Source organism: Macrobrachium rosenbergii, chromosome 13 (genome assembly GCF_040412425.1).
Source record: "Macrobrachium rosenbergii isolate ZJJX-2024 chromosome 13, ASM4041242v1, whole genome shotgun sequence".
NCBI classification, from domain to species: Eukaryota; Metazoa; Arthropoda; class Malacostraca; order Decapoda; family Palaemonidae; genus Macrobrachium; species Macrobrachium rosenbergii.
This window is the reverse complement of record NC_089753.1, coordinates 50,436,279-50,580,457: the sequence shown is the minus strand read 5'-3', so window position 1 is coordinate 50,580,457 and position 144,179 is coordinate 50,436,279. Positions and strand designations below refer to the sequence as shown.

Sequence of the window (144,179 nt, the reverse complement as noted above, 5' to 3'; positions counted from 1 at the left end):
ACCATATAGATAACTATCTTACTAGTTCTGAGTCCCTGGGCGCCGCAACAACACGGAGTTACAACAGTGAAAAGGACAAACAGACTCCGGGGTATTCAGAAGAGCCACTAGAACAGAGTACTGAAACACCAACTATATTTGTTCCCGTAACACAGGGTACGACTATCGAAGCTCAAACAACATTCGTGCATACTAGTGCCTCATCCCCTACTCCCCAGACTACTCTGGAAAACCACAACACATACTACCCTTTGCAACAAGGACCGGCTGTGACTGAGGTAGCTCCACAAACCCCAACAAGAGAAACACCTGCTGAACCAACACTGCAAGCTCAAGAACTCCCAAGACCATCACCTTTCCCAGAGTATAATTACTACTACTACGATGAGGTTGATAGGTACGAAAATGTTCTTCGTCCAGCGCAGCTCGTACACAAAGATCAGAGCAGGATAGACCTTGCAGCCCTCCAGGGTGATGGAAATCACACAAATGGAGATTATTTTTACGATTACCTTGACCAGCCAGTATACCTCGATGATGTGCCAAAGGTGAGGCTTTGTTACCAGTTGTGTATCTCGACTTCCATACCTGTTAGACAGTAGATGAACTTAATATTAAATAAATAGATATTAGAATGTTTCTGGGATACTGGGCTACATTTCATTCTTTATAATAAACAATATTGCTTCCACACTTTTGCAGGAATATTATGACTATAACGTTGACAAAGAAGAACAGCCACCACTGAACGTCACAGGAGACCTGGAGTTCCCAGGACCCAATGCAACTAGCCCATACCACGACCATCACCATGATGAACATCACCATCATGGGGAGCATCATCACGGTGAACATCAACATGGTGATCACCATCACGGAGATCACCACCACCACGATCACCACAAAGACCCCTCAAGCACAGGAGACGCGGCTCAGCTGCTGGAGGCTCCTGTGGGGAACCCTGGACTGGAGGCCACGGTGGAGAATCTCGACCGAGACGTTCGGAGATTTGTTGATGTCATGAATGACATCACTTTTAAGGTAAGTTTGCACGAAAGCTTCTCTGACAGAAGTGTGGTTTTTTACAGAAATGATATTCACCTGAATCAAAGGTTAGAAACTCGTCTGTTTTATGGATCATGATTATTCTATTATTGTGGTCAGAAAATCTTCATGAGTATAATGGTGACAGTTGATAATGTTTATGATTGTGATTTTCAGTTTTGCTATCAGAAGTTTTGCCTTTCTTTCTTTACCTTGATTTTTGAATAAAAATTATATATGTATATTAGATGTGAACATAATCATTTCTCAGAGTTGAATTATCTTTGCTGAGTTTACGGTTTAATTATCAGGTTTGACGCTTTTATCATTATTTGGTAATCAGCTTTTATCGAACAGACACTAACCCTCGAATTATTCTTACCTTACATGTAAATTGCGCTAATTTCACCTGACATATCCTGCAAACTGTTCGGGTCTGATGGTACTCGTAACCGTCAGCAAGCCTGACTTTACGTGCTTTCAATGAATTTAGAGTTGATCACATAAAATGAAAGTCCTTTTTGTTACTTAATTGTTAAGAAAATGCAAGTAATCTTTTAGAGACGCAATCTTCGAAATAAAATTGAGTTTCTCTGTGTTGCCTTGCCCTTAAGGCAAAGCCACAGCACCCTTTCTTGACGTATAGGTAGAAATAGTACAGCCTTGTTCCCTGTTACACTATATTTATAATCAAGGTAAAGCCTCCCTCCTTACCCCTGTGAACGTGTTTCCTCAGGTGTACAAACAAGCGGCCAGACAGTACAAGAGGAAGAACTTCGTCATGTCACCCTTGAGCCTGATTTCGACCTTGAATATCCTACTCCTCGGAGCTCGAGGTTCTACTTCGGCGGCTCTGAGTGACCTGTTACTCATCGACGAGTTTTACACTTTCAACCCGCACCTCATCCTCAAGAACGTCACTGAGGCCATCCTCGAGATGTCAGACGTACACGACGTCGCCTTCTTCAAGCAGTTCCTTGTCGAGAAGGTGGGTTTTGTCCACTCACTCAAGGTTTGTTTTCGACCTCGTAAGCGCCAAAAGATATATGATTATGTTTATAATTGTATGTTTGTCTCTTTGCATTGCTGTTAGCTTGTGTGTAAATCTCTTTTAAGTGTATTTATTTTGAGGACCTGGTTGCGACGTTCCCCTTCAAAAGTTATTACTAAGATATAACAAGCTGCATCTCAAATACATTTGTTCACACTCACGCATACATTATATATATATATATATATATATATATATATATATATATATATATATATATATATATATATATATATATATATATATATATATACATACAGTATATATATACCTTGGGGATTTTTTCCATTCCTAATCGTAATGCCAAATATTGCTGGCAGCTAAATTTATCTAACTTAAATTTGCTATTAATAGAAAACTTTTCAGCTGACTGATATACGAGAATATGGCATAAATAATTTCTTTTCAGATTCAGATTATTCCTTTGAGTTTATGGATTGTTCACTTTTTGGTCGAATTTCTATGCTTCAGTTTTGCGCTCTATCAACAAAACACCCAGATAAGCACCTCTAGTTACTAACAGGTAATCATATGACCTTTGGTCTCATGTCGCCCACAGGCTGCCAACCCGTACCCCATGGACTTCTTCTCGCGCACCATCGACTACTTCTACGGAGCCAACATCACGGAAATGGAGCCGAAAGCCTTCGATAAAGAAATAAGAGAGATCATGAATGCCGTGGTGTCCAAAGCGACCAGAGGCTCTGTGTTGGATTTCATGTCGGAAGAACCTCTGGGTTTGACGCCTCCCCTGAGTGTTGTGTCGACGAATTTCTTCCACGTAAGAAGTCGCTTCTTGAATTAATGTTGAGTTTCTTTTATGTCCTCCTTTTGTCTGTGTTTTTTAAATGTGATGTGTGGCATGAGGAGTGTGCAGACCAGTTTTCTGGGTGGTCATTTTGTTAGTGGATCAAGGGATCTTCCACGTTAGTAAGCGTTACTTGAATTAATTTGAATTTTCTTTCATTTCATCCTTTTGTCTGTCATATAAATATGATGCATGACATGAGAGGTGTGTAGACCAGTTTTTTAAGTGATAATTCTGTTAGTAGACCAAGGGATCTTCCACTCAAGTAGTCACTACTTGAATTCATATTATGAGTTTATTTCACGTTCTCCTTTTATTTATGGTTTCCTTAAATATGACATATGGCATGAGAGGTGTGAAGACCAGCTTTGTAAGTGATCAGTCTGTAAGTGGAATAAGGGATTTTTTTGAGATGCAAACCTTGTCCCTGATAGAGTATAAAAGTCCCTCGCTGCAGAAAGCATAAACATTAAATCATGTCAGAATTACTCAACTTTTTAATTATATAGTTCAAACTATGAGGTTCTTTCTTGTGTGCTATTAATAAAAAAATGAAGGGTTTATTTAGGTTTTGAAATTGATTACAAAGATAACATAAGGTTTAAAATATTGATATAATTTAGGGTACTTTGTAGAGATGATTTCGAAGTTCTGGGAGTTGTCTTTACTTATATGGAATGCTTTCTACGTTATGTGTTTTCATGATTGCTTAACCAAAGCTATAAAAAATTTATCCAAACTTCTTCAAATTGATATTTAATGTCCCACTGACTACATTACACCTCTCATTATTATTATTATTATTATTATTATTATTATTATTATTATTATTATTATTATTATTATTCAGAAGATGCACTCTATCCATATGGAACAAGCCCACCACAGGGACCACTGACTTAAAATCCAAGCTTCCAAAGAATATGGAGTTTATTTGAAAGAAGTTACAGAAGGTAATGGTAAATCCGAAAAGAGGGCAGTACAGTTATTTAAGTCGCTCTCTAAATATATTTTTTTTTTATTCCAGGGGCGCTGGAGCTCCTCCGTGACTGAGACAGACTTGTTCGACATGAATTTCATCAGATTCCCGACGGCCGAAAGACGCCTCATTCGAACCGTTGGACTCAAGAAGAAGATGACTGTCAACGCCGGTTATTCGAAGGAAGTTGGTGTCACCTGCGCTGAGGTAAGACTGACGACCCTTCTCTCTCTCTCTCTCTCTCTCTCTCTCTCTCTCTCTCTCTCTCTCTCTCTCTCTCTCTCTCTCTCTCTCTCAAAGGGATGTAGGCATGGATACCTGTGTTATGTGTTATTATACGTAAATGCATCACGTACGTAATTTATGTACTTGAATTAACACAAACTGACTAATCACATAGCCACAGAAAATATCGTGCATTCTCTCTTCTCTCTCTCTCTCTCTCTCTCTCTCTCTCTCTAAAAGAATTTAGACATGGATACCTGTTATGTGTTATCATACGTAAACATATCACATACGTTATTTATATCTTTGAATTATCATAACTTTATTAAACACACAACCATAGAAAATATCGTTCCTCCATCAACAACTTTAATATATGTAATATCAGAAGTTAAATTCATCAGACGTCTTATGAAACCAGTAACCTCTTTTGCCTGACCAAATTATCTTCGCCAAAACAGATCCCGTACTACTCCCCATCAGGAGAACTGTCCTTGGTGTTGGTGATGCCTGGGGAACAGAAGAACTTTGTCGCAAACGGATTGGCTCAGGTGAGACAACTTCGTGAGAACTTACAAAAGCTTTCAGATTATTATTATTATTATTATTATTATTATTATTATTATTATTATTATTATTATTATTATTATTCAGAATCTCATAATGACATGAGTCACTAAAATGGTGAAGGAATCCACAATGGTGTAAATGTAAATATATATTAGTAATGTATAAAATAAACGAGAGCTTTCGAGAGCCTTCTCGATTCTCCTTCTCAATCGGAGATTGAGAATATATATATATATATATATATATATATATATATATATATATATATATATATATATATATATATATATATATATATATATATGTGTGTGTGTATACAGTATATATATATATATATATATATATATATATATATATATATATATATATGTAGAATCTACTGGTCACTTTTTACCAGATACATATGTAATTGCAAGAGCCACAGTGCCCTCTTAACTTCTCGAATTCTTCGCGCTTTTTTGGATACGCTTGTCACTACAAAGCCTTAAGATCCAAGTGCAAGAAATATGAAGATATTATTACAGCGGGAAACGAACCTGAGTCTCATATGATTATCACAACCTAGAGAACTCGAGAGAACTTTGTCTATTGGTTTGCCTCATAAAATGCATAGACATCAAATTAAGCTTCTGATAGGAAAATTAAAAATAACGATCATAAAAACATTATTAACTGTCACCATTATACTAATGAGAAAATTCAGATCACAATATCTTTCCTACACTTACTGTACATTTATTTTTGATTTTTTTTTCATCTTTTATTGTTCTACTAGTGCTTCTCTACAGTAAAAATTACTGTATTAAAAGAGAGGGCTATTTCAGACCCAAGGGACTTTACGTTCCGTCTTGAAGCTCCTGGTGCCGTACCTTTTATCTGAAAGCTTACGTAGGGGTTAGTGGTTAGAGAGGTTTGCCCTTGGCTAGACAGTGCCAGTTCTAAACATGGAGTTTATGAGCCATTAATATTAGCGAAAGACTATCAGTGTTACACATCAAAGTAAATAAATATATGGCTATACATTGCATATTATATAGTAAAATACTTTATGTTGTTATACTTTTTTTAAAAATCCCAACAAGAGGCCTTTTTGCTTTGTCCCACATGAATGAAAACTCGTACATCATTGCCTTGGTATATTATGTACTAAAAGGAAAGCGAAAAATCCTTTATAAAGGAATACAGGTTGATTGCTGTTATTTTCTTTCCCTGAAAGGTAGCTCTGTCATGGCTTTGAAACGAAAGTGAAAATTTATTTATTTTTGCAGGTGGAATCTGTGATATCTTCTAGTAAGTGGAGTCAGATTTTAAGGTCAATGTTGCCCAACACAGTCCTGTTTAAGATGCCTGTGTTCCGACATCGGTCCTTCCATAATTTCTCTGGGATATTGAACAGCTTTGGACTTGAAGAACTGTTTAAGGTATGGTTGTGTTCCCTGATATATTTAAAAAAACATACATTTAACTATATAAATCGTGTCTTATTTACAAACCTCTTATTTTTCTAAAAGCTTAACGTTACCATATTTTTTTCTATTGACTTTTGTTTTGGATTTTGGTCTAGAAAGCTTCTGGTGTACAGGTATTTCTCGTCCAGTCTCGTACCATTCATCTGGCCTTCTCCCCTATCTATAAGGTGTGGATATCATGAACCCAAGAGTCAAGTCATCTACGTCACTTCCTCTCCACTAACCTATGAACTCTGGAATTCTTTATATACTACGTTCGGTTTCTCAGTTTTCATCTCCTGAGTGGGATTCTTATCACCTAACCAGAGAGATCCAGTGGTAGAGATACCTCTCTCGTGAAACTAAACGAGCTTTAGAACGTTTATCAGGCCCAGTTTTGTGTTCAGCAAAAATCAGTTCACAGAAGATTTGCATATTAGAGAAAGAAGATAGCTCTTTGCTGATGTTACAAGTAGGTTAGCTTTATGCTGACTTTATTTCACATTAAACACGTGCCATCAAGTGTGATTTCAACCCGAAGTGTGCGTTCGAGTAAGTTGAATTGAAGTAATAACTTAAGGGAGTAACATATTTCACAAGTATGATATAGCTCACACACCATGCTCATTTCCCCAACAGGACACTGAAGCGGACTTTTCAGGCATCAACACAGTCAAGACCTTGCACCTGAGGGACGTCGTCCAGCTGACGGAGTTCCAGTCGTGCCAAGTAGAGGAGTCCCGCCCTGCGAACTCCGTAGCTTCCAGGACTAAGCGATCCTCTGGAAATGGTCTCTGGGGAGGAGGTTTAGGTGAGGGTCAAGACATCTCCCCTACGTCTTATGAGGTCCCTACCTACATCTACGGACTTCCGATGACAGAGTACCTTCGGAAGAACCTAGGAAGGAAGTCGGATCATGAAAACGCCAGCTGGAGGGAAAAGCTTCATCAGAACTCGCCGTCAGTCAGTAAGACCATGAATGAGGAACCTCCCACAGTTACGCCATTTGGGGGATTGAACGAAAGAAGCAGCCTGGCTGTGTCTATCCCAGCTGGAGTCAAGAGGAGCTCGTTCAGGAAAGTAGACAGCGAGGAGCATATCACCAACGTTGAAGTGGGCTCACCCCCGTTGACGTCAGGAGATGCCCCTGATAAGAACGAGAAAGCATTCCCTTCTGCAGATAGTATCGATGGTACCCAGCACCACGGTGGCTTTGACGAGGCACGCCCCTTGGGTTCAGACGTCAGATACAATCGAATGGGTCTTCCATACGACGAGCCCATGGAAGGCAACTCTGACAGATACAGAGAATCGCCTTCGTCATACGGTGCCTACTACAGGCAGAATAACGACGGGGTGCTGGCTTTCGATCGAGCCTTCATGTACGCCGTCAGACACAACCCAACGGGTCTGCTACTCTTCGTCGGAAGGTACCTTGATCCAGAAGGGAACTGAGGCATTAATTAGAGATTAAAAAAAGGACTTTACTTTGAAATTATGACGTGATCTGAATGTTGTAAGCCCGGTGAAAATGTTGCTATTCATTTCAAAGGTGGAAAACTCTTTGAAAATCATTTGTAAATATGAATGAAGATAATATTTCCTTACATTTAACGCAGAACCACGAGTTCAGAAGTGGTTCAACTTTATGCACATTTTTCCAGCCCGTTTCCCTGAAAACAAATGAGGCATTACTTGGATTGTGATAAAATGTGTTGTTGCTTTTTAGTCTTACTTTCATAATTTATCTTTAGCCGTAGAGTAGATGATTAACTTATGTTTTTAATTTATAATCTCTATTGTTTGTTCCTGTTTTATTTATTCATTTTTTTTTACTTATTATATCATATTGTAAATGTACGGCATGATATGAAGAATTAGTTCAGCTCTGCACTCAAGATTTGTTGAGAATATTTTTTCAAAGTGGCATTCAAGACGTTCCTTTGTTATTTATAAACAATGCTTAGATTCACTGTGTATCCTAAGTTTCTGAATTGTAAATAAACCTTTTAAGCTTAAGAAACATACCTTATCGTAGTCGTAGTAATTTTTATCAAAGTACCTGTCATTTTTGTTTTTGTTGCAGTATGTTTTTTTTATTGTAATTTTGTATATTGCTGTTGCCTTGTTACCCATAAAAATATAATTGGAACTTTTGATTTTTTATAATTGACCATATATCTCCCTTTGCCAGGAAGTTGGAGAAACGGTAGAAGGAATTATAGATGTAATTCTGCAGTGGTTTCTGCATCCTCATTCTGAATTTTCACCAATGCTTTGAAAGTGTAATTATATTCTGCGAAACAGGTATTTCACTGGTTTTTTTCCTTTGAAGAAGCTGAAATTTCAACCTCTTATTTTGCTCTTATTGCCTTTTAGAAGACTTTAGATAAATTGTTAAAAACTTGAGGTCCTCTCAGAATTGGCGATGGTACATTTTCCTGTTATCTTTTTTTGCGTCGTAACTAATTGTTTATGTAATATCTAAGATGTTTTTGCGTTTGAAGTGCAGTAAACACATAAACACAGTTATAAAAAGTGGCCCAAGATTCGATCATTTCAGATGAGTTTAGAGGATCGCCTTGGACTTTTAGATCAACTTGGTTCTAACAGCTTTAAATTCAAGTACTGTAAACCGTCACTGCTATTTTCAAAATGGCTGTCTGTGATCGTTATCACAATTCGTGAACCATCAGAACTATAGTTGATTCTCATCCAGTGTGATGCACAGGAATTGTATGAGGACCTTTGACGCCATTTAAATTTGTTCCGGGTAATCAAATTTGTCTTGTTTCTCAAACCACCTCCGAGATCTGATCTCCCAGACATACATATGGACAGAAAAAGAGAAACGTAGGATATTCCGTCAGTCTATATAAACCTCAAGGACATTGAAACTGTTCACATTTTAGTGTGAAACTGGGCCAACATTGGACTGACAGCATTTTAGGTGACAAGATTTCAATCCAGGACTATATATATATATATATATATATATATATATATATATATATATATATATATATATATATATATATATATATATATATATATATATATATATATTTGTTACGTGGTAGTTTAATAGTTAGTCAGTTGGATTTATATCGCCTTATTTTACCTAAGAACCACGTAATTCTGTCAATTAAGGCTAAAATTAAACTCTAAAGGACAGATGCTGAATAGATTTGGTCGTCAGCTGAAACTAGTATAACATGGAACAGGTTTATTGTATTACAACGTGAATTAATTCAGCAAACTTACTGGAAAACTAGTTTCAACAAAGGCAAATAAAAGGAAATGGATTAATTGCAGGAGGAGCAGCAGCTGAAAATATTAGTCCCAATCAAGACAAAATACCTCAATGCTACATAGAAATGAACACAACAGATTTATAGGCCTCTTCAGAACGCTTTATAAGGCAGTTGACTGCAATGAATGCCGAATTGAGGATTCTTGGCGCTGATAATGCAGATTCTTCTCCTAGAAAGAGGATTTGTTCAGGCCCAAGGTGTACACACTTCTGGATAAGATGTATCCAGATAACAATCTTGCGCTACAGAAACTCTCACTCATCATTACTCAGTCACAATGGGATGATTATTATATCAAGAATAATACTTCTAACACCATGGAGGATAAGTGATGTGATTTCACTAGACAGCAATAAATGTATAAATGTACTTAATTGATGACTTCATAAATGGGATGTTTTACTAGGATTTCTTAGTCAGTGACTGTTTAAGACATGAAAATTTGAACAAGGAAAAGGAGAGTTTCAGTTGAAGGGAAAGAGAACTGTGAGTAATTGTCACAATCAGACTTACCGCTGGATGAGCTAATGCAGTGATAAATTGCATAAGAATTCCTTGGTCCACTTGGAATAATTTTCTCCCTCATGTTGAACAAAGGGGGAGAGAGACAAAGCGAGCTCAGAGAGAGAGGGCTTACATGCCCTGCTCCCAGGATATCTGCTGAGAGAGAGTGTTGATGCTGGGACAGCTTTGAGTGACATACTGGTTGGGTGTTTACTGGTTTATTGGTGGTTCCTTACTGAGATTAAATGTACAGTTTGTTGTTGTTGTTTTAGATTTAGCTGGCCTTGTGCCAGCACGGGCTCTTGCTCCTAGAGCAGCCCGTAACTGGAGATGTTACTGACGTGTGCGGACCGCAACGTAGCATCTACATACAGACAGAGCAAAACAGAGATAAAAGATTCAGACATCTGTGTTTGTCGGCAGACAAACAGATGGCGATATTGAGACACATAATAAACGTACGGTGTTAAAACATACATCAATGGAAAGGCCAGGAAATTCTGCATATGGCTAATTGTATGAGTTTCGAGACAGATTAATGAATACAATGCAGTAGCATAACATATGTGAAATGGAGAGACGTTTGGCGTCTTCACAAACAGAAACATACACACAGTTTGATACAGAAGATTCGTTGGAACATTATGAGTACATGATTAGAATGCTTGCATGGCAATGCAAGTAGTAGTGATTGTACACACATCAAGACAACAATGGTTAGGGAGAAACAGACGGAAATATTGTATGGTTGAAATCGTGTTCCTTTAGAGAAAGAAAACGAGATGCTCTTGTTGTCTTGTCCACTCCGATGGACGACGAACACACGCACACACACGTGTTTGGAAGAGACGGCGTCAGGCTCTTACAGACTCGATGGTGCACAGGATAAAGAAGACTGAGCTGTAGGAACAGTACCTCTAAGGTCTGTCCTGGCAAAACCTATCCCTGATTTATGGCCCTCTAAGCTAAAATTCTCGCCCGTTGGCCAGGAGTTTACTTATTTTGAAAACAACCCCTGGGTTCCCGCCTAACTTCTCTGCATGCGAGCAGTCTACATTGTCTGTCCACTTTACTTTAACAAAGTTAATTTATTATTCTACCAAGAGGCAAGAAAGGGAGGTCGAACAGTGAATATGTGTATATATATATATATATATATATATATATATATATATATATATATATATATATATATATATATTTTTTTTACGTGTTTGTGTTGGATTTAGAGCCTCGATGGCTCAGTCGGTAGAGCAGCAGCCTAGGACTTCGTAGAGGTCCGTGGCGCAGGTTCAAATCTGCAGCCGACTGGTCAGAGAAGGCGGACACTTTGCTATCCGTGTAGACACCCCGGGATTACGTATGTAATCAACGGATAGGTTTGCTGAAAGCAAATGGGTGTTACAGACTAATATACACATAAACAAAGCCACTCCAACATCTTCTAAAAACATAACAGACACCTCACACGTCTCGAACTGTCGACCTAACCACCCAGTTCTCCTCGCTGCTGGGAGAAAGGGAGCTGGGGATTGGTACGATACACGTACATATCATTACCGGGGTCTAAGCGATGTCAGGCAGGGCAGCCGATCGAGGCCACGGCCTACCCCAACGCCAAATCAAAGTCCTTCAAAAAGAAGGCATCGTGCTTACCCAATATAAAAATGGGAAAAAGCACGTTAAAACGAAGAAGAAAGACGTGTTTGTGTTGGATTTAGAAAGTCAAACATTTAACAGACACTCCAGGTAGTTATGTACAATTGTAGGGCTTAGTACCTGTCAGCAGTAGTCTGACACAAGCTAGGGGTTAGTATGCAGACGGAGGGGTAATTTTTTTTTTTTTTTTTTTTTTTGTGAATATTCTAACAATAACTAGGAGGTCCAGTTTTGAGTACATAGAAGTCCACCCTTCATTTTTACTATTCAGAAGGATCGTTTTCTACAACTTTTGCAGAAAATGGAAGCCTTCTCATGGATAACCGCTCTATAAAAAAAGGGTTTTTCACTATTATGGTGGAATCTGTATCATGATCATCATTGTTATTGTTGGATTATTTCTTATATTTATATTTTGAAGGATGGAGATTTCATTGGCGTTGATTAGTCACCCTCATAATTTCATAAGCGTTTCCAAGGAGTCCTTTGGGGTAAAGAGAATCCTATCGAAGGACACTGTTTGGGATTATGGACGTTTCATAAAGATTCTCTCTCTCTCTCTCTCTCTCTCTCTCTCTCTCTCTCTCTCTCTCTCTCTCTCTCTCTCTCTAGGAAAGGTGTTGTAATTCTGTTATTTTTCAGTTCTCTACATCTTGGTCACACTGTTAGTTAACTGATTATTTAACCCGGCCACTGAGTCAACAGCCAAACGAATAGATCTGAAACCTGCAATGTATAATTTATTTCTAAAAATTATGCTTTAAACATTTGTTTTTAGAGTAGTTTCATTCAGTTTATGTAAAATAGAATAAAAAAAATACATTGGTGTATTTTCTTAGACCAGAATACAATAGACCACAATCTGATTTTTGTACATGTTGATAGCTACAAAGCGTGAATCATTACAAATTTAGAAATATCGCTTGAACGTTAACTGAATCAACTTTTCATAAAACTCCTAAAACTTCAAGGAATTTAAAACGATCTTCCAAGCAAAGTTAATTAGACAAAGTAACAAACTCTTATATTTCGATTTTCAAACTAAATTAAAAAAAAATCAGTAGTTCCCAATAGGGTCAGGTTATCGAACCGCCTTCCTCTGTCATACGGGTGAAATCAATATGACCCTCATTGTTTTCACCTCTCTCTCTCTCTCTCTCTCTCTCTCTCTTAAATACCAAGATTACGCATCACAATCCCCTCCTAAATATCAGGTTACTAACGAATAAGGCAACGCCTTCTCTCTTAAACCTTTGAGGTCACTTTTCATTGTCTGTTATATTAAGTAATGGTATGCATAGGCCTATACATGTGATATGAATCCTACATTTATGGTATGCATAGGCCTATATTTATGGTATGCATGGGCCTATATTTATGGTATGCATATGCCTATATTTAAGGTATTTGTAGGCCAGAGAGAGAGAGAGAGAGAGAGAGAGAGAGAGAGAGAGAGAGAGAGAGAGGGAATATGTCCCAGGTATTTGAACACCATACTCCAGTCTTAATAAGTGATGTTCCCTAATGAAGTTTAATAGTTCTTTGCCATTGAACATCATGAAAGATTCCCAGGATCAAAATACATTATAAAATAACTGAATCAGTAACAAGAATCACACTGGACCCCAGCATACTGATCACGTGACCCACATATAGGAGAAAAACAAATAAAAACGAACACGCGTGTATATAAACAGTTATTTTATTACCATATAGAAAGAACAGCTGTTGATAACTGGCGGGTGTTTCCTTTCCCTTGTGAAGTATTGCACCCTTATTCATAAAAAAAAAAAAAATTAAAAGTTGAAGTATATGTAGGGACGTTTTATCTGTGGGATTAGGCCTAGTTCTTAGCCAGAAATGCTGGTCTGACCCCTATTAAGTATGTATGTACTACAACAATAACAGACAATTGCTTACCTGAAGGGTGGTAGTCGTGTCGAGCAGTCTCTCTCTCTCTCTCTCTCTCTCTCTCTCTCTCTCTCTCTCTCTCTCTCTCTCTCTCTCTCTCTCTCTCTCTCTCTCATGAATACTAATTACCCTACATCTAGTGAGTATAAATGAAACCGTGTTTATAAAAAAAAAATAGTTTATTCTGTAAATCTAACATATGACAGATTAAATGAAAAATATGCATGATAATAGAAAGTTACTGAACCACTTCCCAGACACATTAAACAGTTATACTGTAATAATAAAATGTGGGATTAATTCCCATTCCCATTTCAGTCACTAATTATTCTCCATTCTAATTTTATGTCTTTATGTCACCAGTTTACTTAAGTAGCTATATTCCATAGTGGCCATGTTCACTTGTACTGTAGTTGTCTACGCATGAAACAACTGTAGAGAGAAACATCTCCCATTAGTAATAAAACCAACTTAGTCTGTGACACTCCACAACACCATAAAATAAATGATAAAGAAATGATAACAAAATGATGAGCCACCAAAATGTGGATTTACTGTCCATCTTAACCCTCACCCTTACAGCAAGGAACTTGGCCCCAGAGTCCTCTCACTTTGGCTGCTTCAAAACGAATGTATGGCATTCTACAGAAGCCCCAAGCACTTACCCCAAAAATCACTCCTCATTACACATAAACGTCCAACCCCTTCTTCACGACACATCCATATTCGGGTTCTAACCAGACATAGCTTCCAGAACATTCGAGACAAAATGCTGATGGGCAAACCTGCCCACATGTTGCTGACCCGATTGTCTGTCTCTAAGGTGACATTCGTTCAGGCACTCCATGCTGAGTCAGAAAATGATCAGGCTTTCACCTATGCGCTGAATACCGCAAAACACTACATTGTCACGTAGTGTCACGTACTCACAGAAATACACACACACACATATATGTGTGTGTGTGTCTGGGTGTGTGTAAACCAAAATAGACGCCTCGTAATTATATGTATTTAGCATGTGGGTGTAAATTGTAGGTATTTGCAATTAGTAAGCATTACTGAAATTCCGTTTGAGTTTGTGGCTATGACAGATTTTGGCCAAATTTATGAAAGTCGACAAAGGCACCTTCGAATTTTTCCTTCCCTTTTCCACCTCTGGAAGATATTACCTATCTATTTCATTCTGCTTCAGAAAAGGGTAATTTATCATTCAAGCTGACAGGTCATCAAATATTAACAGGTCTTTGTCTGTGTTAACTTACCAATGATAACAGACCATTATTTTAACAGGTCATCATTTAGGCTGGCAGGTCTATGTTGACCTGCCATTATCTATCCCTACGGTTGGCACGTCATCATCTATGCCGGAAGGTCATTATCTATGTTGACATACCATCATCTATTCTGGTAGATCATTATCTATATTGACATGTCATCATCTATGCCGGCAGGTCATTGTCTATGTTGACATGTCATCATCTGTACTGGCAGGTCATTATCTATGTTGACATGGTATCATCTATGCTGGCAGGTCATTATCTATGTTGGCAGGTAATCAACTATGCTAGCAAGTCATTATATATGTTGACGGGGCATTATCTATGCTGGCAGGTTATTATCTATGTTGACAGGGCATCATCTATGCTGGCAGGTCATTATCTATGTTGACAGGTCATCGAGCATGTTGACAAGTCATCATCTCAGCCCATAGGTCATCACCTGTGTCGACATGCCATTGTCTATATCAACCTGTCATTACCCATACTGTCAGACCATCATGTTGACATCTGGCAACAGGTCATCTATTGACAACATCGTCTGTGCTGACACTGTAGTTCCTTTAATATTAGCCTCTTCCCTCGCCCCTCTCAGGCCCAAGCAGCTGAAGATCTGTGTCCTCATGGTCCCTACTTGGTTCTCACTGTATGCCGACGGTAATCCTTCCATTGGTTCTGTATAGCAAAGTGATCTGACACTTCCGTATTCTTCTGTTCGGTCATTTTCTTACCTGTACCTCTTTCTTCTTCATTTTTTGTTCCTTTTTATGCCATATTCTCCTGTACCTCCATTCATATTCTTCAATTGGTTCTTAGCCACGTAAAATAAGTCTAATCCTTTGGGCCAGCCCTAGGAGAGCTGTTAATCAGCTCAGTGGTCTGGTAAAACTAAGGTATACTTAACTTTTCTTCCACCATACTTTCCACCCTCTTCTAACAAGTGTTTCATAGTGCAGCTGCGAGGCTTTCCTCCTGTTACACCTTTGGAACCTTTTACTCTTAATTTTCCTTTTAGCGCTGAATGAACACGTAAGTCCCAGCGCTTGGCCTTCGACCTAAATTGTATATTCTATTCTATTCTATGCCCTATTCTCTGATCAGCACTTATTTCCTTCTACAGTAAAGAGTTGAATCCAGTGATCTCTTAATAAGCTGAAAAACGATTTGCTTCACTGGTTTCTATATAGCAATGAAAAAAAGTGACGCTTACAGAACATCAACTGATACCGTTAGGCTTTCCGAAAGAACTGAGGCCCATCCGTTATTGTTATCTAACAAATGGGATAACCTCCTGTTTTACCATAGGATATCCGAAATAAATTGATAAATAATCAGAGAGTGTTAATTTCGATATTTTAATTTGATTATTTTTTATATATATAGCTTAATTCAGTATTCAATTTAGTTGTAAAGCATGCTGTAGCTGTGCAGTGTTTTCATAATTGTCTGTTTGTATGTGAAAACTAAAGATCTTGTATAGTTGTACTAAAAAGAAATGGTACTTGAAGCACGGCTTCAATTTCCGTTAGACTCAGTGGTTCTCGATTAGTGGTTGATGACTATATCACTAGCAAAACTTACATGAAATCAGCTTTAGCATATAAGTCTGTCTACAAATGTGAAAGCAGCCTTCATTCCGAAAGATTATTATGTTCGAGGCATGAGTAGCAAAGAGGTCGTATGCTGTGAAACTATATCCTTGTCAGTGTCAAAATATTCACCATCGCTCATACGTACACTGCACTGGAGCAAATGAAATGTCTCGCGGCTATTTGAACAACACTAAAAGAGCTGATTCTGAGTCCTTCCCAGGCGAGGTGACAGGAAACTGAGCACACTAGGAAACATTGTTTGGAAACAAAGTTTGCAAACTGTTTGAAAACAGTTTCTTGGAAACTGTTTGTAAACAGCTTGGAAACTGTTTCCAAACAGCTTGGAAACTGTTCGCGAACAATGTTTCCTGTCCAGACCTCAGTTGCCGTCAGGATGCCTGCTGGTGCAGTAGCTTCTGTATTTTACTTGCAGTTTTAATGCACTCGAGGAGGGATAAGAGAAAGAAAAAGAGACGGGTGAGGAAGTTTTTAGGGAAAGGAGCGTGTCATGCTGACTTGCTTCTGGCCTGTCTGTATATGTACATATACATATGTATAAGTATGAATGTTTAAGTGTATGTATGTAATTATATATACACATACATATATACACGTATACATACGTACATATATATATACATATATACATACATTATACATGTGTATATATACATATACACACAGAAACACTAAATGTTTTCCATTTTGGATGAGAAACAAATATACGGTAAAAAGTGTTTCTAAACTGTTTCCAAACAGTTTTCAAACTGTTTGCAAACTTTGTTTCCAAACAATTTCCAAACTGTTTCCAAATAGTTTGCAAACTTTGTTTCCAAACAATTTCTAAACTGTTTCCAAACTGTTTGCAAACAGTTTGCAAACTTTGTTTCCAAACAGTGTTTCCTAGTGTGGACAGGCCTTTAAACGGGGTCCAATAAACAGCCTTGACAGAGCTGATTCTGAGTCCTTCCCAGGCGAGGTGACCTCAGAAACTGAACACATCCACTTAAACGGGGTCCAATAAACAGTACTGAAAGAGCTATTTCTGAGTCCTTCCCAGACGAGGTCACCTCAGGAAACTGAACATATTCACTTAAACCGGGTTGTTACTTGCCAGCCTTGGCCAGGCTACGGAATACTATAAAATGGCTGACAGTAAAACAAAACAAAACTGAGAAAAATGGAAAGAAAAAGAATCCTAACCTTCGGTACTCTTTTTAGTCAAGTTACTGCAAGGCTTAATTATACTCATTTAACGGTTAATTACATTTACTCAACAATTATCAACAATTGTTTACAGCTTAATTACCACCACGGGGACACGAGAACAATAAGGAATTATAAAGACACGTAATTAACGGTGCTGCAAAAGATGAGATTCCCTTGTCTAGTCACACGTGGACGGGTCCTGGTGACGAATGAAAGGGCGAGCTGAGAGTGTCCTCAGTCACTCACGATAAAGGCATCCCTCTGAAAGAGAGAGGTGTCGAATTAACCATATGATTGGCTAGAATTGAAGCCCTAATACCATGCAATTTAAATAATAAGGATTCACTAGCTAACAACGTGCCCATGAATGGCACAGCCAATCGAAACTAACTCATATTGCACTGTTCACAAATTGGAAGTAACTAGCATGCAAACGATGGGGGGAGTGACTGAGCAAAGGACGGAGTAGGGAACTAAATGAGGGTTTACTGGGAGAGAGAAATATACGTAGTGGAGCACGGGATTTACTTTGAGGGGTTCGTTAAAAAGTCGAGAAATATTTCAGTTGGAGGAAAACAAGCTGCCAAAATACTTGAGTTCGTCTTAGGCTTACTGTAGGAGTACAAAGGAACGATCCAGTATATGGGTATCCTGAACTAAGGCCCGTCACAAATGGGTACGAGTTGGCAGACCTGTGGAATGAGCGAGAGAGAACAATGGACGTCCATTTGCTATCGAAGCCAAAAAACAATTAAGAACGATTCTGGGACTGCGCAGCCGAGGTTGGGAGGCCGTATTGCCTTAGGCCTTAAGGGCCCAATATGGCCACTGCTTCAGATAGCGACATCCAATTTTTGTATCGGCTCTCTCGCAGCAACCTGGAAACATGAGACATTTGGCAGCAAAGTAGAAATAATATGGGGGTGGGGGGTAAAAAATGAGAGGAGTGTACTATATGGGCAGCCATTTGCACTTCGTTTGCATGGGGGTGGCCATTTTATGAGAGAGAGTTAACCCTGCACATAAAAGGGGTCCAATAAACAGCACTGAAACAGGTGATTGAATCATTCCCAGGCGTTGTGACCTCAGGAAACTAGACACATAGACACATTCACTTAATTGGGGTCCAATAAACAGTGCTGGAAGAGCTGACTCTGAGTCCCTCCCAGTCAAGGTGACCTTAGGAAACTGAACACATTTACTAAAACCAAGTCCAGTAAACATCACTGAAAGAGCTGATTCTGAGTCCTTCCCAGGCCATGTGACCTCAGGAAACTAGATACATTCACTTAAACGGGGTCCAATAAACAGCATTGAAAGAGCTAATTCTGAGTCCTTCCCTGGCGAGGTGACCTCAGGAAACTGAACACATTCACTAAAACCAAGTTCAGTATATGGCATTGAAAGAAGTGATTCTGAGTCCTTCCCCGGCGATGTAACCTCAGGAAACTAGACACATTCACTTCTGAGTCCCTCCCAGGTGAGGTGACCTCAGGAAACAAGACGCATTCACTTAAATGGGGTCTGGTAAACAGCATTGAAAGACCTGATTCTGAGTCCCTCCCAGGTGAGGTAACCTCAGAAAACTAGACACATTCACTTAAATGGGGTCAAATAAACAGCACTGGAAGAGCTGATTTTCAGTCCTTTCCAGGCAAGGTGACCTCAGGAAACTAGACACATTCACTTAAGCAGGGTCAAATAAACAACGCTGGAAGAGCTGATTCTGAGTCCCTCACAGGCAAGGTGACCTCAGGAAGCTATACACAATCGCTGAAACAGGGTCCAATAAACGGTACTGAAAGAGCTGATTCTGAGTCCTTCCCAGGCGAGGTGACCTCAGAAAACTAGACACATTCACGTAAACAGGGGCAAATAAACAGCACTGAAAGAGCTGATTCTGAGTCCTTCCCAGGCAAGGTGACCTCAGGAAACTAGAAACATTCACTTAAACATGGTCCAATAAACATCATTGAAAGAGCTGATTCTGAGTCATTCCCAGACAAGGTAACATCAGGAAACTAGACACATTCACTTAAACGGCGTCCAATAACCAGCACTGAAAAAGGTGATTCTGAGTCGTTCCCAGGCGAGGTGACCTCAGGAAACTAGACATTCACTTAAATCTGGTTCAGTAAACAACACTGAAAGAGCTGATTCTGGGTCCCAGGTGAGGTGACCTTAGGAAACTGAACACATTCACTTAAACTGGATCCAATAAACAGCACTGGAAGAGCTAATTCTGAGTCCCTTCCAGGTGAGGTGACCTCAGGAAACTGAACACATTCACTTAAATGGGGTCCAATAAACAGCGCTGCAAGAGCTGATTCTGAGTCCTTCCCAGGTGAGGTGCCCTCAGGAAACTAGACACATTCACTTAAATGGGGTCCAGTAAACAGCATTTGAAAAAGCTGATTCTGAGTCCCTCCCAGGCGAGGTAACCTCAGAAAGCTAGACACATTCACTTAAATGGGGTCCAATAAACAGCTCTGGAAGAGCTGACTGAGTCCCTCCCAGGCAAGGTGACCTTAGGAAACTGAACACATTTACTAAAACCAAGTCCAGTAAAGATCATTGAAAGAGCTGATTCTGAGTCTTTCCCAGGCTATGTGACCTCAAGAAAGTAGACACATTCACTTAAACGGGATCCAATAAACAGCATTGAAAGAGCTGATTCTGAGTCCTTCCCTGGCGAGGTGACCTCAGGAAACTGAACACATTCACTAAAACCAAGTCCAGTATAGGGCATTGAAAGAGGTGATTCTGAGTCCTTCCCAGGCGATGTAACCCCAGGAAACTAGACACATTCACTTCTGAGTCCCTCCCAGGCAAGGTGACCTCAGGAAACTAGACACCTTCACTTAAGCTGGGTCCAATAAACAGCGTTGAAAGAGCTGATTCTGAGTCCTTCACAGGCAGGGTGACCTCAGGAAGCTATACACATTCACTGAAACGGGGTCCAATAAACAGCACTGAAAGAGCTGATTCAAAGTTCTTCCCAGGTAAGGTGACCTCAGAAAACTAGACACATTCACTTAAATGGGGTCCAGCAAACAGCACTGAAAGAGCTGAGTCTGAGTCCTTCCCAGGCGAGGTAACCTCAAGAAACTAGATGCATTCACTTAAATGGAGTCCAATAAACAGTGCTAGAAGAGCTGATTCTGAGTCCCTCCCAGGCGAGGTGGCCTTAGGAAACTGAATTCATTTACTAAAACCAAGTCCAGTAAACATCATTGAAAGAGCTGATTCTGAGTCCTTCCCAGGCAATGTGACCTCAGGAAACCAGACACATTCAGTTAAACAGAGTCCAATAAACAGCACTGAAAGAGCTGATTCTGAGTCCTTCCCAAGCGAGGTGACCTCTGGAAACTAGACACATTCAGTTAAACAGGGTCCAATAAACAGCACTGAAAGAGCTGATTCTGAGTCCTTCCCAAGCGAGGTGACCTCAGGAAACCAGACACATTCAGTTAAACAGGGTCCAGTAAACAGCACTGAAAGAGCTGATTCTGAGTCCTTCCCAAGCAAGGTGACCTCAGGAAACTAGACACATTCTCTTAAATGGGATCTAACAAACAGCACTGAAAGAGCTGATTTTGAGTCCTTTCCAGGCAAGGTGACCTCAGGAAAATAGACACATTCACTTAAGCTGGGTCCAATAAACAGCGTTGAAAGAGCTGATTCTGAGTCCTTCACAGGCAGGGTGACCTCAGGAAGCTATACACATTCACTGAAACGGGTTCCAATAAACAGCACTGAAAGAACTGATTCTAAGTCCTTCCCATGCGAGGTGACCTCAAAAAACTAGACACATTCACTTAAACAGGGGCAAATGAACAGTACTGAAAGAACTGATTCTGGGTCCTTCCCAGACAAGGTGACCTCATGAAACTAGAAACATTCACTTAAACATGGTCCAATAAACATCATTGAAAGAGCTGATTCTCAGTTCTTCCCAGACGAGGTGACATCAGGAAACTAGACACATTCATTTAAACGGGGTCCAATAAACAGCACTGAAATAGGTGATCCTGAGTCCTTCCCAGGCGAGGTGACCTCAGGAAACTAGACATTCACTTAAATCTGGTTTAATAAGCAGCACTGAAAGAGCTGATTCTGGGTTCTTCCCAGGCAAGGTGACATCAGGAAACTAGACACATTCACTTAAATGAGGTTCAATAATCAGCACTGAAAGAGCTGATTCTGAGTCCTTCCCAGGTGAGGTGACCTCAGGAAACTGGACACATTCACTTAAATTGGGTCAAATAAACAGCACTGAAAGAGCTGATTCTGAGTCCTTCCCAGGCGATGTGAGCTCAAGAAACTAGAGACATTCACTTAAATGGGGTCCAATAAACAGTGCTGGAAGAGCTGATTCTGGGTCCCTCCCAGGCAAGGTGACCTCAGGAAACTGAAAACATTCACTAAAACCAAGTCCAGTAAACAGATTTGAAAGAGCTGATTCTGAGTCCTTCTCATGCGAGGTGACATCAGGAAACTGAACACATTCACTTAAACAGGGTCCAATAAACAGACTGGAAAGAGCTGATTCTGCGTCCTTCCCAGGCGATGTGACCTCAGGAAACTGGACACATTCACTTAAATGGGGTCCAATAAACAGCACAGGAGGAGCTGATTCTGATTTCTTCCCAGGCGATGTAACCTCAGGAAACTAGACACATTCACTTCTGAGTCCCTCCCAGGTGAGGTGACCTCAGATAACCAGACACATTCCTTAAATGGGGTCCAGGGAACATCATTGAAAGAGCTGATTCTGAGTCCTTCCCAGGCGATGTGACCTCAGGAAACTAGACACATTCACTTAAACGGGGTCCAATAAACAACACTGAAAGAGCTGATTCTGAGTCCTTTCCAGGCAAGGTGACCTCAGGAAACCAGACACATTCACTTAAATGGGGTTTAATAAACAGCACTGAAAGAGCTGATTCTGAGTCCTTCCCAGGCAAGGTGACCTCAGGAAACTAGGCACATTCACTTAAATGGGGTCCAATAAACAGCGCTGGAAGAGCTGATTCTGAGCCGTTCCCAGGCAAGGTGACTTCAGGAAACTGAACACTTACTAAAACAAAGTCCAGTGAACATCATTGAAAAAGCTGATTGGCAAGGTAACCTCAGGAAACTGAACACATTCACTGAAACGGGGTCCAATGAACAGCACTGAAAGAGCTGTTTCTGAGTCCTTCCCAGGCAAGGTGACCTCAGGAAACTAGACACATTCACTTGAATGGCGTCCAATAAACAGCACTGAAAGAGCTGATTCTGAGCCCCTCCCAGGCAAGGTGACCTCAGGAAACTGAACACATCCACTTAAACGGGGCCCAATAAAGAGCACTGAAAGAGCTGATTCTGAGTCCTTCCCAGATGATGTGACCTCAGGAAACTGGATACTTTCACTTAAAGAGGGTCCAGTAAACAGCACTGAAATAGCTGATTTTGCGTCCTTCCCAGGCGGTGTGACCTCAGGAAACTAGACACATTCACTTAAATGGGGTTCAATAAACAGCGCTGGATGAGCTGATTCAGAGTGCCTCCCAGGCGAAATGACCTCAGGAAGCTGAACACATTCATTAAAACCAAGCCCATTAAACAGCATTGAAGTTGCTGATTTTGAGTCCTTTCAAGGCAAGGTGACATCAGGAAACTGGACATATTCGCTCAAACTGGGTCCAATAAACAGCTTTGAAAGAGCTGATTCTGAGTCCCTCCCAGCCGATGTGTCTCAGGAAACTAAACGCATTCACTTAAACGGGGACCAGTAAACAGCATTGAAAGGGTGATTCTGATTCCTCCCCAGGCGAGATAACCTCAGGAAATTGTGTTCATTCACTTAAACGAGGCTAAATAGAGCATCTGCGAACTTTTATTATATTCAGTGACTTCGGTGCTAAGCACGGAGACTGACTTAGTGTAGTACTTATCAGCACAGCAGATCTGTTCAGAATTTCTGTAAATCATCAGACTGTCTCTAGCTGATAGAGGAGTGCCCACATATTTCCGGTGTTGCGTCGGGTCTAGTACTAACGGGAGTCTATACCATATGCCATACATGGGACCAATGTATGTGAATGTGTTGTCGCTTTTGACAATTATGCCATAGTAATGAGCATCTCACAAGAATGAGTGTATTCACAGTAACACAACAGAAATAAATGACGTGATTAAAATCTATTGCCAACTGGAAGCACTTGAATGGCAATGTATTGTTATGAAGATAGATGCCGACTCTCATCCAACGGAAAATTGATCACAAATTAAACTTGGGTGTTCAACTTTGGTTTAAAGATCCATGCAGAAAATAATGTTATTATCAAAAGACCCTTGGCATTTTGGGACATAACTACTCCCAGCTGAACAGCAGTAATTTGTTTGAGGGTTTCCTTGAAAAAAGTTTACATTTTGTGATACAAATTTTATCAACATATTTTCATCATATTTCATAATCCTTCAAGAACTCTTGGCCAATGTCCTGTGCAATCTGATCGACAGTGATGTTAAAGGTTCAGGTTGAATATAAGCAAATTCTTTTAAATGATAAATTTCGATTCTCAAAAGATTTATTTCACCCGAGGTTAACTGGTAAAGAGATTTCAGTGTCTATTTTATTTCAACATTTCGAGGCATCGCCTATAACGAAATGCATCCTATAAAACGGATAAATCCATTCCTAATTATTAAAAAAAAACGGTTTATAACATGTCTAAAGCTAAATGAAAATAAGAAAGCCTGAATCTGCACCAAACGAAGAAGACAGAACAGCCAGCTAGTATGAGATGAACGGAGATCTTCATACGTGAAGTAGATATGCAAGTGATTCGTCAAACATCAGCTTAGAAGAGCCAGGAGGAGCCAAGCTGGTAAATAAGGTAGTATAGCACAAGCAAACAAGCATATCGAATTACTGCTATCACGTGAACACTGAGGAAAGCTTCAGTAGCATACAAACGGATATTGTAGTTAATGCGATACACGAAAGTAGACCCATTTTAATCCTTTGTTAGATATCTAGATATAGACAAAAGACGTAAATTTGAGAACGGAGAATTCAGACCAGCCTACTGTTCGTAGAATGAATGAGCACCCAGGTCTGATCTTCTAGACCTAACAGGATAAGTTTTAATATAAAACTACTCTGATCCGTTGCCTTACAATATCGATTATGCTCAGCGGAGCTCTTCAGATCAGTAACAAGGGCAAAGTGTTCGTAGGGACGTTAGAAAAATAATTGAGAAGCTCAAATATCCCACGAATGCCTTTGGGATGACGTTCGGAAATAGTATGACGTCATGGTCGAGACGTGACTGTGTCCGAAGCCTACAAAACCCCTTTGAATATTTGAAAATCGTTGTGTTTAGTTGATTTTATAGAGTAATATGGTCATAAGATGTAATATTATTGAGTTATTGTATTATTAAATAAATGTATATCTGGAAATAGTAAATAACAAGTAAAATGATGTAATACATTTGTGACTAGATAAAAACATTCGAACGAAATAATGCCCGATAATTCTGCGTTAAAATAACTGCATGTATTTGTCAGTGTAATTTTAATTTGACTTTATTTATTGGTAATTTTATAATAATCACGTAATTAAATGTTAATTTTTTGAAATATTAGGCTATCTTAAGTAAAGTGATAATAACTATGACGTATCTCTTATGTGCGTTCTAAGATGAGAATGGCTGATTTTTCGTAATATGATTTATGTCATTGGTTAGAGGAGAATACCTATAATATTGAAGCAATTATCCTTTCAATTATGTATAATATGAAATAATTTCTAATGAGAAAAATTAGACTATATTATCTATGTAATCTTGAAAGCTTTGTAGGTGCTGAAAAAGTTGAATGAGATGTAATGGGCTTATTTTGATAAATTATTATATAAATCTAACAGAAAAATGCTTAATAAATATATAATTTCAATATGAAGCCCCAAAACGACGGGAAATAATAAATGTTTGTCGCTCGCTAGAACGCACTTGAGTGTGGTGGCTGTTGATGAGAAATGTTTGTTGTAGTGGTAATGGCGGGTGTGTGTTGGTGTTGGTGGTGCGTCAGTTAATCATTTGCGAGCGTTCGTTAGAGATCCTCGGCGGCGGCGGAACCACCACCTCCCCTACAGCATGAAGGCAAAGCGCTCTTCATTGCGCCTACTGCTTCTTTGTTCGCTCTCAATAGACAGATAGTAAGGGAAGAGTGTTGTGTGTGATGTCTTGGGGTGGTGGTGGTGGCGGGTGTGGTGGTGTTGGTGGTGGTGGCAGCAGCAGCAGCGGCGGCGATCATCATCACCATCACCACCACTACCACTCGCCGTCGTCGTCACATCATCATCATCATCATCATCAGCACCAGCAGGAGGCTGGAGGTGGAGGAGGAGTTGGAGGAGGCGGCGGCGTTGGTGGTGGTGGGGGAGATGTGGTGGCGAAGGCATTGGAGACCTGTGCCACTCACCACCAGTTCATCGCCTCCCAGGCCGAACACCTCGAGAGACTTCGCTCACAGTGTGCCACCAGCGCCCAGCTCACCCAGCAGGAGATCAGGACGCTCGAGGTACGGTGCTCCAGGGTCCTTCAGCTAGGGTAGGATCCCCTCTCCCCCTCCAGTAGCTGCTGCGAGGCTCGAGGGTGACCTCCAGCAGAACTAGGATACGGTGCCCCTGGGCCCCTCAGGTTAAGTTAGGCTTCCCCGTTCCCTTCAGATAGGTTCTCTGAGGCTCAACGTCGACCTTCAGAAGTTTTAGGATACTCTAGACTAGTATGAGCAAATAGGACCCCTCAGGTTAGGTTAGTATCCTTGTCCCTTTCAAATAGGCACTCTCGAGGTTGACCTTCAGTCTGACTAGGATACAATAGGGTACTTCAGGTTGGGTTAGGATCCTGTCCCCCTTGCATAGGTACTGTAAGGATCAAGTTGTCCTTCAGAAAGACTAGGATGTTACAGGCTAGTATGAGACATCAGGTTAGGTTAGGATCCTCTCTCCCCCACAGACAGGTAATAGCCTACAACGCTTGAGGTTGACCTTCAGAACAACTAGGGTCTGGTGGGCTAGTCTAGGACAGTTAGGCTGCAGGTTAGATTAAGCTCCCCCATCCCCCTAGAATAGGTACTCTGAAGACTACAGGTGCGGCCTGGTTCCCACCAGTAATATTTTCCAGAATATTTACTGCCTTTTGTTTATGTTTCTGTTTGAGTTTATGCCCTTTTTGTCTGTTTATGACATTTACTGTCTTTTGTTTGTTTTTACGTTCATCCCTAAGGGGCTGGTACTAGATATGGCACCCATTTTGCACGTCAACTAATAGTTACCGAACTAGAGGGGCGTGGTAATAGTCTTTGGTTTTACTGTATGTTTCAGGTTAGGTTAGGCCCCCCTCTCCTAGAAAAAGTGATATGAGGCTTGAGGTTGACCTTCAGGATGACTAGGGTACGTTAGGACCCCCTCTCCCTCTCAAAAAGTCACTGTAAGGTTGGAGGTAGATTTTCAGCATGACTAGGATATTACAGACTAGTAGGATACTTCAAGTGTAGTGCCATTAGTTCACCTCTTGCAGTGCACTGTAGGCATTACCTAAGGTTCTTTGTAGTGTCCCTTCGGCCCCTAGCTGCAAACCCTTTCATTCCTTTTACTGTACCTCTGCCCTTATTCTCTTTCTTTCATCTTACTTTCCACCCTCTCCTAACAGTCATTTCATAGTGTAACTGCAAGGTTATCCTCCTGTTACACCTTTAAAACTTTTCTATTTTCAATTTTCCTTCAGTGGTGAATGACCTCATCGGTCCCAGTGCTTGGTCTTTGCCCACAATTCTTTATTCCATTCCATTCAGGCTAGGTTAGGCTCCCAAGTCCCCCTTGAATAGGTAGTACTACGACACTTGAGGCTGACCTTTGGTTTGATTAAGATATGGTGGACTGGTATTGCCTAATAGGATACTTCAGCGTAGGTTAGGCGCCCCCATCCCTTTTGAATAGTACTACGAGGCTTGAGGTTGACCTCCAGCATGACTAGTTTATGGGCTAGTAGTACTGTACCTCTCAGGTTACGTAGGATCCCCTTTCCCTCTCCAATAGGCACTACGAAGCTTGAGGTTGACCTTCAGTAACTAGGATACGGTGGGCTAGTATAGGTCGTTAGGATACTTCAGGTTAGATTAGACTCCCCTCTTCCCCTGCAGTATGTAGTACAAGGCTCGAAGGTGAACTTTAGCATAACCAGGATATGGTGGGCTGGATTAAGCTAGTAGTTTCCCCTTTCTTCCCTTTAATAAGCACAAAGGACTAAGGCTGACCTTCAGCTAACATAAGATACAGTAAACAATAGGAAAGTAGGACACTGCACAATAGGTTAGGTTTATATGTCTTCCTTGATGTGGCATAGCTTAATAATAATAAACCTTGAGGTTGATCTTCAGAATTTCTTGGCCAAGGTTGGCAAGTAGGATATCTTTTGTCGCCGTCGAACTTCTCAGTTCCAGAGGCCCTTTATTGCTCACACTGTTCGACTGGAACAGCCTCCCTGAGCATGTCGTGCAGTTGGAACTTCAGAAGTTCAAGCGAAGATGCAATGCAATACTACCCAAATACAGTTCACCTTGTATTTTAACAATTTATATTTTTATTTATTTATCAATTTCTTAGTTTGTTTTTCTAATATCCTCTCTGTATTTCCCATTGCTACCTTCTGTTACATCTTTCGAATGAACATCATATTCTTAGGCAACTTGAATTTCAAGTCAGTTACCTTTTTGGCTTTGTTCCATATGAATAGTGTTCGTCCTCAGAATAATACTGTAATAACAGTAATAATAATAAGGTCGGCTCCCCTGCCATCCTTGAGTAGGTTGTGAGACTTGGTGTGACCTTCAGTGCGACTAGGATACCCTAAACTAGTACGAGTTTGGTGGACACTTCATGTTAGGTTAGGCTCTTCAGTTCCCTTCCAATAGGTAATACTGTACAAGGTTCGATTTTGAGCTTAACCCCAACTGGACTTTAATAGACTAGCAGGGTACGGTACCTTGGGTCAGGTTAGGCACCTGTTTCCTTTGAATAGGCTAGCCACTGAAATTCTTGAGTTTGGCCTTTAGAATTCTTAGGGTACTGTAGGCTAGTAGGAAGCCTTGGGTCAAGTTAGGCCCTGAGAACCCTTGAATAAGTAATGAAAGGCTTGAGGTTGACCTTCAAGAAAACTAACCTAGACAAATGATTACCTGAGGTCTGCTTCATTGTTTTTTGCATAGGCTGGGCAGAGATTGAAGGGCAGAACCCTTTCTTGGTTTACCTTTGTTTAAACTAGGTAATAGGCTAGACCTTACCTTTTTAGGTTTTCTGCCTAGTTGTAGCATAGTTTACGGCAAGGTTATTTTTTCTAAGATTGTAAAATCAAGTCTACACCTGGCTTATATTCTTTTGTCTCCTTAGTTTAAAGTTTTTTTTTTTTTTTTGTCTCGTTTTCAAATATTTATGAGAAATGTCAGCTGCCATTTATATGAAGTTATGATTACTGTATTACAGTAGTTGGTATTGTAAGTGAAAATATAAAATGTGTACCAACTTCATTAGAATAATTCAGAGATAATTAGATCCCAACTCACCTTTTCTCCTTTTATTCAGTGTACTTTTGATAAGGATAAGTATTGACAATAATTAACCCCATTTTGAAATGAGGGTTAGCCACTAGGGGGCCTGTCCCGTACATGATGTTTCTTGTTAAGTATATTTGCCATAGACACACTAAATCCCTAGTTTCCAATAAACATTTTCAATCAGTCATGCTTTCCTTCTTTGTCTGTTTGTGTCTTTTGTCAGACCTGAACCAGAGTGAGTGAGAGGAGGTTCGTAAGGAAAGGCTGATGGAGCCATAAAATACACTGAAACAGTCATGATTGAAGTTTATTTTATCTTGTGCAATGTATCATCTAAAATTTCTCCAATACTTTATTGTAAATTTTTTGCTGTAGTTTGGAAATATAATGGTTTTCACATCAGTTGTCTGCCTGCTATCTTCTTATATCTGGCTGTTGAGCATCATTAAAGAAGTATTTAAACTCAGGAAGCAAAAATAGAATGTCTTAACCTAGGTTTGGTGTACCATTCACTGTTCCTAACATTTTTCTAGTCAAATAAGCCCAACATTTGGTCACTACTTTTGCCAGTGTGCTTGGAGCATTTTGTTACTGTTGACATTTCCAGTTATTTACTTATTTGACAGTGGTACTGCTCATGTGTTCACAGATATTTGAAAGCACAGTATTGATGTTAAGTTGTCCAGTTTAACTTCTCAAGTCCAAGTGGTTCAGTGCTCTCTTCACTACTGATGCTGAAAGGCAAGATTAAAAATGATGATAATTTATACATGTATTGTCATACAAATAAAATATTTTAGTGTGGAATGTTTAAGATAAAGGTTAAACATAATGATACCTTATACAGGAAGTTACATTCCAAGTACCTGACACCACAGTTTTATGTAATACATTTTATATGAGTCATGACTGTTTCCGTTTATGTGCGAGTCCATTTTAGTTTACTTAATAACCATGCTTAAGCTGTGTCAGTGCAAGCATTGGTAAAATATCCCTGTATGACAAATATCGTGTACAAAAATACCGTAGGCCTTTGTCTCCAATGGATTTTTACTGAATTTGCGTGTGCATACTATGCAGTATGCAAGTTTGCTTATAATTATGCTGTTTAATTTTAATGGTTTGGAGTGTTGGTGCATTTGACAGGAGAATTACGAATTTTGTTGATCAGACTTATTACTTGAGGTACAAGAAAACATGTTTCCTTCTGGGATCCTTCCTTTGTTTTTAGATGTGGGGGTACATACCACACAAAATGAATAGTTTGCTCCAGAAAATTTTCAAAAACTTATAAAATACATGATGAATGGTTAAACAGTACCCAGTTCACATTTTTTTTTTTTTTTAGAAAATATCTTATAATTTCATGAGTAAACCACTTAGGATGACAGTATTGGTGGGTAAAAAAGTCCACTTAACCCTTAATGGACAGGAACCCTCATATGAATTTCTATAACACATTTTGAGTGGTGGACAGGATGACTCATATGAGTATTAATATTACGGGCCATTCAGTTTGGATGAATTTAGTGGGAAAGATGTTCATAGCACTTCAGTGGTACATAAGTGACTTATGGCACCTATAATAGCTAAGCACAGGGAGAGACATCAGTCAGTATGCCTTGAGATTTCTTAGCGGAATTTACTGCCTCCACCTCCAAGACATCTTTTTATTTATTTGCATATAAATATACCCAGGGATTGCTGTTGGTTTTAGTTCTTATCTTTTATGATATGTCAGCTATAATTGTAATTTTGCAAAGAAATATTAGAAAAAACATGTTTCCCCCATAAAAAGTTACGGCATCTCCCCATCTCAGTAAATCTCATAAATATTTTACAACAAATATACTCAAAATTTTTTACTGGTTTTAGTGCTTATCTGTTATGATATTGTGTGAGCTGTAATTATAATTTTACAAAATAAAATGAAATAAATTATCAGAAAAATCATGCATAACTTGGTAAAATTAAAATATTGTTATGAGTGTCTTGTAAAAGAGGCCCCACACGTGGTTGTAAATAGTCACTTTCAACTTCCTGTGGATTTAGAATTTTTTTTTTCTTACACCATGTGCATTTGCAAATCTTCCTCTTTCCATTGATGTGTTTTTTGTTAAATTGGCCAACCTTAAAGTTTGCCTGGTCTGGAGGTGTGCTTGATATAATACATTTAGCCCGTCCCTTAAGGGCTAAAGACTTTGATACAATACACCTCACTATTATATGTGGGAAACGTCTTACATTTCTTACAGCAGCACATTTGAAAGTATCAGTTCTGTCTGTTGTCACACCTCTCAATTAACAAAAGGCTGACAGTTGGGCTATGAAAAGGGCATGTATCCAGACTAATGTAGTAATTGTGTGTACAGTTTTGGATCTGAACCTCAAAATTGAGACATTTCTTTACAATGATTGATAGGTATAAACAGTAAAGTCCTATACTGTTAGGCTTTTATCTATGCTGTAAATCCCTGATTACTAATAAAATGCTAAATAAAATACTATTTATGTATATAGAATTAAAATGTGCTGGCATTTAAACCCAACTCTTTTCAACAAGCCAATGGAATGGGAAGTCAAAACAAAACTTTGATAATCCAGTCTACCAGTACCCTCTTTTAAGACTAGTTGGAACTGTATCCTTGCTTCTGTGCTGTAACAGTAATAGATGCACACATACAACTAATGTAATTGTCCATGTGTTGTTATGTGAGACAGTGGCTCCAACCAGCAGTGTGAGTGTGGCCTGAGTGCTAGATGCTGTATGGCAGAAATTCATTGTGAATGATACAATTTCCTGAGAATTACAAAGCTATTTTACAAATAGCTACACAGTATTGCTGAGAAATAATTAAAGAGTGTTTTTGGTCGTCGTCTTCCCTTTAATGAGAAGTTTGATGAGTACTGTATCACTGTACTCAGTGTGTGACCCTTGAAAATGGCACATTTTTTTAGCCTTTTATGTATTACTTTTTATCATGCTCTTAACTGTATGTCATTCTTCAACAGCTGGTACACTTTCAATTAACTTCTTAAAGTACTGTATTTCATGCAATTAGTGATGGAGGTTAATTTGTTTGTTTTGTTTCAGGGCAAGTTGGTAAAGCTTTTCAGTCTTCAGCTTGTAACAAAGCGTCACTTGCCTCCTGGCGTGCTTCTGCCAAAAGAGCTTCAGCTCTACCCCTCCCTCAAACAATGGCTTCAAGTGGTGGGACTCTGCAAGGATTCTGTCAATGTAAGTGCTTTAATTTAAAGATGTTTTTGTGGATTTCTTAACGAGACATCTTAACAGTATTAGGAGCATACTCATAGTGTTGTGTTTAGTAAGGCTCATTTAACACCATGTTTAGAATAACAGTTTCCTGTGTTATGAACTGTACATCACACAACTTATGCATTAAAGTGGCAATGTATTCTGGTGTGGTGTTCCTTATGGTATTTACAGTAGACCTCATATTTTAGAGACCCAGTTTGGGTTGAAGTATAAATTTGCTAAACTGAATACTTTTGTTTGTTATTATTAACATTTTCCATGATGAGTTCTGAATCTGTGTACATAGTTCAAGTGCTCTGGATGCCATCATAAAATTTCTCAGCTCATATCTCTTGACATTATTTACTGTATAATGCTTTATGTGAAGCATTAAAGATTCAAGTAACTGCAGTGGGTTGCCATGTGGAAGTTTTTGTTAGTTTTGGTTTACTATGATTGTGATTGGTCTCTGATCCTTCTGTTATCTTGATTTTTCCGTTCATTCTACCAAATTTAGTTTTAATATTGAAAAATTTTTAGTTGCCACCCAATATTTTTTGTGATCAATAAGCAGTCATCCACATTTGATAGAGGTGCAGTGTCATGACACTTCCCTTTATAGGATAGCTTTCATTCTCTGTTACAAGACCAGAAGTTCAGCTGAATTGTGTAGTTGAATTTTACATGTTTTAAAGAGTAGCATAGCAGCAAAGCAACAATGATTTTTCTGACCACCTCCTCACCTTCTTTTTCATTGCTTTGGCACTGGTGGTAATTTTGGTTCATGTTTGTGTCAGTGTTAAAGAAACTCAAGAAAATAATTAACAGTTATGTAAGAAGTTTTCACCTTGTTCCAGTGGACAGTTGATTAAATCATGTTGCAATTCCATATCAGGATGTGGAATTTTTATTTGTTTATTAGTACTTTGATTGATGCTGCATACATTTAAAGTGAATGAATAGCAGTTTTATCCAGTTTGGGAAAGGAAGTGTAAATGATGCTGAGGTGTTTTGTAGTCTTGCTAAAAAATAAATGGTATTTGTAAGAGACATTGACACATTATGAGGGTAATTATTCTCATATGGGTTGGTGAAGGTGCACTATCTGATTGCCCTAGTTTGTATTTACTTTCTCTTTGGTCTCATGTAGCCTTTTTACAAATTGGGATTCTGATCTCTGAAACATGCTTAGGAGAGTAATGCCCTTGATTTATGTGGATGATAAAAGATAAGCCTATGATTACAGTACTTTTCTTTTATCCCCTTCTTGAAACTGCCTTTAAAGTGTTAAGAAACAGATTTTTGCTGTAGCTGATTTAGTTCTAATAGGCTTTTAACTCATGTTTTGGGTTTCGTGCATTTTTCTATAACTTTATAAGGGAACTTCAAGCTTGACTGGTTCTGCTTCCCAAAATGGTGTCATTTTGAGGTTTTGTAGTCTTGAGTTATAATTCGCCATGGTTTGCCTTCATTGAAGTTGTCAGGTGAAAGATGTCTTTTTGAAGATAACTAGTCAGCAATGGTGTGCTTTGTTGTATCTATGTGAGTGAATTGAGAGGTAAATTCATGAGGCAGGGTCTTGGCATTACCCTTCTGCTTTATTCCTTTGCCTTAGTTGACACTGCTTTGGTAAGGCAAGGCTTTTGTTTTGCCTATCTGCATTCTGCATATACCTAAGTTAACAACACAGGTATTTGGCATACCCTGTCTGCATTCTTCCCGTACCTGAGTTGACATCATTTGTAAGGCAAAGAGTTGGCAGTACTTAACGATGCTCTTTTATTTATTTAACTTAATAACATCCCTTATAAGTGCCTAGGTATTTTCTTAGTATGGCCTTTGGTGTTGTCTAGATAAGTAGTCACAAAGGTACCTCCTGCTCATTGCATTTCACCTCCCTGTATTGCTAGAGTTGTCCTGAAGATACAGTTGTCACTTATTTACTCGTTTTCCGTTATTGATTCATTAACAAGGTAAATTTTCTTTAATTTTACACATTCATGCTGCCATAAAGGTCAGCATTGATCTATTTAAATCCAGAGCATTCTCTATGATGTGCGGAGTATTACAAGTAACTGGATGTTTCTTGACGTTGCCATAGTCTCTCTCTCTCTCTCTCTCTCTCTCTCTCTCTCTCTCTCTCTCTCTCTCTCTCTCTCTCTCTCTCTCTCTCTTTCAACATTATACAAATATAGTTGGTAATGAAATGTAGAAGGGGAACATGGTCTCTCTCTCTCTCTCTCTCTCTCTCTCTCTCTCTCTCTCTCTCTCTCTCTCTCTCTCTCTCTCTCTCTCTCTCTCTCTCTCTCTCTCTCTCAGTGCACTCAAATCACAAATTAAGAGGCCTTTGTTCATTTCTTGATCTTGACAAGGAGAGATGATATGAGTTTGTTCTATAAAATACAGTAAGCAACCGTTAAAGATTGCTAATCTTGGTCTTATTTTTCAACATATTTTGTTTAAATTGGTTTTGTCACTAAGGGGTTGATATCTTAAGAGGCCTTTGATTTTAGTATAAAATACAGTAAGCAACCGTTAAAGATTGCTAATCTTGGTCTTATTTTCAGCTTTTTATATTTAATGTAAGTTGTTACTATGGGTTATCTCTTCCAGTGTTTCTGAAGTAGTGTTTTGTATTAATAAATTTAATCCATGAAAAACAGGTTTATGAACTTGTTATAAAATGAAGGTGATGATTATGTCATGGCCAAAGCGAGAAGTTTGCATTTATGCAACAAAGAGCACAATCTGTAAGGAAATTTCATTAATAAATTTAGTGAAACCAGAAAATTTTATGAAGCCACCATTAGTTGTCTTAAAATCATATTGCTGTGCAAGAATGCCTACAGCACTTATATCTTGTTGTCTTTCAGGGTATATGTCAGCGAGTTTCAACGCTTGAAGCTTTACTTGAAAAACGAGAAAATGAATTAAGGAACATTCTCAGTGAATATGGAGCTGACCGAAGCGAAGCCCACAAGTTGGCCCGGGCCATGCATAATCTCAAGCGATATACAGGTTAGTAGCGGTTGAAAGTGGCATCACATCAAAATGTCTTGGAGGGTCAATGTTTCATTGTGTCTTGGAATAACTCCCAAAATTATAGTTTTTTTCGGTTAGTGTAAAACATGTATAGTTGTGCAAAATATTTACGATTTTATTTTCCAGAAAACATCTAAAGTTTATAAAAGTCTCTGCTGTTCAGTGCAGTCATGTTATTTGTAAATGGTCTGTGATACTATTGTGCAGAGGTATAGTGCACCAAATTCAGCTGTGATCCAGCTTGTCATTATGTAAATGTTTTTTTTTTTTTTCATTTGATACCCCATAGGGGGTTACCACTTGCAGTGTGTCCTGCATCACACACTGTAGATAGTACTAAGGGTTCTTTTCAGTTCACTTAGTTTTCCTGCACTGAATAGTAACATTGGTGATGCATTCATAGACAAACCAGTGCTGAATTTTGTGATATTCACAGATTAGTATATTTTGGGTGACTTATGTGTAAATAATGTAGAGGAGTCCACATCCTGCATGTACAAAAAGTTCAGTTCCTACACAATATACAAACCTTTCGACCCTTATAGTAGGAATTACCTTCAGTGCAGCTGGAGACCAGCCATTTAACTTTAAACAGGGTGTTGGAGTACATATTTAACTACCGACTATGGGTGGGAGCCCCACCCACCAGTCAGTATACACTGCACTTTGCTTTCGGCCGCGGAGAGAGAGAGAGACATGTCGCTCTTCCTTCTGTGCTTGTCTTTCAACTGATTCGTTTGTTTATGTTCTGTTTTCATGATATATATTAGTTTAATGCTTTTTTGCTTTTATCTAGAAATTAATGTTCTTTTGTGATATAATGCATTTCCATTCCCCAATTTTATCCTTGTGTGTTGCGTATTCGGTATTCTGATATAATTGTTCATTCTGTCATAACGCAGCACTATAAATTGATTAGCCTTCAAAGTGGTAAACTGGTTTTTTACGTTGCCAAGGCAATGAGTTTAAACTGGTTTCTCACCTCCGCTTATGACTCTACGACTACTTCATCTTTTTCAGAGTTTTATTCGTTCACAATGCGAAGGAAGGTTTGTACTCTGAAAATTATTACTTGACATTTGTAATGTTTTAGGTTTTTCAGATACTGTAGGGCTCTAGGGACTTGGGAAATAAGGGTTCTCCCAGGTATTACACTGTATGTTACTGATTGCTCATTCTGATTCATCTACGGGCACACAAGCAGCTGTTGCTCTGGTTCCCACGGAACCTGTGGGTCAACTTGGAGAGAGAGTGAGTGAGTCCAGAGTGTGTATGCTCTTATTCCCACCTTCCCATTCCCTCAAAGGAATGGTGCAAGGGTCCTGAGACAGCAATAGACTTGTGGTATAAGCTGAAGAAGAGAATCCAACTATTGTTGTCTTTGCTGTCATCTACTTGTGTCGTATCTTTTCTGGGTGATCTCCCCCGTCTTTGGACTCGGGAACTGTGCCATGAGTCTTGTAAGACCCTGCAACACGGGAGAACCAGGTGCACAGGTTTCCTCAGGTACGACACGTTGAAGCGGTGACCTGGGTCACCTGTACTAGTTTCAGGAAATCTTTTTCCCGGACTAGTGCGCACCTCCACACGTTTCTTCTTACACTCAGGTACAAGAAGCAACTGAAGGTCCAGGTGTGCGAGTCTCGAACGGGACACGTGTCACCGTGGGTATTCTGGTTTCCTTGAAACCCTGAATTACCTTTACCAGTATCATGGAGATACCTCCACGGACTAGTATAATCCTTCCTCTGCTTGAGTTTCCTCAAACGCTTGAGTGAGTGAAGAGAACCAACTGACGATTGATCTAGTTGTGAATCGAGAGTCCAAGTGCGCAAGTCTCGAACAGGACTCGTGTCACTGTGGGTACTCGGGTTTCCCTGACACTCTGAGTTACCTGTACCAGTATTGTGGAGATACCTTCTTCTGTTCAAGTTTCTTTGGACACTCGGGTAGAGAAAGCAACTGACGATTGATCATGAGTCTCGAGCGGGATTCGCATCATCTTGTGTACTTGGGTTTCTACCCTTTAGTAGTGCCATGGATCACTCTGAGGGCTGGTATAGAGCCCACCTCTGCTCAAGATCCCTTGAATTCTCAGATAGTAGAAGCAGCTGATGCATGATGGATTCGTGATTTAGGAGCTTCAGGTATGGGGTCTTCCAAGGAGACCTGCGTTACCCCCACATACTTGGGTTTCTTAGAAACCCTAAGTTACCTTTGCCAGTATTGGGGAGTTCCATGGACTGTTATCTTTGCCAGTATTGGGGAGTTCCATGGACTGTTGTAAGCTCCTCTACGGTTGATGAATCTCCACAACACTGATAGAGAGAGAGACTGAGTGCACAGCATGCAAGTGCTGCCTCACCCCCTGCTAGTACTCTCCTGAGTCTGTGGCCAGGGTCCCATACCAGTGCAGCCAACTTGTGAGTCTGCGTACCTAGAGAAGCTACCAACGAGTCCACCATACAATCTTCGTGTGAAGAGACAAGGCCTCGAAGAAGGCTGGGGTACGTCTTGAAGACAGCTCAAGTTCACACCCCGTGAGTGCGCGATCACTCCCTGCGTCAGCCGTCTCCCTCGTTCGCGTGGACAAGCTGCTCACTTGGGGATAGCTTCCGTGAATGTTTGTGTGAACCTGTTCAGCCCCTTCAAGACAGCCCCTGCCAGTGTTCGCATCAGTGGGTTCGCTCTCCTACACCCATACAGTCATCGTTCTGACGATTGCTCACGGTTTTTCCCTCCTGTTAGGGCTTTGGCTTCTAGGAGGTATGGGAAAGGTGCTCGGCCCCTTTCAATGAGAGAGGGTTTGAGGTTCTGTCAAGGCCTCTCTCTTGCCAAGAGATAGGCCGAGGGTACCGTGACCTGAGAGGAAAGGGTACTTTTCCTCAGGACACAGTAATCCCCAATCAACAGAGGACCTACTCAAGATCGTGTGGCTGATGTCTCAGCTCGATGATCTGGGGGAAGAGACCATGAGCGACTTCGAAGAAGACTGTATAGCATGTCGTCAAGTTAGCCAAGTCCACGCCTGTGTGTGAACGATCGCTCTTCCTGTGATGTCCCTCGTTCATGTTCGCAAGAACAGACTGGCTCACCCAGGGATAGCTACGTTCATGTTTGCGTGAATGTGTTTCCTCTCCCAGACCTCTGTGGCCACCATCAACATGAATTGTCGACCGCCCACTGCCTGACCCACCTGTAGGGTCCTTAAATTCCTGCAGGTATAATAAGGATGTTAGACTCACCTGTTCTCTTACCCCTCTGAGTTTTCTGAGAAGCTTGTATCAGACGGTTGTGGGTTGGATACTGGAAACGTTCACGCCTCCATCCTTTCCCAACCACAGAAGAATGTACTCTGGATTTGATCTGCGGACCAAACCAGTCTTATACTTGAGTGGTAGAGAGAGTACGGGGTGACCCTGGAGGTTTTCCGGAGGGGGAGTTGTAAGTTGTCATCTTTGTCGCCGTTGTCTTCTGCTGGAGCCTCCTCTCCTTCTTCTGATGCTCGCCAATAGAAGAAGGAGGTTGCTTCTCCCCCCAACCCCAGGAAGTCATGCCTCAGGGCTTCTAAGGGCTGCCTCCCTCCACAGGGGAGGCAGAGGGGTCTCTTGTTGGCTCTCCCCAGTCTCTGGATTTGGGGCCGCGTCACGGACCTCGCCGAGGTCTCGTGTCTTGGGAGCCTCAGATGCACATCTCAAAGACCAGCACACTCGAAAGTAGTGCTGGGAAGTCTTCTTCAAGATTGCTGCTGTCCTACCTCTTCCCATGTCTTTTTGGACACATGGGTAGAGGGCGCACCCGATGGTCGTCCTGGATGTGATTTGGGCGCTTTGAGTACTTGAACCTCCATGCAGGATTGAGCCTCTTAGGTTACTTGGGTTTCGCTGCAACCTCGAATACCCCAAACCAGCACTGGAGAGACTGCTCCCCTGTCTGGTTCAGGCACAAAACAAGAGAAGGTGTCGCAGCATGTAGGTGCTTCTGCTCCCCCTACCGGTATTCCTCTGTGTACTTGGCCAGAGTCCTGCTCAGGTGCTCCTGACTTGGGTGTCCGAGCACTCAGAGAAGCATCGAGATGAACCCCACTCAGTCTTCTTGCCTGGAGGCCACAGCCTTGAAGATGACTTGAGCACATCGAGAGGACAGCCCAAGTTCACGCCTGAGAGTGCGCGACCACTCTCCTCTGGCCAGCTCTCTGTCACGTTCATGTGATCGACCCTACTCGCCTCACAGGAGCCTTTGGGTATGTTTGCGTGAACCTGTCAATTACCGGTTCAGCGCTGAATGACCTCATAGGTCCCAGTGCTTGGCCTTTGCCCTAAATTCTATATTCAATTCAATTCTGCACTCTTCTCTGGACAGCCCCTCTCCACATTTGCGTGATTGAAGGCGCTCTCCTAGACTCGCCCATGGCTTTCATCTCCTGCTGGTACCTCCGATAAAACTGGAAGAGTGTTCAATCCCTCTCTCCTATCCCCTCAACTTCCTGGGGTTATACCAGAAGGCACGAGTTGGATAGGAAGGGCTCCGAGTTTGAGAGGCCCGCTCTCACACTCGAGCAGAACACTCAAGTATCCTGACATGCTGTTGTTATGGTCTCAGTCCCATATCAGCAGGCTCGGAGAGGAGTTGAGTTATTCTTGCCTAAGGAGCAACCAGCTCGACAGTGACAAGTCATCCATGTTCATCTGTCGCCCTTGGAGAAGCCAGGCCCTCAGGAGTGGCTTCACCTTCGTTCCCTTCTGTGGAGAATACAGGAGTTCTATCTCTGAAAAGGGGATGTCCTATTCCTTTCCATTCCCTCCAGGAAGGAAGGAAATCAAGGACTAGCCAAGTGGCTAGACGACAGGAACCTCATTGGAGTGTCTTTACATTCCCCCTCCTGTCATGCCTCTTCCCAAAGGCATTGACCGAGGGAAGAGGCAGCCACCTGGAAGATGTGCTGCTTTCAGGTGAGCAGAACGAGAATGGCATCAATATCCTGAATCTCAAGACAGCTTCCTTAGTTCTTTGAGAGGCTCAGGATCTAGGTAAGCTATGCTATGGTATGGATGAGTGTCAGTACCCCCCTTCACCACGAGAGTAACTTTTGATAACAAACAAAGGGCGTGGTTGGAGGCACTGGTTTCCCCTCAACTCTACATGTTGACAGTGCAAGTGTATGAGCGAGCGGCCCCATACCCGACAGAGTTGTTAGCCATTTACATTCCGGGGAATCTGATCGTATGGCAAATAAGCTCATCACCAGTATCAGGTGACAGGGATTTGGCCCCACACCCAGATATTACACAAGATTTCCCAATCTTCAGAGCCTCCCAACGATAGATAAACACCACAGAAGCTGTCAGTGTACTGTTCCATCGTGTGACTTCCATGGTCATTGGTATAAACATCTCCCAAAACTCATGGAAAATTCTTGAAGCCTCAGAAGAGCCAAGGGATCTCTCATTTGCTATCCCCTGTCTACGAACATGGGAACGGTGGTACGGAGCTCTTTGGAACCCCGTGCTACAAAAGCAACAGAGGCATGGGTCTCCATGAACACCCATACCTCCAACTTTGGTCCCTGGAAGTCAACTTCTCTGGGCCAGTGAAGAACCTTCCTCTGCTGCATGTGGCTCCTCGGACCCCTGTGTATCGGGAGCAACTGTATGGCGTTCCATGGAATCCTGTACCATGGGATTCACAGGCGCACAGATTCCGTGGATACACGTGTCGCGGGAGGTGCACAGTTCTCCACAGACACTTGTGTCGCCAGAGGTGCATGGGACTCCTATTAGACCCGTTTCACCAATTTCAGCCTTGGAAATCTTTTCCCCAGGCAGGTTAAGGTTCTTCCGCCGCTGCACAAAGTCCCACAGACTAGCGTGACACTGGTAAAGTCCCCCGGTCTACGGACCCGGGCCTGACTTAATGAGAGTTTTTATTATTATTAAAGTAGTTTAACCAGACCACTGAGCTGACTTTCAGTTCTCATAGGGCTGGCCCAAAGGATTAGATTAAAATACTAGGTCCAGGCCTGAGGCCAAGCGCTAGGACCCAATAGATCATTCGTTACAGTGATGAATGGATAATAGATCATTCGTTACAGTGATGAATGGATTAAAATGAAATTAAAAACTGCATATAGGCACATCCTCTCATACTGAAACACATACATACAATAAATACATTTACTCAGACTTCCTTACATACATACTAAAAAAGTATATTAAAATTCAGAATATAGATTAAGCAACATTTTAAAATTTTGCCCTTTTTTTTAAATTCAACAAATGTTAAAAGGGTTTTCGTGCTTTTATTATTTACTTATTTTTGTATTTTATTAATTAAATCACAGTTCCTCAAGAACATCAAAATTGGAACGATTGAAAATGTAAAAGATTCTGACAAAATTTTTTTCATTGATCAGTTTCCAAAAGTTGACATTTGTTGTTGGTCATACTTTGGACATTCACATAACACATGTCTGACTGTTATTATTACCCTGCACTCTGAGCACTCGGGAGCCGGGCCATGTGGGCTGCTTATTAAGTGCCCATGTGTCAGAGTGAAGGTTCAACGCTCAGGCATGGTCTTAACCCCCTCTGCGTTCCTGCGTGGGAACAACGCCATGGTCCCAGACAGGTGATGCGACCCACATGTAAGCTCACCTGGAGAAGGAGTTCTCCTGCTTAGTCGTCTTGTCTGTGGAGGCTCGGCCTCTAGGATGACTACAGCGCTCAAAAGAGATGAGGTTGTTGCTCAAGTTTGTCCCAGAACTCGTAGCATAATTTTTGAGTCTCATTGAGTCCCATCTAGGAACTGGTTGGTAGTATTTGTACAAACTACTACGGTGCCCAGTTTGAGTGCTACATTACTATCTTCAGAGGACTAGACGTCTCAAGCCTGAGCATCAACATTTCTTCATTAGTATTGGCTCGACTAAGGTGTTCAAAAACACGATTTCTTTCTAACCTCGTAAGGTTATCAAATGAGCTTACTCTACATCCAACCTTTGGCCAGGAGTTTGTTTCAAGTACCTTATGAGAATAGGGACATTGGTCCATCCCTCGCAGTATGAAAGAACCTGTTGGTTTTACAGGTATGAAGACAACAGTAGCGCAGGCTGTCTACTCCCTTGTCTTTCTACCTTCCGGACGTAGCCCACAGGCACTGGGACTCCTTTTCCTTGGGTCCTTTGGTGGCTGCTCAACAAGCATGGCTTGCCCAGCTCCCATAATGGACAGTTTGCATCTCGCCTAAGGTGTTTGGTGGCAAAGAGCGAATGGGAGTTGGGGAATGGCTCCCTCCCTTCTCTCTTTTATCCTTTTTCCTGCAGAGAGAGTCGAGTAGCCATCCGTCACATGCTGGTCGGGCAGGTCATGCAGGTGAGCCTACATAACTGAGCACCCTGTCTATAATCTTAGATAGATTAATAGATGCAAGTCCTCCCTTCTCTTTAGCAAGGGGAGAGAGGGGCTGACGATAATACAAACCCATTTGGTATATATCTAGTTTTATTGTCTCTAACCCTGGGTTCATCCGAGCCTTTTTCAAAGCAGTGTGGCTACTCACATTAATTCAAAAGGTCCAGAAGTGTGACAGTTGAACATACAGTTATTGACACTTCTGTTCAACATGTCAGAGGCTGGTCTCCTTCCTTTGCTCTTACATGACCAGAAAGGAAACCCAGGTGAGGCAAACTACCAGTCAGTTCAGAAGCTTACTCAGAATCCTCCCACCAAGAAGTAAGTCTTCCTATTATAAAGACCGAAAGGTTTATATATTGTGTAGGAAAAATGACAGATTTTAAAAGTAATTTGTATTTTTCCTAACTAGACAAACCTGAGGTCATTATAGTTATATGTCCACCTCATGCCACCCCTCATTCTGGTCTCTGTGCCAAAAGGCAAAGTGCAGTTCATACCGACTGGTGGGTGGGGCTCCCACCTGTAGTTGTTAGTTAACTATGTACTCCACACCTTGTTTAAAGTGAAACGGCTGGTCGCTAGCTGTGCTGAAGGTAATTCCTATTATAAAGACCTCAGATTTGTAGTTACGAAAAATACACATTACTTTTAAAATTTGTCTTATTGTTAACATAACTAAGATTCTCATTGATTGAAGTGTGCGTAAACATACTTTTGGTCATTTTAATATGATGGAAAGTTTATGTAGGATAGGTTTATAAGATTGTTTTGAATGACTCAACATTTCTTCTTTGGATCATGCAAATGCTGTGCTGTAGAAGTTCTGGTCATTTTACTTCATTTTTAAATAGTTGATTACAATTACTAATTATGATTTCACTAGGGTTATGACAAGAATACTTTAATAGTTTCATGGCTCTCAGTCTAATCAGACATTCTATTTTACAGAAATACAAATGCAGGGTCAAGGAGGAGAGTGGAGTAGTTCTGAACTGCCTCTCTACTGGGACTCTTGGGAAAGGTCTTGTCCTCCTTCTCCTCGCCCATGCCAGCGATCACAGCGGGAGTGTCGTTCATCCGTGTCGTCATCCGATGGGGATGGTGGAAGTGCCACCAGTGGGAGCACAAGCGGTGGGGCGTGGAGTGGGGATGGGAGCAGAAGCAGTGGTAGAGGAGCACCTGTTAGTCAGCGCAGTAGTGACGACTCTTCCACTCCCTCGTCCCCTCCTCCACCTCTCTCCTTGGTTCCTCCACTAAGTCCTGGCGGCATTCATACTGCATCCACGCACACTCTCACTGGCAGTGGCTTGGTCTTCTCCGAAAAACGCTACACTCCTCCAAATACGCCAAATGTTTTACCCAAAGGAAAAAGTTCAGGTTCGTGAAAGTGTATTATTTGTTCTTGTATTGGTAGAAGTATTGGTTTCTGTGTGGGCTCTTATACAGTGGTGACTGATTTATAAAAGCAAAGACAGTTTGTTGTATAATATAATGTACAAATTACCTGATTGTATCTCTGTCTTTATTGCAGAATTGACAGGCTTTGCCTCTCTTATGCTACAATGCTTTGCCATGTACAGATGCTACAAGACTAATAAACCTACAGTTCATTATTAGATTTAGGTGTTTAAATTTTTTTTATAAATAGTAAAACAGTCACAGCTGTATAAAGGTATAACTAACAGAAAAGGTGAACAGATAGTTACATTTAGAATGTTGTATCTTAAGAAGAGGTTAAATAAATAAAATACAGTGGAACTTCTTAAAACCGTCATTCTGTGGTCCAGGAACTCCTGTGGTTCAGCTCGATTTTGAATCAACTGCCATTAGTTCGTTGAGTGGCCATGAGGGCTGCGCCACATTTGTTTACAACTTTTCTCAGAATATGCAGAATATCTGTGACTTTCATCTTCCAAATTTAGTATCTTTGTAATTATCACTATTAGTTTCTTTAGTCATTTATTTTGATTGTAGAGGGTAATGAGATGACAAAATTAAAGAATGAATTTCAGGGTAATGAGATGACAAAAATAAAGAATGAATTTTGGCTATCACTCAGTACATTTGACATGTTGCTGTCAAAAAAGTAAACAAACCATACTGCCATCTGTTGAGGAAAATGAACACTAAACATTTGCTAACTAAAGGGGAAGGATAGAAAACCTTTTCTAGCGTAGATAAAGATTTATGCTTGTGCTTCTTACCGCTATCATCATCTATTCCGATTCTTTCAGGATAAGTATAGCATTTCAAATCATAAGTGATCATATAGCCTAAACAGTTTAGAATGTACTAACCTAATCGTAGCCAAAGTTTTATGCTACGACACCCAGGTTACTTCAGCTATATTATTCTAACTTGTAGTCAAAACCACATTGTGTTGTGTATATTTTCCAAGACATAAATGGTACAATCTTACTATTATTTCAGCTGGTAAATGGTACAAACTTAATATTATTTCAGCTGACAATAGCTTTAGCCTGAATTGTTATTGTGATTGGCATGGGCACAATCTCTACTTCGTAACCCTCATTTCAAGAACACTCCAAAAAATTCTCCTTATCATACAGTATGCATACCTTACTAAAGGAAATCTCCTCAAAAGGTTCTTAAATGGAAGGGAATACTTTGAAGGCACTAACAACTATGGCTGAATCTCCAGAGTCATTCCTAGGTACAACTACACTGCATCAGAGCTGTAACAAGACTCGACTTTCACGACCGTCATTGACCAACACCAAATGTTCAACTAACAGCCGATCTAACAAACAACCAACGACCGATACTTGAGCACTAGTACACATATACTTACAATCTAATACATGAAATAACCAAACAATGCTTTTCACAACTAAACACACACAACAAAACATAACATCTTTCTTCCACATAATATGCGTTTCCACTTTACGTAAATAAGGAAGACACACAAAACTATACCACAACTTGTGGAAAAGTACAATCTCCCTTGTCAAAATTTCGACATACTCACCCGCAAGAAAAACTTAAGCCTACATTATTTACAATAGTCCTGTTCTTATCAATGCCTTTCTGGCTGGGTGCTTGACTGAATGTCCCCTGTCGCAGGATTAATTTCCCTTATCTCCTGCCACAGCGCTAAGGGGTATAACTAAATTACAGGTCTCATGAGCTGGCTAGGGGCCGTTCTTAGAGTAGCCACTCTTGGACCTTGTGTCGCCCCATATGTAATGCGATCACTTGGCCCAACTTCCACTTGCTCCTTGGCTGCCCCTCATGAATGAGGACTACTTCCCCTATCCTGGGCCAAGAGCCATGCATCTTACCTACTCGATTGGTCCCTCTTAACGTTGTTAAATACCCCCTCTCCCATCTTTTCCACAGGTTGTCGCACAACCAGGATACATACAGGAATCTTTTTCTCGGTGAACTCTCTCCGTCCATAGGTAGGGTCACCAGGGATCTCTTCCCAGTTTACTACTTCTCTTGGGAAGGACTTGAGCTATCTTCCAAGAATCAAATGGTTAGGGGTTAAAATTTCCAATTGATTCAAATCCCTGGGCATGTAACTTAATGGTCTATCATTGATGATTCCTTCTAGTTCTACCAGTGTACAGGTCAGTTCTTCAAAACTGGGTAAGGCCTATGATCTTTTTTAGGCATGATTTAAGAAGTCCATCAACCTTTCCCATATAGCACCAAACCGCGGTGCTCTCGCTGGAATGAACCCAGTTACACTTTATATCTAACAGGTGTTCCTTTACCCTGGGATTCTCTGACATGGTCTTAAGATATTCTGATGCCACTACAAACGTGGTGGCATTGTCACTCAACATGAGTGCTAGGAAACCTCTTCTACTGCAGAACTTTCTAAAACTCATGAGGAGTGAGTCACAGGACTTGTTATCAACTAGTTCCACATGTATGCCTCTGGTTATTGGGCACATAAATAAGATGTAAGCCTTCTCAGGGCTCTGTCCATTTCCCTTCATCCATAATCCGCCAGTGAAGTCCACACCTGTGGTGTTGAAAGGTTGCTTACATTGCACCCTGAACTCAGGTAATGGAGGAACTATATTGGGCCTATATGGCCTCCCCTGCGTTCTCCTACAAATAACACAATGGTGCAATATACTCTTAGTTAATTGCCTTATCTGCAGGATCCAGAACTCTTGCCTGACACTCGCCACAGTTGCATTTACACCCATATGAGCATTAGCATCATGATGTTCTTTAATAATTACCTGAGTAACATAACAACTCTTTGGCAGTATTATAGGAAACTTAGCAGCTTCGGGTAACTGCGTGTTCTAGTCTACCCTTACACCTTATTACCCCGTTGTCCTGGTGTATGAGAGCTAGTTTTGGTTTTCGTACCCCCTTCATCAAACTCATATTCCTCTTGGAAAAATTCCTTTTGCAAGAGGGCAATAGTCTTATTCCTTGCCTCTTGGAGTTCTTCCAAGGTCAATTCACCATGTCTCTTCATATTGGTTGAACTGCAATTATTCAAAAATTGTAGGATCCACGCTGTGGTCATATAGAACTTTTTAACCTTGCTGAATCTTTCCCAATTCAGCAAGTGAGTATCACCATTCAGGTTGTCCCTTACAGTATTGACCAAAATGTTCTCTTCCCTACCCTGCACAAGTGATCCATGAACCCATGACCTATCTATTGGCCAAGAGGAATTTTTTAACCAAGGGGGTCCCTCCCACCAGAATGAACTATCCAAGATCATGTCTGTCCTTTTCCCATGTCAGCCAGTCACTGGGATTATCATTCGTAGGCACATAGGACAAGACCGCATCTGGAATGAAAGAGTTCATTTCCTGTACACTATTTTAGACAAATACAGGGAGAGCACTTTTCGATACTAGCCAACTTAGGGAGACTTTACTGTCTGGCCAAACCAACAGTTCAACAATTCATCCTTCTCAAAGGATTCTGTAATAGATTTGGCCATTGTTGCTGCTAGCAACAATTCCATCAACTCAAGTTTTGGAACAGTTAGTTCTTTAATGGGTGCTACTCTTGCCTTTGCCACCATTAAATAAGAGTTTTTGTTCATAAGTATAGAGAATGTTCTTAACTCTATAGAGTATGTGTAACATGTCCCCCTCTCTTAGGCTAGTGTTCCTGGGAAAGGAAATTTCAAGGCATTTTTTCAAGTCTTCAAATAACTCAACCCATTGTTTCTGTAATGGGTCTGGGAGTTGTTCATCCCAATCTAGTTGTTGCTTCCACAAATTCTGCAGGTATATCCTTGCCCTAATAGTAACAGGTAGAAGTACTCCTAATGGAAATCTGTGCAACAGTTCTTAACACTTCTCACTTAGTCTGGCTGGACTTATTTATCTTAGTAGGATGTAATGTCAAGGTACCTTTGTCTTTGTCCCAATTCAGACCTAAGATCTTACGAGTCATTTGTTCTCTGGTACTAATCCCATATGCTCTAGCTATAGCTTGCAACGAGTCATTATTACTTGTCCATTCCTTTAGATATGTGTGCCTGTGCAAATATCTTAGTAGCTTCAAAGAAAAAATTTACTAGTTTGTCATCATCATTGGAGGTGAACTGTAAGTTATGTACATATAGTCCTCTTTTCATCCTTTCTAAGTCACCTGCTATCATAGATAGGTGTTTCTTAACCCTCAAGGGACGGATTGAGCCTCAGTGTGAAGTAAAACAGGATTGGGGAGGTGGACGGATTGAGCTTCAGTGTGAAACAATATTACGCACCACTGATATGGTAAGAATGAGGCAATAGAGAGGTGCCAATACATTTATATGCTATAAACTTCAAAAAAATAATTTTATATTAGTATTTCCTCTCTTCATTGCCTTACAATATACAAAGAAGGAAAAAATAAGCAATTTATAAAGTGGAAATGTGTCAACCATCATTCGCCTAACCTAACTGCATAATTTCAGGGTTGGCATGAGCACCAACCTGGTATTTATCAGCCCTGACAAAGTGTAGTCATCTGCTGCTTCACATAAGTGACTTGCCAGCATCTTGTAACAATCATATTGGAAATGCACCCTATCGCTGGCAAAATCTCTCTCTACAAACTGATTGAATATAAGTTATTTCTTGGTTTCTTTTCAATAATTGGTTTAGTAGGTTTTTTGTGCACGATATCTATCCCTAGGGGTGTTTCTAGGAGCATCATGAATCTCTAGACTAACCACCAAAACCTTCCACATATTAATACCTTCCAATCTCTCTACTAGCCCTAAAATCTTATTTTCATATGTGTAACTTACCAAGTAATTACATAGTTATACTTTCCACTTGCCCGGCAGTTAAAAATTTGAAGTTCACAGTAGCGATTCGTTTATGTATAGTGTAGGTAACTACCCCGCCTTTATCAGGGAACAATAGGTACAACGTTAACAGCGATCGTCACTGCTTTTCTGTCAGCTTTACTGTCAACCTTGAATGATTTGGTGGTTGAATTTGAGGTTTTTTCTTTGCTTCTCCCAAGGATTTGGTGAAGTACCCATTATTTTGGTAGCTTTTCAGCTTAGTGGTTTTTCTGTAGTTTATTTACGATGTTTGAGTCCAGTTCATTGAGTATTAGGTATTTGGGGAGGGTTGCAAGACCTGAATGACCAAAGTAAAAAAAGTTAAGTATACCTTCCTTAGTTTAACCAGACCACTGAGCTGATTAACAGCTCTCCGAGGGCTGGCCTGAAGGATTAGACTTATTTTACATGGCTAAGAACCAATTGGTTACCTAGCATATTGTGGAATCTGAACCACATTATACTGAGAAATGAATTTCTGTCACCAGAAATAAATTCCTCTAATTCTTCATTGGCCGGCCGGAGACTCGAACACAGGCCCAGCAAAGTGCTAGCCGAGAACGATATCGACCCATCCAACGAGGAACTAATGATAGTCATACGATCTGTACAAAATTTAGAGGACATGAGTGTTCAATAGATCTCACTTGTGATGAATGTGTTTGATGGGATGAGAAGAAATGGAAGGTTCTCAGGTCTTATTTGGATAAGTTAGATAGAGATAGGAAAAGGAAGGCGGCTATTAGAGCCGAAAGTAGAGCTCAGAGTGTAGAGTAGAGCTTAGAGTGTAGAGCCCGTCACTAACCTTCAATTCATTGATCGTAACATTCCTTCTCCTGCCCATTCTTTATCCCCCATCCTTAATCCTCCTAATAATTCTCTATCAACCCCTATTCCTGGCTCCCATGCTTCTGATCCCAGTACCGTAGCTAGCCTTGAGAGTAAAGGTTGATCGTAAAATCGATCTCGTAGTTAATACTGTGTTTAAGTTGGGTGAATCGCTTAAAGTCCTTATGGACGAAGTGCAGAGTATTAAACAAGTGTCAGTGTCAGTGCCAGTGGAGGAGATGGCTGCACGTCCCGTTGACGCTCCCAGGTGAAGGTCACTGTCACACTCCCCTGAACCTGGGAGCAGACATACAAGAGATCCAAAGGAGGTTAGTGGGGTTTGCCCACGGGTAGTCACCCCCTTATCCGACTCAGTGCTTCGTAATTCTGACAGCCTTTGGAAAGGCATCACAGTGAGCACCCACCAGTTATCGTCTGACTCCGATAGTGACTCTAGTGCTAATAAGAGGTGTTTTTGGCGCTTCCAGGTGAATCTCATCCCTTGAAGAGACGTCATGATAGACACCTCTCCCTTTCCTCCGAAGTGTGCTAAAGACCATTCCGCTAGTCCGCAACCAGTTTGCAGTACATGGCACAGCCCCATTCGCCCTTCTTCCGAGTGTTCACATGCTGAACTTCGTCACTTGGCTCATAAGCGCTCTTCTTCTTCCAGGCGCCCATATGAGCGTCCAGAGTGTTTGCCAGGCCACCTCCCAGTCATCAAGCACCAGCCTCGCTCCCCTGAGTGCCTGCGTCAGGCCAGCTTGGCTCCCACAAAGCACTCGCTGCCAACTGTCCGCCCAACTTCCACTGAACACACACCTACGTCATCGTCTCCCGCTCGCATGCCTGAAGATCCTTCTTTTGTGCATATCAAGAAGCAGTTGGAAGATGTTTTGGGCCTTCTGCATAAGGCTCCCCCTTCATGTAAGCCTTCTCAAGACCTTACTTTAACTCCTGTTTCTTAAGAGGAGGATGTAGTAGTACCAGACCCTCCACCTACAGCTTATGCTTCACTAATGAGATATTTTTTGGCAACTTTCCCCTCTCACCTCCAACCAGCTTCTCCAGTGTCACCCGCTTCCACGTTCCTTATGAAAAACCCAGCAGATTCTAGTTTGCGCCTACCTCAGATGGTTCTCTTTGTCTGCGAGAAAGGTGCTTAGAGAGGTAGAAGATTGGTTGTCTGTTAAGAGGAAACAAGGGAAGGCCACTTTCGCCTTTCCTCCTGCTAATTGACAGCCAGGAGATATCTCTCTTATTAGACCAAAGAAACTCCTTCCTTGGGAGGTGCTGCCTCTTCCCAAGATGACTTCTCAGGTTCGATAGATGCGGCTTGTTGCTCGGCTTTTTCTTCGGCTAAGTTTTCTTCGCTTCATCGGAATTAGATCACCTTGTGAAGCACTTGTTTAAAGTACCGAAAGTCTTCAGCTCTGTGGACTGGTCAGTAAGAGCTCTCACCAGGAAAATAGAACACAACATTTTAGCACCCGACTTGGCTGCGGATTGGCTGGGCGTTTTATTCTGTGCAGATAAGGCAGTGAGGAATGGCTCCTTCGAAGTTGCAGGTCTTTTTGCCATGGGAGTTTTGAAGAAGAGGGATTTGTGGTGCTCCTTTACCATGAGAGGAGTGAAGTCAGTTCAGAAGTCTTTGCTTTTATATCCTCCCTTTGATAAGCAGTATTTGCTCCCCCAATCAGCAGTGAAGGATAATTGCCATTGATTTGTAGAAAAAATCAACCCAAGGCCCTCTTGCACAGTCTTCAAAGCGCCCCAAGGAACTTACTGCCTTTTCTGCCAAGTCTGTCTCCCCTCTGTAACAGCATCCCTTTCATGGAGGCAGATAGGTTTTCTCAAGACCCCGCTCCAAAGTTCTCAAAGAGGGTTACTTGATCCTATTCTTAGAGTACCCTCCTCTCATGAATTCGCCGATTGCATTGATGGCATACTCAGAGGGCTCCGAGAAGTTTGTAGCTCTCTTGTAGGAAGTGTCTTTCCTCCTAAGGAAGAAGACCATAGCGGTAGTGGAGGATCGGACTTCAAGAGGATTTTACAACCGCTTGTTCATGGATTCCAAGTCATCAGGGTGATGGAGACCTGTCCTTGACATTAGCGCTTTGAACTTCTTCATACAGGAGATGAAGTTCAAAATGGAGACAAATCAGTCAGTGTTATCCTCCATTCAACAGGCCAACTGGATGATAACATTCGACATGCAGGACGCGTATTTTCACATTCCAATACATCCGGGGTCCAGGAAATACCTGAGATGTGTCTTTGGGGGCAAAGTCTTCCAGTTTCGGGCCCTTTGTTTGGTCTCTCCACTGCCCCACAAGTATTCACGCGAGTCCTGTCACCCCTTGTGAGATGGCTTCACCTCCTAGGTATCAACATAAGTTTATACCTAGACGATTGGCTCCTCTGCTCCCAGTCTCAGGAACAGTTCACGAAGGATCTGCAGATTACCCTTCTTACAGAGGAACTCGGACTTTTAATAAATCAAGAGAAGTCCTAACTGCCCCCAACTTGGAGATTCTCTATTTGGGGGTGAGGATTAACTCTGAGTTTTTGGGCTTTTCCCTCCTCAAAGAGGATAGAGTCCTGCCTTCAGTCAGTACAGGACCTTCTTTCGCTTCCAGTTTGCTCAGCAAATTGATGGATGAGTCTGCTGGGAACCCTCTCATCCATAGAACAGTTTGTGAAGCTAGGAAGACTCCATATGAGGTCCCTTCAGCTCTTTCTATGCGCAAGCTGGAAAGAAGACAGTAACTGGACGTCAGTGACGTTCCCAGTTACGAACAAGATAAAGGAGGATCTCTGTTGGTGGACGTCCAGGGAGAGGCTTTCAGAGGGAAAGTCTCTACTACTTCCGAGCCCTGACCTCTCCCTTTTGTGCAGACGCCTCAGACCAGAGGTGTGGAGCTCTTCTGAATACTCGAGAAGCTTCTGGCATTTGGTCTGTAGATCAAAGGAAGCTGCATATAAATGCCAAGGAGTTATGTGCCATTCACCTCAGCCTGAAGCATTTGCAAAAGCAGTAGCAAACAGAACTGTGGTGGTACATTCCGACAACACCGCAGCTCTCTCCTATATCAAGAATCAGGGTGGAACCCACTCGTTCTGCCTTTGTCAGACAATGAAGGAGCTTCTAATTTGGACAGACCAGAATCAGGTCAGACTTATCACCAAATTCATCCATGGAAAGATGAACGTCTTGGCAGACGGATTAAGTTGACAGGGTCAGGTCCTTCCGACAAAGTGGACCCTGCACTCCAGTGTCTGCGACAGCCTCTGGAAGTTGTGGGGCAGGCCGACAGTGGACCTGTTTGCCACGTCGAACAGTTACTGTCTTCCTTGGTTTCTTGACGGGAGATGCTGTATGCACTTCGTACTTGGCTTCCTTTCTAAGAACGAGTCCCCATCTAATCCCTGGCCATGCTTGTACTCTGTTAAAAACCTTATGGACATTATAGGACCAGAGGAGGAGGAAAGGGTCCTTTGCCCAGTGAGGGCGCTAAGGTATTATTTAGGCAGGACAAAGAGAATCAGAGCCCCTGCCAGTAACCTCTGGTGTTCCGTCAAAAACCCTTCAAAACCGTTGTCTAAGAATGCTCTGTCATTTTTTCTTAAAAGTCTGGTCATTGGGCCGTACTCTCAAATAGATGATGATGCCCTACCTTCCTTTAAGGTGAAAGCACATGATATTAGAGCTGTCGCCACTTCGTATGCCTTTAGGCATAGTATGTCGCTCTTGACTATCCTCCAGTCGACATATGGGAAACGGAATTCCGTTTTTTATTTCCAGTTCCATTTTTGCCTCGCACTATCTTAAAGAAATTGAAATGACATACGAAAATTGCAGTACCTTAGGTCCGTTATTGGTGGCTGGCTCGGTATTGGGGGAGGAAGAATAGGAAGCAACCCTTCATATCTGTAACTCCTTTACCTTGGAATTTTGGGTGTCAAGTTTTTTTTGGGGGGGGCTACTTATACCCGGAGTGACCACCAGTATGTGGTAGTGGTATGATGGTTTTAATCTTTATTGTTGTTGGTGTGGGTAACTATTTTTTTTATTGGTCTATTGTATTTTGATACTGCGCCCAGGGCAAGGGCAGTTTTCCTGTTTTGCTTTATGGGCGTAAGGAAGTCTCCATCACTCTAAGGCCCCCCTCTCAAAAGTAGGGACTTATCACGGCCATTCCGCTAAGTCGCTACAGGTCAAGGCAGTAATCATCTGCTGCAGCTCTCTTACCAGGTAAGGTTACAACAAGCATTTTATCAATGCTAACAGATTTTTATGTTGCAAATTCATCCTCATATCTTATTGTTTTTGGAACAGAATACTGTTTGCCCATTATCCCACCACCTGTTTTTGGAACAAGTAAGTATACCTTAGTTTTACCAGACCACTGAGCTGATTAACAGCTCTCCTAGGGCTGGCCTGAAGGATTAGACTTATTTTACGTGGCTAAGAACCATTTGGTTACTTAGCAACGGGACCTACAGCTTATTGTGGAACAGAATACTGTTTGCCCATTTATCAAACCACCTATCAATGTGGGATTCAGCTATGTAATTAACTTGGTAAGTTACATACAGTAAACCCCTCATACTCGCGGGGGATGTGTACCACACCCCCCCACGAATAGCTAAAACCTGTTAATGCTTAGAGCTCTTCTAAAAACATTTAGAACTGCCTATTTTGATAGTTCAAACACGCACATAACAAACTAAAAATGCTTATACAGGTACAGTATTATCCTACTTACAATGGGGTCAGGTTCCAAAAAAAACCATCGTTTGTTGGAAAAAACGAAAGAAATACCAAAACGCATCTCGAACATAGCCTAGCATACACTAGGGTATTCGGTGCCATGTACTGTATACATATATGGTAGCCTAGCCTACACTATAAAATATACTCTTTACATACACAGTATAGTAATTATTAATATCAGCTAATTCTGGAGGTTCATGCAAAGTGACTTATGGTAATTCAATACAAAGAGAAATTTAATAACAAACAAGAATTAGCTTAGCCTACACTATGGTACAGTGAACCCCCCGTATTCACGGGGATGCACCCCACACCCCCCTGTGAATAGCTAAAATCCGTGAATACTTAAAACACCTCTAAAAGCACTTAGAACTGCCCATTTTGATAGTTTCAACACAAGAAAAACCCTGTAAAAATGCTTATACCTGAGTATTTTAATAGTTTTATCACAAGTGCATTTATTCATGAAAATTATATGAAAATACAGTAATTAGTGATTATTTCTCAGTGAGAAATACTGCGAATGGGTGAATTTTCCGCAAACAATGGGTAGATATGTTCCATAGAGAAACCCGCGAATGCGTGAGTCCGCGAATCATGAGAAGGCGAATACAGGGGGTTTATTGTATATTGTTTACATACACGGTAGCGTAGCCTACATTATACTGTCCTCTATTTTCACATATTGTATTATACAAACGTCAACATAACGAATATGCATCTTTCCATGGATCTTTTAAAATGTTATGCCTTAATTCACATTATCCAATAATATTGTATACAGTATATTCTTATATTGGTTTTGTATTATAAGTTGCAATCATAGCAATCAGTGTTTTGGTTTGGAAATGTTTACGTGGTGTTTATTTCGCTGCATTTAACTCGGTTCTGAGCACTTTTCTTGCTTCTAGTTAGCGTAAATGTATCTCTAGATACTTTATTTATATAGGGCAAGGGTATTTTTCATTATACGAAGTGCTTTCTCATTGTGAAATTAATTCATCTATTATTTTCGTTAGTAGATGACGATGGCCGTTTGGGGGCATTTGTTTTGTGTAAAAAAAATCAAGATTCCGTTCACTATTTTCACTTGATTTCATTATAATACAAGCCATATCGTTTATCGGCGTAAAAATAACAGCAATGTGTTCTTTCATGCACAGTAGTTTTGATTAAAATACTTTCTCTCCAATTTTAATTACAATCAAGTTTAATCCATGTTGCCGATGCACAATAATTTACAGTATAGTTAGGAGCAGCCTGAACATTGTTTTCTCAGCTTCACCTACAACTTGGAGCTTCAGTTTAGCAGTATATTTCCTTGCCGATCTTTTATCTATACCGAGTAAGGGTATAATGTAAAAATATGTCAGTCCTATTCTACTCAATGTCAATTGTGCCATAACGTATGGTAATTGTTTATTACCGTACGATGTTTGAAATACCAGGTAAAAGGCTTTTGTCATCCGATTCGGTTATAAGCAAAACAACAGCTTCTTGGTCGGTTGTTTATGGCTGTACGCATTTACGCAAGAATATAACGTTACTAACAATACTTTTATCATTCTCTTGTACTTTTTTAACTAGAAGATGGGGTAAAGAGATGGAGGAAAAGTTGTCTATTGTAATTTGGTCTCTCTCATGCCTGATAACACTGCTGCCTGTGCCCACGCGAAATTTTAAAATATTTTACAAATAATATTGTGGTACAGTATCAGTATTAATTGCTTACCCCATTGCAAATTTGAATTATCGTAAGGTGAATTATCGTAACTCAAGCAGTACCTGAGTATTTTAATAGCTTTATCACAAAAAGTGCATTTAGTCATGAAAATGAGATGAAAATCCAGTATTTAGTGAATATTTCTCAGTGAAAAAATACCGCGAATTGGCGAATTTTCTGCAAATAATTGGTAGATACGTTCCGAAGAGAAATCCGTGAATACTTGAATCCGCGAATCGTGAGAACGTGAATCCGGGGGGTGTACTGTATATTAAAATGATATTTTCATAGTAAAATTGTTTCATATATACTTACCAAGTAATTACAAGATTCGAGCCATCCCTCCTTCCCTCCCCTCCCCTGTGATGGACATAAGCACAAAAGTTGTGACGATCACTGTTAACGTTGTACCTATTGTTCCCTGATAGAGGGCGGGGTAGTTACTTACACTATAAATGAACAAATCGCTACCGTGAACTTCAAATTTTGAACTGCCACCTGAGTGGAAAGTATAGCTATGTATTTACTTGGTAAGTACATATGAAACTTAACTTTATTATGAAAATACCATTTTTGACCTTGCTTATCAATTCTGGATTATCATCATTTAAATCAATATCGTTCCCTCCGATGTACACGATAACGATGTCTGGGGCAAATACTATCAGTCTGGTCACTAGTACAGGATCCTGTAAGTTATCACACACTGCCCCTGATTTCCCAAAATTGCCATAATATAGGGGCTGCTTTACCCTTACGTCACCTTTACTACAGCATCCTGTTATAAAATGACTTGGATGTTTTACATGAGAGTGTCTTACCACAGCAACCTTCTGCTCTATGTGGAATACGTCTGGATAGGCTGTAGCCATTTTCTCAACTTTATTAAAAAAACATTATACTGTACTTAAAAATAGAAAGGAAGGTTAAAATTCCTACCGAGTTACTATCAAAAGATCAGGCTTCATTTAGGCCAGGCAATTATTAACCAAGTTAATCCTACTACTTATCCACTTCAGGTTAGGCTAACACGTGACTAATTCTAAAATGGCTGCCACCAGTCACGTTTTTATCTTTATCGCCAAGTAACACAACAATTCTTAAAATTTCATAAACACTAACTACACAAATCACTGCTGTAACAACCAATCACTGTGATCCTGATCATGGCACCAATTTATTGCGACTCGTTCAGAATAAGTATAGCATTTCAAATTGAAAGTGATCGTATAGCTTAAACGGTTTGAAATGTACTAAGCTAATTGTAGCCTAAGTTTTGTACTATGACACCCTGGTTACTTTAGCTATATTATTCTAACCCACAATCAAAACCATATTGCGTTGTGTATATTTTCAAAGACATAAATGGTACAAATTTACTGTTATTTCAGTTGACGTAGTCAGCATCCTTAGCTTGAATCGTTATTGAGATTGGCGTGAGCACAATCTCTACTTCGTAACCCTCATTTCAAGAACACTCCAAGGAATTCTCCTTATCCTACAGTATGCCTACCTTACTAAAGGAAATCTCCTTGAAAGATCTTTAAATGAAAGGGAATACTGGCAATCCCCAGTTATCGGCAGGCTCGGTTATTGGTGATCTAGTTTTTCGGCACTTGTCTAGCGACGAAAATCTGCAATTTTTGGCGCCAATATGCGCCGATACATACCTAACAGAGGCGCTGATAACCGACAGTTATCAGCAGTTATCGCTTATTGTCATGCCATTGGAATGGAACCCCGCCAATAACTGGGGACTGACTGCCTTACTTAGTGAATTTGAAGGCACTGACAACTATGGCTGAATTTCCTGAGTCATTCTTAGGTACAACTACACTGCATCAGGGCTGTAGCGAGATTGACTTTCATGACCGTTGTTGACCAACAATAAACATTCGACTAACAACCGAACCAACAAACAACTGACGATTGATACTTAAGCATTACATGTACAGTAAACCCCCGTGTTCGCCGGCGATGCGTACCACACCCCCCACGAATAGCTAAAATCTGCGAATATTTAAAACCCCTCTAAAAACACTTAGAACTGCCTATTTTGATAGTTCAAACAAGAAAAAAAACCCCTCTGAAAATGCTTATACCTGAGTATTTTAATGTTATTTCAGTTGACGTAGCCAGCATCCTTAGCCTGAATTGTCATTGAGATTGGCGTGAGCGCAATCTCTACTTCGTAACCCTCATTTCAAGAACACTCCAAGAAATTCTCCTTATCCTACAGTATGCATACCTTACTAAAGGAAATCTCCTTTAAAGGTCTTTAAATGAAAGGGAATACAGGCAGTCCCCAGTTATCGGCAAGGTCGGTTATTGGCGATCCCGTTTTTCGGCACTTGTCTAGCAATGAAAATCAGCAATTTTCAGCGCCGATACATACCTGACAAGAGGCGCTGACAACCGACAGTTATCGTGGTTTTCGCTTATCGTCATGCCATCAGAATGGAGCCCCCTGCCAATAACTGGGGACTGCCTTAGTGAATTTGAAGGCACCGACAACTATGGCTGAATCTCCCGAGTCATTCTTAGGTACAACTACGCTGCATCAGAGCTGTAGTAAGATTGACTTTCATGACCATTGTTGACCAACAATAAACATTCGACTAACAACCAAACCAACAAACAACCGACGACTGATACTTAAGCACTATTACATGTACAGTAAACCTCCCCATATTTGCGGGGGATGCATACCAAACCCCCTCGCGAATACTTAAAACCCCTCTAAAAACACTTAGGACTGCCTATTTTGATAGTTCAAACAAGGAAAACCCCTCAAAAAATGCTTATACCTGAGTATTTTATTATTTTTATCACAACAAGTGCATTTAGTCATGAAATTTATATGAAAATACAGTAATTAGTGAATATTTCTCTGTGAAAAATACCACAAATAAGCAAATTTTCAGCAAATAATGTATATATATGTTCCTTAGAGAAATCCGTGAATCGTGAGAATGTGACTATGGGCAGTTACTCTATACTTATGATCTGGTATATGAAATAACCAAACAATGCTTTTCACAGCTAAACACACACAACAAAAAATAACATCTTTCTTCCACATAATAAGCATTTTCACTTTATGTAAATAAGGAAGACACAACTATACCACAGCTTGCGGAAAAGTACAATCTCTCTTATTGAAGTTTCAACATCATCTGATCTTGTGGGTGGCATATCAAATGAGTAAGTATACAGCTATAAAAAAGAAATGGTTGAGACCGATCACCTACACACACTGCTGCTGTTGGCTGCTACAGCACCAGTGTGTGTAGGTGATACGGTTTTGATTATATCTTTCATATACTGTAGCTGTTTATTCACCCATTTGATATGCCACCCATGAGATCAGATGATGCTAGAGGTAAGAAACGCAAGTATAAATCTATATCTATGCTAGAAAAGGTTTTCTATCCTTCCCCTTTAGTTAGCGAATGTTTACTGCTCATTTTCCTCAATAGATGGCATTGTGCTTTGTTTACTTTTTTGATGGCAACGTTCAAATACTCTGAGTGATCACTGAAATTCATTCTTTATTTTTGTCATCTCATTACCATGTACAATCAAAATAGATGGCAAGGAAACTAATAACAATAATTATGAAGATAGTAAATGTAGATGAAAGTCACCGATAATATTCTGCAGATTCTCAGAAAAGTTTAGTTGACTTAATGGTTAGTCTAAATCGGGAATGTTGGCTAAATGTGTTGTATAAAGTACACTATTTTAAGGAAAATTATACAGTATGAACAAAGAGTCCAAAGATATTAAATATGTGTTAAAATGATAAAGTGAAAATATACAAGTAATAAAATGATAAAAAGTGGTATCAGAATGTAGCCAAGTTGTAGGCTAAGTCAGCAACTAGGCTAGACTATGTTTTCATAGGGGCTTCATTTTTAGAGGAGTATTCTATATTTTGGGACTTTCTGTGGTCCGGCTGTGGCCTGGTGCCAAGGTTCCCGGATTTAAGAGGTTGAACTGTAGTTGGTTTAATGATGAAGAAATTTGCTAGATAGTTGAAAATGAGTTCATACTGGTATATATGTTAGCCATTTAAGATTTGGATCTTCCTACTGCCATTTCGTGGAGATGTGTCCACAGTAAATTTCTTTTAGGTTACTGTTAAGGTTATGATTAGGATTTTATGTAAATTGTTGAAATTTGTTGTTAAATGACAATGTTATCATGCATTGAAATGACAATATATCTTTTATGCAGGTGACAAAAGATTTCCTACAACTCCGCCACCTGGTAAGAAATATCAGACCGGTTTGTTGAACCCACAGCCGTCACTAGGTCGATCTACGTCCCACGAGTCACAGCTTGCTCCAAGACCTGAAGGATATGAGCAGCCCTCCTCAACTCTTAGGTATGTTTTGTGTTAATACACATAACTGCTATCAGCAGCCTCAGTTGCTACTCACGTAGGTGAATGAATGTCATGATTTTTTAAAGTTTTACTGAATCAGAATCTTTTGTCTTGGTAAAATAATGTACTAATTGTAAATTTTTATGTTGAAATGTAAGAGCCTTTTGTGCAATGTTACATGGTCACTCCTATCCAAGAAGTTCATTTTATGGTCTATTGATGAATGTGTAGTCAATACATGGGTGAGAAGGACAAGTTAGCTATTATGTATTAAGATAATGAGACAGTCATGGGATATTGCATTTGTGAGTTCAGTAACTGTGCATGTTGATATAAGACAAAAAATAAGTTGAGATTTGCATGTGTTAGTGACTGAGCATGTGTAATTCTGTATTTCATTAGTTTTGCATAAAAATTTTGCATAAAAATTTTGATCAGTGTTTGAAATACTGCTGAAATTATAATTTTTAGTACGCTGTTATTAGTTGGAGATAGTAACCCAAAAGTCATCCAAAAAGGGATTTTTAAGTTCTTCTATTTGCTATTGTTAGTCTGCCTCTGACTTTAAGTTTAGAAACTTGCATGTAGCTAGTCCTACTATTTAATGGGAAATAAAGATCAAAGTTATGCTTTCATGAAAATTTATCAAAAACTTCTCTGTCATTAACTGGTCAGTGTTTCTTGATAGATATGGGAAAGGACTGAATAACCAAGGAAGTCAGGCTTTGAAGGCTTTTTCCTTTGCTTCTTGTTATTTGAGGCCTTAAACCAAACTCTGCAATATTGCAGTTTAATGTATTGGTTATGCTTTTGCTGTCCAGATGTTTCTTGTATGTGCAATAAGCCATGAAATTTAGGTGCTAAATAAAATTCAGGAAGCTTCCTGAATTTAACCACAATTAAGCCCTGCTTAGCCTACGTGTACAATGTTTGGGAATGATGCATCGAAGTTACTGTATATAATGCAAGTCTGGATATTGCAATTGCTTCTTGATCATCTCTGCTTTAGGTATGCAAATTTTAGCTGTATATAGCATAATACAGTAGGTGCTTACACAACTTTTAAGATACTGTATATATAAATGTAAGCTATGTAACCACAGTCAATATGTTCAGGTTTTTTTGCAAGTCCCCCCCCCCACCAAAAAAAAGCTGGAAAACAAGAAACCATATTTCCATGTGAAAATTTTATTTTCAGAATCATATATATCATAGAGCCAATGCAATTTAATCATCATCATCATCATCACCATAAGCATTTGTATGTAAGCTTTTCCCCTTATGAAGTTAAACTAGAAATGAGTGTCCTCCACCCTCTTCTGTCCTGTACTCTTTCTCCTTGAACTCCCATCAGGTCTAGGTATTCATCTTTATCACTATTCCCAGCATTTCTACAGATCTTAGTCCTACTGCTACTTCCATATCTACTGCTCTTCACAGCATTTTGTCTCATCCCTTCTCATCACTTGTCCAAACCATCAAAATCTTTGAGATCTGCCTTTTTTTATGTTCCAGTTCTTTGAAGTCACATCTCTGCATTAATTCCTTAATTGTAATATGATCTTCCCTCCGTGCTGTGAAAGAATCTTGATATTGTGTGGTCACACCTTTTCAAAATCTCCATTTTCATTGTCACCCCATGTTTCTGCTGCATTTGATAGGACAGGCTTATGTACCCATGAGAAGTCTGCTGTCTCTATTGATGGGACATTACTGCTAGTCTGTTGATCTTTCTCCATTTCATCCATGCTGCAGCTGCTTTCTGTCTTACTACTTACTGGAGCTCTCCTCTTCTCTTCAAGTGGCTTTTTCCTCATATTGATTCCACCATCCTTTTGTGATGTTATCTTGTACTGTATACTGCTCCTGCTGCCTTTTGGTATGCCTTATTGTAGAGGTTTTTGCTGACCTCTCTTTGATTCTGTTTGCTGACACCTTCTGATTGTTTTAGTCGCATTACCCAGCTCCATTTTTGTGTCAGATTTCCTGTTGAGCTTTATCCTGTCTCAGCCACAGTCACAAAGCATAATTTTCTCTTTGTGGATGACGTGTTTGGAAAGACACCCCTTGGCTCAGTCATCCTAGGTTTGGGATACTTGCATTTTCTTTGATTCAGTTGCTAATGGACAAGTGGCTGTTGCTGTTACTTATCAGTCTGTTTCTATTCCCGGATATGATCAGTTTTGCTCAAATTAAATGACATTTCTTAATTTCTTAATTTTGATGTTGGTGACTTAAATGCAAATATTAATGGATAACACAATATTGTTAAATCGTTCAGCATTTTGATGTATGGAATTGCATCCACTGAATTGTATGTAATGTACTAACTAGCTAACACATGAACTCACATGTAGGGTATGGTGATAATACCTTTATAAACATTTGAGTTGAATAAAAGGTGGCATTGCTAATTTCATTTGTTACTGTGTTAATTTTTATTTGATATATATATTAGTTTATTTGCATATTTGCTTTGTCACTTATATTTGAAGTACCTGTAGTTGAGGAAAATCTTTACTCTGATATTGCAATAATCATTAGTAGTTTTTCCACTTTTTTTCAGTGGTCTGCATTAATAGTATTGTTGATAACCTGTGTTGAAAGTAATTGTTTTGACACAGCATATAAAAAGAATTTGCATGGTTATGATTCTGTAGCTAAAAGTTACTGATGAGAGTTGTTGATTTTTCCCTAAACTTAGTGTTCACCTTATACAAAACACTCATTTCTGTAAGTAGAACTTACTAGAACTTCAGAAATCTCTGGCACCTTAATCATTTCTCAGTTTTCTTTACCAACTACCTTTATAGACAAGGTTGGTGATTTTTGCATACATCAGTAACCAAAGCAAACATTTTTGTATAGTTGTACTTTACAAGTTTTTTGTGGTATCTTTGTTGCTTTAGTATCCTGTGGATTCACAGACTTTATGATAAGTTCCATTTTACAAATATTTTTAGTAGTTTAGTTTTGTTTTGCCTTGTTTTTGTTATGCTGACTGCTGTTGCCAACTGCCTGCCTCCCTGTGTGTGTATTACATTTCTGCTGGACGTGTTCACGTATCTGCCATTCCTGCCCGAACAACATCTGCAACAAAAATGCCACGTCACGTCTTCATGGATTATTCTTGATATGATTATTGTTTTGTTTTTTGTTTGATTTAAAAACCCATTCCTTGTTTATTTGAAAACTTGTTATACATCAATGCAATGTATATTAATTCACTTTCTTTTGCAATACACTGATTATAGTCAAATTTTGTTAAGACGTAAGTTAAATAACTTTTGGCTTGGGGGTAGTATGGAGCAACTGGTATCTTCCAGGACACGTCTCCACTCCGAGTCAGAGGCATCGGCTTCAACCGATGGAACAACCAAAAGGAACGAGAGCACAAGCAGGAGCCGAACTGATGTACGGGAACACCGAACTGCGCAGAATTCACCGGCACCATCAACTCTTGCAAGCCCTATTAAGTCGCCTCACTATGTTGAAACTGTTGAAGATGAAAACTTAAATAGAAGTAAGTCTTTGGTGTACCATCAGTTGTGTTAATTTTTTTTAATATACAGTAGGTTACTATTTATATTGAGACTTAGTAGAGTAATTCAGTATTTAAATAGCTCATTGGGTAACAGTTTCACAATAGTAGTTAGGTTAGCAAAAAGGAATATTCAAATTTGTTCGTTAACAGACCCTTAATACTGAATGCACTTTCAAATTTTTAGTTTGGCATAATGTATACAAGGGAAATTCAGGCAGTACAAATCACAGAAAGGACTTCCTTTAGAGAGAGAATACAGAAAGCAGTGAATAGGATTATTAGGCTGAGAATAGGTGTACACAGTTTATGTATCTCAGGTTGGAATGCTGAGTTGGGGTATCTTGGTATTTCTTGTCCAAGGGGTCAAGGTGATATTAATGGCCTTGTAGTAATAAAATTATTTGGGACGAATATTATACCTACTGTTAAAGTTAGTTTATATCTCCACACTGATAGGGGAGTCAGCATTCAAACAAAAGATCGGCTGGCTGCCCAGATGACTGTCTAGTACACCTGTTCTCCACAGGTGTGTTTCGAATATTTTAGCTCGTTAGGATTCTCCTTACTGCTATTGTGTATAGGCGCTTGTTGGTTTTTCATGGCTCTTTGCTGCTATCACGGTATGGTACATTTATTTTTCCCAGGATGTTTCCGATTGAATCAAAGCTAAGAACATTAGGTTCTGAAAGAATGATTACTGTGTTAGCAGGGTGTTGATTTTCTAGGAGATACACTTATTTATGCTGGCTGCAGTGGTATAAAGTGTGATCTTGAAAATAGATGTGAGGAATTAGGGATTTTCAATGGACTTTCTGCTTAAGTTCGTTAGTATAGGAATAGAAGGGAAGCAGATAGGTTGTGAAAGCAATTAGTTAGGTCAGGTTATCAACCTGTCATTTCTCTCTCCCCCTCCAGGTACTTCGTCTGTAGTTATCCAAGCTCAGTCTAGGCTTTTCCTTTGCTAATACTTTAGTTAGTACTGAGGCTTCCTCTTTAGCTCCGCCTTCCTCTCCCCTTTGGGTTCAGGAAAAGCGTATTGAGAATTTAGAACAGGGCGTAAACCTTATATTGGTCAATACAAGGTTTGTCTGAATTGGTTAGGGAATAGGTCTGGGTCCCTTCATAGTGTACAGTCATTTTCGCGTTCCCTTATAAGAGGTAAGGTGTCGGTGCCCTTGCCCTTCCGTAGCCTGAGCCTAGGGCTGCTCTGCAACAGTTGGAAGAGTCCGCTGCCAGGGAACCGGGTCAGTTCTCGGGGCAATGTGGTTCTTGGTTCTGTGCCCTCTGTCACCTGCCTCTCCGTTTTTCACGCTCATAGTCTTGTATAATGCCTTATCCGAAAGATCATTTTGGTAAACGTTGATCTTTGCTACGTATATGACTTCTGCCGTCGTTGGCACCTAGTATGGGGTTGTTAGCACCGATAGGACTATGATTATACGAGGGTAAGTCAAAAAGTTCCAGGAAAAATTGTTGAATGATGTATTTGCACAGGAATGAAAAACCCAAATACTTGGTAAACAATTATCTGTGATGTAGTGATCCATATAGACTTGTTACCTCAGTCATCCTCTTGCTACCGTGGTGTTAACATCTGCTTCAGAAAAGTAACTTCTTGAACCCATGGAAAATAAAAATTTTGAGATGAGAGCTAACATCAAGTTCCTGACCAAGCTTGATTGGAAACCAGGAAAATTATTGAAGCTTTGCAACAAGTTTATGGAGATTCTTCAATCTAAATCAGTTGTTTATGATTGGATAAAGCGATTTAAGGATGGTCGGGAGGACTCAAAGACAACCCAAGAGAGGGAAGACCATCGACTGCAAAAATTTGTGGCTTTGGTGCAGAATCTAGTGTGAAGATCTCGGATTACTATCGATAGATAGCTAATGAAACTGGGATTCCCATGGTTCCGCATTTTCAAAAATGAAAATCTTGTTTGAGTAAACTTTCAGCACGTTATCCCAAAAGCGTTATGTCAAGACCAACTGCATCAAAGAGCTGAACTTTCTCAGTTTTAACGGTTTGAATCAAATGGATCAGAGTTTTTGACCGATTGTTACTGGAGATGAAACTTGATCCATCAATATGACCCAGAAAGTAAAATTCAATCAAAGCAATGGTTACCAAGAGGTTCAGCTGCACCAGTGAAGTTCAAAGTGGCGAGATTGCCCAGAAGGTTATGGCAACAGTGTTTTGGGACTCCAAAGGAGTGATTTTGATTGATTTCCTTGAAGGACAAAAACAATCACTGGGAACTACTACAAAGGTGTTTAGCAAAAACTTGCATTGGCTAAAAACGCCGATTGCACCGCAGAATTTTGTTCCATCATGATAACGCTCCAGCACATTCATCAAGGGTTGCAAGAGAAGTCCTACAGAAATTTTTCTTTCCTCATAGTCCTGAAGATTTTTTCCTGTTCTCAAAACTCAAGGAACACTTAAGAGGAGTCCGTTCTTTGGATGCTGCTAAACATGCAGTTTCAACATGGTTTAATAGAAAGGCCCCAAATTTCTACAAAGAAGGGTTGCAGAGGTGGAAACAGCGCTTGAAAAGTGTATAGAGTTAGATCTATGTAGAAAAATGATGTTTGAATTGAGTAATTGAATTTTTCCTGGAACTTTTTGACTTACCCTCATTATAGGTACAGACAGTTTTATTAAAAATAATGTCTAGTAAGTTTTACATATTATGATGTCATGTCAACTCAGTTGATTAACTAGTCTCTCCAGCTTTTGCTCATTCTAAATTCTTGTCGGCTAGCGTATTCCTCTTTCTCCTTCAAAATGCACTTGTTCTTTACATGCTTTTTCTACGGCTATTGGCAGATTTCTTACTTATGCATTGATTAATGTTTTTCTTTCCAAATGTACCATGGTTACAGTATCTTCTGTTGTTTCCAAGCTAGATATTATTCTAGCTACATAGCTTTCTAAGAATGTGTCGCATGGGAATGCTCTTAACTGTATTGACTTGCTTTCGAAAGAGGCGGGAGAGTCATCGTAACTCCTCTTTACAACATTTCCCATTTTCCTTTGGCGCCTCGTTTTCTTTAGCTGACTTGTGTGGACTCAGCTGAGTCGCGTCAGACTGTCTGCCTTTCATTGAGTTGTGGGTGTGATGCAGGTACTTGGCTGTTGTCGTCAGGTGTCGCTTGCTGTCGCCAGGTGTTGCTTCCTGCCGCCGCCAGCTGTCTCCTCCTGTCGCCCTCTGGCAGAAGAGTTTGAATCGGAGGATCTCCAGTTCGACTGGCATTTGCTGGAGCATTGTGCTTCTTTGTAACCTCATTTAGTTGAGGAAAGAGGCCACATAGAGAATAGGTCTTGCATGTCTTCGAGTATTTTGGCGCCCTTTCAGTATTTGGAGAAGAGAAACCAAGCTTTGTCCTTCAATCAGAGTGTGTTTCGTAAGTTTTCTCTTACTCAGGAGAACAAAGCTCCCTTTAGGTCTGCCAGGGCATGTCTTCTGGTGTTTTATAAAGTTGTGGAGCACCATCTCTTGCGATACAGGTGTTTAATCAGCGCTTAAACCGTCTTCAGTAGAAGGTTAGGTTTCTTTTCTCTTTACTGTGAAGAGACAAATTCGAGACTGACAGTTGCTTTGGACATGCTGAAATGGAGTCTCAGTTTAGATAGTTGAAGTATTTATCTTTCATTTAACTTTTGTTCAGTATATTGCCTCTTCTCTGCATCAGCTTAGAGAGGTTGAAACGACAGCTTAGTGTGTTTTTGGCATCAGCTTATGGAGTTTGTGAAGCCAGCTTTAAGGGTTTTTGACACCAGGAGGAGTTTGCCAAGGAAGTGTTAATTTTTAACTCTTCTGATGCTGCAGGCTAATGTCCTCATGCTTATACTAACTCAGTTTGGAAGAAGTGAGAACACATATGCTCCTGTGTTGATACAAGTCTTGTTTTTATATATGTAACTTGCCAAGTAACTACATAGCTATTAGTTTCTAACTATCGCGGCAGCTTAAATTTGAAATTCGCGGGAGCATTCTGTTGTATTGGTGTCAGTAACTCGACCCCGCCCACTTTCGGGGAAGGATAGGTACAACACAGCTGAAGAGCTCAATTCATTTCTGCTGGTCAACAACCGATCATTGGTTGTTGGAGCAGCTTTTGGTTTGAATTTCGGATATTGTATCACGGGATGGTTTTGATTCTCATCGCCCTTGGTGAAACGCTAATTAGATTAGCTTATTTAGCTTGGACTTTTCCTGATTGTGACTTAATATGTCTGACACTGGTTCTTCTAGAATCTGGTTTTGCAGCAATGGCTGCAATACCAGACTCATGTCAGTCAAATATGACTCCCACACCATTTGTAGTCATTGTAGGGGACAAATTTGCTCTTCCAACCTAACTTGTGAGGAATGCAGAGTTGGATTAGGGAATGTGGAAGACTTTGACTAATTATTTAGACAAAGTCGAAAGAAGTAGACGGAGAAAGGCGGCTGCTAGAGCCGAAGCTAAGGGTTCTGTTAGCCAAGATTCACCTGCTTTACCTGCCCTTTCTACATCTATGACTGCCTTGTCCCTTATCACCAATCCCCCAACTTTTCATGCAACTCCGTTACCCAACTCCCAACCTTCGGAACCCAATGCCATTGCCAGTCTGAAAGCCAGGGTAGATTAAGTTTGGTGTCTTAGTTAATACTGTAGCTCAAATAGGGGCTTCAGTAAGGTCTTATGGATAAATGTCAGTGTTACGATCTCGCCCCTTGAGATCGACAGGTTCTTTAAAATAAACAAGCAATTGGGCTGAAATGACTGACGAGAGGTGACAAACAAAAACCTGGGAGGAGCAGAACAAATACAAAAGTTACCTTAATATTAGTTTATTTACAAAATTTACAAGTGAGTCAGGTCCAGAAGAGAAAAAAAACTTAAAATGACCAAATAAAAAAAAACTAACACGAGACAGCAACATAAAATTCACATAATTAAATTCAAAAGAATCATAACAATACACAGGCAGCAGAATATCATAAATAACACTAGCAACAGTAGATAAAAAAACAAACAGCATAAACATTAAAACTGCAGGACAACTAAACAGAGCTGATACAGCAACCATCACGTCCTCAGACACAGTTCCACAAGACTGGACTCCCACGACAGAGTCGATACGACAACCATCGTGATCAAAAGAATGCTCTCCGCTGCTCTGCTGCCGTGACCCACTGCTGTCCTGGACCTGACTGGCGAAGTCTGACACCATCCACCACACGTCAACTCGCCAACAAGAAAAACAAGAAAAACAAAAGGAGTCAACAATCCACCAAGGGAACAATCGACAAACGATTGTTCCTAACACCTCCCCACCTAACAAAAAAAAATTTAAATAAAATTTTTTTTTTTTACAAACAAAATACTCCCCCGATGCTGCCACACCCCCGCCAGCCAAAACAGAACCAACCCTGGCCTAAGGTCGCCAACGTTACGATCTCGCCCCTCGAGATCGACAGGTTCTTTAAAATAAACAAGCAATTGGGCTGAAATGACTGACGAGAGGTGACAAACAAAGGTGGGAGGAGCAGAACAAACACAAAAAGTTACCTTAATATTAGTTTATTTACAAAATTTACAAGTGAGTCAGGTCCAGAAGAGAAAAAAAACTTAAAATGACCAAATCAAAAAAAACTAACACAAGACAGCAACATAAAATTCACATAATTAAATTCAAAAGAATCATAACAATACACAGGCAGCAGAATATCATAAATAACACTAGCAACAGTAGATAAAAAAAACAAACAGCATAAACATTAAAACTGCAGGACAACTAAACAGAGCTGATACAGCAACCATCACGCCCTCAGACACAGTTCCACAAGACTGGACTCCCACTTCAGAGTCGATATGACATCCATCGCGATCAAAAGAATGCTCTCCGCTGCTCTGCTGCCGACCCACTGCTGTCCTGGACCTGACTGGTGAAGTCTGACACCATCCACCACACGTTAACTCGCCAACAAGAAAAACAAGAAAACAAAAGGAGTCAACAATCCACCAAGGAACAATCGACAAACGATTGTTCCTAACAGTCAGTGATCATGGTGCAAATGTAGTGTCAGAGGTCCCTGTCAAACTCCCCTAAACCTAGGAAGAGGCAAACCGTAAGTCCAAGCGAGGTCGGTGGGGTTTGCCCACAGGTAGTTGCCCCATCAGCCGAGCCTGTTGTACGAGGATCCCAGGACTCGGTGGACAGCCACTGGAAAGGCGTCCATCTTGGTGTACATGCCCTTTTCTGTAGTGATTCGGATTTAGGATCCGATCGATCCAAGTGCAGTGCGAGTAAGAGGCGCAAGTGGCACTTCACAAGTGCATCCAGGCCATTGAACGATTCCGTGAAAGCAGACCAGAGATTGGGAGCAGAGTCCCAAACAGGGACAACCCAGTCATGCGTTGCCTACAGTGTCAGAGCTCCAGTGTTTGATGCCCAAACGGGCTTCCAAGAAGTGTTCAGAGCGCCCAGTGGGATCTGAGGGATCCGAGTTGACAGTGTATTCCGAGTGCCCAAGGGGATCCAAGGGATCCAGGCTTCCAGTGGGATCATGCGCAGATAAGGCAATTAGGAACAGACCCCAGGAGCTGGCGACCTCATTTGGGTGGGAGTCCTCAAGAAGAGAGAGAAGTGGTGCTTATTTACCACAAAAGGAGTCACTCCATCCCAGAGGTCTGCTCTCCTTTTCACTCCTTTGGACCGCTGTAGTCTCTTTCTCCGTGCCACAGTAGAGCATGTAGCAGCGGAATTGCAAAAGAAGTCTGCACAAGATCTGCTGGCGCAATCCACCAAACGTCCTAAGGAGTCAGGATGTGTTCCTTCGGTTTCTTTTGCTTCAAGGACAATCTCACCACTACAGCAGCAGCCCTCTCTAGGTGGTAGAGCTAAGTTCCAGCCCTGTCCATGAATGAATCCTTGGTCAGTTCGACCAGCCAAGAAAACTTCAGTCAAGCCCTCCTCTCGCAAGTGAGGATCCTGTCCTGTCCTCCGTGGGAACCAGACTCTTACATATTTGGAGCAAGTGGGAAGACAGACTGTTGAACCGTGGATATTGAAAGTCATCAGAGAGGGATATCCATTCTGTTCAGGGAGCTACCTCCCTTAGTGTCCTGTCCCATCAACCTGGCAGCCCACTCCATAAGCTCGGAGAAGTTTTCGGCCTTGTCACAGGACGTCTTGTCTATGCTCAGAAAGAGAGCTTTAGAGGTGGTGGAAGACATAAGCACGCCAGGGTTTTACAATTATCTATTCGTTGTCCCAAAGTTATCGGGAGGTTGGAGACATGTCCTGAACGTCAGTGCCCTGAATTTCATTGTTCAAACTGTGAAATTCAAGATGGAAACCAATCATTCAGTCCTGTCTTTCATCTGCCAGGGGATTGGATGGCAACCATAGATATGCAGGATCCATACTTCCATGTTCCAATACACCTGGATTCCAGGAAGTATCTGCAGTTTATGCTCAGGACAGTGTCTTCCAATTTCGGGCTCTGAGCTTCTGCCTCTCTACAGCCCCTCAAGTTTTTGCTGGGGTTCTCGCCCCTCTAGGGGAGTGGCTCCATCTCATAGGGATCAACATTTGTCTATATCTAGACGACTGACTCTTACGCTCCCCCTCAAAATCAAGATGCACAGAGGACCTTCGGAAGACGCTTTGACTAGCCCAAGAGTTGGGCCTGTTGATAAACTTGAACAAGTCCCAATTAGGCGATTCTTTATTTGGGAATGAAGATCGACTCTGAATTTTCGGGGCTTTTCTTTCCGACAAGAGAGTCCAATCCTGCCTCTGGACATTTCGAAACTTCCTCTCTCTCCCGTCATGCTCAGCCAATGAGTGGATGAGTTTGCTGGGCACAATGTCATCAGAGAAGTTCGTGCCTTTAGGAAGACTCCACATGAGAGTTTTGCAATTCTTCCTAAAGGCCAGTAGACACAGGAAGACCCTACTGGACTCGTTTGTATTCCTGATCACACCCAAGATCAAGGAGGACCTTCGGTGGTGGCTTGTGGAAGGAAGATTCTTGGAAGGGAAGTCACTACATCCTCTGAGCCCCAACCTCATCTTATACTCAGAATCACCGCATCTGGATTGGGGGCCCCTTCTAGAGGACACGGAAGTGTCAGGAACGTGGTCACATGCCAAAAGAAGACTTCATATCAACATGAAGGAGCTGAAGGCAATTCACTTGGCTCTTCAGCATTTTGCAACAGTGACTTTCAGCAGCACAGCCATAGTACACTCAGACAATATAACCACCCTAGCGTACATAAAGAATCAGGGAGGGACTCACTCCTCTCTTTACCAAGCAGCCAAGGAGCACCTCCTGTGGACACAGGACAATCACACCAAGATCATCACACATTTTATCCAGGGCAAATTAAACGTCCTAGCAGACAAACTTAGTCACAGCAAACAGGTCCTACCTACGGAATAGACACTGAATCCGCAGGTGTGCACTGACCTGTGGAAATGGTGGGGAAAGCCGTCGATAGACCTGTTGGCAATGTCGAGGAACCATCGTCTTCCCTTGTATTGTTCACCAGCCACGGACCCTCTCGCATGGGCAACAGATGCAATGCTCCAGGACTGGTGGAACCTGGATGTATACTCCTTCCCACTGTTCAGCATGGTGAGAGATGTCATTGACAAGTATCTCTCACATGACAACATGTCGATGACCCTTGTAGCTACCTTTTGGCCTCAGAAGGAATGGTTTCCAGGCCTCCTCGATCTACTGGTGGATTTCCCAAGACTTCTGCCACAGAAACAAAATCCACTCAAGTAACCACACTTTCACCGGTTCCACTGAGGATTATCTGCTCTTGCTCTGATAGGCTTCAGACTGTCAGGAAGCTTGTCAGAGTGAAGGGCTTTTCGAGACCAGCTGTGGAAGTGATTGCAAAGTGTAGGTGCCAATCTTCCTCTGAGGTTTACCAGACCAAGTGGGCAATCTTCCACAGCTGGTGCAGAAGACATGATGTCTCCTCGTCTTCTACCTCTGTAGCACAAATAGCAGACTTTCTGCTTTTCTTAAGGACCTCCTAGGGTTAGCTACACCTACGATCAAGGGCTACAGAGTTATGCTAAACTCGGTGTTTAGGCAAAGAGGCTTGGATTTATCTGCTGATACGGACATCAGTGATGTGATAAAATCATTAGACACTTTGAAACAAGCAAGATAGCTTTGGTGTCTTGGAATTTAGATGTGTTTTAAAATGGCTTACAGACTCTCCCGTTGAGCCTCTTCAATCTTTATCCCTTAGAGATCTTACCAAGAAGGCCCTCTTTTTAGTAGCCCTGGCTACAGTCAAGAGGACTAGGCATTGAGCAAGAAGGTGGGTTTTGTGCAAGGAGATGGAGTCTGCTCCTTCACTATGGGTTTCCTAGCTAAGAATGAAACGCCTTCCATCCCTGGCCCCGTTCATTCATGATCAAGAGTTTGACGGACATTCTGGGACTGACAACTAATAGAGAGCTCTTTGTCCAGTAAGAGCATTAAAGCATTACCTGGAGAGGACTAAGAGTATCAGAGGCCTTTCCCTTAACCTCTGGTGCTCGGTCAAGGACCTAGCACATCCTTCATCCAAGAATGCTTTGCTGTTTTTCTTGAGAGATTTAATTTTTTAGTATAACCTCAAGACTCAAGAGGAGGATTTTCCCATTTGTAAAGTTAGAGCCCACGAAATTAGGGCAGTAGCTACTTTGCTGGCTTTCAGGCGAAATTTTTCCTGCTTCACGATCATGTAATCCACCTTCTGGAGGTGCAAGTCAGTGTTTGCGAATTTTTATCTGCGTGATATTGAAACAGTATATAAGAACTGCAATTCCTTATTTCCGCTATCCATGGTTGGCATGGTATTGGGGAAGAAGGATAGGAGGTATTACTTCCATTCCTCAATCCACTCACCTTGAATACAGGTTGTTGGGTTTTGGGAAGCCTGTGGGGGGAGGGGCGTTACTGTGTACATGGAGTACTCACCAATCGCTGTGTTTTTTAATGGATGGGTAATGCTTAATTGATTTTATAAGGTGTATGGGTAACTTGGTTATCTGGTTGTTTTGCAGTACTGCTCCCAGGGCAAGGGCTTTTGTTTTTATTGTAATGCTTTGGCGGTCATCGAATACTCCTCAGCTGCAAAGCACCCACTGAAGTAGAGGCAACAACCTGGCTGTACTGCCACGCCACTAAGGGTCGAGATGAGCACTGACCAGAGATAGTATCTTCCTGCTGTAGCTCTCTGACCAGGTAAGGTTACAACAAGCTTTTTACCAATGCTAGCTACTTTTCTATTCCACCTCCTGTCAGTGTGGGATTCAGCTATGTAGTTACTTGGTAAATTACTTGTAAAAAAAAATTACATTTGTATGATAAAGTTTTATATATACTTACCAAATGACATTTGTATGATAAAGTTTTATATATACTTACCAAGTGACCACATGATCGGAGCCCTCCCTCCTCCCGTCATGGACATAGGGCACAAACGAATTAAGCTCTTCAGTTGTGTTGTACCTATCCTTCCCTGAAAGTGGGTGGGGTCGAGTTACCGACACCAAAATTTCAAATTTAAGCTGCTGTGATAGTTAGAAACTAATAGCTATGTAGTTACTTGGTAAGTATGTATATATAAACTTTATTTTTATCATAAAAATGTCATTTTATACCTTTCGGGGATAAGTGTGGCCTTATGGTTCTGGTAGATGGCCAATTCCAAGCCTCCTGGGATGCTTGGAGAGACTTTGAAGCAGAACCTTACATGGTGGAGGCAGTGAAGGAGAGTTATGATTCCTTTTAGGTTACCCTCCACTGGTTTAGTCCTCAGTATGTTGTAAATTAAGGAGACTGAAATGGACCAGGTGGTAATTCACTGGGACACATTGAGACTGAATAACTTTTTGTGTCTGTCCCCATGCTTTTTGGTTTTTCCAGCATGGTTTTAGTGACTTTCCAAGTGAGAACGATCAGATGTTTTGGTGGATGTGCAGGAGACATTTTTCTCATACCAGTACATCCCCAGTCACGCAAGTTTCTTCAAGGTGTATTTACAGAGGTGTTGCTGTTCAAGGCGGTTTGTTTGGGCTCGTGTACAGCACCTCTATAAGTATTCACAGGATATGTTGCCCATAGGTGGGATGGTGTTGATTTTTAGGAGCAAGAAATCTTTTCTACTGAGTCACTGGTTCAAGTTGGCCAACTCTGTCAACAGTATTCCAAAGGCCAAGGATCTGTTGCTTCACCTGGCTCAGTCTCTGTGCATTATGATTTTCAGTTGACTTCCCTAACTCCTCATTCTTATCTAGTGATGTGGGGATGTTACTTGAAATTTGCAGGCTTGTCTGTCAGAAGATGAATAGGCACTTGTTTCTTGAAGAATTTTAGCCCTGAAGGAAGCATCGTAAGTGGTAAAGGCATTCTTTGTTAGGAAACATGCCCTCAATTGGGGATTTTGTCAGAATAATCAGGCTCAATTACATTAGAGTCTCAGCATAAGAGATTACAACTTGGAGATAATGTTCATTAAATTTGTAAGTAATCCAGGACCATCATTGTCACCAGGTTCTGTAGGAGGGACTCAGTAACTAAGAGTTGACCATTCTATTCTTAAACCTATGTCCAGGTTGTGTTTTTTTACCTCTGTCATGTAGCACAAAACAAAGAATTTTGACTAGTGTCGTTACTCTTACATACAACATATAATGGTCAGCACTACACCTGGTAAAACTTACTAGATGTCAGGGACAGTGGAAAGACCATTGAAGATGCCTAGCAGGTTTATCCCTGGTCAGAAATAAAGTCATAGTGGAAAGTTTGCTTCTTTGATTGAAATGAACATGATATTGGTTTGATAATTCATTCTGCAGAAGGACAGTATTTCTAGTGATTGGGGCTTCAGAAGAACACACCTACCTACAGAGTGGCCATTACATCCTCAAGGTTGACTGTTGCTGTGGGATTAGAGGAGCATTCAAATGTAAACTTACTAGCATGCAGATGAACAGAAACAAACAGTCAATTATCCTTTGATGGCCCTCAGGCTTGAGCAGTGGATGTGTTCCTCTATATACTTTAAGGAAGTATTAAGCAAATTTAAAGTTCAAGACTTGCGTAGTGACTAGCGTAGAGCCTTAGTAGCCTCAGAGCAAATGAGTTTCGAACTTTCTAGCTCTCTCAGTGGATGTCTCTTATTCTTCTGTTAAGGGGAAATCGATTCAAACTAAAGGATTCCATGCACTTCAACTAACTTCTGCATCTCACACTTGACTGCTTGGAGATGCTCGAATGTCTCCTCCCAATAAGGGGATTGTCAAGGGTATCATGGGTTCTATCCTTAATCAAGTGGAAAACAGCCATGTCCTTGCGTCAAAAGCAGCGGTCTGTGTATTGCTCAGGGTGCCGTTATTGAGGAATTTTCAGCACCTGGAACCTTTTAGGCATCAAAGTTTCTCTGTTTCTTAGATATAGCAAGACTTTTTCACTGTCTACATTCAAGGTTATCGTTCCATACTTTCTTCGGTATGTGTTGTACTATTAGATCTGGCTGATGATCAGCACCTTAAGGTGTTGAGATTGAAGCCCCTTCAACTCAGTATCAGTCTCTCTCTGGAATGTAGACGAAGGTCTAAATTCTATCTGCAGATTCTTTTGAGCCTCTGGAATGGCACGGAGATATAAGCTATCACCTACCCAAATAATAAATTTTATTATGAAAAAATTTTTTTTGTTGAAAAATCTCTTGTTTTTCATTCAAGCTTAAAAGTCTGCTGCAGAAACTCGGAACACATTAACCCTTAAACGCCGACTGGACGTATCATACGTCGACTAAAATTGTCTGTTGGTTGCCAAGTGGACATACCGTATGTCGACTACAAAAAATTTCAACCTTTGGTCAACTTTGACTCGACCGAAATGGTCGAAAAATGCAGTTGTAAGCTAAAACTCTTACATTCTAGTAATATTCAATCATTTACCTTCATTTTGCAACAAATTGGAAGTCTCTAGCACAATATTTCGATTTATGGTCAATTTTTGAAAAAACTTTTTCCTTACGCCCGCGCGGTAACTCTGCCAAAAATTTCAGAAATTCTTTCGTCATTTTGTTGTAAGTTTTGCACTGTTTTATATTAGCTGTTACATAAGGTTTTATATATGAAAATGTGCGCAATTTCATGTAAAATACAGCAACATACAACCCATGGTTGTAGCTTTTATCAGTTTGGAAATATTTTCATATAAACCACGATAACTGCCAAAATTTCAACCTTTGGTCAACTTTGACTCGACCGAAATGGTAAAAAAACGCAATTGTAAGCTAAAACTCTTTTTCCTTACGTCTGCGCCAGAAATTCTTTCGTCACGTTGTCGTAATGTTTGCACCGTTTTATATTAGTCGTTACATAAAGTTTTATATATGGAAATGTGTGCAATTTCATGTAGAATACAACAGAAAATAACTCATGGTTATAGCTTTTATCAGTTTTGAAATATTTTCATATAAATCACGATAACTGCCAAAATTTCAACCTTCGGTCAAATTTAACTCGACCGAAATGGTAAAAACGCAATTATAAGCTAAAACTCTTACATTCTAGTAATATTCAATCATGTACCTTCATTTTGCAACAAATTGGAAGTCTCTAGCACAATATTTCGATTTATGGTGAATTTCTGAAAAAAAAAAAATGGCCGAACATCTCAGAAATTCTTTCGTCACGTTGTCATAATGTTTGCATCGTTTTACATTAGTCGTTACATAAACTTTTATATATGAAAATGTGCGCAATTTCATGTAGAATATAACAGAAAATAGCTCATGGTTTTAGCTTTTATCAGTTTTGAAATATTTTCACATAAATCACGATAACTGCCAAAATTTCAACCTTCGGTCAACTTTAACTCGACCGAAATGGTCGAAAAACGCAATTGTAAGCTAAAACTCTTACATTCTAGTAATATTCAATCATTTACCTTCATTTTGCAATAAATTGGAAGTCTCTAGCACAATATTTTGATTTATGGTGAATTTTTGAAAAAAACATTTTCCTTACGTCTGTGCAGTAACTCTGCGAACATCTCAGAAATTCTTTAAATCACGTTGTCGTAATGTTTGCACCGCTTTTTATATTAGTCGTTACATAAAGTTTTATATATGAAAATGTGTGCAATTTCATGTACAATACAACAGACAATAACTCATGGTTGTAGCTTTTATCAGTTTTGAAATATTTTCATATAAATCACGATAAATAGAAAAAATTCTACTTTCGGTCAACTTTAACTCGACCGAAATGATCGAAAACTGCAATTGTAAGCTAAAACACTTACGTCTAGTAATATTCAATCAATTAGCTTCATTTTTCAACAAACGGGAAGTCTTTAGCACAATATTTCGATTTATGGTGAATTTTTGAAAAAACATTTTTTACGTCCGTGCGTTAAATTCATGCATCATTTTGTGATAATATTTTCTCTGTGTTGCTTTGATCGTTTTACAATTTGTTATATACCAAAATCATCACAATTTAGTGTACAATACAAAGAAAAAAAAAAAATAACCCGTTAGCTTTAACGTTTTGCTCACAGCGTGATTTGTATAAAATTATATATGAAAATTTTTTTGCGCTGTCATATATTTCAATATTTATATATGATAATGATATTTTTTCATTTCTGATGATTGCATACTAAACTTCAGGCAATGACAAAAAAGGAGCCAAAAAATGAACTCTTAATCTTAAAAACTAAAGCGTGCTGTGATTTTTGAAAAAACTTTTTTCCGCTTCAGCGCTTAACTCCCAAACGCCACCAGCATACGGGAGACGTTTTTGTAAATAGAGGCTCGGCGTTTAAGGGTTAACTCCAAAAATGCAGTCTTCACAAATTTGGTATCTATGAGAAGAGCAGGAGACGAACGTAACCATTACAATGCAGATATAAGTAGCAAAAAGTTATTAGCACTCAAATCTTTAACTTGCAGTTTTCTCAAAACAAGGATTTTGGAGTTAATGCATGTCACCTTATTACAGCAGAACTTGTCTTAAGCACCATAGGCATATCATTAAACTATTTTAGGAATGTTACTTTTAAAATGTCATGATAGTGTAATGTGTTTTTCTGTTAACAGGTACCCTGAGTGTTCCAAAGTCCCCACGCACACCTACCCTAACAGGATCCATGGGCTCTATGGTCCATAATGTGAACCATCGTTTCATCAAAACTATTAAATCTGCTACTTGTGGTTATTGCCAACTCAAGATTCCGATTCTTAGTGGTTAGTATAAAAGAGTTTAAATTTTTGAACATCTTTTGAGTATAGTATAGTAGTAGGCTTCTATAAGTTTCAAACCATTGCTATGGAAATTGAGTGAGCCAGGATTTTAAAGATCTGAACGAAATGGCAGGGGAAATGAGCAAAATGGAAAACGTAGTGAGGGGAGGGGGATGCTGCAGTGTGCCTTGTGCATCTTCGTCTGTTAACCCCTAAGGGACGGCAGGGCTCTTTTGATTCCCAATAATTGCATGTGAAACTCTCCAGTTTAGCTCATATGATTGTTATTTTGCACCACAATATGTGAATGAATTTTGTGTGAAAACATTCCAATCACTTTAATGGGCCATAAATGATTATATGGCAACACACACCTCAGCTTAGGATACAGGGAGATTAGTGTGACTTGAAATGCCATGGGGAATATATTTGCCCATATACAGTATATACTCAGGGATTGCTGTTGGTTTAATTCTTATCTTTTACAATAGTATGTCAACTGTAATTGTAAATTTTGCAAAGTGAAGTACATTACATAAAAATATTCGAAAGAACATTTAAAATTCATTAAAAGGTACTTCATCTTCCCATCCTAGTACATCTCATAAATATTTTACCATAAGTATACTCAGGGATTGTTGCTGATTTTAGTTCTTGTCTGTTATGATATTATGTGAGCTGTGGTTGTAATTTTACAAAATAAAATTTAAAAATACTAGGACATGCATAACTTGCTAAAATTACCATATTTTTATGAGTGTCATGGATAAGAAAATCCTTTATCAGAAGGATAGACTCTAAAAGCATCTGAAAAGTTGATTGGCTACTTCAAAAGTAATACTGTATGATGTGTTCCAAGTTCATTTTATTGCTAGTAAGTCAGTCCGTGAGCTAGTTGAATGCTGTATTCTTTGCCATCAAAAAAACATTTCCTGACTTTTTAATTCATGGGAACTAGTTCCCATAACTCCTGGGAATTTGGAGGGACGGCTATGGAAAGACTAAGAGTGCATTGTCAGAAGTAGAAGCGTTATGAATGGTTTATTATTACTTGTTCAACATGATGGTTTTGATGCAATGAAGGTATATTAATGAAATTTATGTATTTCAGGTTTGAAGTGTAAGGAATGCCACTTCAAATGCCATAGAGAGTGTGAATCCAAAGTACCACCCTCATGTGGATTACCACATGAATTCCTTCAAATATTCACAGATGTAAGTACAGTTTTGTGTCAAGTATAAAAATAATTTTTGTTATCTCAATATTAGCTGTTGATACCATTATAAACTATTAAACCATGTTTAACCAAGTGTGTGATTGTAATATCCCCAGGCATGCTGATTCGTAAGTTTGAAGGACTTAAGAAATAGCAAAGTTACAAGTGACTGTGCAAGGGTACTTGTGGATAATCTGTCATAGGAAACTACTCATCTCTTTCAGTTGTGTCAGTTTTACTGTTCACTTCAATCTGGCATCCTGCCCAAGCTAACTTCAGCTGTTTGGAGGTGTATATAATTTTCATACCTTTCCTGCTTTCTTGTGATTCATGCCTAATGCCATCCTCTTAAAATCTTCAGTCGCCTCCTTCATAAGCATAAGACAAAAAGATTAGTAAAGGGGTCAGTGGAAGCTTTTCTCCATGAAAGGGAGGCTATTCCCAAAATGCACGATGTAGATAAACCCAAGATTCTGCCTTGATCTGTGATAAGACCTCCAATTTTTTGTCCCACACATTACATACTATGCAAGAGAGAACAAAATAGCACAAAAATTCATCAACTACATATCATAAACATTGATAACTGTTATGGTAAAAATAATGATAATTAAAAACAGAAAACCAAAGGTAATATGCTGTTATGATAACCTGCAAAATTACTTTAATTGGGAAAGAACACAAAAGAGAAGTGAACATTCATATTAATAACAGGAAAAGAAGGAAACACAGAAAGAAAAAACAGGAAAAAAAGCAGAAATACTGACAGTAACCATTACTCAGGACAAAGATATTGTCACTAATTTAATACAGAATTGGATAAGCATGAGAAAATGATGGCAGAATGGTAAAACTCACAAGTGGTGAGTCTGGGAGATGGACATAGCTGTTGATGCTGCAAAGTCTCACATATACAGTATGAATGTGTGATCTATAGTGTCATCTGAGGATTTGACCATGCCCAGTATGTGCTTTTCAGTCTTGATCGGAGCAAGCTATTGCAACTGGGATTTCATGAATGGAAATGGGGCAGCATTGATGGGGTCATTGTAAACCTTGTCATTTCACAATTTGACACTAATAGATTTTGGTATACTTTTAATTATTTGTATAATTTGTCATGAACTTCCAGTTGATAGTTGGTTTAAGAAAGAAACATGAAAGTATCTCAGGATCTCTTTGCTAGAGAAAATAGGGTTGTCTGATTGTATTTTTTTTTTTTAAATTGGTGACTCATTCAAATTTATAGACTTAATTTTGGTCTGAAGGATCCGGTCTTAAATTGGAAAAAAACTAGAGTTGAAAAGATAAGATAGCTGTATGGGAAGAGGATGGGTAATGAATGAAAGGAGAAAGTACTGTAAGGCTGCTAGGGACAGGAGCAACATATGAACACTCCATAGAAATGCTTTCATTTTGCTGTTTATGCCATCGTACTGATGATGTCTGTGTATGTTTTGTTTTCCCATGCTTGAATTTTGTAACAATGTTTTGCCTTCTTTTGTTTTCAGTAGCTTAAATAATTTACCAACCAAAAACCTAAATGTTTTATTTCAGACACTGAAGAAAGGGGGTCTTGATGGAAGTGGGCTTCCTAGTCGAGGCACACCCGGTGTATCTCCCTCGCATCATCACAACGATGTCTTCCCCCAAATACGTACCACTATATCCTACTCCCAGCCGTCCATTAATGTCCCATTCTTTCAGGTATGCTATGAATATAAAAAAAATTGTTTTGGATAAATTCAATTCTTATAAATGCCTTAGAGTGTTGTCTTAGTGTGTTGTGGTCTGGCTAAACTATTTAGTAATATTAATAATTAGGCCTAGCCCAGGTTTGTCTTACACCGGTTTGAATGGAAAGTTGAGGAATCTTTTCATGATCTTTTTATTATGTATAAAGATAGAGCACAATCATTGCTAAGTAAAAAGTAAACCTCATTGCTAAGGAAAAGAAAAACCACCAAAAATGGAGTAAAGAAAAAATGTCCTTTTTTTTTTTTCTCGGGGCGGGATTTATATACAGTGAACCCCCCATATTCACGGAGGATGCGTACCTCTCATACACACACACACGTGCGAATAGCTAAAATCCACGAATATTTAAAACTCCGTTAAAAACAGTTAGAACTGCCCATTTTGATAGTTTAAACACAAGAAAAACCCTCTAAAAATGCTTATACCTGAGTATTTTAATAGTTTTATCACAAAAAGTGCATTTGTTCATGAAAATTATATGAAAATACAGTAATTAGTGAATATTTCTCAGTGAAAAATACCGCGAATGGGCAAATTTTCCGCGAATAATGGGTAGGTATGTTCCACATAGAAACCCGCGAATCGTGAGAACGCGAATACGGGGGTTTACTGTACAGTATGTTCATTAAAAATTATATAAGTGTTGGTTATACGGTATTTAAACAGTTGAGTATGATTTATGTTTGGCTCTTTAAAATACTTATGATATCATAGGTTCTGTGTTGTGTTTTAGCATCATAAGATTTTACAAGGTATTGTGTGTGTAACGGTAAAAAGGAATTAAATGTGACCTCTTCCTTTACCTTACAGGGTCCTGATTCCAGTTCGAACACCTCCAGCTGCAATTCCAGCACTCCCTCAAGCCCTGCACTTATTTCCGCCTCGCCCAAGCACACTGGAACATTCCGATTCCCAGGTAAACAGCTTATTTTCTTATGGAAGGTTAAATTTGTATGTCCTTGGTACTGTTGCCTGCTTGCCAGGTTCTGTCTTTCAATATGTAGGTGTGCATATTGGGGGTTTATGTTGCCACATATATAAATAATTTCAACTTTTCATGTTTTAATTGCAGTTTTTGATTAGTAATCTGGGAAACAGAATTTCCAACTAACGGATTTTATTGCTGTTTTACATCTTATAAACATTTAATTGTATGATCACGTGAAGCTGTTTAATGGTACGTTTACGGCATCATTTTGGGCTGCAATTTAAGGGCATGAAGAGAACAGTTTTAACACTGAATTGTGATTGAGAGTATATATTGATAAAAATATGAATTATGTGTTAGATATTGAATTGAACATTGTTTTATACTAAGTTCGTACAAGTTAATTTTGTCCATACTTCTGTTTGAGAAAATTAATGATTAACTGTTGTTGGTTTTTGTATTTGTGGTTTTTAGTGTGCTTTTGTATTGTAAAAAAATACCCTGAAACTATTTTTTATTATACATGGTAACTGAAAGCATTTGGTCATTCTGAACACTTTTTATCTTCTCAGTTACCCGAGGATTTCACTTTCCTGGTAAGTACTTTTCGATTGTTTTAATGCTGTAAATATATTGCTTGCGGTTGTAAAACAGATTGCTTTTGAGCATCTTTAGCATCTTTAGCAGTACTGAAAACTTTGAGGTCAAATAGCTGGCAAACTTCATGTAGTAATGATGGATAAATATGAAATAAATGTATAGTAGTTTAGGAATCTGGTAGTAGTTTAATGTTACATGATTATGAAGTGCAAAGAAATCATTGCTCAGCAGAATATATTCTTTGGTATGCAAAGGGAAGACTCACAGCAGAGAAGCAGAAGAGAGAATCTTGTACTTACGGGGTGAGGACATCATTGTTCCATCTCTCGTCTTTCCCCAACTTTTATGTGATGTTTTTATGTTTTTCCATGGATTTTTTTCTTTTTTGTCAACCTTGTTGGTGGCAAATCCTTTTATCACAAAATTGAATTTATTAAAACAAAATTAAATCTTTTACAATACAAACCCATTGCTTTTACATAGCCTTTCATGCATCTGCGTGAATAATCACACTACAAATACCTGGAAAGAGATCGGTTGCTCACTCATAGGGAAGTCTCCTCAGATGCCCAAGTAAGAATCAGGCTCACTTATTTTGTTGTGTGAACCAGCTTCAACAGAACAGTGGGGTCATCAGGTGTCATAAGGAGAAAGTTATTGAATAGTACTGAAAAAATTCAAATAGCAGGGAAATTCAGGTACACCCATTACTGCAACAAATGGTGTAGAGGCAGTTGACCCCATAAATCCACTCTTGAGGATTCCTAAACATGGTAGCCAAAGATGCTTCTGTTGAACCATGGTAAGAGTTCAACTTGGTGAAGTATGCAAATATAATAATTTAACAGAGAACCTCAAAAACCAATATGATACCATGCTAACAAAACAAAGTCAGACATAAATAACTCAAAGCATATAACAACAGTATTTTGGAAGAATTATGAAAAGCACCTCACCCAACACATTACAAAACATATAGCTACCCAAGGACAAGCAGAAATCCAAGGCACTCATCATAGCTTTTTTTCAAGCTAAAATCATGGACCTTTTGAAATATCACAAAGTCAGAAAATCATCACATGCACTGGTGAAAAGATGAAGAATGAAATGAAGTTAAACTTTGGTACACACCAAGAGCTTGGGAGATATAGTATGCTACAAAAAAGTTGGTAGCCCTCTTAAGTGAGCCAAATTTTTACCTGAGATCTGAAAGGGACTGACCTTAATGCCACCTGAGTGCTACCTGTTAGTGAGTAGTCGATTCTTCCAGGATTGATTGTGTCCTGGGATTCGTGCAGATTCACGGAAGGCCAAGTATGAGTAATGGGTTTACGATGAAAGAAAAATACTTCTTGGTAGTCATCATATCCGCCACGATTGATTTTTTGTTTTGTTTGTTACCCGCCTTCAAGGCAGGGAGGCAATGTCATGAGCAGTTAACTATTGTGTAGGTAAGCCAAGCCTAGTTCTTTATCCAGTGTTGATATTTTCAATTCTGAAACCACCCAGTCTCATAGAGAGAATGCTCTGGCTTAGGTAATCAACAAAATCTCAGATTTATTTCCCTTTGAAGTTGAGTCTTACTGTAAAGTACATGAACTTATGTGTGAAATTTGGGGAGTATAATCCGCATATAAACACACTTACAGCATCTGTTAAGAACAGAAATAAAGTTAGAGGTGTATTCTGCCCAAAGTTCAGAGCATCCATGGCAGTTCCCCTTTTCCTCCCCCAGCTAACTCTCATACTCTTCCTGCCTTTAGATACGGTTATTACCATCAAGTCTTCCTTTACAAAGTAATATGTGATGTTGGATATGGTTGCATCATTAGTCCCATTGCATCTGTACAACTATTGCCTCTGCTTGTGCTGAAGCTGCCTCTTCCTCTGCTTCTGCACATCAGCTGCTGCCTTCTGGCACTACCTCTGAATTGTTCCAGGATTTTGCATGCCTCACCACAAAACCCATAAGCCTTCCTGTTACTGGATATTTCCTATTCATAGGAATGAGGCTGTGTAGGATGAATGGGATTGTGATGAAAGAAATTGTAAATTGTCAGCTTTCCATCAAGGTCTACAGGGCAGTCTTTAAGGTTTTTGATAAGGAACGTAATCCTAGCATGAGTTGGATCTCTTAAACAATCTTGGTTCTCAGCAGCTTCAAGAGGCTTTCTGAGGAACTATTCAAAAGATAGTTTGTCTGAAATTTTACAAAGGCGCTTGCTCTTGGCATCCATATGGTTTATTGGCTACAGTCATGCAAGTCAGTATCTGGCAGTCATTCATTTTTCAGACTACGTATTGCAAACACTTGACTGCAAGGCTTTAAAGGCAGTAGCTTTGATCCATTCCTTTCATACTGGTGGGTGATAAGGAGAAAATGTCATTGTGGCCAGATAGAAGTCTTTAAAGATACGTCCTTGCCACTTCTAGTAAAGTTATAATAAAAAAGTGGCCAGAGAGGGAAGGGAGGGTTTAAAATAATCAAAAGAAACTTGACAGACTCAGAATAAAAAAGACTTAGAATATTCAGATGATGCTGTTTTAATTAGCAAAACACCACAAGATTTACAAAGATTGCTTAATACATTGATTGAAATATATGGAGAAATGGGACTGAAATCTAGGAAGAACACAAGTAAGTAATGAGAACAGAGTATGCACAGAGGGGCAAAATACCATTAGGAGGGGAGGGGATCAATGAGGTTGAATCTATCAAGGATTTAGGATCATTGATATCCAGATGAGAATTTTTAGTTAAAATTAAGTGGAAGGCAAAAAAAAAAAAAGGCAAATTAAACAATGGAGAGGCTGAATGAGATTTGGAAGTAAAATATATTGAAGTAGCATACAAAATTATACATATCTAGTAGGAGCTATATTGCCATACAGACATGAATTAAAGCATGAAAATGGAATGTATCTAAAAGATTTTGTTGATTAGTGAATAAAGTTTTTATAAGGATATTAGGAGTCAGGTGGTAGGATGGTGTTAGAAATAGTAGCCTAAGGAAAGTATGGAAGGGAGATGGCTCGTACATGGCCTTTGTACAGCTTCTCGGAATATAGTGTGCAACAGTGTCAGCTGGGATGAGAGCCCTGAGAAGGGAGGCTGGAGATTTGTAGAAGTAACGAAATGAGGGGTGGAATTTCACAAGAGTCTCTTGCCTTATGTTGCATTGGAGGTGATGATGATACTTACTTTGACTTTATTTTTATTTCTCAGCGGTCTTTGCTGTGCTAAGCATGCTTGACCTAGTATGGTATTGGAATCCTCTTTTCTTTCTGTACTTATGATAAAATCATTACAGTATCATGTTTCAGCATCCCACCTACAGTTACCAACTTCTAAGTTTATTAAACAATGTTTAGCATCTTAAACCATTTACTACTGTTGCTAAGCTAAAAACAACTCCTTTGGGACAGCCGTACAAGAGTTAAAAATGTTAACTCACTAGTGGTCTGGTTAACAGTTTACTAAGTATAATAATAGCATCCTTTATTTTCACCATGGTTCCTACACTATAGTTCCCTCATTTTCAGTAAACTGTTTCTATTTTTCCTGGGATTCTGTGGACCCCATAACTTACTCAAAGGCTGTTAAGTACTTGAACAAATTTCATTTTGAGAATTCAGGATTAGTTTAAGAGCTGCCTCTTGTTACAAGTTTGGTATGCTTACTGACAAAATCAACATATCCAAATGTATTGTGCTTGGGACCGACTGTTGACAGACCATTAACCCTTTAACGTCGGCTGGACGTATTTTACGTCGACAAAAGATGTCTGTCGGGTGCCAAGTGGACGTAAAATACGTCGACTACAAACAGTTTTTTTAAATATTCGCGGAAAAATACTTAGAGGCCTCGTTTGCGAAAAATTTTAAATCATGCCTTGAGGGATGCTGGGAGTTCACGGATCACCCTGTTGTCTTGTTTACAAGCGTGACACAGCTGCGCATGCGCTAATTTCTTTCTTATCCCAAAAGAAAGCATCAGCTAACTCTGCTGAAAATCTCCGAAATTCTTTAGTCACTTTGTCGTAATTTTTGCACCGTTTTCTATTAGCCTTTACATAAAGTTTTATATATGAAAATGTGTGCCATTTCATGTAGAATACAACAAAAAATAACTCATGGTTGTAGCTTTTATCAATTTTGACATTTTCATATAAGTCACAATAAGTGCCAAAATTTCAACCTGAAGTCAACTTTGACTCGACCGAAATGGTCGAAAAATGCAATTGTAAGCTAAAACTCTTACATTCTAGTAATAAAAATGCAATTGTAAGCTAGAACTCTTACATTCTAGTAATATTCAGTCATTTACCTTCATTTTGCAACAAACGAGAAGTCTCTAGCACAATTCTTTAGTCACTTTGTCGTAATTTTTGCACTGTTTTCTATTAACTGTTACATAAAGTTTTATATATGAAAATGTGTGCAATTTCATGTAGAATACAACAAAAAATAACTCATGGTTGTAGCTTTTATCAATCTTGACATATTTTCATATAAATCACGATAAGTGCCAAAATTTCAACCTTCGGTCAACTTTGACTTGACCGAAATGGTCGAAAAATATAATTATAAGCTAAAACTCTTACATTCTAGTAATATTCAATCATTTACCTTCATTTTGCAACAAACGAGAAGTCTCTAGCACAATATTTCGATTTATATGGTGAATTTTTGAAAAAAACTTTTTCCACACATCCGCGCAAACTGCTGAAAATCTTGTAAGAGCCTGACGCCATCTCTTCCAAACACGTGTGTGTTCATGTGTTCATTGTCCATCAGAGTGGACAAGACAACAAGAGCATCTTGTTTTCTTTCTCTAAAGGAACGCAATTTCAACCATACAATATTTCCGTCTGTTTCTCCCTAACCATTGTTGTCTTGATGTATGTACAATCATGTACTCATAATGTTCAACGAATCTTCTGTATCAAACTGTGTGTATGTTTCTGTTTGTGAAGACGCCAAACATCTCGCCACTCCGGATGACGAACACACACGTGTTTGGAAGAGACGGCGTCAGGCTCTTACAATCTCAGAAATTCTTTAGTCACTTTGTTGTAATTTTTGCACAGTTTTATTAGCCGTTACATAAAGTTTTATATATGAAAATGTGCGCAATTTCATGTAGAATACAACAAAAAATAACTCGTGGTTGTAGCCTTTATCAATTTTGACATATTTTCATATAAATCACGATAAGTGCCAAAATTTCAACCTTCGGTCAACTTTGACTCGACCGAAATGGTCGAAAAATGCAATTGAAAGCTAAAACTCTTACATTCTAGTAATATTCAATCATTTACCTTCATTTTGCAACAAACGAGAAGTCTCTAGCACAATATTTCGTTATATGGTGAGTTTTTGAAAAAAACTTTCCTTACGTCCGCGCGCGCTAACTCTGCTGAAAATCTCAGAATTTCTTTAGTCACTTTGTCGTAATTTTTGCACCATTTTATATTAGCCATTACATAAAGTTTTATATATGAAAATATGCACGATTTCACGTAGAATACAACAAAAAATAACTCGTGGTTGTAGCTTTTATCAGTTTTGAAATATTTTCATATAAATCACAATAAGTGCCAAAATTTCAACCTTCGGTCAACTTTGACTCGACCGAAATGGTAAAAAAATGCAATTGTAAGCTAAAACTCTTACATTCTAGTAATATTCAATCATTTACCTTCATTTTGCAACAAACAGGAAGTCTCTAGCACAATATTTCGATTTATGGTGAATTTTTGAAAAACTTTGTTATACGTCCGCACGTTACGAATTCATGCATCATTTTGTAATAATATTTTCTCTGCATTGCTTTGATTGTTTTACAATTTGTTATATACCAAAATCATCGCAATTTAGTGTACAATACAACAAAAAAAAAATAGCTCATTAGCTTTAACCGTTTTGCTCACAGCGCAATTTGTATACATTATATATGAAATTTTTTTTTTGCGCTGTCATATATTCCCAATATTTATGTATGATGATATTTTTTTCATTTTTTATGGTTGCATACTAAACTTCAGGCAATGAGAAAAAAAGGAGCCAAAAATGAACTCTTAATCTTAAAAACTAAGCGTGCTGTGATTTAAAAAAAAAAAAACTTTCTTTCCGCTTCGGTGCTAACTCCCAAACCCCGCCGCCTTACAGCAGACACTTTTGTAAATAGAGGCTCGGCGTTTAAGGGTTAACTCGCTTTGAGTTTTATAACTCAAAGGCTGGGAATTTTTATAAGGAAAATAATTTGATATGGTTATTTATCATGCAGTGTGTGTTAAAAATGATTTTGCAAGGAAAGTTTGCCTCTTGTTTGGTGTTTGTGCTACTTCAAGTTGGGTCAGTTTTTCAGCCTGAAAGTTTTTGAGTAAAATGATCTCCTTCAAAGGGTATTATATGTTTGATATGCATTTAGCAATAAGGAAGCATGAATGTCATCTAGTATGCTGAGGAATGAGTGAATTCATTCAAGTTAAAAGGATATATATATATACCATATACGTAAAGGTGTCTGATCTTTCATTTTCTTTTATTATGAGAACATATCCAGTTAGTGAAGTTTTATCTGTAAACAGTGAACAAAGTATATATTAAAAGTTTCAGATCCTTAGCATACTTCAACAAATGTATGTGAGAATGAGGAGATTTGAGTATTGAAGATTAAAATGCCCTGTTTCCGGAGAAATTTAGATTTAAGAGAACGACAGTAGGGTTGTGTCTTGATTATTATTATTTAATGAATCAGCCTGGTATGCAGTGTAGAAAAAAATATCCTAAGTTATGGCAAGGAGTCCTTTCATGTATCTAAATATTATTTTTCAGAAGTGGCAGAAGATCCTTGTGGAGACATTCCTCTAGAAATGCGACCTCTCAAGACCATTAACAACCGTATCCCCCCAAAGGCGCCACTTTCTACTTCCTCTCCACAGAGTGATGTTATAGATTCCCGCCAGTCTCATGATTCAGACCGCACAGTGTCACAAACGTCAGGGTCAGTGTAACATTTTGTGTGGTCTTTCGTACATTATCTGAGATCTTCCACTCTCTTTAGATCCGAAGAAAAGCTTGGTTTCCCTAAGTCAATCTTAGCCATTAATATGTGTCAAAGTAGGAAATGCAGAGAATGCCATATTCATGAAGTGAATTGCATGCAAGGCTGATCAAGCATATTGTCTTCAGAGTTTGTGAATATCATACATTGGAGAGTAGCCTTTTCAAAATTTTTAAATACCCTGTTATTTCCAAGTAGTTATTAAGAACTCTGAGAGCATTGTTTTGAACCAAGTTGTCTGGCCATACTGTTAAAGTGTGTGTGTGTGTAGCTGTGTTTTGAGGCTTTTGATGGCCCTGAGGTTGAAATAGAGCTTCACTTTATTGTCTTTTTGTCCTCAGGCTACAGTGTTTTTTCCATTTAACCTTTCAGCATTTCCCTATACATACACTCATCCTGCCAGATACCCACCAGTTCTGATTTTTCTGCTCCAGATTTTGCCAGTCATTTATGAAAGAGTCTTTAGGGGTCAGTCTAAAGGAGAGTAGAAATTTTTCCAAATGGAACTTTATGCTTTAACCCTTAAGGGGCAGGCTAATTATATATCATGCAACTCCCCCCAGACCGGGCAAACTTAAGGTTGGCAATTTAAGAAAAAACACATCAGTGGAAAGCGGAAGATATGCAAATATACGTGGTGTAAGAAAAAAAACTTCTAAAAAAGTTTTCCCTACCTTCCAAGAGAAGTTGAAAGTGTCTATTTACAACCCTGTGTGGGGCCTCTTTCACAAAACACTCGTAAATTTTACCAAATTATACATGTTTTTTCTAATAATTTATTGTATTTCATTTTGTAAAATTATAATTACAGCTCGCACAATATCATAACATATAGAAATAAAATCAGTAACAAATTCTGAGCATATTTGTTGTAAAATATTTACGTAAATTTACTGAGATCAGGAAATGCAGTAACCTTTTTTGGATTTATACATGTTTTTTCTATTATTTCTTTGCAAAATTACAATTATAACTGCCATCATATCATAAAAGATATGAACTAAAACCAACGGCAGTCCCTGGGTATATTTATGAGCAAGTAAATAAAAAGATGTCATGGGAGAGAAAGGAGCAAGACATTTCCCCCTTCAAGGCAAGAACAATACTAAATTCCATGAGATGCCCACGACTGAGCTGATCTGAATTCTTTAGTTGCAGCAATTCATTTATGGGCCATTGAAGTATTGGAAACTCTTTCCCGCTCAATACAGCCAAATCGTATGGTGTGTAATATTAATACTCCTGAGAGGTGATCCGTCCATCACCCAAAACTTGTTTTAGATCCTCTGTTGAGGGGATCCGTCCATTAAGGGTTAATATTTCCGTGAAAAATATCTTGTTACAGGTTTTACCTGAAAAAGTAATTTTTCCTAAATTTTCAGGTCTGGGAGCACTGGCACTGATGACTCAGAAAGAACTATAGCTGGTAGAGTAGATTCACAGGATTCTACAGTATCTGATGGAGAAAATGCAGATCCTCGTTGTACAAGACAAAACAGTGTAAGCAGTGTTTCGCAGTCACTTCGTGAGTGGGACATTCCATATGATGAACTGGACCGTAGAGAAGTCATAGGACGTGGGAGGTTTGGCATCGTTTATTCAGGGAACTGGCACGGGCAAGTTGCCATAAAAGAACTGCGGATGGATTATGTGAATGATGAGAAAACTTTAGAAGCCTTCAAGGCTGAGGTGGGTTCTTACGTTTCTGCTATCCATTCTCTCTGTCTTCATTTGATTTAAGATGCATGGTACACTAGAGGAAATAACATGAATATAATTTTTCATCTTTCTTCAGGTGAGCACATTCCGAAAGACTCGACATGAGAATCTGGTCTTATTCATGGGGGCCTGCATGAAACCTCCTCGACTAGCCATTGTTACAAGCTTGTGTAAGGGGAGAACACTCTACCAGCATATACATGTTTTGAAGGATAAGTTCAACATGTCACGCACTATCATGATTGCACAACAGATTTCACAGGTAGGGTCATAAATTTATTTTATACATATATTTGTAGTAGATCTTAATGCAGTTCAGTGGTTAAGGTTGTTATGGAAGCACATAATATAAGGATTTTGTATTTGCTTAATTTTTACAGAGGTCCATCAGATTTATTTGCTTAAGTTTGGTTCAGATTCGTAAGAATAACAAGCAATTTGCAATAAATAGTTTGAGAACTATTCAGTGATGAGCTGACTGGAATATATGAAGTGTGTCAGAAAAAGACAGTTAAAATAGTTTACAAAGGAGAAAAAGACAGTTAAAATAGTTTACAAAGGAAACTAGGATGCAGCACAGAAGAATCCTAGAGGAATGATAATGCTTGGTATGCCTTGAAAATGTTGAAGATGCCAGGAAATTGCTTTGGAAAACTGTGAAAATCAGTAGCTGTCAAGTGTCTTTATGCAAAAGAAATGAACAACAGATATTGAGCAACTATAAACAATTCAAAGTGAAATAGATATGCCACATTTTTGTTGGTCCTAAGAAATCAATTTAAATAGTACCCAGACAAACAGTAAGGTTAACACCAAAAAAAAATATAGTACTAGAAAGACCCACTAAGCTGGTGATGTTATTGTAAGAAGATCTAAAGTGAAGCAAGCAGGGAGGTATATTATTTAGGAATCATGTTTAGTATATTTAGAAATTAAGATAATGGGGGAGCCCACAAAGGAGTAAAGAACAAGAGACTCCGTATGTATCAAGGTCATCAAACCAGACAGAGGACAGAATTCCAAGAAAGTATCATAAAATGCTTTTCGTTGGTAATTTTTACCAGCGAACCATTCAGAGTGACTAGGGTAATTGCTATAGTGAATTTGATTTCATGTATCTCAAGTTGCCAATAGGTTTGAGACTGGTATTAATGGGATTTGATATCAGGACCACTTAAGAGGTAACTTGACCAGCTGTAAATTTGAGGCTGAATTAAAACCATCTTTATTTCAACAGACCACAGGTAACCAACAAAGGTGTTGTTTGTAAAATCTTTTTGTCTCCTCTCAGTCATTATCAACTTTTGTGTAGCATTTAAACATTGTATTCATAAAGACTTTATTTATTTCAGGGTATGGGGTACTTACATGCAAGAGGTATAGTCCACAAAGACTTGAAGACAAAGAATATTTTTCTGGAGAATGGAAAAGTAGTTATTACAGACTTTGGTCTTTTTAATGTTACAAGGCTCTGCCATGATAGCAGGTAATGTAAACTTTTATATATATCCAAGTACAGCAATCAGTAGAGAATTTTAAGCTTGAACCCAATGGACAAAAATAAAATATATGCCAATGTGTTTTTTATAACATTTTAATAAAGAAAATAAAAGTTCAGGATCTTGAAATTAGTAACGTGTAAAGCATGCTTAGTAATGTTAATTCAGTGATTACCCATTAAGAGTGTACAGTATGTAATTGTAATGTTCTCTAGCTGCAAGTGTAAATGGTCATATGATTCTTGTCTCTCTCTCTCTCTCTCTCTCTCTCACTATCCCTCTCTAATGGTTAAAAGAATTTTACTCTTCATGCGTAATGTTTCAGAAGAGGTAACTGGTTGAGCATTCCCCCTGGTTGGTTGTGTTACCTTTCTCCAGAAGTGATGAGAAATCTTAGAGTTGTGCAGAAGCAAGATGACACATTACCCTTTACCACGTATTCGGATGTTTATGGCTTCGGGTAAGTGCAGATAGATTCCTTTTTGTATTGTTACTACAAAGTTAGCCCTATCAGTTATGAATCAGAATATTGTATTCATTTACTCATAAATCCATTTGAAATTTGAGAAAATTAGGAGTTACAAAATTTAAGGAAAAATAAAAGAAAGTTTTTTCATAGCCGGAAGAATTTAAACCATCAGTTAGTGAAGTTTTACAGAATTATTGATTTATAAGAAATGAATATGGTGGATAAATAAGATCATAACTATAAATTAGATCCTGAAAACATTGATTTATAAATGCTTAGGGCTTAATAAATAATGTAGTAACCTGGTGCAGTTAAGGCATTTTAACAAATACACTTTTTCCAAATGTGACATTACTTTCAGGAGGTTGTACTTCTTGTATGTTAAGAGCTTTATGAAATATATCATGGTGATTTTTTCCAAATATATTACCATAAATGGCAGCGATGAATTTTTGAGAAAGACAAGAAAAGTAGCAAGAAAATATTGCATATGTTAAAGAACTTTTCCAGCACAGTTAGGATTAAGTACATAAAACAGTAATCAAGACAAGTGCTGCTGTATGGTGCAGAAATGTTGGCAGTGCAAGGACAATAGGGAGCCCTGGAAAGGACAGATAAGAATGTTGAGATGGATCGTGGGAGTATCATTGCTGGAAAGAAACGAAAATGAACAAATGAGAAAAAGAGTGGGTGTTTGTAGAGTAACAGATAAAGCCAGGGAAAGTAGGATGGGGTGGTATGGTCATTTAGTTCACAGGGATGAGTATGTTCTTAAGAAAGCTTTTGATATGGCCGAGGAGGATGGAAGAAGTAGAGGTAGGTGGAAAATTTAGTTGGAGAGAGAGGTGAAATTGCAGGTGCCAAAAATAGAATTCTGTGGAGAAGGGACTTAGTGACTAAACCCCACAGGAAGTTGGGGTTTAGGTTGTGTGAAGGAGGTGATGATTTCCAGCACACAAAGTATTAGTGGGGCACGACTTTAAAAGACACTTATGGGGGGTCATGCCTATCCACAAAGTGTCAAAATCTGAAAATTGCTCAGGGCTTGCCAAGATAATGTAGGTAATGACCCTTCATAGCACTGGACCTATTATTACATACCACTTACAATTTTGAGATATTTATCTGGTACAGTATTCACCAGTGTGTTTAGATTCCTAGCCTAAAAGGTTACAGTTGATGTTGCCAAGCTGCTCTTTTAAATATGAGATCATGTTCCTATCCCAGCATAACCTTAAATTAGAGCAGATTGAATATTCCTCCATTAATCAGGAACACTAAAAAAACAACTTGCCACATGAAATTTGAAATCTAATATACCAGTATGAATTAAAGGCTGTAAATTGTGCAAAGGGGAATCCTTTTAAAACTTAAAATTTTGATGCTTGTCAAGTGATTTATTTAATATAAAAAAAAACATTCTAGTGTCAGGATTTTAAATTGTATTCATTCTGTTTCCAGATTATTTACTTGTTTGAACAGATTTTGTGTAGGTATCAATTTTGTTCTCTGCTTCTAGGACGGTGTGGTATGAATTACTGTGTGGAGAATGGCCTCATAAAGGTTTGCCACCAGAGGCAATTATATGGCAGGTTGGGCGAGGCATGAAGCCTTCTCTGGCTCACTTGCAAGCATCAAGAGATGTCAAGGTAAGAACTTTTCAAGGGAGATTTTGAAGACAGCAAATTTGTTGAAAACCTATAGTGAGCATTGCAAATTGCTTATCTAGCTTTTCTTTTGTGATTTCAGATTGTAAATTTCCTCTCAAAGCATGATAATCTGTATATATCATAATTGAAATCTCTTTAATAGAGTAGTTGCAACTAGGCTGCTGTTTTAGTGGCTTGTGAGATTTTAATTGAAAATTTAGAATGAACTGTTTTGTATTTGAGGAAAATAGGATGTTTGTGTGTACAATTGACAATTAATGCTGGTTTGAACAGCGTGATATCAAAAATATAGTCTATAAATATTGACCGTGGTTTCTTTTATTGAATGATCTTATTTCTAGAGAGTGGATAATTTGTTCTTCAGTTTTTCACAGTGAGCAAACATTAAGATATGTCTCTCATATACACATTGACAAACTAATCCATATTAAAGTGAAACCTATTTGATATGTCCCCAGAATTTTACCATTAAAGCAGTGGTTGTCACTCACATCACAGCTGTGATATGCACCTAATATTCATTGTATTTGGTAGTCCTTCATGGTCTCTTTTACTGTATTTCAGCTTTATTTTATAATTTTTTAAAAGCTGTCAAGTTATTAATTACATGTAATGGGGAAGATTGAATGTACTCAGTAAGCTTTTAACCAACAACCTTATCTTTAATTGAGGCCTTTGTGCATTCTTAATATTTTGGACTGCTTTGTTCCTTGTGTTGTGTGGACCCATATTCCTCTTTTCTTGGTTTCCTCTCTAAGACACATGCATACATTTAGTAACCAATGATTTACTAACAACAACATTCACTTTTTCCAGGACATTTTAATGGCATGTTGGAGTTACCGACCAGATGAAAGACCAGAGTTCTCTACCATGTTGACCAACTTGACAAGATTGCCAAAGAAACGGTTACATCGCTCACCCTCCCATCCCATTCACTTGTCACGGTCGGCTGAAAGTGTGTTCTAATCTTGCCATCGTCAGTCATGTTGATGATGCATTCTTTTTCATTTTTTGTGATCAACATGGAGCTTTATTGAATTATCTAAGTCAAACTGGCAATATTATATCCAGGCATTTATAGTTTCTTCGTAAATTTTGGTAGTCATGTTTTATTGTTTGTGGAAGAATAGCCTGGGTGATGTTGCAGTACACTTATTTTTTCTTCATTTTCTTTTGTTGTGAGATATACAGCCTAGGCTAACTTTCCACTGAAGGCGCAGTGTGTAGGAGATGCACAAAACTTCTCGTTTATTAAATGTTCATTTGAAAGCTCACATTTACATGCTTGCAATACTTGATTTTCGACTTACAATATTTAACTGTTTTCATTTCCACCCTTTTTAAGTTTGCTGTCTGTCTCAAAACTGATAAACTATAATACTTGGAAGGTCACGACAGTGTTTCTCTTCACATTTTTGTTCTTTAATGAATGGCACTTCATATATGGTTCAGAAAGGAAGTGCTATTATTTTACATTGAATTTTAATGCTCATTTTAGTTTATAACCTTACAAGCACTTGCTTTTATGGTTAATTGGGTTAGTTTTTAAAGTATTCATACAAACAAAAAGTTTTATTTATGTGTTTGGATAGTAAAGACACAAACACTAACATTTTCTAGTCACCAATGTACACTAGGGTGTTTCCTGCAATAAATAACATTATATTTATATTCTACCTTTTGTGACAAGCAGTTATGGACAATGTGCTTCCATTCTGTGAAGTCATTCAGCGTTGTGAGGTAACATGAGTTAATTCTGAATTGTCATTTGTTATGTGAAATCTAACACAAACACTAGGTTTTGGTAGCCGACATAGTCTAGTATCTTGTAGGATAATTAAGTTTCTTTGTAGTCTAAGAATTTGGCTAAATGCACTTACGTTCATTGAATTTTGCACACCAAGTTCATGGTTGCTAGTCAAATTGTGTAGGCTGTCACTAGAGAGAAGCCTACTATCATATGTAATGAATATATATAAATATATATTTATATATATGTTTTAGATGTGAGATGAACAGTAAATTACCATCGTGTTGGAATAACATTATCATTCGGCTAGAATGCCTGCCATTTTTAAAAGAATAAAACTTGGCTATTGCATATTAAAACTAGTATTTGTCACAAACCATGCAAGAATTCCCATTGTATTGCATGCAAGGTAGTGACACTTGTGGATTAAACGCAAAGAATACGGGTTGACGAAAGTAATTAATTTGAAGGTGTTACTACTGATATCAGTGGTAATCATTTCAAAATTAGTCATCTCTTTGAATTTATTGTAGTGCCGGTACTGGTACTTTAATATATCTGAAATTACAGCAGTGTAATGATTCTTTTCATCAGCTGTACTTTCAGTGTCAGCATTTTGTTAGACAGTCACTTCTTTGTAATTAACTTATTTTCTTAGTCTTTCTACATGTGCATTATGTTGAGCAAGTGATAAAATAAAACTGAAAGTCATTATGATAAGCAAGATTGATAAAATAGCCTGTAAAGGCTACTGAAACTGTTATGCACTCTGGAAAGTCCAGTTTTGCTGTGTTCTTGTCCTGTTTGTAATATATGTAAAACAGTGTAATCTTGGTAACTCTCTCTCTCTCTCTCTCTCTCTCTCTCTCTCTCTTCAGTGCCAGATAGCTTCTGATGATTATCATTCCTCCCACTGAAAAAAGTTAGGCCGTTCAGTCTTGAATGATTTAAGATATTGTTGCTACATAGCATAGTAGGAGTTACCAAGTTTGGGCTGTGCCTTGCTCTACTGTCTTAAGTGTTTTCATAAGTCTCGTGCTTTTTTGGTGGAAGCTGACTGAAGAACCTCTTGACAATAGAAGGATAGTAATTTGCTGATAATGACGAACACATGCATCAGCATGCCCAAATAACTTTTATTTTTTCTTTACAGCTAAGAGAAGAGGTTTGTCTGGGATTTTAAAAGTGGCTCTTGCTGTATTAAATTTTTTGAGAGTTGGCACTCTAAAACTGATTATACAAATGGAACAGATATACATCATCATCCATCAAATTGTTTCGAGGCATACAAAGAAAGCATTTTTTTTGTAATTCTTTAATTTATATTATTTCCTTCAGACCAATAGACAAGTGTTAAAATGGTAGTAAATTATGGTTAAAATGCACCAGAATTTGGCAAAGAAAGAAATTTAATATGAGAAAAAATGACCCCCTCACCCTTACAATAATGAATTACAGAATTGTTTCCCCAATTCCCAGCCTTGACTTGACATCATTGTGATTGATTATACAGTAGTTTTGAGCACAATGAAAATAGTGCTCTTTTAGACAGTGGCAGTTTTCATGTGAAAATTATTAAATCATATATATATAATAGACTTAAAATCCTAGAATGTCTGTCAGAATTGGCTGTAGTCTGGAGAATTGTTTTTGACATTCTTCTTCACATATAGAGCTTCATAAGAAATTCTGTATCCAGTACAGTTGCTCTATGATCACCAGTTTACCAAGCTGGTCTTGCCACCACTTTTACATCTCCATGTACTCATTGTTTTACTGTTTTAATCTTCATCTGTTGTTATTCTTTATTCACTTATCATTGCGTTAGGTGTACATACCTTTTAAATTCTCAATTCCTTTTTTGGCTGTGCAGTTTTAATTACATTGCATTTTTCCTCTGCCCTCTTTGTGCACATGTACACCACTCTGATCATTCCATGTCATGTGTTTCAAAAGGTGTCCTGAATTTGTTTGTTTCTTGTACTTTTTGATCTTTCCCACACATTTATTGTCTCTTTAATTGTACGTATGAGAAATTAAAGCAATTGTTCATTTTGTTATACAATTATCTATGTGACACCATACTGCATACCTCAAGCTCTATAGACAGTCTAAACTTTATTGGTTAAATCCATTGTATGCTAAAACTTACCTTGCACATATTTAAGACAATTTACCAGCAAGGTTTTGTTTCTCATCCCTGGTAAATGTTGTGATCAAGTTTCATGTCTCTGCAATATCAAAAATTAATGTTTGTGTTTTGTCAAAAGTTTAAAAGAGTTGGAGTGTTTTGTGAAGTAGACAGTATATTTCATTGCTTAGCCTTACTTTCTCGAGCATTGTGGTTTTTGTGACTTTGGTAAATTTCAAGAGCATGACTCAAAGTTTGTTGGATAAGTACCCCTGGTAATTGTTTTTCTTTCTTTTTTTTTAATATTGAAAGGGAAAATGTGTTTTTTGAAATGTCTGTCTAGGGAAAAAAATCAGATCTTTGTTTCCACCTACATTTCCTAACCTTGAGTCCTTACCAAGACACGGGTTCTTTGCAATGTAGGGATGTTGCTGTATCCTTTTTGCTGCTCGATGTATTCAAAAGCTTTTTTTTTTTCCCCCTTGTAGTAGGTGTTTACATATGTATGGAGTTAGCTTTTCTTCTGTAATGGAGTTACAGAAGCTCCAGATGACATTAAACCCCCCCCAAAAAAAGTAAATATAAAGTAAAAATAAAAAAAAAAATATGGATTGAATGTTACAGTTGTCGGAAAGTGGCCAAGTGCATTTCTGGTATCCGTGCCGAAACTGTAACTTTCACATCTCGAGTATCTTAGCTGTTTCTGTGCAACTTATCTTGCTGTCTAGTATTGACTGTTGAGGGTCTCATTGCCTGGAGTGGCCAACTTGGGATAAAGCATCACATAAGACAGTGTTATTATTTGTTTTTAGATCAAGGTTTTGGTGATATATGTGGTTTTAAAATGAAAATTAAGTACACTAAAATTTGGCAAATTTCAATAATGTTATCTCCCCCCAAATAGAACTTTTTGGAATTTGTCAATTTATTCCCAGGGCTATTGAACGATAGGAGGTAATCCCCCATCTCTTTTGGACATTATCCCTGGGCAAGTTGTTATGATTTGATTTTTATATATACAGTATAAATATATTTATAAATATATATTTTCTTATGTTGAATAATTGTTATTTGTTTATCAGATTGTCAAAAAATGTTGATTAACCAAGATATAACTATGAAACTTCTGGTCTCTGATTTTTTAATGTCGAATTTAATCAGTTAAAGGTACCAAGCTGAAGACTAAACTGAAGTCTTCAACTTGATCTCTTCAATTATCAGTTCTTGGTAAGAAATTTGTTCATATTTTTCATCAATACATCCAAATTGTTACTCTTAAATTTATTTCTGAGGCGTTAGTTTTGTCTTTTTTTTTAAACTAAGTTTCATCTGATGCAATTTCCGTGGCCCACACGGTTCTGTTGCCACCGCCTGCATCCTTCATATTACCAGAAATGGTTGCTGGTGGGGCTTTGCTGCTACTGGAGAGGCCTTCTCCGACTGCTTCCCCCCTCTTGGGGTAGGCCTCTTGCACTTATATAGCCCATGTATCGTCGTGATTCAGGACTGGGCTCTCAACTCCTGTACTGTACTCTCAAATGTTCATTTATTTATTATTTATTTTTTTTTTATTTTCTATTAGTTATGAATGGTTTACAAGATGTATCACTAGATCATAATCCATTATTATTATGTATAATACTTAATTTATTTGTACATACTGATGTCTACCAAATATAGTTTGTATATATATTATGCATTAAATACATAAGTCTTTTTATCATTTATTGCTTATCTTATACCTAAATTTGACTCGGCTTATGGGGCCAGTAACAAGTGCATAAAACTTGTGTAACACATGTGTGAGTTTACTTAAATTCTATTGATGAAGTGAACTCTTGCAACTACAGAAAGTTCTTCTTGTCCAATTGATAAGATGAATCTTTGATGCTCATCTTAGTGTTCCATAAAGAATATGCATTTTAATTGATTATGGATGTTATACACATTTAAAAAGGTTTAAACTGAAAGTGTGTACTGTATGTTTCAGGTTTATTAAAACATCAATTATGTTTCTTCAAAAAAAATGCCTGAATCGAAATGTGTCAATTGTTGTGTGTTTCTTCAAATGAGTTTGAAACTGAAGTGAACTTTGGTGTTGCACATTTCTCCAAGGCTCAAGTGGAAAATTTATGAGAGCTGAGTGATGTATTTTGCCTGGCACTATGCTGTACATGTGGATAAGTCTCTCTTTTGGTCTGGTTTCTCAATTTCTATTCCTCTATATACTTCCTGAAACCAGCTACCCCTCACAAGACTAGAGGTTTTAAACTTGCATTTTCAAATAACCTGCCTCATAGGCAGGGGTGCCAAATTTTGTTGATTCCTTGATCTGTAGCTTTGATAAAACACATTTTCTGGTAACAGGTCCTGCTAGACTCTTGGGCTTTCAGAACCTAGCAGCGCTGAAGAGCAATCGAGGCTGATTAATGAATCTGATTTACATGGCTGCTCTAGCATGTGGAAGGTGGGGGCACACTTGCATGATACATGAAAGCAAGGGGTAGGTTTTTAACCCCCCCAGCAAATATATCCAAACAGTCAAGCATTTCAGACCATCCAGACGAAGACCGAGTGTCTGTTAACCCTCTATATATTACAAAGTAAAGGTTTTTTTTTTTATAAAACTAGGAAATTTTCAAAATAAAAAAAAAAATCCAAAAGTCATCAATATAAACTTTGGAATTCTAGATAAAATAAATTATCTAAAGAATATATAAAATAAAATGTAAACATGTAAAACTGATTTATATATATAAAATTCTGAGCATCCATGCAATATATTTTCAGCAAATATAATTACATGGTAAATACATTCCAGATTACACTGGACTGTGGAGAAATTCAGTGTCCTTTACATTGGCTGATGGAAATACATGCAACCCCATTGCTTCAACTGGCAAATACTTGTCTACAACATAAGATCAACAAAATGACAATTTATGAACTGCCATATATATACATTATTAAGAAAATTACTGTAACAAATACTGGATTTGAACAACTGCAGTTAAATTATCTTTAGCAATAATATTACTGTATTTACAGTTTACAAAATGTTTCTACAAGAGAAAACCCACTTTTCACAAAAACACATCTATCTTAAATAGCTTTATTCTGTGCAACGGCTCTCCTATCAACATCACATTCCATCATCCCCCCCCCCTCCACAAGACATTCTTCTGTGCCAAACCACAAAGTGTGGGAAAGTGAGATGGGCACTAAAGCTTATGCTTAATAGCTTTTTGTCAAAAGAGTTTCAATTTGTAAAATTTTGTTCATTGCAAGCTTATCAATCTTATTGCCTGAATTGCAATTTAGGATGGGGGATGAATGATAACAGGTGTGCAAAGAGAAGAGAAGACTGCTACAGTTGAGGTCTCTTCTTTTTCCGGAAGGTCTGGTTGGAGCCAAAAAGTATCAATGGCAGACTGAGGGCTTCTACAATATCGTTTATAATTAATTGCTCAGAGTTCCAAACGCAAGACATTTGCCAATCACACGAGGCATCAAACTCTCCCAAAAGCATGAGGATCATGATAAAGATGAATGGCTCACATCCCTCCCAGTCGATACATTACCTGCTGTGGTGACTGGTCCCAAAGAGGGCACCCCCTCAAATTGGGACCACCTTGACGTGGTGAGGGGTCTCGAACCTAGGGATCTTTTTTTTTTTTTTTTTTTCCCTAAGTTTGATCCCAAGTGTCCCACATATATATTAATGCACTTTAGGAATAATTTTGTGGATTCTTCCACTTTTGTCAAAATTACCAAAATTAATAAATAGGAAAACATATAGCATGGAGTGAAGTTGAATCTGAAGCTAAATAGTGGGAACTGTGGTTGAACCATAATCTACCTGATAATGTTCGGACCTGGTTTTTCAGGCGGAACTATTCTGTGGAGCTGGACCACATATTCCAGGGGGGCCTGGTTCTAGGAATAGGACTCTCGGCTTTCTGTCCGGTTAGCCCATATTGTGATTAGGATGGGGATGACTGTATTATTACAATACACTCAATCCTAGCAAGCGGGTTTTGCTTACACTTGGACCATACTAATCATGATGTGCCATCCCCCTTTTGGGGTAGGGTAGGGACACGGACATTTGGGAGTCAGTTCCCACTTGTGCCATTAGTGGAACATTCAACTTCATAAAAAGCCAATGATATCTTTTCAAGATTTATTACTTTTTTTTTTTATATATCCTTTATGCAAAGTAGTCATGAAGATATTAGTACCCCTGGACCCCATGATGGTAAAATTCTGGCACAGTCGATGACTAATGGAACGTCACTCCCGAATCTCCTTAGCATAGATATAAACGCTACAACGGAACATCCTGTTCCAAGTAAAATATCAATCCCTAAAGACTCGAAGAGTTTAGAAAGTCAAAAAGAAACAAACAATAACAAATTGGTAAACTCCAGTATTGTAACACTGGAACCATACATAAAGGGCAATAACTCTAAAATAGAGACAAGTAATCCCCCTAAAACCCCATCAACACAAGACAGCTCATCACCGATGAATGTGAAAAAATTAAAAAGAAATAACTATCGACTCAATCCAACACTAGTTCATTTTGAACATATTTTTGGACCAGATAATTGGTCCAGATTTTTAATATTAAAAGCAGAAAAACAGATCTCACCAGCCATTTTAGAGAACAAATTATTAAATATACACCCAACACAAGACATGGAATGTAGATATATCAAAAACAATGAATGGCTAATACAAACAACCACCAAAGCCCAAAACAACCTTTCTACAAATAACCAACATAAATGAAATAAAAGTAACAGTAACCAGCCATGAAACACTAAACTATACACAAGGAACAGTAATGCTCCCAAACAATGATGAAAAAGAGCTACCATCAAAACAAATCTTAATTGACTCCCTTAAATTAAGATACAACAACATGCATGACTTGGAATTATATACTGTCCCAAGTAGAAAGGATGCAAATAAACATATTAAAATAGTCAAAATAAAATTTACAAACCAGGAACTACCACAAAAGATAAAAATTCTAGGACTAAATAGAGAAGTTTGCCCCTTTGCCCCTAAACCTCTCCAATGTTCTGTCTAAAATATGGCCATTCAACCAAAAGATGTAGAAATAACGCTATGTGCGCTGTATTTTCTGAAGACCACACAACAAATTGGAAATGCAAAACCTTCAAATGTGTAAATTGCAAATTAAATCATCATGCAAAATCTAAAGACTGTATATTTTATCAATATTATACAGAATTACAAATGTTAATGGACAGAACTGGTATGCCCATTAACGAAGCCAAACTCGAACTGAAGGTGAGAGGAATCAATGACCCAGCAAAACTCCATTCATATTCAAATGTTGTAACAACTCATAATAAACATAAAGAATCTCAACACAGAATAGCTGTGACACACCTCTCCCCCTCCTCTACTATTCATAAAAGCCCAAGAGTACAGTTGCAACAGACCTCCCCAGTAACAAGCCCAGTTAATTGTTCAGAAACGAATTCCAATGATATGGAAAAATCAACAGAGGTTAATAATCCAGATCTGGAAACTTATAATACACTAACATCATCCACAGAAAACTTAATTGACAAAAATAACCATAATAAAAAAAGGAAAGTAATTGACAGAACTCCCCTAAGGGAAAAAAACCTAACATTCCATTCACAGATCAATCTAGCAAAACCCCAGTCTCACCCATTAATCAGAAACAGATTACATTAATTGCATCACAAGTGGAAATCCATTGTATTCCACAATCCAAGATAAATATAAATAACGATTCCCCAAATATGGATAAATCAGCTAACTCTTCTGCACTCTCATCACCAAAATCAATGCAGAAACTTTCAATTAAACATCCCACTGAAGAATCAAAAACCCATAAAATTAATCAAATCACAACCACATTAAATCAACCCTCAACAAGACCAAAGAATAATAATAATAAACCTAAAAATTCGAATCAAAATTTTATACCAGCACATCGGAGATCCAATATACCTATATCAGAAATTCCTAACAAAAATATTTCAACATCCAGTAATGGAAACATAATTGAGACCCAGAGATTAGAACCATTCCTTCAACACTCGGAACATGATTTATCTTGCGGATGTCAAGAGTGTTTCATCATTACGTACAATCGTTTACCTAACAAAAATGAAAATATAACCCGAAAATTTCATAAATAACTTTACTAGGTTCCGAAAATGCCCTTTAACATTCCATCAAGATGGTGAACTATGCTCAGAATCCTTAAAACTAAAAAAAAACATGATCAAAACTCAAATAGATTTGCTAATAAAGAAATATGAAGAAGAACCGATCAATGCATCAAATATTCAGGAATCAAACCTAGCTGCAAAGAAACCACAAAGCAACACAAACTCCCTTAAAATGTTACGGGATGTAGCTAAATCATCAATTAACTTAAAAAATCTAACGCCAATCCCACCAAACAATGACCAATAAAATAATTCAGTGGAACATGAATGGATTTTCTACTCGGCTTCGGCTAGGTGAAATCCAGAGAATACTAAAGGAACATAAACCTGTTTGCATATGTCTACAGCATATTGGTACAACTCCTAAGAACTCTAGAAACTATAAATTAGCTTGCCACTCGCCAATAGCGGATGGCAAGCTAGGAACAGCTATATATGTTCATAATGATTCAACTTATGAACCCTTAAATATTACATCACTGTCATATCAAATAACTGCAATCAAATTGCATATGCCAGACAATCAAATTATCTCTATACTAAATCTATATAATCAGCCAAATTTTAACTCAAACTTTAGTGATTTACCACAAATACTAAATAATGTAAATGGCCCCTACTAATAGTAGGCAACTTTAATGCCCATAATCCATTGTGGGACAGCACACATGCTAGTAACTTGGCCAGCTCAAACATTGAGAATTGCATAAATGTTCAGAATTTACATTGCCTGAATGAAAATGATTCATCAACGTACTTCTCAAAAACTCATTTAACCTTCTCCTCAATAGATATTTCATTATGCTCACTGGAATTAATTGAAAAACTGGAATGGAATGTCCCAGATGACTCATATACTAGTGGTCACTTTCCAATTGTTTTGAATTATTTGAACAACCAAAAACAATCATTTCCCATAAAATATGACTTACTGAAAGCTGACTGGGATAAATACAATTTACAAACTAGAAATATCCCTCCCTTCCCATTAAATCAAAACAATAACGTCACAAATGATTTCTTCTCCAGTTTTGTAATCAGTGCTGCAGGTAAATGCATCCCCAAAACTTCTTCAACCCCTAATATATCCCCTGTTCCATGGTGGTCTAATAATTTATCTCTCTTAAATCAAACCAAACACACACTGGCACGTAATTTGAGTAGACTAAAGTCTAGATTAAACACCCTTAATAAAGGCCCTTGTAATATAAACAAACTAAACAAGATAATAGTTATAAGTATAACTATTGATCATATTAAACCACTTTACAATAAATATAATGCAAAATTTCGAAAAACAATAATATTAGAAAAAGCTCAGTCGTGGAAAAATTATATTTCGGAGTTGTCACCAAATACTTCAATTAAGGAAATATGGCACAAAATCCGTAAAATCAATGGTAAACATGTAAGACCACCTAGAAGCCCAAAACTATATAATGGCAAACTAAATCATAACCTACAAGATATTTCAAATATATCAGCCAAACATATAGAAGATATTAGTGCTTATTCTAATTTAGATGAACACTTCAAAAGAATTAGAAAACAAAAAATAAATCATACACTTAATTTTGAAACTGATGAGGGCCTTGATTATAACCAAGAATTCAATATGAATGAACTTAATTTTGCCCTAAAATCTGTCGATCATCAGCTCCGGGGCATGATATGATTTCTTTTGAAATGATCCAGAATTTAGCCACACTAGCTAAAGAATTCTTATTAAAATTATATAATAACATATGGCTAACACATGTCTTCCCAACTAAGTGGAGACATGCAATAATCATACCCATCAGTAAACCAGGAAAAGACCCTAGCAACCCCACTAATTATAGGCCAATATCTGTAACAAGTTGCTTGTGCAAACTGTTGGAGAAAATGGTTAGTTTGAGATTAACAAGTGTCATAACAAAACATTCAATTTTATCACCTACCCAATCGGGATCAATAGCTGGCAGATCTACACTAGACCCGTTAACTCAATTAGAAGATCATATTAAAAAAGGATTTGAAAAGAAAAAGCTGACAGTGGCTATTTTCTTTGATATAGAAAAAGCATATGATACAACATGGAGATACAATATTACGCACAAACTCCATGAATCTGATATTCGAGGTCACCTTCCGATATTTATCAATAATTTTTTAACAAATCATACATTTCAAGTACGCATAGAAAATAGATATTCAAATTGCTACGTACAAGAGGAGGGTATCCCCAAGGCAGTGTTTTGAGCTGCATCTTATTTGCCCTGGCAATAGATGATATTACTATGAACCTGCCTGAGGGTGTACAAAATAGTTTGTGTGTGAATGATTTTGTAATATATTATTCAAGTTATTCTTTGAGGCATGCTCAAAGAATACTTAATATAGCAACAAATAATATAACCACTTGGACCAACTCCGTAGGCTCCAAGTTGTCGGTAAATAAAACAAATGGCATTGTCTTCTACAAAGACAAAAGATGGTTGAAACAACAAACCATTAAGTTATATCTTTATAATGAAGAGATAAACATGTGCAATAGTGTTAAATATTTGGGTATAATTTTTGATCAACATTTAAATTGGAAAGATCATGTCAAATATATCAAAGCCAAAGGATCTAAAGCCCTTACATTATTAAAGAAAATCTCACACACCAAATGGGGTGCAGGACGAGACACAATGTTAATGTTGTACAATGCAACAGTACTATCAATTATAAATTATAGCTGTCCAATTTATTCAACTGCCTCAGAAACAACTCTAAAATCTCTAGATGCTTTATATCACGAGGGAGTGCATATATGTACAGGGGCCTTCCGCTCATCTCCAACTGTCTCTGTCCTAGTAGAAGCAGGCCAACTGCCTCTAAAATATTACAGAGATCTAATTACTTTAAGAAGAGGCTTATCCCTTCAAGCAGGCACATCTCCTGTATCAAATAAATTTCTCAATCAAAATACAAATAATAACCCAAATCAAAAGTCATTTACTAAAAAAACTAATCATCTATTGAATTTACATAACATGATACCCAAATTTACCCAAGAAATAAATCTGATCACACCATGGACACTAAAAATGGCAAAAATATGCACATATTTATCATATCTTTCAAAGAAATATATGTTCAACACAGAAATGTACCACCAACATGCCATGGAACACATAAAACGGAAGGGTAATCCCTTCATAATCTACACAGATGGATCCAAAATTGAAACTGGAGTGGGCTCATCAGCATATTCAAGGGATAAAACTATCCAAATGGGCCTTCTTCTAATATCATCAGTATTTACAGCTGAATTAACAGCCATACAATTGGCTCTCAAGATTATAACAAAAAAAAAAAAAAAAAGGAATTCCTTCAGCACTCATATTGAGCGACTCAAGAAGTGCAATTGAAGCAATAGGATCATTTAAATCAAATAATCACCTTGTCCAAAATATCCATCGGGAAATTCATCAGTTAATTACAAACGGCCTTTAAGTTCAAATTTGTTGGATCCCAGCCCATGTAGGCACTGAGGGTAATGAGAAAGCAGATAAAGCTGCTAAATTGGCTTGTACAATCCCCCCAACTACTACGAAAGCCCCCATATCAGACTGGCTAGCAGAAGGTAATAACTTTTCAATTAATAATATCATTCTCTTCTTAAACAAAATTAAATTGATAAATAAAATATAATCTTCCCCCTTTTTATCCCCTCCCTTTTTTTTTCCCTCTTGATTTTTTATTTTTTTAATTTCCCCCCCTTTTTTATTATTTATTTATTTATTTATTTATTTAACTACTTAATTTTTATGTACTCTCTCCCCCCTTCTTTTTCCAGCCCGAGAAGAACCCTAAAAGAGTTCAGAGGTCTGGTTAAATAAATCATTTGTAACTAACTAACTAACCAAAGAGGGCAGGTCCTGACACCAACTACCTGCTGAAAGGATGACAGAAAACTCCAGACTGAACTTGAAGACTAACAAAGGCAAGACGGTGTTGATTCCGTGAGCCTTGATCTTGAGGAAGGGGGTTAGTGCTGTCAGTGTATCTTACACAGTAAACTGTAGGCTTTACTGAAGACTCTTTGCAGCATCCTTTGGCCCCTATAGCAAAGTCCACCTAGCTTTGCAGCTACGCCCCGCCCGCTGATTACGTCAAGACCATTCCTTGAAGCTGATTGGTTGGCAATGGTTTCGAAAAGTTGGTTAATCTGTGGTTCTTTTCATCTTCATTTATTCTGCAATGGTTGTTTTACCGAACTAAAATAAGTTCTACTGATTATCAAAAGGAAACGTTATATTATCCCCTGCAATAAAATCATAATCCACATCTTCCTAAAAATGGTAAAGAAAAGGAAAATATGAATGAAGTCAGGAGTGTTCTGCAATGCTGCAGTGTTGTTTCGTAAATGAGGTTCACCTGAATAGGGAGGTGACACAGGGAATGTCTGCGTTCGAATCGGTGCACTTGAATCATTGGACAATGACAATAATCGTCTGATATAGTCAAGTGTGTTCATCATTCTAAATTTAACAGACTTAGTAAGAGCTATGCAGACTGGTATTTCATATTGATTTCTGGAAATTTTACTACATTTTAACAGTCATAAAATCAATTTCATTGCAATCGTTTACACATTCGGAGGGACGACAAGCAGTGCCTGCACTCTACAAAACCAAAATATGCCTATGTTTAACTGAAGTTACAGTATGATAGGCTATACAATTCATATTGGATATAATTTGCTGAGAATTTTCTTAAGGAAATTATCTCCTTTCGAAATAACAGGATCATAAAAAATGACATAGACCCATAATGTCATATGTCGTTATGACATTTGGATTATAGGCCTATCTTATATTCGGCCGTATTAATGTGGTTCTTGTGGTTATTCTTGTTTTCGTTGCTGCTGTTATGGTGCTTGTAGTGTCTTCGAAAAATTTTCATATGGTAACCTAACATGGCAGAATAAACATAAACCTATTCATAAAATACTGGTGTAAAGAATTATCTGCCTACTCTTATTAATTGAAATTTAGTCATTTGTTTTATTCAAAAGTGATCGAGATCTTTACAATATAGTCTATACTAGAATATTCTCCTGACGAGAGAGAGAGAGAAAAAATTTCCTGACTCTTATGCATCCTTTTGTCCAACAGGGTAAGCTACAAGAATGCCCCAAAATCAAGTGATTCATGGGCTACTCACACACTGGTTTGGATCATCTCATACATATCTTTTTCAGCTATTATTTTTTTCTTATTTCGTTAAGTATCTTATGATCCCTTCCTACCATAGCCTTCATTTTCATGGAAATGCTACTGCAGCCTTATATTTACTCATCACAGTAGTATAATTTGTTATCCCTTTTGTAAATATATTTTCAATAAAGTTCACTGCGAGCAGTGTGATAGTCGTGTGTATGGCTGAGACTGTCCTATGATTGATCTGTGTGTGTGATCAGCTATGTGCCCACAAGTCTTACTTTTATTCTCTGTGGTATAAGTGGCGTTACAATTACTATGGCCATCCATGCATGTATGTGTATGTGCACCTGCTATACGTGTACATTCCACTTTATGCGTATACATTATATATTGTGGAGTTGAAACTACTATATTAATTAAAAGCTACTCTATTTCCAACATATACAGGTAGAAAATTATTCGTGATAAGAAATTGACGTGTGGGCCCATGCCTTGTCATTGTCTCAAAATATAAGAATTTGATGTGTAAGCCTATGCCCTGTAAGAAATTAATATGTAGGCCTATGCCCTGTCACTGCTCAAGATATAAGAAATTGATGTGTAGGCCTATGCCATTACTGCCTCAAAATATAAGAAATTGATGCGTAGGTCTATGCCTTGTCATTGCCTCAAAATATAAGAAATTGATGTGTAGGCCTATGCCCTGTCATTGCCTCAAAATATAAGAAATTGATGTGTAGGCCTTGCCAGGCAGCCCTGACACCTTGCCACAAAAATATAAGAAATTGATGTGTTGAGGCCTATGCCCTGTCACTGCCTCAAAATATAAGAAATTGATGCATGTCTGGCCTATGCCCTGTCATTGCCTCAAAATATAAGAAATTGACGTGTAGGCCTATGCCCTGTCAGTGCCTCAAGATATAAGAAATTGATGTGTAGGCCTTGTGCCCTGTCACTGCCACAAAATATAAGAAATTGATGTGTAGGCCTATGCCCTGTCACTGCCTCAAAATATAAGAAATTGACATGTAGGCCTATGCCCTGTTATTGCCTCAAAATGTAAGAAATTAATATGTAGGCCTATGCCCTGTCACTGCTCAAGATATAAGAAATTGATGTGTAGGCCTATGCAATTACTGCCTCAAAATATAAGAAATTGATGCGTAGGTCTATGCCCTGTCATTGCCTCAAAATATAAGAAATTGACATGTAGGCCTATGCCCTGTCATTGCCTCAAAATATAAGAAATTGATGTGTAGGCCTATGCCCTGTCAGTGCCTCAAGATATAAGAAATTGATGTGTAGGCCTATGCCATTACTTCCTCAAAATATAAGAAATTGATGCGTAGGTCTATGCCCTGTCATTGCCTCAAAATATAAGAAATTGATGTGCAGGCCTAAGCACTGTTATTGCCTCAAAATATAAGAAATTGATGTGGAGGCCTATACCCTGTCACTACCTCAAGATATAAGAAATTGATGTGTAGGCCTATGCCCTCTCATTGCCTCAAAATATAAGAAATTGATGTATTGGCCTATACCCTGTCATGCCACAAGATATAAGAAATTGATGTGTAGGCCTATGCCCTGTTAACGCCTCAAAATATAAGAAATTGACGAGTAGGCCTATGCCCTGACATTGCCTCAAAATATAAGAAATTGACGTGTAGGCCTATGGCCTGACATTGCCTCAAAATATAAGAAATTGATGGTAGGCCTATGCCCTGTCACTGCCTCAAAACATAAGAAATTGACGTGTTGGTCTATACCCTGTCATAGAGCCCTTCTTTGGCTGAGTCGGTCGAGCTTCAGACTGTCATTCGATGGGCTGGAGTTCAATTCCCGCGGCCGGCTGATGAAGAGTTAGAGAAATTTATTTCTGGTGATAGAAATTCATTTCTCGCTATACTGTGGTTCGGATTCCACAATAAGCTGTAGGTCCCGTTGCTAAGTAACCAATTGGTTCTTAGCCACGTAAAATAAGTCTAATCCTTCGGGCCAGCCCTAGGAGAGCTGTTAATCAGCTCATTGGTCTGGTAAAACTAAGGTATACTTACTTTTTTATACCATGTCATTGCCTCAAAATATAAGAAACTGATGAGTAGGCCTATGCCCTGTTATCGCCTCAAAATATAAGAAATTGATGTGTAGGCCTAATCTCTCAATGATATTAACATTTGACATGGCTGCATAAGTCCACGCTTCATTTCAACTACTGTGGTCTATGTGGGATCAATTATTTAGGCCGACACCAATTTAAAAGAAAAAACAAAATGCTTGTGTATTTAAGCTGCACATGATAAAAAGAAAAACGATGTGTTCTCTGTAGAGAACATCCCGTTTTCTGCCGTGCCTTTTCATCGACCTAATGCCGATCGGAATATATATTTATTATCATAATTGTAAACTGTGTATATGTTGTCTTTCTAAACAATCATGCTTTATGTACAAGTAACGAGTTATTTATGTTATATGTCAGATACTGTTGATCACTATGTTCTCAGTATGAACCTGTCCTGTTTTTTAAGGAATTAGTTTGACCTCAGGTCACCTGTAAATCTTTGCACCCGCGGTCTCTGCGAACTACGCAGACTTCCGCATCCCACTTTATAAGCAGCTAGTTTTCCTCAACAAAATTTTACGGGCTGCTCTAGGAGCAAGAGCCCGTGCTGGCACAAGGCCAGCTAAATCTAAAACAACAACACCAACAAACTTTACGGGCTGCTCTAGAAGCAAGAGCCTGTGCTGGCACAAGGCCAGCTAAATCTGCCAGCAATAAACCAGCAGTACTTGTCTGAAACATCACAGACAAAATGATCCAAACCATAATGACATATAACTTAATATATCATCAGAGATATGTCTTCCTGCTCATTATTTCCACTTCTCTCAAATGAGTCAGATGGTAATCATTTGGACTGTTAACCAGTGTTACATCATTCCCCTTCGACAGCTAGCCAATCACTGGCGTGCAAGGGGCAGGGCTTGGCTGCAGAGCTAGGTGCAATCTGCTATAGCTGCAACTCCTTTCCTTTTACTCTACCTCCATTCATATTCTCTTCCATCTTACTTTCCACCCTCTCCTAACGATTAACATTACTTTGAGCACTGAATGACCTCAGGCCCCAGTTCTTGGCCTATTGCCTAAATTTTATATTCAAATTCAAATTCTATTTGAGCTGGGTGAGTTCTTCCTCCAAAAAGTCAAGGTAAGCTCAGGAGAGAAACTGGCAGGGCCAAAGTGTTCATGTGTAAAGGTAGCAAGAAGACTCGAAGCACTGGGCTAATTGAAGATGTATCCTGATGGCAATTACTGGACAAAGGAGGCTTTGTCAGGAGAAGGTACAGCAGGAATAGCAAATTAATTTATGCTCAGGTCACATCTCTTGTGACTGAGGAGGCGTGCTGGCCTTCTTTCCTGTTCTAAGAAGTCAGAAGCCTGATCAAGATAACTTGAATTCATTTACGATGAAAGTTCGGACATGATAAATGGAGTGAGAGAAAGTCACAGCTAATTTAGCTGGAGGTATTAATTAGTGTATACTATCCCAACAAGCTCCAAATAAATTCTCCCAGTGTTCTACACTGGTCCTTTGCATTGATAAGATAGCAAGTTATTCTTTGAAAGATCCTGTTGATTAGTATGGAATTGGTACCAAGTTTGCATAATTTTTACTTACAGATCCTACTAGTTAACATGGAATTCGAAAACAGTGCTCTGATGACAAGCATCCCAAATTCATCCAGCGCCCCCTCCCCCAGCTAAAAAGAAAAAAAATCTGCAAATATGATTTTATAAAAGAAAACAAGCGCTGTAAACATAACTTATGCTTTTGTATTAATGTTTCGTATTTGTCATTACTTATTTTGTTAGGTTAAACACTTCCGACTTTAAATGTTCCTCTCTTTCGTTCATGAGGTACTGGAAATAACTTTCTGCGAAATCCATGAATATAAAGAACAATTATTGCCGTGTATTGCTCTTATTTGAACAGTATTGATTACCTCATTCTTGTTGCTTGGAAAAAAATTGCTTTGATAGCTACTGGTCTAAGAATAGACTCCCTGTGCAAACAGTTCCTGCTTTGTGGATGTTTGCTCTTGAAATACAGCAAAGTTACGAATAGCAGCAAATGATGTGTAAACAGCCACTGCAAGAATGACGGAAATCATTATACATACCCTATCAAATTACTGAAGAGATAATGACTGACGGTGTGATACATGAAAGTTTAACTGACATGTATCTAGATACACAAGAGTAAATATTTGGGTAATTATGTTTGCAATTCCACTGAATAAAATTACTTTTCCAAAGTGTTCCGTAGTTGTCCCAAGTAGAGAACTGATTATTCACAAAATGACATTAGAATACACTTTGCCACTCATTATGTGGTAAAACTACCAAAGAAGCCTTAACTTTTTTAACTCTGGTAAACAGTAAAATTAAACCCTCCCCCCCGCAAAAAGGGTGCAACTTAACTTCAGAAACCCGTGTTCTATGATAACTCGTTTATTCCCACCAACATAAGTTCCAGCTGCCGCCAATAACGCTGGAAACTTTTGCTTATTGTGGCAATTGCGTCATTCTACCCTGTGAAACAACACGTATATAAGCATTAGTTGGAATTTATAGTACAGCACCGGACAAAAAAATAATCAGTATTCATGGGAGAAACGTCAACAGAGCATAAACGCAATAGTGGTGTTTGGCTCTTTGAGACGGCCGTCTTGTCATGGAAACGCCGAGGTCTTTTGAGAGATACATATTGGCCTATGTTATAAGAAATAGCAATTCATGTGGGGGACGCAGACTCGTGCTTTTGTGTGGCATTATTAAACTGTAATATTTCCATCCAGATGCAGAAGAATGCAGAATAAAATGTGTGTGAGAGAGAGAGAGATTCTTTATAAGAAACTGCATTTCGCTTAAACCAATTAGCGGCCAAATTGAAAGAATAAATCAATTTGAAAAGAAGTGGAAGATAAAAACAAATAAATCTAAATTTCAACTAGTATCAGTATCTGCATACAAACCTGCACAAATAATGTTAGATCAACAACCAGTGAATTTTACTAAAAGCACAAGAATACTAGGAATGCAATTCGGACAAAGAGGAATGTCAAGACATGTAAGAGAAAGGCTAAGAATAGCAAGAACACAAAATACAAAGTTAAAAAGGTTTAGGAATATGAACACAAATATTAAAATCCATTTCTATAAAAGTCTAAAAAGACCAATAATGGAATATACACTGTGAGGTTCAAGAAATGTCAGAAGTGAAAGAATGATTCTTTATTATGTTGTTTTAGATTTAGCTGGCCTTGTGCCAGCACGGGCTCTTGCTCCTCGACCAGCCCGTAATTCTTTATTATTATTTTTTTATTATTCTCGACAGGTGTTTATAATCCGGAAAGCGGACGGAAAGGTAGCGGGCGACCTGAGGCCCCCGCTGCGTCCACACAGAAATTGTTTGTTAACAGGCATAAGAAGACATACAGTATATAATTCGTTACAGAACATGTAAAAGGCAGATATATATATCGGCGGAAAGGCCGTACAATGATGCATACAATGAGATACATAAAGAATCTGAAATAATAACAAGTAACATATGTGACGTGATTAATGTGCATATGAGGAGCGAAACAAGAATGGAGAGGCGATTTGACGCCCTTACAAACACTGCCCCCAACCAAGACAATAATTAGAGGAGCAATTATTGGATAAAACAACATTAATCACGCAATCGCTGAGGTAGTTGGAGTGGGCCCCTACTCCTGGAGAACTGTGTGCGTGGGGTGGAACCGACATCTGGGGTTGGCTCGATGTGTCTTTAAGAGGTGCAAAATAATGAGCAGGAGGAAAGTTACTGCTACTTTATTCAGGACGCAGGCCGTTTATATAGCGGCGGACTGACGTCAAACAGAGGAATACAATACAATTACTCTCGACAATAATTACAATGGATAAATGCAAGTCATGTAAAAAGAAAGTGGACAATGACCGACCTAACAACATTCTAATACATGTGCAAAAGAAACAGATACAAAATAAATTAGTAACAGATAAAAATTTACATAGAAAAGCGTGGCTGATTCAATATGGCTGATTCTGCTTGACCCAATCCTATAGGAACGGTACTGAAGAAAACGGGTCATTCATCATAGAAGACTTGCTCAGCGGGAACTTTACAAATACTCCCCGACAAAACGTGGGTAACGTCTGATTAATCTAGGTATCTACTGGGACGCTGGAGAGTGCCGCGGCTCTGCGAAGTCAGCTGGGGGGTGCGGTGTGAGTGGGAGTGGCTGGCTGTGGTTGTGGCTGGTTGCTTTCTGGGGCGGCCACGTGACCTCCTTTTGAGGTGGCCCGGCTGCAGAGGCGACAGTTCTCGAGGACGGGCACTGCGTGGTGCAGTCTGCTGTTTCCTCCAGGAGGGCGGGCTTGAGACGGCCGATTGACACCCAGTCGTCCTTCCTGTGCAGGGCGAGGCGGAAGGCTTTGTTGTTCCTCTCAAGCATGCAGAAGGGCCCCCTGTAGGGTCTGGTTAGTGAGGGGCGGACGGCATCGTCCCTGATGAAGACGTGGGTGGTGGAGGACAAGCCGGGAGGCGTGAAGGCAGTTGATCTGTCGGTATACGTCCGCTGGCAGGGGGCGAACTTCCCGACTATGTCGCTGAGCCTCTGGACTGATGGGTTGTGACGATCTTCCGTGACGAGTTCGCCCGGGACTATGAGGGGCTCCCCATAGATTTTCTCCGTTGCGGACGGGTCATCGTTGGCTCTGGGGGCGGTTCTCAGCCCAAGGAGGACCCAAGGCAGCTGGTACTTCCAATCCTCGGTGCTGCAGCGGGCCATGAGGGACGCCTTCAAGGACCTGTGGAATCTCTCCACCAATCCGTTGGCTGCGGGGTTGTAGGCGGTGGTGGTGTGGTGAGATGTCCCCAGCAGGCGTGCCAGGGTGGACCACATCTCGGACAGGAAGGCCGGGCCCTTGTCGGTGGTTATGTGGTCCGGGATGCCGAAATGGCTGATCCACCTGGAGAGGAGGGCCCCAGCACACGCACTGGCGGTGGCTTCCTGCATGGGCATCGCTTCAGGCCACCTGGTTAAGCAGTCGACGATTGTCAGGAGGTATCTGGCCCCGCCTGACGGGGGAAGAGGGCCTACGACGTCTATGTTTATGTGACCAAACCGCCTCCCCGGCTGAGGAAACTCGCCTACCCCTGATTCGGTGTGACACCCTATCTTGCTGGTTTGGCACTGGATGCACTGTCTCGCCCAGTCCCTCGTGTCCTTCCGCATCCCGTGCCAGACGAATTTCTCTGTCAGCAGCTTGGCCGTCATCTTGCCGGTGGGGTGGGACAGCCCGTGGATGACATCGAACACCAGACGGCGGCGGGAGGCGGGCACCAGGGGGCGAGGCTGGCCAGTGCTTACGTAGCACAGGAGTTTTGGTCCCCCAGGGGCGAGGGTCACATCCCTCCACTTTGGGGACATGATGGCGGTGCAGTAGGCTGGAGTCTCTGGGTAGGCAGTCTGCTCCCGGGTGAGGTCCTCGTAGTTGATCCCAAGCTGCACCACATTGAGCTCGATTCTGGAGAGGGCGTCAGCTACAGGGTTCTTCCTGCCGGGGAGGTACTTGATTAAGCAAGTGAACTCCGTGATGGCCGCGAGGTGCCGCTGCTGCCTGGAAGACCATGCGTCCCCCTGCTTTGAGAAGGTGTGGACCAGCGGCTGGTGGTCCATCCAGATTGTGAAGGGCGTACCCTCCAGGAGGAACTTGAAGTGGCGTACCGCCCGATACACTGCGCAGAGTTCCCTGTCGAAGGTGCTGTAGCGGGCCTCCGCGGGATTGAACTTTTTGCTGAAGAAGGCGATGGGCCGGGGGGCGCTGGTGACGATCTGCTCCAGGACGGCCCCGCAGGCGACGTTGCTGGCATCTGTCGTCAGCTGGAGGGGGCTGTTGGGGTCCTGGTGGGCCAAGGCGGTTGCCTCGGCGAGGGCGGCCTTCGTCAGGGAGAAGGCCTGCTGCTGGCTGGGTCCCCACACTAAGGACTTCGGTTGGCCCTTCAGGATCTCTGTCAGGGGAGCCATGGTGTGTGCGACCCCAGGGATGAACCTTCTGCAGTAGCTGACCATCCCGAGGAATTCCTGTACGGCCTTGACAGAGGTAGGGGTGGGGAACCTGGTGACAACTGCGACCTATGATGCGAGCGGGCGGACGCCATCCGGGGGTATCTCGTGGCTCAGGAAGTCAGCTTTTTCGACGCCGAAGGTGCACTTGTCGAATCTGATGACGAGGCCATTCTCGTGCAGGCGCTGCAGGACTGCCGGGATGTGCTGCAGGTGCTCTTTGGGGGATCTGGAAAAAATTAGAATATCGTCCACGTAGCAGATGCAGAAGTTCAGGTCTCCTAGGATGCTGTCCATCAGCCTCTGGAAAGTCGGCCCCGCATTCCTCAGGCTGAAGGTGGCGAAGGTGAAGACGTAGGACCGGAAGGGCGTGATGATGGCGGTTTTTGGGATACCCTCTGGAGCAACTGGTACCTGGAAGTAAGATTTCAAAAGGTCTAATTTAGAGAATATTTTGGCCCCGTCAAAGGAGGCCGTGAGATCTTGCATGTTTGGCAGAGGGTAGTGATCAGGTTCAGTTGCGAGGTTGAGCTGCCTGTAGTCGCCGCAGGGTCTCCAGGAGCCATCCAGTTTCTGCACCATGTGGAGGGGAGAGGTCCATGGGCTGGAGTCCTTTCTGCATATGCCCATCCGCTCCATCTCGGCGAAGACGTCCTTGGACTCCTGAAGGCGCCGAGGAGGAAGTCTCCAGAACTTTGCGTGTGCTGGGGGGCCCTTTGTCTTAATGTGGTGGTAGATTCCGTGCTTTGCTGAGGCCCCGGGTACCTGGCGCAGCTCGGGTTTGAAAACATCGGGGAACTCCTTCAGCAGCTGGGCGTACTGGTGCGGGGCGATGGAGGAGATGGTAGGCACAGGGGTGGGACTGGCAGGAGTCGGTGTCTGGAGAGACGCCTTGCGACCGACGTCGACTGCCAGCCAGAAGTGGGCGAGGAAATCCGCACCCAGGAGTGGGGTCCTTACATCCGTGACGATGAAGTTCCACGTATACCTCCAGCCAAGGATGGAGATCGACAGGAGCCTGGTACCATAGGAGAGGATGGGGGACCCGTTGGCAGCCATCAGGAAGGCAGCCGGGTCTGGCGGGCACTTCCGGTCCTCCCTGGATGGTGGAAATACTGATCGAACGGCCCCGGTGTCGAACAACATCATCCTGCCGGAGATGGTGTCGTGGATGTAGAAGCCTAATGGTTTTGGGCTCCTGGGTTCCTCTGCTGCCATGGCGGCCTGTTCTGTTGGCCGCCGCCTCCCCCGTTTTTTGGATGGGCGAAAGAGCAGGGGCTTTGGCAGTTCCGGGCGTCCTTGCCGTACCACTGGTGGTAGTAGCAAGGGCCCAGTGGGTCTTTCTTGTGGTGGTACGCTGGCCGCCTTCTGGTGACAGCGCTTATCTCCTCCTCTGCATTATCCTCCAGCTTGAGGGAACTGATGGGGTGTGCGGGCGTGGATGCCCACTTCGCTGCCCTTGTGGAGTTTGTCAGCCGCTGCGCCGTCCTGATCAGGTCCTTGAGTGGGATGGTGTAAGGGTCGAGGATCTGAGTTCGAACCTCCGGGAGGAGCTGATGGAGGAGGATTTCCCTTGATAGGCTAATCTCTGACTGCCTACCACTGCTGTCTGTGCTGGGAAGGGTGAGGAGGTCCTGGATCATGCCCCAAGTCTCCAGGATGTTCTGGTCATGCCGCGGGCTGGTGACAAAGTCAAGGGCGCAGGCGGCCCTCTCGGAGATGGGCAGGAAGCAGGTCTCGACGAGGGAGGTTTTTAGATGCTGGTAGGTGACGGGGCATGCGGCAGACACCCATGGGACGAGCTTTCTGTAGACCTCCTCCGGCAGGGCGTTGATCACGGTGTCGGCTTGTAGCACCTTGTCAGTGATTCCTGCCAGTCTGAACTATCCCTCGACCCTGCAGAGCCATGATGATGGGTTGCCGTGCGTGAAGGGTGGCAGTTTTATGGCGAGGGCAGCTTTACTTTGTTCCACCAGGATGGGCAGCACGTGGGGCGCAGGTAGTGACGTGGAGGAGCGCGTGATTCCTGGCACGGGGGAGGCCGTGGGCAGGACATGTGGGAGGTAGATGTCTGAGTCCGTGAAGTTCGCGGTTAACTGTACGTGGAAGGGAATGTCCGCATCCATGCTCACTATTGCCCTCTTAATTGGAGTGGGATACTTGCGTCAATATGCACTTGGGAGCGCGCGGTGTGGGTCCGCTAATGATGCTGGTGATTTGCCGACGAGAGTCAGCATGCCCGAACGCTGGTTACAGCGCCGTCTTTAGTCCGTTAGGGGCGTGGGGTAGTTCATGGAGCCAAGACTAGGTCACCGTCTGAGTCCGCTAATGGCTCCGGGAGCCACTCCGGGGTCACCACTTTAAGAGGTGCAAAATAATGAGCAGGAGGAAAGTTACTGCTACTTTATTCAGGACGCAGGCCGTTTATATAGGAGCGGACTGATGTCACACAGAGGAATAAAATAGAATCTCGGTGACCTGAGGTCAATTACTCTCGACAATAATTACAATGGATAAATACAAGTCATGTAAAAAGAAAGTGGACAATGACCAACCTAACAACATTCTAATACATGTGCAAAAGAAACAGATACAAATTAAATTGGTAACAGATACAAATTTACATAGAAAAGCATGGCTGATTCAATATGGCTGATTCTGCTTGACCCGATCCTATAGGAGCGACATTGAAGAAAACGGGTCGTTCATCATAGAAGACTCACTCAGCAGGGACTTTACATGTCCCCTGGGCCGCCCTGGACCCCTCTTTGGTGGGGGGAGGTGTGTCTGTGGGGAGGTACTGAGGGGGAACTCTGGGGTGCCTGCCTGCCTCCTCACATACTTCACTGTCCAACAGGAATGCTGGCTTCAGTCTGTCGATGGTGGCCCAGTCTTCACGCCCGTAGATGTCAAGGAGGCAGTGTAAGGACAGTGGATTGAGTGACATACTGGGTGAGTGTTAACTGGTTTATTGGTAGTTCCTTACTGAGATGAATGTACAGAATCTTCGAAGATGTTATTGACGTGTGCGAGTGGTAAGGTAGCATCTACACACAGACAGGGGAAAACAGAGGTACAGATTCGGGCATCTGTGTTTGTCGGCAGAGAAACAGATGGCGACATCAAGAGACATAATAAAGGTATAGTGTTAAAACATACATCAATGGAAAGGCCAGGAAATTCTACATTTGGCCAATTGCATGAGATTTGAGACAGATTAATGAATACAATGCAGTAGCATAATATATGTGAAATGGAAAGACGTTTGGCGTCTTCACAAACAGAAACACACATACAGTTTGATACAGAAGATTCGGTGAAACATTATGAGTAAATGATTAGAATGCTTGCATGGCAAAGTAGTGGTGGTTGTACATAAATCAGGACAACCGTGGTTAGGGGGAAACAGACGGAAATATTGTATGGTTGAAATTGCGTTCCGTCAGAGAAAGAAAACAAGATGCCCTTGTTTTGTCTTGTCCACTCCGATGGATGACGAATGACGAACACATGAGCACACACGTGTTTGGAAGAGACAGCGTCAGACTCTTACAGGTATGCCTTGGCGGCCCGCCTGGTGACTCAATGGGGCCCCCTGTAGGGCCTGGTTAAGGGTAGTCGATGGGCGTTCACCCTGACGAAGACATAGGTGCAGGAGTCTAAGGCAGGTGGGATGTACGTGGTGGTTCTGTCAGTGAAGGTCCTATGGCAGGGTGCGAACTTCTGTGCGAGTTCCCTTAACCTGGGGGTGACGGAGCCGTCGGCCGACAGCTGGAAGAATTCTCTGGAAACGGCTAGTGTCTCCCTGTAGACTTTCTCAGCAGGGGAGGGGTCGCCATTTGCTTTCGGTGTGGTGTGGAGACCCAGCAGGACCCAGGGCAGCTGTTCCTTCTACCTCTCGTCGGTGCAACATACCATGAGAGCTGCCTTAAGAGAGCGGTGCACCCTCTCGACCATGCTGTTCACTGCAGGGTTGTAGGCCGTTGTGCTGTGTAATTTTGTACCCATCAGGCGTGCCAAGAAGACCCATCGCTCTGACAGGAAGACTGGACCCCTGTCTGTAGTGGTACTGTCTGGCACTCCGAAACAGCTGATCCAACTGGAGAGGAGGGCCTCTGTACATGACGCTGTTGATGCCTCCTCCATGGGGGTTGCTTCAGACCAGCAGGTGGAGCGGTCTATGATCATCAGGAGGATCTGGCTTCTTCTGACAGCGGAAGAGGCCCGATGATGTCGATGTGGATGTGGCCAAAGCACCGACGAGGCTGGGGGAAGTCGCCGACCCCGGATTCTGTGTGCCGGGATGTTTTGCTCGTCTAGCATGGGATGCAGCTCCTTGCCCATTGTCGGATGTCCTTGCTGATGCCATGCCACACGAACTTGTCAGTCATGAGGCACGGCATTGTGCACCCTGATGGATGGGAGACACCATGGAATATGTTGAACGCCTGCTTCCTCCTGAAGGCGGGTACTAGGGGGTGGGGGCGGCCTGTGCTGGTGTCACACAGGAGAGTTGTGTTCGAGTTTCCTAAGGGCATGTCTACCCACTTGAGAGCCGTCACTGCCATTCAGTAGTCTGTCGTCTCTGGGTCTGCTGCCTGTTCTTTTGCCAGGGCTTCGTAGTTGATGCTGAGGTGAAGGGAATTGATTTCTACTCTCGACAGGGCGTCGGCTACTGGGTTCTTCCTGCCAGGGACGAGTTGATGGTGCACCCGAATTCGGAGATGGCAGTCAGGTGTCACTGTTGCCTTGCAGACCATGTGTCTCCCAGTTTTGCAAATGCGTGCACAAGGGTTTGTGATCTGTTAGGATCGTGAATTCGGTCCCCTCCAGCAGGTACTTGAAGTGTCTCACAGCCTGGTAGATAGCCAGCAGCTCCCTGTCGAAGGCACTGTAGCGGGTCTCTGCTGGCGAAAACTTGTGGCTGAAGAAGACCAAGGGTTGGGGGATGCCGTTCACTAGTTGCTCGAGTACTGCGCCGCAGGCGATGTTGCTGGCGTCCGTTGACAGTCTGAGGGTGGCTGTGGGGTTGTGGTGAGTCAAGGTAGTGGCATTGGTGAGGGCTGTCTTTGTTTCTATGAATGCCTGCTGCTGCAGAGCCTCCAAGGTCAGTGTTTTTGGCTTGCCCTTCAGGATTGATGCCAGGGGGTACATAGCGCGAGCGACGTCTGGGATGAAACGTAGGTAGTAGTTTATCATCCTGAAAAACTCCTGAAGGGCCTTGATGGTTTGCGGTTTCAGGAAATTCTCTTTACCTTTTACTTTAGAGGCCCTGGGGCGCACTCCTGCTGGGGAAATCTCGTCCCCAAAGAAGTCTACTTTTTCTGTCTTGAAAATGCATTTGTCGAACCTGGCGACCAGTCCACTGTCCTGTAGATGTTTCAAGATGGCACGGACGTGGTGAAGGTGTTCCTCTTGGGACCTGGAGAAGATGAGAATGTTGTTGATATAGCAGATGCAGAAAGGCAGAGCCCCCAAGATGGTGCCCATCAGGAGCTGGAATGTGGCACCTGCGTTCCTGAGACTGAAGGTGGAATAAGAAAATGTACAGGTCCCGAAGGACGTGATGATGGCAGTCTTTGGGACGTCGTCGGGATGCACAGGGACTTGGAAGTATGACTTCAGCAAGTCCATCTTGGAGAAAATCTTTGTGCCGTGGAGGGTGCCCGTCAGGTCTCGCATGTTAGGGAGTGGGTAGTGGTCTGGTGTTGTCAATAAATTCAAGTGCCGATAGTCCCTGCAGGGTCTCCATAAACTATTGGACTTCCTTACCATGAGGAGGGGAGACGCCCACGGGCTTGATGCTTTTTACAGACGCCCATCCGTTCCATCTCTGTGAAGGCCCGTTTGGCATCTTGTAACTTTTGGGTGGACAGTCGTTGGAACTTGGCATGGGTCGGTGGGCCCGTCGTGGTGATATGATGGAACATGCCGTGCTTTGCTGAAGCCCCTGGTGACTGGCGTGGCTCTGGTTTGAATATGTCCGGGAACTCCTGTAGGAGGGACATGTAGCCGTTGGGGGCTGTGGAGCAGATGGTGGGCATTCCAGGTCCGGTGGAGAGCTGATGGGAGTGGCAGGTTCTGTGTCGAGGAGGTGTTGTCTTCCGACGTCGACCAGAAGTCCATGGTGCCCTAGGAAGTCTGCGCCCAGCAGGGGGAACTTGACCTCCACGATGATGAAGGGCCAGTGGTAGCTGTGGCCCAGAATTGAGATAGTCCGGGTCATCGTGCCATACATGCGGATGGGAGTTCCGTTTGCTGCTGTGAGGGCGGGTGTGCTGAGTCAGGTATCTTTTCTAAATCTTCCCTGGATGGCTGGAAGACCGACTGCATTGCTCCCGGATCTACCAGCTGGTGCCATTTCGAAATTTTGTCTCTAATGAAGAAGCCTGCTGGCCGGGGGGAGTTTGATTTTGTGGCCACTGCTGTTACTTGTGGCCGCTTTTGTCATTTTTTTTGTAAAGGAACAGGGGAAGTCTGCAGTTCCTGGCGTTGGTGCCGAATCTGCTATGGAAGAAGCACCACGCTGGGTTTGGCCATGTCCTGTGTTCCCTGAATGGTGTCTTCTTACTGTAAATGGCGTTGATGTCTCCCTCCCTCTCGTCATTCTCCTCCATCAGGCTGCAGGCTCCCAGGGCAGCAGCTGTGAGGGCAACGGCGTGTTTCAAGGCCTTGGTGGCCTCGTGTATTTTCTGGGCGACGTCAACTAAGGTGTCCATGTCGAGGGCGTCTGCGTCTTTTATCTGCCCCTAACTTCCTGTGTTAGGCACCGAAGGAAGATCACTCTCGTTAAGTCTACCCTCCTCTTCCTCCCATTTTTGTCGAGGCTGGCAGTGTTACCAATCCCCGTAGTTCGTCCCAGGCTTCCCTGGGTGATGCTTCTCCGAGGGGCTGGGATAACAGGTCGAGTGCACGCTGAGCTCTCTCGGTCATGGGCATGGAGTAAGTTCAGATGAGTTTATCCTTCAAGGCGGCGTATGTGACCTTGTCTGGCTGCGTGTCGTGCCAGGGGGAGATCCTGTTGAACACCTCTTCTGGGAGCACCGTCATGGTGACGTCAGATTTGATAGCATCGTCCGAGATGCATGCCATGCGAAAGTGCACATTCGCGTGCGAAAACAGAGGAAGTCTGAACGCGTCTGGCTTTGTTGGTGACAGGGGCGTACAGACGATGCTCGCGGGTTCGCATTAAAGTTCAGCTCCCGACATCTTTACTATTCACACACCAAAGCGCAGGAAAATGCACCGTACTGAGCCCGTTAATGGCACGGTTTTCGCCAGGGAGGGAGCTATCAGAGGCCTAAACTTTGATGCCGTAATTAGTCCACTAAAGGCTGTCTGACGGTAGGCTGCAGCCATTTTTAGTCCGTTAATGGCTGTGCCCAAACAGCTCTACCTGTCACTCCAGGGTCACCAGTGTGAGGTTCAAGAAATGTCAGAAGTGAAAGGCTGATTCTTTATTATTCTCGACAGGTGTTTATGATGCAGAAAGCGGACGGAAAGGTAGCGGGCGATCTGAGGGGCACCCCCCGCTGCGTCCATACAGAAATTGTGTTTGTTAACAAGTAAGAAGACATATTTAATGTGTTACAGAACATGTAAAAGGCAGATATATATATCGGCAGAAAGGCAGTACAATGATGCATACAATGAGATACATAAAGAATCTTAAATAATAACAAGTAACATATATGATGTGATTAATGTACACATGAGGAGCGAAACACAAGAATGGAGAGGCGATTTGACACCCTTACACCACCAATACCCAAACGTTTAGCATTGACTTCCAATGTAAGGGCATTACAAAAATTCCAAAATAAGATACTAAGGTCCGCAGTGAGAAACAATCAGAAGATGATGATCTGAATATAGGACCAATACAAAACAAAAAAAAACAAAGTAGAACCAATTAATCAGAGAATGTATAGCCTGGCAACCAAAATTTGGAGTAAACTAGTCCCATACAATGGAGAATTAACGGAGGAAACGGAAGCAGAAGAGGGATACTACCCAAACAACACAGACCACAGATGGTGGAGAAGAGTATCTTCGTATATTCATCTTGATGAACCTCAGCCATTACACTACTAGGAAATGTCTTGTGAAAAACATAAATTATAGAATTTACTATGTAAATATATTGCAAAATCATTATTATAACAAGTTAATATTAAGGTTAAGTTAAGGAAAATTGCAACTTTATCTGAACAGAATTATACTATTAAGAAATAAAATGTAAACTATTTAATCTGTACAATTCACTAAGTCAATATAGTGGAAAATCATTTTTGTAATATGTTAATATTAGGGCCCCAGTAAGAAAAATTGTACCTTTATCTAAATAAAATTGTGGCCAAACCACACTTTACATTACTCTTACTAATACTTAACTTTCTAAACTATTCCCTACCATGGTTAGCTAGCTAATTGCCTCAGTCTTCTTTCACCCATCTTACCTATCAGTTAAAAAAAAATTAGCGGCCATTTTTTAGTGATTAGAAAGTCTTTGTATCTCATTCAATATGACTTTACGGTGACGGGCCAGGGAAGACGGGTAATATAAAAAGGAAATGAAAGGAGTTTTATGGAATGCATTACCCAGCTGACTTCTATCTATCTATATCGCTACTAACATTTCTTCATGACTTATCTCGTATTGGATAACTTGAATAGAACTTTCTACCGCATTGTGCATAGTTGACATTCACACGTCACAGCCATCTTGCGATCTGTGCAGAATGGGTGGTTGCCAAAGGCCAATTTTCGCAATTATAATACACAGTTAGGTTAACTTCAAAAATTTAATTTCATATATTATATTGTATGTTATAATCATTAACAACTCGGGTGATAAAATTCCTGCTGGGGCCGATTTACTGATAATATCTACCAGCACATGGATTTGATTTAGACCTGTTATTGCATACGTAAAAGACGTGGTTTGTCTATAAAAATAAACAACTTCAGTATAAATATACACAGCAACTGTAACCAACCCCTTCTCAAGGCTATATGCAAAATGTGTAATATTAGCCAAAATGAAAGAAACACAAAAAGACACAGAAGGGAACTCATAAGAATGCAAAAGGTGCTTATTATTGTTATTCCATAGATGAAACTGTAAGGGACCGCATTGCCGTCTTACGGGTGCACATGTGTGTGTGTCATCCATCGTAGAAAACAAGACAAAGCATCCCGCTTTCTATCTCTCCCTCCTGTGCGTCAACTGGAGGGGACCCATCCTTACACTGGTGACCCTGGAGTGACCGGAAGGAGCCGATGGCAGACGTCCAACCCATGATGACGACCGATGCGCCAACGAACCCTTCGCCTTCTCCCCGACTCAGCTTCCAGCCATTCCCGAGCTTTCAGTAGATGTCCGACCCTCCGAGATGACCCACCCCACCACAGGAACCCTGGACGCCTCCTCCAGGCAGCCTGCCGCCGCCTCTGAACTCGTACCTGACGACCTGACCAACGAAGGATCAGCCGATGTCACCCTTCAACCCGCAACCATCCTCCTCAAGTTCCTGCTGGCTGGCGCCACCCTTCAGCCTCCCGCCCGCCCAAAGCCCAAGCCCTTCACACTCATTCCAATTGTCAGCAAGACGATTTCCGCATTGGGACCTTGCTTGTGGGTGGGGGGAGGGGATATTGTAAGGGACTGCATTGTGGTCTTACGGGCGCACAGCGTCGTCCCTGATGAAGACGTGGGTGGCAGAGGGTAGTCCGGGGGGCAAGAAGGGGGACGCCCTGTCGGCGAATGTCCTTTGGCAGGGGGTGAACTTTCCAATCCTGTCCCAGAGCCTCTGCGACCCTATGTCGTCCCTGTCCTCTGCGACGAGCTCCCCTGGGACTACTAGGGTCTCCCCGTAGACTTTTTCCGCTGAGGAGGGGTCGCCGTTGGCTCTGGGCACGGTTCTTAACCCGAGGAGGACCCAGGCCAGCTGGTATTTCCAATTCTCATAGGAGCAACGAGCCATGAGGGGCACTTTTAGAGACCTGTGGAACCTTTCCACTATTCTGTTAGCTGCGGGGTTGTAGGCGGTGGTGCTGACCAGTGTAAGGATGGTATTGAGTGACATACTGGCTGGGTGTTGTCTGGTTTATTGGTGGTTCCTTACTGAATCCTGTACAGAATCTTCAAAGTTGTTATTGGCTGGTGCAAGCCACAAAGTAGTTTCTACACACAGACAGGGCAAAACAGAGGTTATGTTTCGGACATCTGTGCTTGTGGACAGACAAACAGATGGTGATTGTGAGAGACATAATAAACGTACAATGATAAAACATATATCAATGGAAAGGCCAAGAAATTCCACATATGGACATTTGCATGAGATTTGAGACAGATTAATGAATACAATGCAGTAGCATAATATATGTGAAATGGCGAGATGTTTGTCTTCACAAACAGAAACATACATACAGTTTGATACAGAAGATTCGGTGGAACATTATGAGTACATGATTGGAATGCTTGCATGGCAATGCAAGTAGTGATGATTGTACATGAATCGAAACAACAATGGTTAGGGAGAAACAGACAGAAATATTGTATGGTAGAAGCTGCGTTCCTTCGAGCAGTCCCCTCCAGTTGATGCACGGGAGGGAGAGAGAGAAAGCAGGATGCTTTGTCTTGTTTTCTCCAATGGATGACACGCACACGTGTGCCCGTAAGACCGCAATGCGGTCCCTTACAAAACCTATCCATATGGAAGAAGTCCGCAGGGGCCACTGACTCGAAAATCAAGCTTCCAAAGAATATGGTGCTCATTAGGAAGAAGCAAGAGGAAGTAAAGGGAAATACAGAAAGAAGAAATACCACTTCTTAAAAAAGAAAAAAATTAATAATTAGATAAAAATGTATTAAAATGCAAGTAGAATACTATTAGGGTAGTAATGCATTGCATTTTCGCTTGAACTTCTGAAGATCCAACTGCAAGATATCCTCTGGGAGGCTGTTCCACGGTCCAATGGTACGAGGAATAAAGGACCTCTGGAACTGAGAAGTTAGTCAGAGAGGCACATTTACTGCAGATTGGTGCTGCTGTTCAGTGAATTTGGTTGCTCTCGGCAGATACAAGGGTCAGGGATCAATTGTGAATGTGAAAGGTCTCTGTTGAAATACATCTTATGAAAAAGTGACAAACAAGGGACCATCCGTCTATGGTCCAAGTCATAACTGGTACTGGACTGGTAGGAAACAGAAACCTACCACCACGAGCCACTTTCTCTTCAGCAGTAAATTCATATCTTACATCTAGCTCTTCTTGCTGTTCGTTTGAGGATATGCACTGGCTTGAACAAAACGTTTCTACAATGATAAAGACAAATTAATGTTGAAATCAGTCAAAAATTTTGTAGAACACATCACATCAAATGATATAAAGACTTTCTCTAATAGGCTGTGTAACCTTATTTGACCTGGCCAGTTAATGATGAAACCTACAGAAAATTTTGTGATGGCAAACATGGCAATATATGAAAATGTTGGAATATGTGAATAGACAAATTAAGTCTTATCAGGTGCTTCAGTCATGTTGGGAGAACGGAGCGCTGGAGGGTAACAGGTAAGAGAAACGGAGCGCTGGAGGGTAACAGGTAAGAGAATTAGTGTATAATTAGGAAGCGTTAGGAGAGGAAGCCATAGATGGTGCTGGAAAGAGAGTAGAGGAGGTATTAGAGAGGAGGGTCTTTAATATCCAGGAAACAACTGAGTGCACGGAAGACTGAGGTAAGCGGAGCAGCGGGTGGTGGGGACCTGATGTGCTCATTAGCCTATGCAGGTTATCAAGCAACTAATGTGTAAGTTTTATGCATAAAAGGTTCATCCACAAATCAGGAAATAAAGGTAAAATAGTGTAGTCCAAATATCTTGCACATTGGTTACAGCCTCGACTTCAACACTGGAAGAAGAGAATTCAGTCCCACAGAAGGGAGAAGAGTTAGGTCCAATTCCTGAAAAAATATTTTGCACGTTTGTTAATCTGCTCAGTGAATTAGATACCCTGGGGTGAGTCAACTGTGGTGAGTGGTGACTTTGTTGAAAAAGAGGAGAATGAACTTTTGAAAGCTGGAAGGTACAGTTCCTACTCTTGAACATCTCCTTGAAAGGGAAAAGACGTACAGTTGAGAATGAATATATTTACTTATTTATGTATATCTATATGTACAAAATATATATATATATATATATATATATATATATATATATATATATATATATATATATATATATATATATATATATATATATATATATATATATATATATATATATATATATATATATATATATAATCTACAAACAGAGAGAGAGAGAGAGAGAGAGAGAGAGAGAGAGAGAAAGGATCACGCAATCAAAATTCAGGTTTGCACTAGCTCTTGAATTTCAACTGATGAAAAAAAAAAACATCAGGACAAACACTGCTCTCCGCCCACTCTCTCTTGTTCCTGAAATATACTTGATTTTTTCTCGCATGTTATTCTAATTTTACCTTTTTCCTTTCAGTATATTTAAGGGGAGTTTAAAGATCATGTATCGTCAAGGTGTTTTATAATTGTGGAATATTTAGGAATGGATATTTGCCCTGACACACCTAACTAAATGGAAATCATACCACAGCCATCAGGACAGAGTACCAGGTTTCTATTTCAGTGCAATAACAAAATATTTAATATTAAAAGTTAAAATTCGGAATTGGAAAACTGGAATATAAAAGTTAGGTCAAAGGCCAAGCGCTGGGACCTATAAGGACATTCAACGATGAAAATAATGTTGATACAAATGTCAAGAGAGGGTTAAGGAAAGTAAGATGGAAGAAACAGAATATGAACGGAGGTATAGTGAAGGAAAGAAAGGGTTTGAAGCTAGGGGCAGAAGGGATGCTGCAAAGAGCCTTAGCTAATGTCTACAGTGCTATGCGTGAGGTACACTGAAGGCACTACCCAACTAAGGGGTTAAAATTCAAAAGATAATTACCACTCAGGATATTAATTATTAGCAAAAACATCGGGCCCTCAAGGTTGTTTCTGTTCCAAGACAGGAGACTAATACGAATAAAATACCAGTCTGGTCAGCGAAGTAGAACTGAGATGGGACACTCCTCCTGGTAGAATAGTTGAGAACTTACCAAAGGAAGTGAAAGGCTGGGAGATATATAAGCTAGAATTACATCGAGAAAGGCAACTCTTAATCAAACAGGTACCAGATTAAATGAGATCTTGACACGCAAGGCCATTGGTCATGTAAAGGTGTAGGATGTATTGCTCACTCTGGTTTGACCCGGACAGACTTCCTGAGATTGACGAGTTGAGATTCTTAAACAATCTGTTTCTTGTTTGAATGTACATTAGTCAGCAAACTCACGTCTACAAAGCAAATAAAACTTACTACAAATCTACTCAAGCAAAAAGTATTCTTTAACAAAAAATAAATCAAACAAAAAGTATTCTTTAACAAAAAATAAAACTCCCATTATGCAGAAAGCATCAATCATGTTGCTGAACATATCAATACGATAACTTGTTTACTTACAATATCCACAAACCATCAGGAGTTCAATTATCGATCAATGGATACCTTAACAAAATGTTCTTAAGTTTAAAAATGCAATGATTTCAATATATTTATATAGGCAACGCTGCTAGATCCATTTTTATAAAGATTACTAAAGCACTGGCAAGTAATAAGAAAGAGATCAGAGTGCTCGCAGTTTTTCATCACAGGCAAAAAAGTGATGAAATCACAAAAGGGGTAGTAAAGCCCAGCCACAAGAGACAGATATAGAGGTCAGGGGACACAAAAGAAGGGGTAGGGCATAGGGCTTTACTCCACAACCTGATAAATTATGATGAAAGCAAAAAGTAGAAGTAGCAGTCTTTTCTGAAACAGTATAAAAAGCGAGTGCCATTATAAAACGCATATTGAATAGGCTTCGGTTTGGACGAACCACCGATGGTGATGCGAAAATTAAGCAAGAGCGCATGATTCCGGTACCACCCAACACTGACCCGGCCCAACTTTTTGCTGAACATTTTTACTCTAGCCTCTGCAACAGCAACAGCAAACAATCGGGATGAGTTCAAAACGTATTATTCTCGACGACAAAGAAGAAAAAAGAAGAAAATGAATTTGTTACCCACTAGGAAAAGTTGAGTTTATATGATCGTGCGCTTCTGAGTGGATACATTTGCTATATGCCTTCAAACTGTTGCTTGAAGATGTGCCAGTGTCTATCTCTTCAGGCATGGTTAGCGTTGTGCCTATTATAATGGCACTTGCTTTCTAAACTGATTGAGAAAAGACTCCTACTTCTACTTTTTTGCGTTCATCATGATTTATCAGATTGCCCTACCCCTTCCTTTCTATCCCCTAACCTCCATATCTGTCTCTTGTGGCTGGGCCTTACTACCCCTTCTGTGATTTCATCACTTTTCTGCCTGTGATAATTCATTAGATCCACAAAACACTATTTTGTGTTTCCGATGTTAAGGTGGCGTTTCTTAGAGGAGAATGACCATATATACATACATACCAAAACCATATATATATATTCATGTTTTTGTATATATATATTGTATATATATATATATATATATATATATATATATATATATATATATATATATATATATATATATATATATATATATATATATATATATATATATATATATATATATATATATATATATATATATATATATATATATATATATATATATATATATATATATATATATATATATATATATATATATATATATATATATATATATATATAATTATAAATACTCCTGTTCAACCTCTCCTCCTTGTTTCTTAAGCGAATAAATAAAATTTGTCTTTTGTTAAACTAAGAGGGCAGATGATGTAGGAGTGTTTTCGATATAGAAGTGTTTTCAAATTGCATACGCCAACTGCCGAGACATTAGCTCAGAGGGCCGTAAATTAGGGATAGGTTTTGCTAGGACAGACCTTAGAGGTACTGTTCCTAAAGCTCAGTCTTCTCTATCCTGTGTACTGGTGAGTCTATTGTCATTTTAGGTCAAGTCCTGGATAGGCGCAGTTTTAAAGCAAGTATGCGAGAAACTGCCCCGGCATCAGGACTCTCCATGCAGCCGTTACAGCGTCCAGACGTGACCAGGACTGTTGTCCAAGCATCTTTTGTTTTCCCTACTTTGTTTAAACCAAGGAGAAATTTGCTATTTCAATGGACAAAGGAATCTCATGCAACTGATCACTGCATTAGCTAACCTAGCATTAAGTCTCAATTGACAAGTGCTCCCAGTTATCTTTCCTTTCGACTGAAACTCTCATTTTCCCTTGTTCAAATTTCCCTCTCTTAAACAGTCACTGGCTAAGAAATCCTAGTAAAACATCACCCATTTATGAAGTTATCTATCAAGTACAATTATTGTTGTCTAGTGAAGTCACATAACTTATCCTCCATAGTGTTAAACATATTATTTTTGAACTAAGAAGTATCCCCTTGTGATTAGTAATGACAAGTGAGAGTTTCTGTAATGCAAGATTGTTACCTGGATATGTCCTTTTCCAGAACTATGTATGCCTTGGGCCTGCACAACATCCTCTTTCTTGGAGAAGAATCTGCATCAGTAGTACCAAGAAGTCTTAATCTGACCTTGCAGTAAATTCCTAATAAAGTATCTGACAGGCACCTAAACCTGTGGCGTTCATTCTATGTAGCACTGAGATTTGTCTGAAGTCGGACTAATATTCTGAGCTGCTGTTAGCTCCTGTAAATAACCATTTCATTTTATTTTATTTCCTTTTTTTGCTGAAACTAGTGTTCCAGTAAGTTTGCTGAATTCAATCATGCAGTTATGAATAAACCTCTATTCTTTGTTAACGAGTGTTAACTGGCGACCTGATCTACTCACTATCTGTATCTATCCTTTACGGTTAAGTTTAGCCTTAACTGGCAGAGTTATGTGGGTCTTATGTAAAGCAAGGCAATATAAATCAAATTACTTAATTATTAAACTCATTAGCCGAAGGACCCACGTAACAATATATATATATATATATATATATATATATATATATATATATATATATATATATATATATATATATATATATATATATATATATATATATATATATATATATATATCAGGATTAGCAAGAAACTGCTAGGAAAATGCTCCCTTCGCTTTACTGTCTGCCAATCTATCGATAGACATATCTGTCTATCGACATATGTGCCTACCTATCTATCAGCCTGGGCTGGATAATTGGGTAGCATGGTCAGGAGGCAAGAGATTAAGTAGATTGTGGGCCACTCCTGTTAAGCAGCTTAATTCCTTCTTCGAGGCAAAAGTGAATCTGTCTGGGCAACTCTTTCCAGGCACCCCATCGAGATACTACTCGCCGCCGGCACAGGCGAGGATGACTCAACTCCCTATCGAAGAACTGGCCCCCTGCCCCCAGCAGATGGCATAAAAGGACAGACGAACAAGGGCTCACTCTCAGAAACTCGCGGGACGTTATGGTGCAGACACAGCGGCCACACACACACACACACCACCCCCACGCAGAGGACCATGTCCCTTGCGGAATGACGCCCTTAGCCCATCCCTTTCCATCTAACCACAAGGCCCCTCGAAGTATACTTTTCCTTTGTGCATTCCGACCGCCAACCACATGTCACCTTCGCTGCTGGCCCCATCCTACCACGAGGGCCACCCACTCCATTACCTGGCGCTTTGTGAAGTCACCCACGTGTTGCCCTCGCTGTCAGCGCCCCTACATCTACTACGTGGAAGATCAACGCCTTCGCCTTTGTGAATTGGGAGCCAACCACTTGCTGCCTTCTTTGCTGGGAACACTTTTCTCCTACGGTAAAGTGCTCTGTACAGACGTCCTTTCAGTCACGCTATGTCCTCGCAGAATTTACTTAATTTGAGTGCCAGTCATCACAGAATCTTTTGTTCAATTGCACCAGTGCTATTCGAGTGTCTGTTCTCAGTGCTAATCCATTATTAACTCTTCGAGGCCCCTTGGCACCCTCAGTGCAGCTTCGAATTCATTACCCTTTTGTCTATTATCATCAGTGTATCTCTAATTTCAGAGGAACCCTATATCGTGGAATCTTCTCGGAACTGTGCCTGGAATCCCCAGTTTCACTCATCCAGTAGGAATTCCCTTCAGGATCAACAATTTAATTGCATTTCTCGTTCCCTTACCAAAGTCTTTATGTAAATATACTCCTTTTAGTTTACCCACATGTTTACGTAATATTTCCTTTCTGAAGTAGAGCACTAAGCTCATATGATATTAACCCCCTTTTCTTTTGTTTTATGTTTCACTGGACCCACAAGGTCGGAACCACAAGGCTAATGTAACTGTAAATGTTGCTAACTGTCTCATAGAAATTATCTCAAAACCAGACTGTCCAGTTAAAACATAAAAAAAATATATATATATATATACAGTCATTAAATCCACGTCAGAAGGTGAGTGAAAACCGGGACTTTGAGCAATTGATTTCTTAGAATAAGTCTAATATTTACATGGAATTCTTTGAGTCTAGACTTATTCCAAGAAATCTATTCTCTAAGGTGTTTTGGGTTAGAGATGTAGACGATTGTTTTTGTATTGTAAAAGAAAAGGTAAATATTCCTGATTTCTTGCAAACAATTACTAATCTTGTACCATCCACAAAATTCACAATAGAATATGAAGAAAAGAATTGTATACCATTTCTGGATGTTTTAGTTATTAGAAATAGCACCAATTTTTGTTTTAAAGTATATAGGAAACCCAGAAATAATTTGTCATATATTCACTTTTACCCTAACCATGCTAAACAAATTAAGGTGCCAACATTTTCCATTATGTATCTTAGAGCTCTTAGAATTTGTAGTCCTGAATTTTTGGAAGAGGAGTTTATAATTATTGATAAAATAGGTGATTCATCAAGTTACCCTCCATATTTTTTAGAACTTTGTAAAAATAAAGCAAAAAAGACATATTACAATCCAAACAGTGTTAACAAAGCACTTAAGAATATTCTCTGTTTACCATTTCATCCTAATTTCATTCCAGCAGTGCCCATTTTAAAAACTATTGATAGTAACTTAGTATTTAAATATAATAATATTTTGAGAAATAAACTAATTAAGAATAGCCACCCAATTCAAACAATACTGTATACAGTATTCCTTGCAAAGAATGTGTAAGAGCCCGACGCTGTCTCTTCCAAACACGTGTGTGTTCGTGTGTTCGTCAATCGTCATCATCGGAGTGGACAGGACAAAACAGGAGCGTCTCGTTTTCTTTCTCTACAGGAACGCGATTTCAACCATACAATATTTCCGTCTGTTTCTCTCCTAAGCATTGTTGTCTTAACGTATGTACAATCACCACTACTTGCATTGACATGCAAGCATTCTAATCATGTACTCATAATGTTCCAACGAATCTTCTGTATCAAACTGTATGTGTGTTTCTGTTTGTGAAGATGCCAAATGTCTCTCCATTTCACATATATTATGCTACTGCATTGTATCCATTAATCTGTCTCGAATCTCATGCAATTGGCCATGTGTAGAATTTCCTGGCTTTTCCACTGATGTATATTTCATCACTGAATGTTAATTATGTCTCTTGATATCGCCATCTGTTTGTCTACTGACAAACACAGATGCCCGAGCCTGTACCTCTGTTTTTACCTGTCTGTGTGTAGACGCTACCTTACCGCTCGCACACATCAATAACATCTTCGAAGATTCTGTACATAAATACACAAAACACATACAGACACAAGAATTAGGACCGGACAAGGAATATGGCTTTGGATCACCACCAACTAGCATACTAGCTACCTGTGCCTACTACTCAATTCTTCTTTTTCCATCTGTTGGCCTCTCCCACTAGCCAACACTCACTGCTATCGTACTTTTATCCTCATCTGATGGGTACCTTAGGGTTCAAAGAGGTTGCAACCTTGCCTGTTAAACCTTTTCATTTCAAATTTTCACCCCACCAAAATCACTTTCATGTATCATAATAAAGTTTTCATTAACCTACCCATCTCACAGACTCATCATCAACATATAGTTACGGGCTGCTCTAGAAGCAAGAGCCCGTGCTGGCACAAGGCCAGCTAAATCTAAAACAACAACATGTACATTTATCTCAGTAAGGAACCACCAATAAACCAGTAAACACCCAGCCAGTATGTCACTCATACCCCAGTCCTTACAAATGTAACAAGATTTATATTGGTCAAACATCAAAAGGACTAAAAGTAGAGCTCCCAACACAAATATGCCATTTCAAGAGGCTTATCAAATAATGGCATTGTGGATCACTGGCTTAAGACAGGCCATACAATGAATTGGGATAAGTCAATGGTAATCAACAAGGTCAACTGCCATCGGAAAAGAAATCTGCTAGAGATTCTGTTCACTGAAGCTACTTTCATGTTAATCTCCACCCTGGATTATCCCTTGATCCTTTGTCTCTGTCTTTTTTGTTTAAAGACCATGCTGCCCATATTAACGGACTGTAACCCTGCCCCCCACCTCCTGTTTTTGTATACAAATCTCTGTCAACTTCTATTCTATTCAGCATGAACTTGAAAGTATAAAATAAACTACGAAAGTACTTGTTCAAAGTCCCGGTTTTCACTCACCTTCTGACATGGATTTAGTGATATCCTCAAGCACAAGTATATATATATATATATATATATATATATATATATATATATATATATATATATATATATATATATATATATATATATATATAATATATATAAAATATATAATATATATATATATATATATAAATATATATATATATATATATATATATATATATATATATATATATATATATATATATATATATATATATATATATATATATATATATTACACAGTCGAGATGAAATTTCATTGCTTACCTTTTGCTGAAAAGTCGTGAAGTCCCATCTATTGGTAGCTTGATAGTGACCGCATGAAAAAGGCTACTGGCAACATACATTTGTACATACACACATGCATTCTCTCTCTCTCTCTCTCTCTCTCTCTCTCTCTCTCTCTCTCTCTCTCTCTCTCTCTCTCTCTCTCTCTCTCTCTCTCTTTCTTGGGTCTACAGTGAAACAAGCATTACCCAAAATAATTTATTTGACAAAAATCTAACATAACTGGATTGCAAGAAACAAGATATGAAATAAAATGGAATACTAATGTTCACCAATTGATCAAACATGTTAAAGTCCACCAAATTTAACTAATTGTTCTCTTTAAAATCTTTGCCCACAATAGGTCAAAATAAGTCAAAGTCCAGCACATTCCCGATGAGTAGTTCTTTAACTTCTTTCTTAGTGAAACATCTGAAGAAGTGAAATAAAACCCTTGTTGAACAAATGCATGAAAATAAAGATATGGGAATTCCTCCCATGTTCATTATAAAGTACACACAATGTAAAAATGCCAAATTCAATAGAGATATATGTTCAATGAAAAGAACTATCTACAGTTTGGGAAATCTAAAATGTTTCCTACTTCCAAACAGCAATGTTTACAATCCTTAATTGACAGGTTTTGAACCACAGTCTTCACTGAAGACCTCTAATAATATTCGGCGTTGGTCTTCGAATGACCATTTGTGTGATAACTATTCCCTTCACACCCTGGGACTCCGCCCAAAAAAACCACACCTACAAACTAATTTACCGGAATCTGGACATTTCCAGTGAATGCACTCACAAAGTCTTGTTGCTAGGCATGGATTTTCTCACGTCTCGAGAATACCTGACGTATTTAACACATATAAAATTCTCTAATTAGGTTGTACGTCAGACAACAGCTAAACATTCCTTCAAAGTTCTTCCCAATGCCTTTGGCCACATTAATCAAACATCTACTGTGTATTGTAAGTCATAAAATATCAGTGACCTTTGAGCTTTTCATATATCTATGACCGAAATATTTTCTGTTAAAATAGAATTCCATCAAATATAAGGAGCCCATAAAAATGCCAAAATGTGGAAAGTAAAGGCTATATTTCAGAGACCAAACTGTCTCTCTCCTTCGAATGACCATTTGTGTGATAACTATTCCCTTCACACCCTGGGACTCCGCCCAAAAAAACCACACCTACAAACTAATTTACCGGAATCTGGACATTTCCAGTGAATGCACTCACAAAGTCTTGTTGCTAGGCATGGATTTTCTCACGTCTCGAGAATACCTGACGTATTTAACACATATAAAATTCTCTAATTAGGTTGTACGTCAGACAACAGCTAAACATTCCTTCAAAGTTCTTCCCAATGCCTTTGGCCACATTAATCAAACATCTACTGTGTATTGTAAGTCATAAAATATCAGTGACCTTTGAGCTTTTCATATATCTATGACCGAAATATTTTCTGTTAAAATAGAATTCCATCAAATATAAGGAGCCCATAAAAATGCCAAAATGTGGAAAGTAAAGGCTATATTTCAGAGACCAAACTGTCTCTCTCCTCAGGCAAATAGTGAATGAGAAAAGGTTACAGAAAAGTGGTATTTATACCAGAAGGTCCATAGGTCAGCCGCTACATCACTTCAGTTGACAATTTTTCTTTAATCTTCTTAATTGCTGGTTGGAGGAAGATTTTATCTATAATATCTGAGTCCCAGGCGCCTTTTGAAAGATTCATTGTATTTCTTTGTTTAATCAAGGCTGATTCCACCATCTGGCTCTTGAACCGACAATTGCTGCTATAAATTATACGAGACATATTCCAGTTTATTCTGTGATTGTTTTTATGTGGTTAAAAATAGCTGAGCTCTGTTGTCCGTACTTAGCTGAACGTTTAAGCTGTATTAATCTCTGGGGGAGTGATTTGCCTGTAAAGCCAGGATTAATACAGCATAAATGTTCAGTTAGGTACGGACAACAGAGCTCAGCTATTTTTAACTACATAAATAACCATAATCACAGAATACACTGGAGTATGTCTCGTATAACTTATAGCAGCAATTGTCCATTCAAAAGCCAGATGGTGGAATCAGCCTTGATTAAACAAAGAAGTACAAAGAATCTTGCAAGAGGCACCTGGGATTCAGATATCATATTATAGATAAAATCTTTCTCCAACCAGCGATTAAGAAGATTAAAGAGAAATTGTCAACTGGAGTGACGTAACAGTTGACCTATGGACCTTCTGGTGTAAACACTGCTTTTCTGTAACTTTTCTAATTCATTATTTGCCTGAGGAGAGAGACAGTTTGGTCTCTGAAATATAGCCTTTACTTTCCACATTTTGGCATTTTTATTGGTTGGCTTTATATATATATATATATATATATATATATATATATATATATATATATATATATATATATATATATATATATATATATATATATAATATATCATGGATACAACGTGATATATAATATAAACAGATTATACTGAAAGAGTAACGTATGTTTTACACAAAATTATTTCTTCATATACTGTAAATAACAATGTTCATATACATTGCTAAACATAAACAAGCAATTATGGCTTGTCAGTTATACGTTCTGGATAATCTGTTTATTTCTTAACAAGAATAACAACAGAAGTTAAAAGGAAAACTTTTAATTACACCAACAAATTGTGTAAGGGTAAACATTTCTCCTTTTAATAAAAACAATTAACTAATGTGTCTAACTCGTATAAAAAGACTCTGGGTTTTCAAATACTTTTTCCTGGACTAACGACGGAAAATAAGTAAAAAATGCGCCGGAGTTTCTTCGGCGCAGTCGAGTTTTCTGTACAGCGTATAATGCTGTATAAAACTCTCAGCCGCAGCTCATGAAACTTTCAGCCACGGCCCGGTGTTGGCCTGTGTTGTTGGCACCTAAAGAGGTGCCACGCGTACGATCATGGCTAACTTTAACCTTAAATAAAATAGGTATGTTTGATGATTGGAGGGTGCATGGTCAACACAGCAATTTGCAGCCCTCTATCCTCAGTAGTTTTTAAGATCTGAGGGCGGACAGAAAAGTGCGGACGGACAGACAAATAGCCATCTCATAGTTTTCTTTTACAGAAAACTAAAAATGAACTTCTGTGTGATATCTAATAATCAACTTTTACGATAAAAGGCTCGTTATACTTGCGAAAACACCGTTATTGCTTAATAAGACGCCTTCCATGAAACATTTTTAAATAATGTCTCCTTTTACCATAATAATGGCAAGGGGTGATATTTACACAGATACGTATTTTTCTACTCTTATGGATTAAACTTATCTTTTTACTCTCGTGGCTCCCACTTGTTTGAATACAACACTCTCAAATCACAGAAACATTTCCAGGAATTCATGAAAGTATGTTCTTAATGAATGTGGCCAACATTAATATTCAACCAAGCTGCCTTTTGAATGCGGTCTGCAGTAATACTCCTACAGTTCTGCCTTGTATTTTCATAATTTACTTACATTTTTTCTATTCATTTATTAATTCATTTTCTTTTTTATTAAGTGATTCTTCTTTCTATGTTTCCCATTACCTTCTGTTACTTCTTTCTAATGAAGATCATATTCTTTGGAAGCCTGAATTTCAAGTCAGTGGCCCCTGTGGTGGGCTTGTTCCATAAGAATAGGGTTCATCTTCTGAATAATAATAGTAAAAACTGAGAACATCGCCAACGTTAACAGCACTCTACATCTGTGTCTTCTCAATATGACAACCACTGAAATTCGGGTACCTTTCAGTCTCCTGTTGCATAAATGGGCATCAATAACATTTCTACAAGTCTATGTGGCTAGCGAATATGGTAAATAATCGTTAATATTAAACTTAAGCAAACACAACAAAGGAAGAATAGGTATAGAACGAGCATGGGAGCCGTTTCAAAGGCAAATCGTTATTCTACTACTACTACTACTACTACTACTACTACTACTACTACTACTACTACTACAATGTGAGTTTCACCCGTTTCCAATTTTGGAGGGCTACCTCCAGGGAAAGGCTTTGTGGATGAGTTCAAGTCAACGCAAAATAATTGTTCAGTATTTA

At 39.8% G+C, this 144,179-nt stretch overlaps 2 protein-coding genes across 10 annotated transcripts in view; both read left to right on the top strand.

Annotated features, from left to right (window-relative positions):
- Positions 1-8,282, top strand: part of LOC136845299 (uncharacterized) — a 51,786-nt gene extending 43,504 nt beyond the window's left edge. For all 3 annotated transcript variants that reach the window (XM_067115494.1, XM_067115492.1, XM_067115493.1), the window contains exons 5-12: positions 1-548; positions 703-1,041; positions 1,781-2,032; positions 2,655-2,876; positions 3,931-4,089; positions 4,569-4,658; positions 5,946-6,098; positions 6,765-8,282. The exon at positions 1-548 is cut by the window's left edge and continues 1,552 nt beyond it. In XM_067115494.1, coding sequence (XP_066971595.1) covers positions 1-548; positions 703-1,041; positions 1,781-2,032; positions 2,655-2,876; positions 3,931-4,089; positions 4,569-4,658; positions 5,946-6,098; positions 6,765-7,580 — 2,579 coding nt within the window. In that variant the 3' untranslated portion in view covers positions 7,581-8,282. The remainder of the gene's footprint in view (positions 549-702; positions 1,042-1,780; positions 2,033-2,654; positions 2,877-3,930; positions 4,090-4,568; positions 4,659-5,945; positions 6,099-6,764) is intronic.
- Positions 8,283-25,578: 17,296 nt separating this feature from the next.
- LOC136845295 (kinase suppressor of Ras 1-like) lies at positions 25,579-98,609 on the top strand. Of its 7 annotated transcripts, none has more exons than XM_067115481.1 (18): positions 25,579-26,165; positions 32,293-32,436; positions 35,328-35,472; positions 43,857-44,285; positions 60,768-60,918; positions 64,173-64,441; positions 79,595-79,741; positions 80,850-80,953; positions 82,513-82,662; positions 83,524-83,629; positions 84,214-84,237; positions 91,082-91,250; positions 92,693-92,999; positions 93,106-93,291; positions 94,382-94,515; positions 94,857-94,988; positions 96,517-96,646; positions 97,484-98,062. In XM_067115481.1, exons 1-18 carry the CDS (start codon positions 25,824-25,826, stop codon positions 97,634-97,636), a joined length of 3,222 nt encoding a protein of 1,073 aa, XP_066971582.1. In that variant the 5' UTR covers positions 25,579-25,823; the 3' UTR covers positions 97,637-98,062. The 7 variants fall into 7 exon arrangements, with proteins under 7 accessions (XP_066971582.1, XP_066971581.1, XP_066971583.1 ...); XM_067115480.1 differs by having other exon boundaries at positions 25,606-26,165; positions 94,854-94,988; XM_067115483.1 differs by having other exon boundaries at positions 25,616-26,165; positions 64,245-64,441; positions 94,854-94,988; positions 97,484-98,609.
- The last annotated feature ends 45,570 nt before the right edge of the window (positions 98,610-144,179 follow it).

Bases quoted from the DNA above. Each gene is read 5' to 3' on its own strand.
- LOC136845295 (XM_067115480.1), top strand. From the start codon at position 25,824: ATGTCTTGGGGTGGTGGTGGTGGCGGGTGTGGTGGTGTTGGTGGTGGT. The intron at 64,442-79,594 runs GTAAGTCTTTGG...TTCTGTTAACAG, and splicing joins AGATGAAAACTTAAATAGAA to GTACCCTGAGTGTTCCAAAG. The intron at 82,663-83,523 runs GTATGCTATGAA...TTTACCTTACAG, and splicing joins TTAATGTCCCATTCTTTCAG to GGTCCTGATTCCAGTTCGAA.